General features: G+C 47.0%; 4 protein-coding genes across 9 annotated transcripts in view; 1 reads left to right on the plus strand and 3 right to left on the minus strand.

Moving 5' to 3' along the window:
• The first annotated feature begins 58,427 nt into the window (after window positions 1-58,427).
• On the plus strand, window positions 58,428-66,806 carry paqr3 (progestin and adipoQ receptor family member 3). Of its 2 annotated transcripts, none has more exons than XM_020706365.2 (7): window positions 58,428-58,629; window positions 60,663-60,875; window positions 60,961-61,123; window positions 62,634-62,831; window positions 64,866-65,063; window positions 65,139-65,229; window positions 65,894-66,806. In XM_020706365.2, the coding sequence occupies exons 2-7, from the start codon at window positions 60,691-60,693 to the stop codon at window positions 66,031-66,033; spliced, it is 975 nt and encodes a 324-aa protein (XP_020562024.1). In that variant the 5' UTR covers window positions 58,428-58,629; window positions 60,663-60,690; the 3' UTR covers window positions 66,034-66,806. The 2 variants fall into 2 exon arrangements, with proteins under 2 accessions (XP_020562024.1, XP_004072895.1); XM_004072847.4 differs by having other exon boundaries at window positions 58,431-58,629; window positions 62,634-62,789.
• A 56-nt stretch (window positions 66,807-66,862) lies between these two features.
• bmp2k (BMP2 inducible kinase) lies at window positions 66,863-89,565 on the minus strand. Of its 2 annotated transcripts, none has more exons than XM_011479770.3 (17): window positions 89,153-89,565; window positions 88,665-89,033; window positions 82,458-82,576; window positions 80,465-80,570; window positions 79,311-79,453; window positions 77,874-77,995; window positions 77,063-77,144; window positions 76,012-76,144; window positions 75,640-75,743; window positions 75,486-75,565; window positions 75,218-75,366; window positions 73,999-74,147; window positions 73,787-73,930; window positions 72,855-73,045; window positions 71,583-71,749; window positions 71,338-71,448; window positions 66,863-68,269 (listed from the first exon to the last, which is right to left on the minus strand). In XM_011479770.3, the coding sequence occupies exons 2-17, from the start codon at window positions 88,801-88,803 to the stop codon at window positions 67,080-67,082; spliced, it is 3,129 nt and encodes a 1,042-aa protein (XP_011478072.1). In that variant the 5' UTR covers window positions 88,804-89,033; window positions 89,153-89,565; the 3' UTR covers window positions 66,863-67,079. The 2 variants fall into 2 exon arrangements, with proteins under 2 accessions (XP_011478072.1, XP_011478071.1); XM_011479769.3 differs by having other exon boundaries at window positions 71,583-71,752.
• Window positions 89,566-93,969: 4,404 nt separating this feature from the next.
• LOC101160001 (putative ankyrin repeat domain-containing protein 31) lies at window positions 93,970-107,126 on the minus strand. 2 transcript variants are annotated; one of them, XM_011479771.2, is made up of 12 exons: window positions 107,039-107,126; window positions 106,076-106,318; window positions 105,833-105,994; window positions 105,626-105,765; window positions 103,511-103,658; window positions 98,567-98,673; window positions 98,335-98,431; window positions 98,163-98,259; window positions 97,230-97,701; window positions 96,911-97,048; window positions 96,706-96,820; window positions 93,970-94,749 (listed from the first exon to the last, which is right to left on the minus strand). In XM_011479771.2, exons 2-12 carry the CDS (start codon window positions 106,314-106,316, stop codon window positions 94,595-94,597), a joined length of 1,872 nt encoding a protein of 623 aa, XP_011478073.1. In that variant the 5' UTR covers window positions 106,317-106,318; window positions 107,039-107,126; the 3' UTR covers window positions 93,970-94,594. The 2 variants fall into 2 exon arrangements, with proteins under 2 accessions (XP_011478073.1, XP_023814669.1); XM_023958901.1 differs by lacking the exons at window positions 93,970-94,749; window positions 96,706-96,820 and having other exon boundaries at window positions 96,934-97,048; window positions 97,138-97,701.
• A 7,335-nt stretch (window positions 107,127-114,461) lies between these two features.
• The window catches only part of anxa3 (annexin A3), a 36,008-nt gene continuing 20,446 nt past the window's right edge, over window positions 114,462-130,023 (minus strand). For all 3 annotated transcript variants that reach the window (XM_023958902.1, XM_023958904.1, XM_023958903.1), the window contains 9 exons: window positions 118,719-118,832; window positions 118,520-118,610; window positions 118,364-118,443; window positions 118,124-118,180; window positions 117,944-118,037; window positions 117,771-117,866; window positions 117,633-117,691; window positions 115,645-115,767; window positions 114,462-114,808 (listed from right to left, as the gene is read on the minus strand). In XM_023958902.1, the coding sequence (XP_023814670.1) occupies window positions 114,749-114,808; window positions 115,645-115,767; window positions 117,633-117,691; window positions 117,771-117,866; window positions 117,944-118,037; window positions 118,124-118,180; window positions 118,364-118,443; window positions 118,520-118,610; window positions 118,719-118,832 (774 nt within the window). In that variant the 3' untranslated portion in view covers window positions 114,462-114,748. The remainder of the gene's footprint in view (window positions 114,809-115,644; window positions 115,768-117,632; window positions 117,692-117,770; window positions 117,867-117,943; window positions 118,038-118,123; window positions 118,181-118,363; window positions 118,444-118,519; window positions 118,611-118,718; window positions 118,833-130,023) is intronic.

Here is a 130,023-nt window from a genome sequence, read left to right on the forward strand (position 1 = left end):
CTTAACAGAAGTGTTAGCCCACCTAGCCAGGGTGGCTAACATGCAGAGGTCAACATTTCGGCGAAGGATTCTGTGAGGACGGTAGAATTTGATTGAGTTGGATCTGTCATGCTGAAAGTCAGTGCGGGATCCACGGTAGATGTATCACTGACAGAGTGACAGAGCTATGTCTGGATGTTCGTCAACGACGTACAAGTCCCTGTAGGTGAGAACAGATCTGGAGGAGTTCTGCAGCAAACTTATGGTTGCAGATCATGACCCGTAAAGTTCAGATGGGAGCAAACCAAGTGAGAATCCCACTAATCCCCATTACAAATGTATCCAAAAACACCAAGAAAAAAGGATAAAAGATCTTTTATTTAAGTTAAGTATGTTCCCGCTAATTATTCAAAGGAGAAGTGACATCTGTAAATGACCAACCGATCATAACAAGCAGTTTCAGGAAGTCCCTTTCATGCCACAGACAGAATTGGAGAATAAATAGTTAGATGTCCCAAACAACCACAAAGAATCAACTCATTCCACCTTAAATCCATTACAAATACTTTATCAGTTCACTCTCAAGGTCCCTTTGACTTCAGCCCTTGGGTCAAAGGGACTTTTCTCAAACCCTTTCCACGTTGGGTGTTCTCTTTGGCAGATGTTCCACTCTCCTTTCCTCCTCTCTTTGTTGGACTTTGTGTTCCTCCCTTTCTCCTCCTGCGTTCATCCTCCTCTCTCGGTGTCTGGAAGAGGTTCAGTTTGGGGGAGAGTATGTGGGGAACAGCTTGGCTCCATCACTTCTCATTGTGGGCCTGGGAGAGATGGAGCTGACAGAGTGATGCACAGAGCCTGTCCTTGCTAATGACTGCGCCATTCTCCATCATTATCACCATCATTAGGAAATTAGGGGGACAGAAGGTATTTACTGTAAACCTGCCACCTCCCAAGGAGAGATAAATAGAAACTGATAAATGTGTTCATGTGACTCTGCCTGTCTATTAACTTTTCCATTTTGCAGCTCTAACATATGCATATTCAACAATCATTAATAATCTTTTTTCTGCCAGTTTTCCAGAGAGAAACATACTCCTGGTTACCAGGTTCCCTTAGCAGGCTTGGTTCCAACAGTGAAGATGTCATTCATAATCACTTAATTTTGGGGTGAAATGACTTTCAGTCCAATCTTTTTGCATTATTTAGAGAGAAATGTTGCGCCGAGCAGTCAGGCTGCCTACAGGCTGCAGGCTAATTATCACCTTGTGAACAGCTTGGCATCATTGGAAGGCCTGATTGTTCATTGTTTGACTCTGTTACAGCTGGACAACAGCGTGTCAGGCCCTGATGTCAAGGACACGAACATGCAGCAAGAGAACAGTTTGGCCGCTCAGCGAATGTCTGCCCCACGTATGTTCTGAGCGGATTTTGCTGAGTGACGCCCACACCGAACCAAGCTGGGGGCAAGGAGGTTGCACATTGTGGCACATTGTGGCAGAAGAGAAGCTTTCACTGCGAGTTAGCTTTCGTGTGTCCAGAGTGATGTGTAAGCCTTTCACAGGGACGGTGCTGAAGTGTTCAGCTGATGTCACTTTGGTGGCTTTCACGCCGCAGGTCTCATAGTTTCTGTCTGGGTTCACGTTTAAGTGTCAGGTTCTGGTGTGAACTGAACCGGAACAGAACCACGATTCATGTACAGTAAGCAGACCATCAGTAAAGGGTTCACTAAGACAAGCTGTGATGATATGAGGCGAAAAGCTCCGACCACATAGAGGTGTTTGCTGTTTTTCTCTGAGCTGCTGCTTCATCGCTTTCTGTCTTGAGTGAGTGAACCCAAACAGACGTCCGTACAGACTAAAGCAAAGCTTATATGAATGTTACAAAATGACATATTTCTCCTTTTTTCTTATTTCTGTTTACTTTCAATAGTTGTCTTTTTTGTCATTGGTTTGACTTCCAATTTAACATGATCTCAGATTTTCTGACTGTTACTGGCTACTTCGTGTTCATCTTTAGCTCAGGTGCAATCAGCATTGAACCTACCAATAATAGACAGCACTGGACAGAGTCATTTTATGTTTTTCCATTAATTGACACTTGGTAACTTGAAAAACAAAACACATTTTTTCAAAATAAAATGAAGACTGGACTAAAAAGGAAGTCAAAGCCTCCAGAAATCTCCATATCCTCTTGGAAGGACAGACAGAGAGTTGGGGGGTGGGGTCTGGGGAGGGGATCTGGCCATACTAACTGAATTTGCTGCTCCAACCAACCAAACCTCAAAGGACAAGCAAATAATGGATGGATTTTTTAAATATGAACTGGCATTATGTTGGTCATTGGCGTTGTCAAAAGGAGTTCAGGCTGTTTCATCTTCCAGAAATGCATTTGGAAATATTCCTACAAAAATGTATTTCAATACTTCTTTAAAGTGACCAATACTGTAAATGACAAATAATGTAAAAGACTAATACTATAAACGACTAATACTATACATGGTAAATGGCGTATACTTATATAGCGCCTTTCTTCCTACAAGGACAAAGCGCTTTACAGTCACAGACCCATTCACCCAGTCACACACACATTCACACACTGGTGGTCGCTCCGCTGCCAAACACAGGCGTCCGCCTACCACCAGAGGCAAGGTGGGGTTCAGTGTCTTGCCCAAGGACACTTCGACTCATGGGCGTGCAAGGCGGGAATCGAACCTGCAACCTTACGATCATGGGACGACCGCCCTACCGCTGCACCACGGCCGCCCAATGACCAATACTATAAATAACTAATACTATAAATGACCAATACTATAAATGAATAATACTATAAATGAACAATACTGTAAATGAAAAATATTATAAATGACTAATACTATAAATGACTAATACTATAAATGACCAATAATATATATAACTAATATTATAAATGACTAATACTATAAATGAATAATACTGTAAATGAACAGGGCTGCACGGTGGCACAGTGGCACAGTGGTTAGCGCTCTTGCCTCACAGCAAGAAGGCCCCTGGTTCAAGTTCCGGCCGGTGGGACATGAAAAACAACATCAATGGGGGACCTTTGTGTGTGGAGTTTGCATGTTCTCCCCGTGTATGCGTGGGTTCTCTCCGGGATCTCTGACTTCCTCCCACTGTCCAAAAACATGCTTAGGTAATTGGCAACTCTAAATTGTCCATAGGGTGTGAGTGTGAGAGTGAATGGATGTGTGATTGTGGACATTCTACCCTGAGACAGAATGGCGACTTGTCCAGCGCATCCCCTGCCTTCGCCCACAAGTGGCCGGGATAGGCTCCAGCAGCCCCATGACCCAGAAAGGAAACAAACGGAATAAAAAATGAATGAATGAATGAAAAAAAATGAATGTAAATGACCAATACTATAAATGACCAATACTTTAAATGAACAATACTATAAATGACCAATACTATAAATGACCAATATTATAAATGACTATTACTGTAAATGAACAATACTATAAATGAACAATACTGTAAATGAACAACACTATAAAAGATTAATACCATAAATGACCAATAATGTAAATGACCAATACTATAAATGACTAATACTATAAATGACTAATACTATAAATTACCAATACCATAAATAAACAATACTGTAAATGAACAGGGCTGCACGGTGGCACAGTGGCACAGTGGTTAGCCCTCTTGCCTCACAGCAAAAAGGCCCCTGAATAATATAAATGACTAATACTGTAAATGAAAAATACTATAAATGACTAATACTGTAAATGAACAATACTATAAATTACTAATACTGTCAATGAACAATACTATAAATGACTAAAACTGTAAATGAATAATACTACAAATGAATAATACCACAAATGACCAATACTATAAATGAACAATACTATAAATGACTAATAATGTAAATTACTAATACTGTAAATGAACTATACTGTAAATGATTAATACTGTAAATGAACAGTACTATAAATGACCAACACTATAAATGAACAATAATGTAAATTACTAATACTGTAAATGAACAATACTATAAATGACCAATACTATAAATGAACTATACTGTAAATGACTAATAATGTAAATTACTAATACTGTAAATGAACTATACTGTAAATGATTAATACTGTAAATGAACAGTACTATAAATGACCAATACTATAAATGAACAATAATGTAAATTACTAATACTGTAAATGAACAATACTATAAATGACCAATACTATAAATGAACAATAATGTAAATTACTAATAATGTAAATTACTAATACTGTAAATGAACTATACTGTAAATGATTAATACTGTTAATGAACAATACTATAAATGACCAATACTATAAATGAACAATAATGAGTAATACTGTAAATGAACAACACTATAAATGACTAATACTATAAATGACCAATAATATAAATAACTAATACTATAAATGATTAATACTATAAATGACCAATAATATAAATGACCAATACTATAAATGACTAATACTATAAATGACTAATACTATAAATGACCAATACTATAAATGAACAATACTGTAAATGAACAGGGCTGCACGGTTGCACAGTGGCACAGTGGTTAGCGCTATTGCCTCACAGCAAGAAGGCCCCTGAATAATTTAAATGACTAATACTGTAAATGAAAAATACTATAAATGACTAATACTGTAAATGAACAATACTATAAATGACTAATACTGTAAATGAATAATACTACAAATGAATAATACTACAAGTGACCAATATTATAAATGAACAATACTATAAATGACCAATACTGTAAATGAATAATACTACAAATGACCAATACTATAAATGAACAATACTGTAAATGACTAATAATGTAAATTACTAATACTGTAAATGAACAATACTATAAATTACTAATACTGTAAATGACTAATACTGTAAATGAACATTACTATAAAATTACTAATACTGTCAATGAACAATACTATAAATGAATAATACTACAAATGAATAATACTACAAATGACCAATACTATAAATGAACAATACTGTAAATGACTAATAATGTAAATTACTAATACTGTAAATGAACAATACTGTAAATGACTAATACTGTAAATGAACAATACTATAAATGACCAATACTATAAATGAACAATAATGTAAATGACTAATACTATAAATGACCAATACTATAAATGAACAATAATGTAAATTACTAATACTGTAAATAAACAATACTATACATGACTAATACTGTAAATAAACAATACAATAAATGACTAGTACTGTAAATGAACAATACTATAAATGACCAATACTATAAATGAACAATAATGTAAATTACTAATAATGTAAATTACTAATACTGTAAATGAACTATACTGTAAATGATTAATACTGTTAATGAACAATACTATAAATGACCAATACTATAAATGAACAATAATGAGTAATACTGTAAATGAACAACACTATAAATGACTAATACTATAAATGACCAATAATATAAATAACTAATACTATAAATGATTAATACTATAAATGACCAATAATATAAATGACCAATACTATAAATGACTAATACTATAAATGACTAATACTATAAATGACCAATACTATAAATGAACAATACTGTAAATGAACAGGGCTGCACGGTTGCACAGTGGCACAGTGGTTAGCGCTATTGCCTCACAGCAAGAAGGCCCCTGAATAATTTAAATGACTAATACTGTAAATGAAAAATACTATAAATGACTAATACTGTAAATGAACAATACTATAAATGACTAATACTGTAAATGAATAATACTACAAATGAATAATACTACAAGTGACCAATATTATAAATGAACAATACTATAAATGACCAATACTGTAAATGAATAATACTACAAATGACCAATACTATAAATGAACAATACTGTAAATGACTAATAATGTAAATTACTAATACTGTAAATGAACAATACTATAAATTACTAATACTGTAAATGACTAATACTGTAAATGAACATTACTATAAAATTACTAATACTGTCAATGAACAATACTATAAATGAATAATACTACAAATGAATAATACTACAAATGACCAATACTATAAATGAACAATACTGTAAATGACTAATAATGTAAATTACTAATACTGTAAATGAACAATACTGTAAATGACTAATACTGTAAATGAACAATACTATAAATGACCAATACTATAAATGAACAATAATGTAAATGACTAATACTATAAATGACCAATACTATAAATGAACAATAATGTAAATTACTAATACTGTAAATAAACAATACTATACATGACTAATACTGTAAATAAACAATACAATAAATGACTAGTACTGTAAATGAACAATACTATAAATGACCAATACTATAAATGAACAATAATGTAAATGAGTAATACTGTAAATGAACAACACTATAAATGACTAATACTATAAATGACCAATGCTATAAATGAACAATACTGTAAATGAACAATATTATAAATGACTAATACTATAAATGACTAATACTATAAATGACTAATACTATAAATGACCAATAATATAAATGACCAATACTGTAAATGAACAGGGCTGCACGGTTGCACAGTGGCACAGTGGTTAGCGCTCTTGCCTCACAGCAAAAAGGCCCCTGAATAATTTAAATGACTAATACTGTAAATGAACAATACTATAAATTACTAATACTGTAAATGAACAATACTATGAATGACTAATACTGTAAATGAATAATACTACAAATGAATAATACAATAAATGACCAATACTACAAATGAACAATACTGTAAATGACTAATACTGCTAATGACTAATACTATAAATGACCAATACTGTAAATGAACAATACTATAAATTACTAATACTGTAAATGAACAATACTATAAATGACTAATACTGTAAATGAATAATACTACAAATGAATAATACAACAAATGACCAACACTATAAATGAACACTACTATAAATGACCAATACTGTAAATGAAAAATACTACAAATGACCAATACTATAAATGACTAATACTGTAAATGAATAATACTACAAATGAATAATACAATAAATGACCAATACTACAAATGAACAATACTGTAAATGACTAATACTGCTAATGACTAATACTATAAATGACCAATACTGTAAATGAACAATACTGTAAATGACTAATACTGCTAATGACTAATACTATAAATGACCAATACTGTAAATGAACAATACCTGAAATGACTAATACTATAAACGACCAATACTGTAAATGACTAATACTGTAAATGAACAATATTATAAATGACCAACACTATAAATGACCAACACTATAAATGAACAATACTATAAATGACTAATACTGTAAATGAACAATATTATAAATGACCAATACTGTATCAGCACAAGATTTTGACCTGAATTCTTCTGACCTGAAATGTTTCAAATTCATTGAATGCAAAGATTTTCTAACTAAAATAAACATTGGGTATAAAAAGTATTCAGACCTCTTAACATGTTTAACTCCTTGTATCATTGCAGCCATTTATTGTTATTTTTGAGTATACCATGATGCAGGTGAAAACTCGATTCTTACTGACTGCACCATGTCCATCAAAGGTGATAACGTACAGTACCGTCTTTTCTGGAGTGTAAGTCGCACTTCTAACACAAAAGTTCAATACTTATGAACAAATTCGCCTAGCCTGGCGTAATGCTGCGTTCACACCAAATTCATGCACCAAATTTGCATCCGCTGCCTCTTTTGACACGTGTCAAATTTAATCCTCAATGCTTGTCCAGAAATGTGTTCATATCCCTTTGCTATCTTAGATGACCCCCCCTCCCCCCGTTCCATTGACGTGTTCCCCCTATCATGACAAAGGTGGATAAAGGTGGAAAGATTTCATGCAATCCATGGACACCAGTGAAGATCACAAATCATTGAAGATTGTCTAGATGACCCAACTCCCAATGTTAAGGTGCCTAGGATAGCACAAGGGTTACACTAGATGCTCCCATTGCGTGTGGAGAAGCTACTGTCTGAAGTCTTATAGAATTGTGTAGAATAATGTAGAACCTATTTTACTGTGCTGACCTAAGTGCCAGTTGGTGACCATAGTTGGTGAACTTGGAACAGAAGTGTACAGTTGATCACAACAGAAGACAGTAGAAAACATCTCTGTCCTTCAAATGTCTCTCTGGGGCTAAACTAGTTCTAGTTCTCCTCTCCAAACTCGTTTAGACATCTCGATCTTGGTTCAGTTCAAACAGAGTTTTTTTGCAGAGTGTTGCTCCAGACGTGCTGGCTCCAGCTTCATATTCATAATTCCTTTGGCTATGCTTGCCGGGATTGGTGAGCACAGCCTTTCTGACATGTTTTAATGTTCACCGGAGAGTGGGAAGGGCCGAATAACATGCAAAGCCTCCTCTGATGATCACAAACATGTCTGAGTGGGCATCCTTTATGCAGCTGACGAAATTAGATAACACAAGTGTAATTTTGTAATGAAAAACAAAAACATGCAACAATTAGACAAGGGGCTTTAATGATGATAATTTGAGTTCTAATTCTGAACCCACTACTGACTGGCAGAGTCTATCAATTACAGCATTAAAGCAGGCCCCAGCTGCAGCCGCCACAGCAGCCGCCTCCCAAATTGTTGACTAAACTGCTGTCGTCTCTCCTCCCATCACTCGTTTCCATAATTGCTTTTTAACCGTTTCATCATAATCACACAACAGTTTCCTCTCCTGGTAGAGCAGGGATGGGATTTCTACTTCTCTCTGTGCTGCTTTGGTCGCATGTTTCTATCATGGGTCATGCTTGTCGGCACTGACTCAGGACATTTCATCCATCTGTTGATTTTCAGCATCTTAGGTGTGTCAGGGTCAGACACCAAGGCCTTCCTCTGCAGTTTTGGGTTAAACATCTAGTCCCACCCAGGCACTCAGGTGGCCTTCCCTCCTCAAACCCCCATCTTATAATAGGACAAGAATTTATTAGGATCTTATTTATAAGGGGAAATCTTAGTGCACTGGTGGTACTGAGTAATATTCAAATAAAAGTCGCCAGCAGCGTGGCCTGCTGCCGCTACCCCCCCAACTTCCTTCCAACCATCTTCACTGGCTGAGAGGTGAGCCATGTCACTGACTCTCCATCTTTGCCCCTAGTCAGATGACAAATCCTTTGAAAACCAATTTTTAAATCAAAATGGTGGCTTTTCTGTTGGTTTTAGTTAAATTCTTCACACAGCTTCAAATTTTACAAGTTGCCAAAACATGGCTGTCCTGAGACCAGCCCATCTGGAACCAACAACTGTGGTTCAAAGTCACGTCAATCCCCTTTCTTCCCCATTCTGATGCTGGTTTGACCTGCAGCAGATCATCTGGACCATGTCTGCACGCCTACATGCACTGAGATGCTGCCATGTGATTGGCTGATTAGAAATTTGTGTTAACACAAAGTTAAGTAGGTGTGCATGTGTATAGATTTTGTTGTCACACTTTTGAGATTGTAATGAGGATTTTTCGGATTGTTCTGCTCAGCACTTACATGTCAGGAATCGACTCAAACATTCTTTTAAATCTCAGTAGACACATTTAATTCTACTAAATCTGTAACCTTTTATAAAGTCTCTGAATGTTGAGGACAGGGATGATGGTCAGATCACAGCTCTGTTCTGGTTTTTGACTCTGGGAAAGCTGTTGAACAAAAAACAAGCTTTGTTTATAATGAAAGGCATTTGAAAACAGAGCATGATGGCATATAAATACATAAAACCTAAGGGGGGGGGCATGATCTCAGAAATTAATGTAACCTCAGTCCCAAAGAAACAACCGTGGATTCTTTTTATGAACATTTCCATTGTCGTCCCTTTGATGAATTGTTCTATATTTTTGATTGCAGGCTTTTGTCCATTTATTTAAGAAGCATTTATCAGCAATATAATGTCAATTTAAAGAATATATCCCCCATTTGTGCAGATGACATGTCCACATGCTTGTTAAGAATATTATAGTAGGATAATGCAATACTGAATGCAGTAATACATAATACTAATATTGCTACTAATAATTAGCAGTAGTTGAATTAGAAAAATGCCTCTGAGTATTTTATTTAACACTGTCCAATAAAAACCATTACAGTAAGGATCTCAAAAAAGTGAGAATTATCTTTTTGCCTTCATTTGCAATCTTCCCCCAATGTCCAAAAGTTTTCAGAAGAGCAGACAAAGAAAGCCGTCAGGAGGCTGGATCAGCTGGCCTGCGATATCCCGCACGAGCCAAGCTGTCTGATTGGCTGGAGGGCTGCAAGGCCATCTTGCCTCCCTGGCAGGCAAGTGGCTCAAGCAGTTTGGTTGGGGAGGCGTGTGAGTGTGTGGGGTGAGGAAGGGGGAAAGAACTTGGAAAAGCAGAGGGTGAAAGTGTGGGTGTTACTCTGTGGGGAGGGGAGGATTTCATCACTGGGAACTGTGCTGAGGCTGTTCAGGCTCTGAGAGCATGGCAGCATATGTGTGTGAGTGCAGAGGCAGTCAGCAGCTCCTAGAAAACACGGAAATGTCTGGACCGGCTCTAATTCTGCCCTGAAGAGAACAAATGTTGGAGATTTTCTCTTTATCCCTTGTGCTATCCTAGGCACTTTAACATTGGGAGTGGGGTCATCTAGACCCACTAGACAGAGCTCTGAACCTTTTTTCTTCAATGATTTGTGATCTTCACTGGTGTCCATGGATTACATGAAATCTTTCCACCTTTATCCACCTTTGTCATGGTAGGGAGAACACCTCAATGGAAGGGGGGGGTCATCTAAGACAGCACAAGGGTTAATCTTTCTACGATGGCATTTTTCAGCTAATGGCTTGTCTGAATCAAATCACAGAAAATGAATCTGAATTTCATCAGAATCTCCCTTTGTTGGGGAGCTAACCTCTAAAGAAAAAGGATAACTTGTAGCATCAGTTATCTAATCAAGTACCTTTTTTGAAAGGAAAGCAGCGGCCAAACAGACAGAGGACATGTGTCTGGGGGTCTGGATACCCTCACTTATAGTTCCAACAGGTAGCAGGGAGCATAGACTGTCAGAGTTGGGACATCGATATAACCTGAAATAGGAAAAATGCGGACAAAAACATTCCCTGTCACGGTCATTCATCCAGGAGAAGACTGAACATTCAGTTAGCAGACTAACAATATTTAATGAAGGATCAAAACACTAAACTGTCTGTTGAACAGAGAAATTCCATATTTTCCACACTATAAGTCGCTCCAGTGTGTAAGCAGACAAAAATGCTTAATAAATGAGACAAAATCCTGTACGTCTGACTTTTGGGAGAAAAGTGAGACACTTTTGAAAAGCTCTGCCAGGCCTGGCATGAAGCTGCGTTTACACCAAACACGGTTCACGCGTCAAAGTCGCATCTGTCACCTCTCTTTCTGCGTGTCAGATTAGCTGTTGGACGCTTGTCCAAAAGTGTGTTCAGAAGCTTGATGCTCCCACCGCATGTGGGCGGAGCTACGGCCAAATGTTTTTAGGCTCATGGAAGCATCGACTCAATATGTCATAAACAGTACAATGTATGGAAGAAGCAAATGATGTTTAGAGATCAGGTTTATTCCACTAAAGCATCAGTAATACATTGTGTGTGTGCATGTGTGTGCGTGGGTGTGTCTGCACCCACGCACACCCACATGTGATGTGTGCATGTGCGAGTTTGTGTGTGTATGCGTGTGCATGTGTGTGTGCGTGCGTGCATATATGCGTGTCTGCACCCGTGCACGTTTGTCCCTGTGTGATGTGTGCAAGTGTGTGTGTGTGTTGTGTATGCATGCAGGCGTGTGTGCATATGTGTTTGTCTGTGTGATGTGTATGTGTGTGTCTGCACCCCTGCACATGTGTGTCTGTGTGTCTGAGTGATATGTGCGTGTGTGTGTATGAATGCATGCGTGTGTCCATATGTGTGTGCGTGTGTGCAAATGTGTGTGTCTGCACCCGTGCATGTGTGTGCCTGTGTGATGTGTGCGAGTGTGTGCGTGTGTGTGTGTATGCATGCATGCGTGTGCACATATGTGTGTGCGTATGTGTGTGTCTGCATCCGTGCATGTGTGTGTCTGTGTGCCTGTGTGATTTGTGTGTGTGTTTGTGTGCACCCCTGCATGTGTGTGTCTGTGTGCATGTGCTATGTGTTTGTGTGTGTGTACCTGTGTGTGTGTAGTCCTACGTGTGAGGGTCCATGTCCATGCGTGGTTGTGTTTTTGTGTGTTTTTTGGACATTACATCTTCCAGCATGGACTGATGTTGCTGTGACACCCATGGCCTTCTAAAGCCCAGACACCCCCTGTGGAGACCAGAGAGACATGTCACCTTGATCAGCCCCCCCCCCGCCCCCCTCTAGGCAGACTGCATGTCCTCCCTCTTCAAAACAGATGTTACTATGGTTATGCAGCATTCAACTTCAAGCCCCTCCTACACAACCTGGTACTTCTAATGATGCAAGTGTCATGAGCAGATGTGAATAATAATAAACCTGACATTCCAGACCCCCCCCCACCACTGATGTCAGTGACCCTGATAAACCACAGACCGGGTCAGACTTAAACCCAGAACCACATCTGACAGCAAACCTGCTGAAATAAGAAGACATCAAGGAAATCTGAAGGGCCAAAAGCAGGGGCCACATTCCAGCCCAAACGTCTGATGACATTCTCGATAATGTCACGACCTTTAACCCCGTGATGAGCAAAGGGAAAATGTGTGAGGGCCGCCCCCCCCCCACCGGGAACTCTTCATCCGGTCTTTCCAAGCACAACTTCCAAGGACGCACGTGTGCCGTCTGGCGAACTGGGAGGAAGGGGAGCAGACGTGGGGGTGCAGTGATCTCCAGAGCAGCCGCTTCCTCTGGTGTGACAGGTGAGAACGTTAGAAATGCCAACCCGCTGTACTGCAGGCACAGGTGTAAAGACCATGTCCAGGAATACTCCGACCCTCTGTTCACAAGTCTCCTGACGCCGCCGCGATAACTATTGCTGCAGCAGAACAACCGGAGGACCGCGCAGGTGTCACTTCGGCTCAGATCGGTCCCTGCACGTCTGCACAGATCCTGCTGCAGCGTTTGCTGGGGTCTCTTCTGAGCACACAGCATCCTTTTCCACCTGTGATACTGAATGTTTTGGTCAGGGTAGCTATGCAGCAGCAGGAGGGGATGGATGCATGCTCACGCTCGCCTCTTTGTCCAGTTACCTGGATGTCACAGACGCTCTACATGTAGAGTCAGCTTGGAGGTATTGTACCTTTAAAATTAGTGGAAGCTCACGGACAACTCGCACAAAAAAGGGGCTGATCATCCAGACTTTTGTCATTTCTCGCTTAGACTGACAAACAGACTCTGACACGTCTCCAATTTGTCCAAAACTACAGCGAGGCTTTCAAGCAGAACCAATAGGCGAACTCCTGTCACCCCTCTGCTTTTATTGCTACACTGGCTTCCTGTTGAATTTAAAATAGATTTGAGTTTTTAGAGCCTTGCAGGGACAAAACTGCAAACTAAGTTCCCAAATCTTTAACCCCCCACAGAGTAACAAAGTCCACAGATGAGAATCTTTATGCGTTCCCAAAACTTGTTCAATAACTAGAGGAGATTTTGTGTGTGTTCCCCGTGTTGTTTGTTTTCTGGGACAGAGGCTTCAAGATGTTTTCAAATCTCTGCTGCTAATATCTTGCTGGGGGTGGCCATCTGCTTTTGCAACTCCCAGCGAAGCTGTGCCGGGATGGGCTCCTGGCCCCCGCCTTCCCTCAGCTTCTGTTGTGGGGGGGTAATGTGTGGTGGTTCTGCAGCCCAACTGGTGTCCACCAGTTTGTCCTTTACCGTCACTCACGCTTGTCCCAGTCCCGGCACAGCGAGGGCAGGAAGCCAGGTCAGGATGGAGGGGCCTTTGGGGGCTTCTTTTCAGGGAGGGAGACTTCACTGCATAGTGGGAGGATGGTTCTCCTCCTTTACTTTTTTATTCACCACACTAAGAAACATGAACTGTAGATGCAACAGGGTGGGTTCAACTGTTGTAGTTTGGCCTGGTGGCCCCCCTTCTTTGAAAATGTCCCTAAACCTGATCTCCCATTTTTGGTTCAAGGTTCTGCAAATTCTTCCTGGCTGTTGCACCGCCTAAGAGGAAGACTTGACTTCTGTAATTCTAAAATAATCTTAGGAGTTGCTCTTCTCTTGTTAGTTCAAACCCGTCGTGGGTCCCCCCAAACATGGGGGGCACAGAATCAGGACTTTCTCTCGGCCTTTGCTTCTCCAAATGAGCTGATTCTGCCACAGAGCCATTAAAGGGGTGACTGCTGCCATAGATCAGGGTAATTGTGGAGTTAGCTAGCAAATTGGAGCTAAAATAACCAGATGCAGGGGCAGATAGCCACGTCCCTCCCCAGCGCCGGTCATCCTGAGTTCAAGGGGAGTTCAAGCAGAGAGAAGACACAGTAAACCCACCGGATCGCAGCACGCAGACGTCTCCTGAAATCATCTCCACAAATATACGATTTCCGAAGGGTGTAATTGTCTTCACGCTTATGGTCACTCGGCCCTCATTTCATTTCCCATAAGTCTCTTTTTTCTTGCCCTGTTCCAAGGGTACGCTGCACCCAAGGCAGAGACAATGTTCTTTTTCTTTGGGAAGCTTTTTGAAGGTCCCCTCAATTAGGACCATAACAGGTCATGTAAACTGTGATGGGAGTCATAAAGAGCGGATTCTGGCCTTTATCAGTGGGGTGGGGTGGGGGGCAGAGGTCCGGCAGCAGGCATCAGAAGACTGCCTTTACAAGCCCCGCCTGCATGCAGTCCCTCCCTCATGCAGACCCGGTCGACGGTAAGTTAAAACCAAATCTCTTGATGGCGTCTCGCTGTCTGTTCTTGTGTTTTTGTGTCAAAGCTGAGCAGAAAAGTCTGTCAGTTCTGTGAGGGATTCCCCCCAAAAGGCTGAGTTTGGTCTGAACGTTCTTCCACCGTATGCCAGGACGTAAAGAGAGAATCCTGGAAGTCACTTTATTAAAAACATGTTTCTTTAGAAAATAAGAATTTGGTCAAGACTTTGTAATGTCAGCGTGGATTCAGTGCCAGAGGTCAAAGGTTTCCTGTAAGTTTGTAACTGCTATTTCTTCCATGCAGATCGGATTCATGCTTGTAATTAAAAACATCAACAATCTTTTTTACAGACAACAAACAGTAAGAACCCCCCCCCCCCCCATAAAGGCGTGTGAGACAGACAAGCGTGTCCGCAGAACTTACATCCTGTAGGATGTAAGCAGCATCATCATCCGAAGCTGCTGTTCTCCTTCCTTAAACATGATGTCGCCCAGCCTTGACTCAGGGATCTGAACTCCTCTGTGGGAGGGGCTTCTTTAGCCTTTGTGCTATCTTGTGGGGTCCAGATGACCCCACTCCCAATGTTAACGTGCCTTGGATAGCACAAACCATTTCCTACATCTCCTCCTGTCTGTCAACAGCAGCTCAGACTGAAGATGTAAACTCTTCTGTTGGTCAGGTGGATCCTGACTGCAGGGAAAGCTGCTCATGCGGAGCTGGTGTTCGGGTCACCACCAGCAGCCCCCCCACCACCCACTGTTCTGGCAGGGCTGCCTACTTCAACTTTCAGGACAGAGCGGGTGTGACCGTTTTTTTCGGACCCCAAAAAAAGGTTTGCTCATGCGCTACAGGCTCCTGAGGGCTGCTGGACGAAGCAGGCGGTGCTGCTCCATCTGTGCGTTCATGTGCCCCCCACGGGGCAGGGGCATCAGGGAAACCCTCTGCTGCAACCCTCCAAAGCCCAGCATGGCAGCATGGCAGTGGGTAACCTTTGTACTAGTCAGCAGTGATGTAATATGCCTTGATTTGGACAGTTTGATGTTTTTTACAGACATAAAGTTCAACAGACGCTCAGCATAGAGAGACCACAGCGTCAGGATAACCTTCAGAAAAAAAGAGTTTCCATGCCGAGAAAAACGGGAAACAATGAAAAGTTCCACTGTGTTCATCAGAAGGTTTCTTTGCCGTTTTAAAAAGTCAAATTTGCCAAAGCTTCATCTTCTTCTCTGAGATCCAGCATTAAAGCTGAAGAGAGAATAAAACAAAAGAGACATGGGGGGGGGGCTCAGAGGCAGGTGGAGAATGGATAAGGTGGAGGAGGAGCCTCTGTCGCTTTAGGCCACAACTAAAACACAATCAGCCTCCCCCCATCCCTCACCCCCCCTGCTAATTAAAGTGATCCAACATCTCACAGGCCAGTGCGCACGTGTAATGGGCTGGGGCCGAGCGCCTGCCTCGTGCACTCTCACGGCGAGGCACGGCTCTCCTCCGCCTCCACGGATCATGAAGAACCATCAAAGCGGGTTTCAGGGAGCTGTGGCCTCCACTTCTGCTCAGGAAGGATTGAAAAGCATCGTCTGCTGGTCGCCGCTCTGGTTTTTACAGGATGATCAGATCCCAGCAATCATGGTGACCAAAGCCGTGTCCGCGGGTTCATTTATTGTTGATTTTCTCACATTTTTTGATAGTAAAATCTCAAATATTAGACATAAGTTGATTCTAGTTATTCCTACTATCAGCCCAGAACAGGCTGAAGCGGTAGAAGTGGAGGCATCCATAGAAACCTCTGTAACATTAGACTGCTTCACTGCTGTGGATCAAGTGGAAATAACATCAATTATTACGTCCTCCAAATCCTCAACTTGTCTGTTAGACCCAATTCCCGTAGACTTTTTAAAGAAACTTTTCCCCTAACTAATGATCCCATATTAACAATGATAAATGCCTCTCTGGAAACGGGTTACGTGCCACAGTCTTTTAAATATGCAGTTTAAATATTAATTTTCATTGTTATGCCGACGATATGCAGTTGTATTTATCCATGAAACCTGACCAGAATGAGGATATAGAGAAACTGAATGTCTGCATCAGTGACATCAAGACCCGGATGACAATTAATTACCTCCTCTTGAACCCAGAAAAAACTGAGGTCATTATACTTGGTCCTAAAAACCTCAGAGATGCTCTGTCTGCTCAGATAGTCTCCCTGGATGGCATAAGTATAGCCCCCAATTCCACAGTTAGAAACCTTGGGGTTTTATTTGACCAGGATTTATCATTTAAGGCTCACATATCTCAGGCGTGCAGAACTGCCTTTTTTCACCTGCGGAATATTGCTAAGATCAGAAATATACTTTCTAAGAGTGATGCTGAAAAACTCATCCATGCATTTGTTACGTCGAGGCTGGATTACTGTAACTCCTTGTTAGCAGCGTGTCCTAAGAGTACCTTAAGAAGTCTCCAGCTTGTTCAGAACGCAGCAGCTAGATTGTTAGCAGGAACTAGCAGAAGAGATCACATCACTCCTGTGTTGGTTTCACTTCACTGGATCCCAGTTGATTCTAGAATCAAGTTCAAGATCCTCCTGTTAACCTATAAGGCCTTACATGGAATGGCCCCGTCCTATATTAAGGACCTCATAGTCCCTTACCATCCAATGAGAACACTTTGTTCGCAAAATGCAGGACTGCTTGTGGTTCCTAGAATTAGTAAAAGTACGGTTGGAGGTAGAGCGTTTAGCCACCAAGCCCCTGTTTTATGGAATAAACTCCCAGCTCATGGAAGAGAGGCCGACTCAGTTTCTACATTCAAAGTTAGACTGAAAACATTCCTCTTTGGACAGGATTATTGTCAGACTAGTTAGTATTCAGAGATTATTTAACTTAATGTTAATGTGTTTAAATTAAACTTAATAACTTTTTCCTTTAAAAGGCTGCTAGAAGTTGAAGCTGGGGTAACTATGGTGCACTGGGGTTCTGTCCTCTTTTCTCTTCTACTTCTACCCTTCCTCTCCTCTATTCTTGATCATTATTCATCATTTAGTTCTCCATGCCTCTGTTTGGTGCAGTGATTCATGTATTGTCCCTCTTCCCCTTTCCCCTCCTGGGGAGTGGGAGTGCTTCCAGACTCCAGTTGGTTCATCCGTGCTCCAGTTCCTGACCGTTTACCTCGTCTCTGCTCCTGCTCCTACACCTGGATGTGGTTCGTGTCTCCGGCTCGACTCGCATCTTTGACTGTCCCCCCAACTCCATCTGGATGAAGCTCGTCTGCTGGACTTTATATATGTAGTTGTAGATTTAGATAAGTTAATTCTTCTCTAAGAGTTCTGGTACACCGCCTGTCCGTCCTGGGGGAGGATCCCTCCTTCATGTGGACACCCCTGAGGTTTCTTCGTTTTTCCGTAATCCGTTTTTTTAGAAGTTTTTCCTCACAGAGAAGGGGGGTCTAAGGGCAGGGATGCCAGTTTAGTTCAATTTAGTATTTTCCTATTGAATTCTATGTATTCATGATCCTTTTGATTCTATGTTTAACTTTTTCAATTACCGATACAAAGCCCATTGAGACGACTGTTGTTGTGAATTTGGGCTACAAATAAAATTGAATTGAATTGAATTGGAGCACCTTCTGTTCTCAGTCCCACGGTTCAAACGTTGAAACCTTCTGGGTGTTTTTGAGTCTTCCCTCTCTTGGGTTTAACCCCCCTGGCTAACCGTGACATGGAGTTTACCCTCCTGCTGAAGGGCAAAGGCACCGTTCACCCGACTATTCAACTAAGAAAACGGTCACTCCAGCGTTTTGGGCCTTTCCAGGTGTGTTCTAATTCTATCATGTGACCTTTTCAGGTCAGACCGTTTGATCGCAGCTGTCGCTCCACTTTAGTGCCTCTCCAGACAAACTCAGAACGTTAGACCATGTGATGCAAGACAGAGTTCATCCTGATGAGTCCAGTCACGTTTGGAGATTCTCTGAAGGTTGCAGCTTTTAAACTTCTCAAGACAGAGCTGGCCATTTTCTGATGGAGCTAAACGGACTAAAAAGCTCAGCAGACACAAAAACATCAGTTGGTCTTCTGTGGCCTCATTTACAGTCATTGAAACAGGGTTTAAAGGTTTTCAAAGCAAGAGGAGGGACAGACCGCAGGACTGTTGACAAAAGTAAAGAAAGGTTGGAGGAGGCGTGAAAAAGGAAGAACAGATCCTGAAAGAGAGATGATTATAAAAGAACAGAAAGGCAGCCCCTCCACACAGACAATGTAAAGAAAAGCTTAAGTCCTACACAAACTAATTAAGGGAAGTAAAACACAAAGAAAACAAAAAGATTTTGACAGGAATATTTCTTAAAGAAAGACAAAGTGACAGCCAAAAATGACAGAAATACAAATATGATTACATGAAGGAGGAAATGAAAGACAAACAGACACAATGCTGGACATCTGAAAGAACGTCAGAGAGAAAACACAGACGCAGAGACGCAAATGAGGAGGGAACAGCCTGTGTTTGGCCATTTGGAAACTCGCTTTGGATCATTTTCCCTTCAACTCATTTTACACACACGCATGCACGCATGCACACGCATGCACGCACGCACACGCACGCACGCACACGCACGCACGCACACGCATGCACGCGCCTCGACATCCGCCTGCCAACATCAAAAATGAAGCGGTCAGTGGACAGCTTGGCTTGTCACAGGAAGCAGTGGGCAACTGTGCCACATGTAGCTCAGAGGACAGGCCAAGGAGGGGGGGGGGCAAAGGAAGGGGATGGGGCAGGAAGGAAGGCTTTTGAACCCCCCACAACCTGATCTCATCATGCCACATCTGCTCAGCTGAGAACCCCTGAGGCGCGGGGGCTTCACCGCTGTCATCCACGTTTGAGAAAGCTACAGGTTGTTTTGTGTGGAGCTTCTTAGATGACACACACACACGCACACACACACACACACACACACACACCTGCATTATTAACAGCCTTCTGCTCTGTGACTTTGAACGTCTTCATCGATACTTTAGAGGTTCTGCAGACAAACAGCAGCTCTTTTCAGTCCTAAACTGACTTTACTGCTTCCTATTTCAAATATGTATTTCTAGTTTACCTGACCTTTGACCTTTGACACTCTTTAATACTAAAGACTTCTTTCTTTGTAGTTTTGCTGACATGCCATCTTCGCAGCCCCCACCCCACCCCCCAGGTATGAAAAGATGAGGCAGATGCTGTGAAGGTCACAATCACTTTTAGAGAAATGTTTCAAAGTCTGCAGAGGAGTTTGCTCCGGAGGCCAGCGAGCGAGAAATGTGAGGAAACCCTCTGGAAGAAACTCAGGACAGTTTAGTCCACAAAGTCCAGCAGATCTGCAGACAGATTGGACTTCGTGAGGAAACGTGGCAGATCAGTAAATCCCCGACTATCATTAATGAAATGAAAAACTGGACCGGAGGAACAGCCTCAGTTCTGGCTGTGGATGAGCAGAACCAGAAACAGGACCAGATGTTTGTGGAAGCAGACAGCAGCTCAACACGTTAACACATCCTTCCTTCTTTTATTCAACAATAGAAGACGTCTCTTAAAAAGTCAAAGAGTTCCTGCAGAGGCAGAGAGCTGACACGTCAAAAAGGACCTCCGACCATTCCTGAGGTCAGCTGTGGTCCTCTCAGTTCTGCATCCAGGAGACAGAAGAGAGCAGCAGCTGGAGAACGAGCTGGAACATCGGACCAATCAGATGCTTCCTTTCTGACAGGACTGCTGTTGTCTTCTTTCTGTAAATAATCACAACCCGACGATGAATGTGAAATCTGCCTCCCAACGTAAACAACTAACAAACTAAACAGCTGGTTAGTCTCAGTAACCGGACCATCAGCTTCACAACGCAGCAACCTGGACCCACATGTTTGGTTGCCTCTGCCTGCAGCAGCAGTTTCAGCAGCATCATCATCAGAAGCAGCAGCAGTTTCAGCAGCAGCATTCAAAAGTCCAACATCAGCAGCAGTTTCAGCAGCATCATCATCAGAAGCAGCAGCAGTTTCAGCAGCAGCATTCAAAAGTCCAACATCAGCAGCAGTTTCAGCAGAAGCATCATCATCCGAAGCAGCAGCAGTTTCAGCAGCAGCAGTTTCAGAGGCAGGAGTTTCAGCAGCAGCATCATCATCAGAAGCAGCAGTTTCAGCAGCAGCATCATCATCAGAAGCAGCAGCAGTTTCAGCAGCAGCATTCAACAGTCCAACATCAGCAGCAGTTTCAGCAGCAGCATCATCATCAGAAGCAGCAGTTTCAGCAGCAGCATCATCATCAGAAGCAGCAGCAGTTTCAGCAGCAGCATTCAACAGTCCAACATCAGCAGCAGTTTCAGCAGCAGCATCATCATCAGAAGCAGCAGCAGTTTCAGCAGCAGCATTCAACAGTCCAACATCAGCAGCAGTTTCAGCAGAAGCATCATCATCAGAAGCATCGGTTTTAGCAGCAGTTTCAGCAGCAGCATTAGTTTCAGCAGCATCATCATCAGAAGCAGCAGTTTCAGCAGCAGCATTAGTTTCAACAGCATCATCATCAGAAGCAGCAGTTTCAGCAGCAGCATTAGTTTCAGCAGCATCATCATCAGAAGCAGCAGTTTCAGCAGCAGCATTCAACAGTCCAACATCAGCAGCAGTTTCATCAGCCGTGAAGCAGGAAGAGGGGGGGGGGGGGTCTGGAAAGGTCATCCTCAATTTCTGTCCAGAAATGATCTTTTTCTTCTTTGCAATAAACATTTATCTGATCCCTTTATTGGCTTTATTAGATCTGACAGTTTAGTTAAGCCATTTCCCGCCGCCGCCGCAGGTCATGACAGTTAACGTTGCACAAAAAGTTCCACCGCTGAGGTTTTATTCAACGAGCTGGGGGGGGGCAAGGACAGCGGGTCTAGGACTGACATTATTAGCAGCATGAAGGAAGCTGGTGGGGGGCTTTCTGCACATAAATCTCCCTTTAGCGCACGGCGGAGCAGAACCCGGACGCCGCGGCCGACTGGCTTTGTGTTTGGGGTGAACCTCTGAATGTCGGCTGCACAGCGGTTGAGGACTTTCTCTGTTCTCTCCATGCAGGAAACGGTCTCCTGCTCTGCTGCTCACCTGTCAGGTTCTCACTGGTCTGCAGATTGGTTTTTGGTTTTCACAGAGGACCGTACGCTGTGTCCTGATTGGCTGTAGACCTTTGTCAATCAGTCTGCTCCTCGCCGTGTCTCCTGTACAGAATCTGTTCAGTTTGTCAAATCTAGAGAAATCTTCCAGCATGTAGCAGATCAATGACCATCAGTGTCCAAAGCCTCAAGATCAAGTATTTGGAGTTTGATGTCACATTTTTACTGGTTGTCTTTGTGTAAAATCAGCGTACAACAATGATTTTTGTGTTTGTTTTTCTGGCTGTGTGTGGTTTGTCCAGGCTTGTTGGTCTTTTACTGGGACTATTCTCTGTTACTTGATGTGGACATGAACATTGAATGAAAATGCTTCGTGTCTCCATTTGCTGAGAAACAAAAACTGTTTGTTTGTTTGTAGATGTTGAAGCAGAAAATCAAAGCCCTAAAAGACTCCTACAGTTTTCTGACCCATGTGAGAAGCTTTGCTGCATTGTGAAGCCCGTGAAGCCCGTGAAGCCCGTGAAGCCGTGATCCACCACCTCTGCAGAATGCGGTCAAAAAAGTCACATCCAGGCAGAGCGAGCACATTCAAGCCCTCCTTTCATCATTCATTGGCAGATAATGGACCAATCAGAAGAGTCTGCGCCCCCTCCACCACAGGCGGCCTGCAGACAAAACTTTTCCTCCGTAACCCTTGTTCTATCCTAGGCACTTTAACGTTGGGAGTTGGGTCATCTAGACCCACTAGACAGTGCTCTGAACCTTTTTTCTTCAATGATTTGTGATCTTCACTGGTGTCCATGGATTACATGAAATCTTTCCACCTTTATCCACCTTTGTCATGGTAGGGAGAACACCTCAATGGAAGGGGGGGGGGGGGGGTAACATGACGAGTCACCAAACAGAAGTGAAAAACAATCCTTTCAACATGGAGCAAACCCAACAGCTGCTGCTGTAACGTCTCCATGAACAGAAGACGAAAAGGGTTTCATCATCTTCTCAATGAGTTGCAGAAACTCACTCAAGTTCAAGAAAGTCACCAACAGAGTCAAGAGTTTCCTTTCAGGCATGAATTCAAGCAAAGGTCCTGATTAGTTTTGTCTCAGCATTTCGTCTTAATCTAGCTTTGACTTTTCACCGCCTGGGAAATTCCCTCTCATTGCATTCCTGGCTGTTTTACTGCTTTGACCTTTGGTTCCAGTCCTGTCAGACGACTGTCCCTAAAGGGTCTGACTGTGCTGCAGCGGTCTGCATGCAGCATGTGGACAGGCTGCAGTGCTGGATCTCCTGGTGATGTCATGAAAGTTACCTGTTTATCAGGCAGCAAATCCTTCCCTGATAACCGCGGCTCTGCTGTCCTTCCATAATGACAGCCAATCCTGCTGCTGATGCCGGCATCAGTATGCAGCGATAATGGCGCGCCTGCAGAAGCAGTTGGGGCTGTAAACAACGTCTGTCATTCAGTTTAATGGACTTGAGGGCATTGTAAATGACTTTGTTCCACATTCGCCGTACCAAATGTGTGGTAGAAAGCGCCGGAAGATCATTTTACCTTGGAAATAGATTAAATAAACCTTTCATCTCTCTCACAGCTCCATCTTCAAGGACACCCCCACCCTTCTCCTCGCTGCCTGCGTACTGCAACTGCACAATATATCCTGTCTGTGTTTCAATCATTTGTGCTGGCAAATGACAAAAGCTCTTTGAAATGTCTTCTCGTTTGTCTGTTTGAATGTTTCTGTATTTACTCAGCTGTCACTCCGTGAATTACGGTCCATCTCTGCCACATTTCTGGCTGCCTCCAATACTTGGCTTGACTGATAAGAAGGTTACATGCAGTATTTCCAATCCTCTTCTAAATAATGACCAGCTTGTGTGTCTGTCTATTTGAGAAGGGCTTTCTTATTAGTGAGATTTATGAAGCCCCACCTCGCCGTTCTTCTGGTGGACTCCGAGTCAGCGCTGAGCAGCCCAAGGTTAATTAGGTTGATCGAGCCTTTAAATAGCACAAAGGTCCGTTTTTTTCTTCCCCCGGTTCCCTCTGTCAGATTTCAGCCGGGCTGCTCGTCAGCTGGGCCCCCGCTCAGGAGCTGTCGGCTTTCCCCGTCATTTTTTAACGTATACCACATCCTGGCTCCCGATGTGGGGCGTGCGGGCGGGTAAGTTACCGCCAAAGTGAAGTTGTCACTCAGAGACAGAGGAGGTGTGGGCCGGAGGAGCCAACGCTTTGCCTGCGCCTCGCCTCCAATCCAGACCATCTGTGGCCCCAGCTGGAGTGCCAGCGATGGTCTGGCACTTGTACCGCACCATATTTACAGATCTAAACACAAATGGCTACTGCCTGATTGTTTCACGATTCATTAGTCAGACATGCTCGGCTCTCACGCCAGCCCAGCTGTTACAGAGTAAACCTTTGTCACTTAATAGGGCTGCTTATTGCCTTCCCATCAAACGTATTGATCTGTGGCCTCCTCCGTTCAGGTGAGGCGATGGGCGCTCCGGGACGTACGGCGTGTAGGGGTCAAAAGGACGAGCGGCGGATTGATGAAAACATGACCTGAATCTGAAGACATTGACTCTTAGTAATTGATTTCCAGCAGCTTTTCCTCATCAAACGTTGATCTGAATCATAAGAATTAGAATTAGTTCTGGATTAGAAAGCTTTGAAAAAGTCCGTCTGGTTTTCAACTGGTCCTTTTATTTTAACCACAAGTCATTCACTTTTCCAACCCAGAATGTTCTGCAAAGACTTTCATTCACTCTGAAAAAAGCTGGACGTTTTCAGGGTCTGCTTTCCCCCCCAGATGAACGTTTTAGCCCCCCCAGGTCGCCCCGTGTTTCTCTGTAGCGGCTTCTGAGTCTCTACTGTCTCAGTCTGGTTCCCATTCTGCCTCATGGCTGTGCAGGAGCGTCCGCCATGAGAGCACAACGAGCCTTTCACTTTGAGACAACCCCAAAGTGTCTTCATGCTGTGTGTACATGCAAACATCAAAACTCACAAAATACAATGTTCACACGCACAACTTGACATGACAGCAGCTTAAATCTAACTAAGTCGTAACGGAGACAAATGTTTGTACAGTTCACACCAGCCGTGACGCACACACTAAAGCACATGTACGCACAGATCCACTTCAACTGCACCAGGACATGTGAGACTCCTTTCACGTGTCCAGATTTGTGCGTGGACGATGCGTTTAAATGCTGTTAGAATGCTGGGTCATCACAGCTTTCTTAGCAGCTGCTGTGAGCTTAGACTGTGAACACTATAGAAACTTGAGGTTTTTCCCACAGATATGATCATTTCCACCGTCTCATTAGTCACCTGGACAGTTGCGATCATCAAACTTCTCAGCGTGTCTGCAGCCTCCTACGCATCCGGCATGGACAGAAGCTCTCAGCCACTTTCTCCGATCACACAGCAAAGAAGTTTAACTTTGCTTTTCTCTCAGTTGAATCTACGCACAGATAAACTCACCTCTCCAGTCCTTCCAAATGTGGGAAAGGTTACCGGACTCGGTTTTACGGCTGCAGCTTTCCCATTTTCCCCCAAATCAAGACGAGCTTTAAAATTCTGTGACTGTTTTTCAAAGTTCTCTGCTGCTGCCACCGTGTTTTATTCTGGTCGTCATTCAAGAATACTTGAACTCTACCCAACAGGGCAGGACTTTTCATGAACTCAGGCTGTTCCCATCATACATGCGCACACTCCCATTCACTCTGTGCCTGACGGGAAACATTTACACAACAATGGTTCCTGTTGTTACACTGACAAAGCCAACCAGACCCAAATGAAGCAGCAGCGGGTTCCAGCCAAAGACCCCAACAGCTGGATATCACCTGAAGGGGGGGCGGTGAGCCCTGTTCCAATTTAAGATTCCTATAATCGCACAGAGACAAGTAACCGTGACAACCAGTGGACCCAAAAGAAAACCGCACAAACCCAGAAAATGCAGGAAAGAAGAGTTAGGGCAGCAGCAGCTGCACCAGCTGACGACCGCAAACCCAGAAAGAAGCGATCTCAGCCAAAGACCAGCAGCAGCTCAGCCCCCCCCCCTTTACAAACCGCACAGGTGTTCATGAGCTGCACTAGGGTGGGAGTGGCTACACCTGAGCAGCAGCCCAACCAGCTCCTCCCACCACACACTCACAGACCTTAAAAGGTGGTTTGACGGATAAACACTCCCACCTCAGCAGAGCTGCAAGCCCACCAGGGTTTGAGCTGCTAATGCTATGGCTTTAATGGTAATTGTGGCCACTGAGGATTCAAGTCTGAGGGGGTTTAATGGAGCATTAATCAACATGTACTAATTAGGTAATAACCTGTTAATTAAATCAGGTATTTAAATGGTGTGATGCTTATTCCAGCATAGAATTTACTGTAGAGTTATGGGCAGCAAAAGTCATGCTGTTCAATTAAATCCAGCTCTTATTTCCGCAGTGGGATTTCCCTCTTTGGCCCGTTGTTATCCTGCTCCATCTGACCTTTGACCCCGCCCACCTCCTCCCTCGTTTCTCCCCCCTGAGATGCGCTGAGACAAATTTACACACAAAATGCTTTAAAGCTGCAGTCCAGCAGCGCAATCGCCGCGTGTTCAGCTTGTGCAGCCCGATCAGAAATGGCAGAAAGCCCATGTCTGAGATCCAGATCAGGGAGCCCCGTTGGTCTCCAGTTCCCGCCTTAACCCCTAACGACTAAAAAACTATGTACACACTATGTAGTGCCCTAAATTTTAGAAGCAATTCAGACACCACGCTCACTACTTTTTTATTTGAAATGGCAGATATGACATCATTTATTTCACAAAGTTAAAATCTAATTGACAGAAGCGTTTTGTGACGATTATTTAGGAGTCCATAAAAACGTTGATAGTATATTAAAAAAATACATTTAAATACATTATTATGGTAAAAATTGTTTTAACGCAATGCATTGTGGTCTATGTTCCCCAAACTTCTGGGAAAATTCTAGGGCTCTGGATTGTGGAATGGTAGATTTGAACAGCACTACCGAATGGTGAACGCACAATGTAGTAAGTGGTGAAGGAATTCAGACACACACGATGTGTCTTTTCTATTCTGTGGTGCAGGGTCATCTGCTTTGTCACTTTTTTGTTTTTTTCCAGGTTTAAATTTATGATGAAATGTTTCTGCAGCGAGCCTGCTCTCCTGCATTCTGGGTCCTACCCCACTTCCTCTGTGTGCTTTTGCACAAACATGGAGGTGTGTGCAGAGAGCACTCACACATACGTCTGAGGGATTTGGAGGCATCACATACAGCTTGGGCTTTGTGCAGCTGCCGACCCTTGGAGGGGCGTGCTGGGGCCGCGGGAGCCCCAGTGCATCCATCATCACGCTGACAGGGCCGCCGTCCCCACACACTGTTCAAAGTGAGATCTTCAGTATGGCTGCTTAGCAAATAATTGATGGGGTGCTTCCTAGTTTTCAGTTGGATGGCAGACGAGCGACAAGCACTTTAATGTGTGGCGTGAATCACTCTTTCATGACCCATAAAGCCATCTGCAACAACAAAGAGCCAGCCCACCTTTTGGGCTTTTGCATTCATGCAGTTTGTGCCTGAAGACCTCAGAGTGACTCACGTTTTTCCTTTTTACATGAACGAAGACAGTTGGATGTAAAAAGGAGCCGAGTTTGAACGTAGATTTGGAGCAGAAAGTTCACAAATATAAAATGGATATGGAAAGTGGTGGTGCGTTTTCAAAAAGCTGAATTAGAAGCAGATTTTGTTCATGGCTGTAAAGAGCATCGACTGGGAGACTGACTTTAGCTGTTCCGTTAGATGAAACTTTCTTGTAACCAATATTTATTTGGAAAAATAATTCAGTGCACGTCAATGACATCCACATGAGGAGTCTCTGCATTTGAACCTTAAAATAAGACAAACATGGACCATCATACATGGACCATCATACATGGACCATCGTACATGGACCATCATACATGGAACATCAAACATGGAACATCATACATGGACCATCATACATGGACCATCATACATGGACCATCATACATGGACCCTCATACATGGACCATCGTACATGGACCATCATACATGGAACATCAAACATGGAACATCATACACGGAACATCATACATGGACCATCAAACATGGACCATCATACATGGACCATCGTACATGGACCATCAAAGATGGACCATCATACATGGACCATCGTACATGGACCATCATACATGGAACATCAAACATGGAACATCATACATGGACCATCATACATGGACCATCATACATGGACCATCATACATGGACCCTCATACATGGACCATCGTACATGGACCATCATACATGGAACATCAAACATGGAACATCATACACGGAACATCATACATGGACCATCAAACATGGACCATCATACATGGACCATCGTACATGGACCATCAAAGATGGACCATCATACATGGACCATCGTACATGGACCATCATACATGGAACATCATACATGGACCATCATACATGGACCATCATACATGGACCATCAAACATGGACCATCATACATGGACCATCATACATGGACCATCATACATGGACCATCATACATGGACCATCATACATGGACCCTCATACATGGACCATCGTACATGGACCATCATACATGGAACATCAAACATGGAACATCATACACGGAACATCATACATGGACCATCAAACATGGACCATCATACATGGACCATCGTACATGGACCATCAAAGATGGACCATCATACATGGACCATCGTACATGGACCATCATACATGGAACATCATACATGGACCATCATACATGGACCATCATACATGGACCATCAAACATGGAACATCATACATGGACCATCATACATGGACCATCATACATAGACCATCATAAATGGACCATCGTACATAGACAATCATACATGGACCATCAAACATGGACCATCAAACATGAACCATCACACATGGACCCTCATACATGGACCATCATACATGGACCATCAAACATGGACCATCATATATGGACCATCATACATGGACCATCATAAATGGACCATCGTACATGGACCCTCACATATGGACCCTCATACATGGACCATCATACATGGACCATCAAACATGGACCCTCATACATGGACCATCATACATAGACCATCATAAATGGACCATCGTACATAGACAATCATACATGGACCATCATACATGGACCATCTCACATGGACCCTCATACATGGACCATCATACATGGACCATCAAACATGGACCATCATACATGGACCATCGTACATGGACCATCATAAATGGACCATCGTACATGGACCCTCACATATGGACCCTCATACATGGACCATCATACATGGACCATCAAACATGGACCATCATAAATGGACCATCGTACATGGACAATCATACATGGACCATCAAACATGGAACATCATACATGGACCATCATACATGGACCATCATACATGGACCATCATAAATGGACCATCGTACATGGACAATCATACATGGACCATCAAACATGGACCATCATACATGGACCCTCATACATGGACAATCATACATGGACCATCAAACATGGACCATCAAACATGGACCATCATACATGGACCATCATACATGGACAATCATACATGGACCCTCACATATGGACCCTCATACATGGACCATCATACATGGACCATCAAACATGGACCCTCATACATGGACAATCATACATGGACCATCAAACATGGACCATCAAACATGGACCATCATACATGGACCATCATACATGGACCCTCATACATGGACCCTCATAGATGGACCATCAAACATGGACCATCATACATGGACCATCAAACATGGACCATCATACATGGACCATCGTACATGGACCCTCGTACATGGACCCTCGTACATGGACCATCGTACATGGATCATCGTACATGGACCATCGTACATGGACCATCGTACATGGACCATCGTACATGGACCCTCGTACATGGACCATCGTACATGGATCATCGTACATGGACCATCGTACATGGACCATCGTACATGGACCATCGTACATGGACCCTCGTACATGGACCCTCGTACATGGACCATCGTACATGGACCATCGTACATGGATCATCGTACATGGACCATCATACATGGACCATCGTACATGGACCATCGTACATGGACCCTCATACATGGACCGTCATACATGGACCATCATACATGGACCATCATATATGGACCATCATACATGGACCATCAAACATGGACCATCATACAGCAAATGCGGTCTTGGCGGGAAAAGACAGGCGTGTCCTTTCTGGGTCAGTGATGATGAAGCTCACAGTTTTCATCGTTCCCGTTGAGGGTTGCTGAAGGGACACACCCATCATGCTGTAATGGAACTTAAGGCTTTCAGCAGGTCAGAAGAAAAGTTGAAGAACAAGAAGGAAGAAGAATCTGACATCTGGATGATGGGAGGAGGGGAGAAGTGGGATGCCTGCGGCGTCTGCGAACGCCACTTCCTGTATTTGTCTGAAGGACTGCACCATTATGGCAGATGGTCTTCAGACATGGCCTCTGCTTTATTTGACCATTGGTTAACTGGGAGAAAACACTCAGCCGTCTTGGGGGCGGGGGTGGGGGTATGAATTCATGAAAATGTGTTCATAAGAAACAGTGATTGAAGCCCCCTCCTAAATCAGAGGATGAGTGGATGGCATTGGCTTGTTATGTGCCAGCACTTGCAGTAACAGATGTGGGGGCAGAGGGACAGACTGTGCACGAGTGCCTGATTGATCACAGTGAAGTGGGCGGGTGTCAAAACGTTACGCAACAAGCGTTCAGTGCAGCTCCTTCCTGTCTGTTCCAAATGGCTGCTGCTCCATTCCCTCTCACGTAGACACTTTCAGTTTTTATCTGAATAGACCCCCCCCCCCCCCATGAGAGAGGGGGGGGACACCAGCCTGACCTCCTGCTCGGATTCGAACCCTATGCTTTGAGCCGCAGACCACGTGTCCCTCTGTGAACAAGCGAGTTGGAGAAGCGTTCGGCACGGATGTACGTCAGCTCGACGTCACTGACCAACAGTTGAGCTGGTATCCAATCACACATGATCGTCTTCCAGGTGGGGGTCGTCCCAACTGACTGGTTCCTCTGCTCTATCGCTCATCCACCAATGTGCAGCTTCCCAGCTCTCTGGGAAGCTGACGGGGGTCTGGTCCTGCTGGTCAGACCCTCACCTGTCACAAGCAGACCTCTGGCTGGCAGACTCACCTGATCCTCCATAGCAGAGACAATCATGCAGTGGCTGTAAGACTGCCATCAAGTGGCGTTTCCTGATTCGTCCTAAGGTTTGCAGACAAAAAACCATGTGACTAAAAATCTCTTCAGTCATTGGTTAGGATCTACGAGGGCGGGGCAAAGCAACTGGAGGCAGAAATGATGAAAGTCCTGCGCTTTGCAGTCCTTGTGAAAATAATTCCCTGATTCAAACTTTATATGTCTCTGACTAATTCTGAACGTCTGTATCAGCGTCAGATTGAACACTTTTAACTGCTGCTTTGGTCCAGTGGAGTCAAGCTGCACGGCGGTTACTGAGGAGACGACGTCTAAGAAGGTACCCTGGTGAGTTTTTATGACGTATCGATGGTCGGAAAAACAGTGTGCGTCACGTTAAAGTTGTTTTAATGAGCCTGCATTCATCCGACCACATTCCAATGAGTTGCTGTTTCTCATCGTTGTGGTTCATGAGTTTGTTTTAAGAGATCTCTGGTAAGGGTCTACAAGGTAGCTTTTAGGATGGTGTCACAGCGGCGCGTGTTGGTTAACGCCACACAGAAAAGCATGTAAGAAGAGCAGCTGGACCCTTTTTCTTCTGATAAAAAGACAATTGTTGCTTTACTTTTGACCGCGGTTCACCGACTGGCCACGACCTGCTGCGGTGGCCATCTTGGTCCAGTTGTTCTGCTCCGAGGACGGTTTGTATTCAGACTAAGGACACTCAGAGTGAACCGAAGCCCAGTCCGATTGGAAACGAACCGAGACCACTTCCAAAGATGGATCCCAGAGTGGGTCCTGATCCCTGATCCCGGACCAGGGTCTGCTTGGGTGCATTCAGACGGAAGATTTGTTCCGGATTATGGGGGGAAACAAACTCTGGCTCACTTTAAGTGAACCAAATGTGTCCAGTCTGAATACACCATGTCTTCTAGAAAGCAGCACTGTGAGATTAACGTGTTTGAACAAAACAGAATTAAACTAAATTAGGGGGCAGCAGTCCAAGCAAAGATGCCCAGACCTCCCCCTCCCCGGCCACTTCCTGCAGCTCCTTTGGGGGGACCCCGAGGCGTTTCCAGGCCAGCCCAGAGACTTAGTCTCTCCAGCATGTCCTGGGTCTTCCCCAGGGCCTCGGTCCAGTGGGACATGCCTGGTAGGTGTGTAGGAGACCTCTCTATACAGAAACCTGTCAGAACACTATTGGTAACAGAGGAGCATAGTAGAGTTGTCTAAGATGTCCAGTAGACATCTACAATGATGTATATGTCATGGCCTGTCAGCTACTCCCTCCTCCCCCCTCCTTCCTGTGTTGGACGCGACCAGCTGGATCCACTCACCTCATCTACACCTGCCTTCATAAACTCCTCCAGGATCATCAGCCGGTGCCAGTTCGTTGTTCCTCCTATGGTGCATAGTCTGGTCAGCTCACGTTTTTGTCTCACGTCTCGTTGTCTGAAGCTCATGGTATTTCTCGCTCTGCCTCAGGACGTAAACCTTCTGGATCCTCACCTGGTCGCAGTCCTCCGACGCTGCAGTCACGCCGCATCTAGAAACCTCCAGCCAGCCGCCTCTCCTCGCCTTGGTTCAAGCTTCGCCTACGCCGTCTCATGTAACTTCCAGCCAGCCGTCTCGCCTCGTCTTGGTCCAAGCCTCACTCCCGCCGCTGTTCCCCCTCAAGGAGATTCCAGCTCAAGATTCCTCCAGCCAGCCCACGTTCTCTCTTCCTGGAAGAAAGTCCTGTCTAGTTCTGGTTCCGATTAAACCACTGAAATCTTACCGTTGTGTCAAGCCTCTTTCCGGGTTCCAGCATCTGGGTCATTTTTGAACTCACGTTCGAATCATGACAGTATATTAGTTATGTAATACACATCTTGTACCTGATGGGTGATATTTTGGTCCATTCCTCTATTCAGATCTCCTCTAGAGCTGTGATTGCTGGACTTTTAACTCCTCCCACATTCTCTAACTTGAAATGTGTTTACCAGCCACTCCTTTGTTTAATTTAATCTAGATATTGATACTTTGATGGGTGTTTTGTTGATTGGCAGGTGGGTGGGAGGAGGAAACTCTTATGCTCCAGATTTTAACAGCTGTGAGGCCTTGTGATGACCTTTGAACTCATCACCTTCCAGTCTCAGGTCAGACACTAACCCAAGGCCAAAGAGTTGTTGTTCCTCTCCTGCTGACTGTATGATTGGGACGTTAGTGCATGAATAAAGACATTCTGCCCCCCATCTTCATGTCAGCCGTCATTCTCTGCTACAGCCACACTGTTCTGCTGCTGAATGGATGCAGTCCTGCTGCACGGCAGCATCACAGGAATCCATAAAAAAGCATGAATATTTGAATGTCTCCTTTAAATATTGAAACAAGAACTTTGCTATTAGACTGAATAAATTATGTTGATAGAATTATTTTTGATTGGAAGGCTGATAGAATGACATTAATTCCTGCTGTAATGGATTCAGAGCTGTCCCTTAATACAAGAGGACTAATGTGAGGGGGGGGGGGGGGGGCATCATAGAAGCCTACAACTGTAATAGCAGAGAAATCGTTGAGATCTGACAGGATTCATTTTCTAAAATGTTCCACATCTATCTGCTCCACAGAAACTCAAAGCTCCAAGCTTGCTTCCATCCGTTAGAACGTTTGCTTCCATCCGTTAGAACGTTTGCTTTCTTCCGTTAGAACGTTTGCTTCCATCCGTTAGAACGTTTGCTTTCTTCCGTTAGAACGTTTGCTTTCATCCGTTAGAACGTTTGCTTTCTTCCGTTAGAACGTTTGCTTTCATCCGTTAGAACGTTTGCTTTCATCCGTTAGAACGTTTGCTTCCATCCGTTAGAACGTTTGCTTTCATCCGTTAGAACGTTTGCTTTCATCCGTTAGAACGTTTGCTTTCATCCGTTAGAACGTTTGCTTTCTTCCGTTAGAACGTTTGCTTTCATCCGTTAGAACGTTTGCTTCCATCCGTTAGAACGTTTGCTTCCATCCGTTAGAACGTTTGCTTTCTTCCGTTAGAACGTTTGCTTCCATCCGTTAGAACGTTTGCTTTCTTCCGTTAGAACGTTTGCTTTCATCCGTTAGAACGTTTGCTTTCTTCCGTTAGAACGTTTGCTTTCATCCGTTAGAACGTTTGCTTTCTTCCGTTAGAACGTTTGCTTCCATCCGTTAGAACGTTTGCTTTCATCCGTTAGAACGTTTGCTTTCATCCGTTAGAACGTTTGCTTTCATCCGTTAGAACGTTTGCTTTCTTCCGTTAGAACGTTTGCTTTCATCCGTTAGAACGTTTGCTTTCTTCCGTTAGAACGTTTGCTTTCATCCGTTAGAACGTTTGCTTTCTTCCGTTAGAACGTTTGCTTTCATCCGTTAGAACGTTTGCTTTCATCCGTTAGAACGTTTGCTTCCATCCGTTAGAACGTTTGCTTTCATCCGTTAGAACGTTTGCTTTCATCCGTTAGAACGTTTGCTTTCATCCGTTAGAACGTTTGCTTTCTTCCGTTAGAACGTTTGCTTTCATCCGTTAGAACGTTTGCTTCCATCCGTTAGAACGTTTGCTTCCATCCGTTAGAACGTTTGCTTCCATCCGTTAGAACGTTTGCTTCCATCCGTTAGAACGTTTGCTTTCATCCGTTAGAACGTTTGCTTTCTTCCGTTAGAACGTTTGCTTCCATCCGTTAGAACGTTTGCTTCCATCCGTTAGAACGTTTGCTTTCTTCCGTTAGAACGTTTGCTTTCTTCCGTTAGAACGTTTGCTTCCATCCGTTAGAACGTTTGCTTCCATCCGTTAGAACGTTTGCTTCCATCCGTTAGAACGTTTGCTTCCATCCGTTAGAACGTTTGCTTTCATCCGTTAGAATGTTTGCTTTCTTCCGTTAGAACGTTTGCTTCCATCCGTTAGAACGTTTGCTTCCATCCGTTAGAACGTTTGCTTTCTTCCGTTAGAACGTTTGCTTTCTTCCGTTAGAACGTTTGCTTCCATCCGTTAGAACGTTTGCTTCCATCCGTTAGAACGTTTGCTTTCATCCGTTAGAACGTTTGCTTTCATCCGTTAGAACGTTTGCTTCCATCCGTTAGAACGTTTGCTTCCATCCGTTAGAACGTTTGCTTTCATCCGTTAGAACGTTTGCTTTCATCCGTTAGAACGTTTGCTTTCATCCGTTAGAACGTTTGCTTTCATCCGTTAGAACGTTTGCTTCCATCCGTTAGAACGTTTGCTTTCATCCGTTAGAATTTGCTTCTCCGTTAGAACGTTTGCTTCCATCCGTTAGAACGTTTGCTTTCATCCGTTAGAATGTTTGCTTTCATCCGTTAGAACGTTTGCTTCCATCCGTTAGAACGTTTGCTTCCATCCGTTAGAACGTTTGCTTTCATCCGTTAGAATGTTTGCTTTCATCCGTTAGAACGTTTGCTTCCATCCGTTAGAACGTTTGCTTCCATCCGTTAGAACGTTTGCTTTCATCCGTTAGAACGTTTGCTTTCATCCGTTAGAACGTTTGCTTTCATCCGTTAGAACGTTTGCTTTCTTCCGTTAGAACGTTTGCTTTCATCCGTTAGAACGTTTGCTTTCTTCCTCTAGAACGTTTGCTTTCATCCGTTAGAACGTTTGCTTTCTTCCGTTAGAACGTTTGCTTCCATCCGTTAGAACTTTGGTTTCTTCCGTTAGAACGTTTGCTTTCATCCGTTAGAACGTTTGCTTCCATCCGTTAGAACGTTTGCTTTCATCCGTTAGAACGTTTGCTTTCATCCGTTAGAACGTTTGCTTTTCATCCGTTAGAACGTTTGCTTTCATCCGTTAGAACGTTTGCTTTCTTCCGTTAGAACGTTTGCTTTCATCCGTTAGAACGTTTGCTTTCTTCCGTTAGAACGTTTGCTTCCATCCGTTAGAACTTTGGTTTCTTCCGTTAGAACGTTTGCTTTCATCCGTTAGAACGTTTGCTTCCATCCGTTAGAACGTTTGCTTTCATCCGTTAGAACGTTTGCTTTCATCCGTTAGAACGTTTGCTTTCATCCGTTAGAACGTTTGCTTTCATCCGTTAGAACGTTTGCTTTCATCCGTTAGAACGTTTGCTTTCATCCGTTAGAACGTTTGCTTTCTTCCTCCGTTAGAACGTTTGCTTTCATCCGTTAGAACGTTTGCTTTCTTCCGTTAGAACGTTTGCTTTCTTCCGTTAGAACGTTTGCTTTCCATCCGTTAGAACGTTTGGCTTTCTTCCGTTAGAACGTTTGCTTTCATCCGTTAGAACGTTTGCTTTCCATCCGTTAGAACGTTTGCTTTCATCCGTTAGAACGTTTGCTTTCATCCGTTAGAACGTTTGCTTTCATCCGTTAGAACGTTTGCTTTCATCCGTTAGAACGTTTGCTTTCATCCGTTAGAACGTTTGCTTTCATCCGTTAGAACGTTTGCTTTCATCCGTTAGAACGTTTGCTTTCATCCGTTAGAACGTTTGCTTTCATCCGTTAGAACGTTTGCTTTCTTCCGTTAGAACGTTTGCTTTCATCCGTTAGAACGTTTGCTTTCATCCGTTAGAACGTTTGCTTCCATCCGTTAGAACGTTTGCTTTCTTCCGTTAGAACGTTTGCTTCCATCCGTTAAAACGTTTGCTTCCATCCGTTAGAACGTTTGCTTTCTTCCGTTAGAACGTTTGCTTCCATCCGTTAGAACGTTTGCTTCCATCCGTTAGAACGTTTGCTTTCTTCCGTTAGAACGTTTGCTTTCTTCCGTTAGAACGTTTGCTTCCATCCGTTAGAACGTTTGCTTCCATCCGTTAGAACGTTTGCTTCCATCCGTTAGAACGTTTGCTTCCATCCGTTAGAACGTTTGCTTTCATCCGTTAGAATGTTTGCTTTCTTCCGTTAGAACGTTTGCTTCCATCCGTTAGAACGTTTGCTTCCATCCGTTAGAACGTTTGCTTTCATCCGTTAGAACGTTTGCTTTCATCCGTTAGAACGTTTGCTTTCATCCGTTAGAACGTTTGCTTCCATCCGTTAGAACGTTTGCTTTCTTCCGTTAGAACGTTTGCTTCCATCCGTTAGAACGTTTGCTTTCATCCGTTAGAACGTTTGCTTCCATCCGTTAGAACGTTTGCTTCCATCCGTTAGAACGTTTGCTTCCATCCGTTAGAACGTTTGCTTTCATCCGTTAGAACGTTTGCTTTCATCCGTTAGAACGTTTGCTTCCATCCGTTAGAACGTTTGCTTCCATCCGTTAGAACGTTTGCTTTCTTCCGTTAGAACGTTTGCTTCCATCCGTTAGAACGTTTGCTTTCATCCGTTAGAACGTTTGCTTTCTTCCGTTAGAACGTTTGCTTCCATCCGTTAGAACGTTTGCTTTCATCCGTTAGAACGTTTGCTTCCATCCGTTAGAACGTTTGCTTTCTTCCGTTAGAACGTTTGCTTTTTTCCGTTAGAACGTTTGCTTTCATCCGTTAGAACGTTTGCTTTCTTCCGTTAGAACGTTTGCTTTCTTCCGTTAGAACGTTTGCTTTCATCCGTTAGAACGTTTGCTTTCATCCGTTAGAACGTTTGCTTTCATCCGTTAGAACGTTTGCTTTCATCCGTTAGAACGTTTGCTTTCTTCCGTTAGAACGTTTGCTTTCTTCCGTTAGAACGTTTGCTTCCATCCGTTAGAACGTTTGCTTTCATCCGTTAGAACGTTTGCTTTCATCCGTTAGAACGTTTGCTTCCATCCGTTAGAACGTTTGCTTCCATCCGTTAGAACGTTTGCTTTCATCCATTAGAACGTTTGCTTTCATCCGTTAGAACGTTTGCTTCCATCCGTTAGAACGTTTGCTTTCATCCATTAGAACGTTTGCTTTCATCCATTAGAACGTTTGCTTTCATCCGTTAGAACGTTTGCTTTCATCCGTTAGAACGTTTGCTTTCATCCGTTAGAACGTTTGCTTTCATCCGTTAGAACGTTTGCTTCCATCCGTTAGAACGTTTGCTTTCATCCGTTAGAACGTTTGCTTTCTTCCGTTAGAACGTTTGCTTTCTTCCGTTAGAACGTTTGCTTTCATCCGTTAGAACGTTTGCTTTCTTCCGTTAGAACGTTTGCTTCCATCCGTTAGAACGTTTGCTTTCATCCGTTAGAACGTTTGCTTCCATCCGTTAGAACGTTTGCTTCCGTCCGTTAGAACGTTTGCTTTCATCCGTTAGAACGTTTGCTTTCATCCGTTAGAACGTTTGCTTCCATCCGTTAGAACGTTTGCTTTCTTCCGTTAGAACGTTTGCTTTCATCCGTTAGAACGTTTGCTTTCTTCCGTTAGAACGTTTGCTTTCATCCGTTAGAACGTTTGCTTCCATCCGTTAGAACGTTTGCTTTCTTCCGTTAGAACGTTTGCTTCCATCCGTTAGAACGTTTGCTTTCATCCGTTAGAACGTTTGCTTTCTTCCGTTAGAACGTTTGCTTTCTTCCGTTAGAACGTTTGCTTCCATCCGTTAGAACGTTTGCTTTCTTCCGTTAGAACGTTTGCTTTCATCCGTTAGAACGTTTGCTTTCATCCGTTAGAACGTTTGCTTCCATCCGTTAGAACGTTTGCTTTCTTCCGTTAGAACGTTTGCTTTCATCCGTTAGAACGTTTGCTTTCATCCGTTAGAACGTTTGCTTTCATCCGTTAGAACGGTTTGCTTTCTTCCGTTAGAACGTTTGCTTTCATCCGTTAGAACGTTTGCTTTCATCCGTTAGAACGTTTGCTTTCTATCCGTTAGAACGTTTGCTTTCATCCGTTAGAACGTTTGCTTTCATCCGTTAGAACGTTTGCTTTCATCCGTTAGAACGTTTGCTTTTCATTCCGTTAGAACGTTTGCTTTCATCCGTTAGAACGTTTGCTTTCTTCCGTTAGAACGTTTGCTTTGCTTCCATCCGTTAGAACGTTTGCTTTCTTCTATCCGTTAGAACGTTTGCTTCCATCCGTTAGAACGTTTGCTTTCATCCGTTAGAACGTTTGCTTTCTTCCGTTAGAACGTTTGCTTCCATCCGTTAGAACGTTTGCTTTCTTCCGTTAGAACGTTTGCTTTCCATCCGTTAGAACGTTTGCTTCCATCCGTTAGAACGTTTGCTTTCTTTCCGTTAGAACGTTTGCTTCCATCCGTTAGAACGTTTGCTTTCATCCGTTAGAACGTTTGCTTTCTTCCGTTAGAACGTTTGCTTTCATCCGTTAGAACGTTTGCTTTCATCCGTTAGAACGTTTGCTTCCATCCGTTAGAACGTTTGCTTTCATCCGTTAGAACGTTTGCTTTCATCCGTTAGAACGTTTGCTTTCTTTGCTTTGTTTCATCCGTTAGAACGTTTGCTTTCATCCGTTAGAACGTTTGCTTTCTTCCGTTAGAACGTTTGCTTTCATCCGTTAGAACGTTTGCTTTCCATCCGTTAGAACGTTTGCTTTCATCCGTTAGAACGTTTGCTTTCATCCGTTAGAACGTTTGCTTTCATCCGTTAGAACGTTTGCTTTCATCCGTTAGAACGTTTGCTTTCATCCGTTAGAACGTTTGCTTTCATCCGTTAGAACGTTTGCTTTCTTCCGTTAGAACGTTTGCTTTCATCCGTTAGAACGTTTGCTTTCTTCCGTTAGAACGTTTGCTTTCATCCGTTAGAACGTTTGCTTTCTTCCGTTAGAACGTTTGCTTTCTTCCGTTAGAACGTTTGCTTTCATCCGTTAGAACGTTTGCTTTCTTCCGTTAGAACGTTTGCTTCCATCCGTTAGAACGTTTGCTTTCTTCCGTTAGAACGTTTGCTTCCATCCGTTAGAACGTTTGCTTCCATCCGTTAGAACGTTTGCTTTCTTCCGTTAGAACGTTTGCTTTCTTCCGTTAGAACGTTTGCTTCCATCCGTTAGAACGTTTGCTTTCATCCGTTAGAATGTTTGCTTTCATCCGTTAGAACGTTTGCTTCCATCCGTTAGAACGTTTGCTTCCATCCGTTAGAACGTTTGCTTTCATCCGTTAGAATGTTTGCTTTCATCCGTTAGAACGTTTGCTTCCATCCGTTAGAACGTTTGCTTCCATCCGTTAGAACGTTTGCTTCCATCCGTTTCTTCAGTCATTTCTCACCGGTTCCACTGACATTTACTCACCAGGCACAGAACTACAGCCGTTCTTTCCAAAAACACGTCACAGTCTTGGAGGAATGTGAAGACTCCTCTCACCTGATCTGTTCGTTTGACCTTCACCTGGACAGGTGAGCTGGTCCGTCCCGTCTGTCAGGGAGCATCAGAACACCAGAACCTTTGGGATGATGCTCCCATCACTCTGCTTGTGTGTTTCACTAACTGTACAAAAGCAACCAAGAGCCGACTGAGGCATTGGCTTTTCTGCTCGACATCTTTTCCTGATCCTGAATTACTGTGGTGTATTCATAATTGCTGTTGCTTCCTGTTTAGACTTTGGAGAAACCTGAAAGGAGTCTAGACTCACAGAAACCAGTTCCGTTTAGGATCCAGGTTTTCACGTCAGAGCAGACCATAACATTACAACATACCATAAAGCAGCATGAATGTAAAACGAGCTCATCCATTAAACTCCACCTCAGAGCTCCTTGCAGCCTTTAGGATCGTCTTACATCTGTTGAAGCCCAAGCATGAATTCTCCTTCCTCTCATCGGGGTCCCTGAACGCAGCGTGGCCTCCCCCCTGACTGATACCGGCTCATCAGAATTAATCTAGGGTGAAATTTCCTGGTCTGTGCTAAATGACTTGCAGCCTTCGGCAGAGAGGAGATATTTATTTTTCTCAGGGCTAATGACCTGTCCCCCGGCCCCACCCACTGATGGTTATTTACTAGGGCCCAGATGCTTGGGCTCAAAATGAGTGGTAATGTCAGCGGGGGCCATCCTTCATCATGCCACCCCTGATTGAATCCAAGTGATCCCATTGACATTGACTTTGAGACTTTTAAGGCCATTACCTTCCACCGCCCACGATGATCACCTCATCATCTCCTCTGAGCTGACAGCTGATTAGCAGCAAATGACTGACCAGAGACGCACCACAGTCTGGGGGGGGGCACTGAGGAGTCAGGGCTGGCCTCCTCCTCTTCTGCCCGCAGGACAGCAGTGGCCCAGTGGGCCGGTTCTGCCCGTCGACGGGGCGGCCAGCATTTCTCTGTGCTCTCTATTTCTGAACGTCAGGACAAGATCGGGGGGTGCACGGTGGCGCAGTGGTTAGCCTCACAGCAAGAAGGTCCCCGGTTCAAGTCCCGGCTGGGGGACCTGAACCAGGATGGGGGGCCTTTGCATGTTCTCCCGTGCATGCGTGGGTTTTCTCCAGCCTCCTCCCACTGTCCAAATAAATGCTTCATGGGTTCATTGGTTCCTGTAACCCTTGTTCTATGCTAGGCACTTTGACATTGGGAGGGGGGTCATCTAGACCCACTAGACAGTGCTCTGAACCTTTTTTCTTCAATGATTTGTGATCTTCACTGGTGTCCATGGATTACATGAAATCTTTCCACCTTTATCATGGTAGGAAGAACACGCCAATGGAAGGGGGGGTCATAGGATAGCACAAGGGTTAACTGCTCCATAGGTGTGAGTGTGAGTGTGCGTGTGCGGGGGTGTGTGATTGTGGCCCTGGTACAGACTGATGACCTGTCCAGGATGACCCCTGCCTTCACCCACGAGTGGGATAGGCTCCAGCAGCCTCGTGACCCTGAAAGGAACAAAACGGAAGAAGATGATGAAAGCCAAGATGGGAGGAAACAAAGCTGCATGATTCCATTTATCTGCCCCCCCCCCCAGAGTGGAACTATTGTCTGTCATTAAACTGTCCTGGGGCTGAAGGGAGCCACTGCCTTCGTCTGTTTATCGTCTCTGGTTTGGTCTGCCCCCCCCAGCCTGATGACTCTGGGTTACAGTCGCTGTGATCCATCAGGGTCACGGTTTGATGATGGGGGCTGAAGGGGTCAGGGGCCCAGGTTGGCCCGGGCTCAAACCCGCTCTCTTCCCTCTGTGGCCTCGGAGAAAGTGGGTGTACTGTGGTGGAGCGTCCCCTCTGGTGCTTCGGGTCACACCGGCGTGTCTGTCGCTTAGCTGGGCCAGCGCTCCGTCAGCCTGTCAGGATGGCAGATGACAGCAGGGGACTCCGGGGGGGCTGCCGACTCCCAGTGGAGCTCCATTTGCTGTCTTCCATGCCCCCCCCACCAGCTGTATTTCAAGCCCGTCACACTGCTGTCATGACAGAGACTCCAGCACGAGGCGAAGGCCTTTCCCAGAACCAAGGCATCCGCTGCAGTGAAAACTCAGGGAGGGGGGCAGCTCTCCAGCACAAACACACATTCATTCACGTTTCATGCTGCAGTCAGCAAACTCTGCTGCCCGTTCTGCAGATGACACGCCGGCCGCCGGACGTAACCGAGCTGTCGCCGGAGAGTTTTATGACACGCAAATATGGGAGCTGGGAGCTGCTGTGATGAATGGATGTTACCGGGCAGAAACTACAGAGGACTCTGTTAGAAACGAGCTACGCCCGTCCTGGGGGTGGCTGCTTGGGGGAGCGAGTTGGTCCTCTATGGATATGGGGCCCTGGAGGTTTGACGAGTTGGGGTCTCCTCTGAGGCAATCGGTGGCTGCCCCGGTTGGTCGGCTTCCTCTGTCCCATCGAGGCCTGACCAGAGTCCTCCCAGGGGCGGTGCTTGGGGGCGGGGGCCTGGGCTTGCTCCTGGGGGCGGTGCTTTCTTCACTCCTCTCTCCCTGTGTGGGGTGGGGGGTCTGGGGTTCGGCACTTCAGGCGATGGGGCCCCTGGGCTGGGGAGGCTAGGGGGGGGGCTGAGGAGCTTGAATTCAGCTTTAATGCAGGAAAACCAGAGAGTCCTGAAAACCTCTTTGTTGTTGCTGCACTGGTTGGCATGTTCTGATTGTGGGAAACACTCACAGGAAGAAGACAGACAGAAACGCCTGGAAGGTGTCATCATGCTGATCACTGAGGTGGGGGCTACCTTTGCTGCTCCTGTGGGACTGGGACGGCGCTCCACCTTCACGTCTGCGTTTTCTGAACAGGAGCAGCTTTACCTGAATTGAGGAAATGAACGGCTGAACGGGGGGGGGGGGGGGTCTTTTTGGACGGGTGTCCTGATGCAGCATCAGACGTCCGGATGTGGGTTAAACATGGGAAGCAGAGTTTCTGTGCAGCAGAATGAAAGCGTGGAAAAGCCCTGAAGCTGATTCTGAGGTTTGCTGCAGGCGATCATGACGGCGTCAGACACAGGATGGATGAGGGCGTGAAAGACGCCGCAAAAACACGGGGGTGGGGGGACCACAGTCGTCGGACCTCCACTAAAACACTTCACTGAGGGTGGGGTGACTGGCCCATCACTGTGGCGGTCTACCTGGCCCCCCCACCGTGATGAGCGCTGCATGCATTATGTCCAGACTGACATGTCTAGAGGCCTGCAGATGAATCCCCCCAGACTCTCCCTCACCCCCCCTGCACCGGGGGCCAGCTCATTTACATAAACTGATCATCCTTGATAAAAATTTCCATTAGACAAAGGTGAGCTGGATCAATTTCCGGCTGCCAGGATGAATCGGAGCTTTTCCTGCGACAGGGTCGTTACAGCGGCCACATTTCAGGAATAATGTGCTGAAAAGTCAGCCGGCAGCGCCGCTCCCCGCTTTCCAATTACCTTTAAGAAAAGCTTATTCTGTGGACAATAAAGCACATTACTGCACAATATGATACAGTCCATAAAGATCAGCGTGTTTGATGAGAGGTTAGCGAAAGCTCAGCATATTTCGTGGGGGTGTCACAACCCCCTGGTTATCGCTGACACCTCGCTGTGCTCGCCATGCAAATGTCCTATTACGCTCAGTCCAAACACATTAACAGGCGTGTTCAGAAATAGACTGTTTTCCCGCTTTTTTCTGTCCTTACAGTGAAGGCGGGGGGAACAGAGGATGGGGGGGGGGGGCTGGAAAAGGGAAACTGCTGATTGACAGAACAGTGAGGTGATGCCAGCGGTCCAGGGCAGCGAGAGAACGGAGAAAGTCATTAGTCTGCTTTCACCCCGATTCACTGCTCTGCCTCTGACCTTGAGATGCCCCCCTCCACACACACCCCCCCAACACCACCACCACCACCTCTGTCTGTGAGTGAAGCCCTCAGCAGAGATCTGGTGTGCTTGACCCCACAGGATGAACACAAACGCTGCTTCCAGGGTTTCCACACAAACCTTCCCAACAGTTTGACTCCAAATGAATGAAAACCCTTTTTCCTGTTACAATATTTACCTGTTCGACGGAAAAACAACCTCACCTGTTACCCTGGAGAACAACCTCACCTGTTCACCAGGGGGGTTTTCCAGGAAGCATGTTTAAACTAGCCTGACTTTAACCCTGAACTCTGGCTGAAATCCTCCTGAACTTGTTTACTCTGGGTATGTCGGTTCCAAAAGACCGGATATGAGTTAACGTAATTACGCTCCACTTGGTAACCCTGGGTTAATGCACGTACACAGCAGGTACATAAAGACATTCTCAATGGATCGCTGATTTAAGGGGCCACCATGGAAACGCGTGGTGAAAAAAAAGAGAGAGCGCTATACTTCAGTGAGACGGAGTCTGAGATTTTAATGACAGCGTATGAAGATTAGACGTCCATCAAAAAAGTAACACGGCTGCATCATCAGCAAAAGAAAGAGTTTCTGCTTGTAGTAGAAGAACAGACAAAGTAAACATACAAGTTTCTGATCTTATTTCCATTTTCATGTGACGCATTTATATATAACTTATCCAATTTTGCCAATTTAAATGAATTACTTCTATTGGTAACAAGTAAATGGTGAATACTTATATAGTGCTTTTCTTCCTACAAGGACAAAGTGCTTTACAGTCACGGACCCATTCACCCAGTCACTCACACAATGGTGGCGGCTCCACTGCCAAACACAGGCGCCTGCCTACCACCAGAAGCAAGGTGGGGTTCAGTGTCTTGCCCAAGGACACTTTGACTCGTGGGCGTGCAAGGCGGGAATCGAACCTCCAATATTACAATCATGGGTCGACCGCCCTACCACTGCACCACGGCCGCCCCAGTAATTGAGTTAAAGTAATTGAGTTAAATTTATTCAAACTAATTTCTTATGTTTATAAAACTCAAGAATTGTTAATACAACTCAAATTTACATATTTATTTAATTAAATGTCATATTACTCCAATTCAAGTACGGTAATCGTTTTTCCATCGTAATGAATTATAATTTTTGAACTTTCATATGTCTAAGTTTGAGCCGGCAGATCCTCATTTTTATAACAATAAAAAGAACAAAACAGCATGTACTTAGTGCGTTCATTTAGGAATTTTCCAAAATTGTCAATATGGTACTTGACCGTAGGGGTGCTATATAAACTCATCATCCTCTTCCTCCCTCTCACTCATGGTGCAGAGACTTGAGCAAAGTAGGACAAAACAACTAGACAAAACACAGTAAAACAGCTAAACAACTAAACACATTTGGTCAAAAAGCCACACTTAAACCCAAATCCGTCCAGACAGGCAAAGGGAATGGTATCCCACAATCCCTTGCGGTGCCGATCTAACAGCAGCACCAAAGTCACACCTACTTAATTGAATTAATTTGAATGAAAGTAAAATAACTGTCTGAAAACTACGTGTTATTTTTAAGCTGACTGAATAAAAAATTAAATTTATCTTAACTGAAGCAAATAATTAAGTTAGATCAAAGTATAAAGTTTATCTTTCCAACATCCATATGTGGTCTTATCACCCTCTCACGGTGGAAAAAGTATTATCTGAGCTTCTTCATCCACTAAATCATCTTCAAATGGACACGCCATGCTGCTTCACCTCTCTGAAAACAAACTAACCTTCAACTAAACCTGCTCCAGACCAGGTTATGTTCAGAGCATGAGTTGCTATGGCAACTTGACATACCCTGAAACATACCTCTGTTTTTGGAACCGAAAACTGAGCTTGTCAACTTCCTTAGCCTCAAACTTACCGTGGGAGCTAGCATAACCTGCTTTCTGGAATACCCCCCTGAAGAACAACCTCACCTGTTCACCTGAAGAACAACCTCACGTGTTCACCTGAAAAACAACCTCACCTGTTCACCTCTTGATGAGCGTCAAACGCCACAGTAAAAGCTGAGCTTGTCTGCTCAGCAGCTTCAAGACAGCACTTTACCTCAGTCTGCAGAAAAGACAACACAGTTAAAAAAGCAGCTTTTGACTCTGAACAGGGAGACAAAGAAGTATTTGAACCCCAAGGGAATTTTCCAAGTCCGTTCACTCATGGAGGGGTCCCACATTTTCATCTTAGCTACATCTCCACTGTGAGAGACATCATTAAAAAATAATCTGGGACCTGATAATCTTGGGTTGAGGTCTGGAGACTGGCTAGGCCCCTCTAGAACCTGGATCTGCTTCCCCTCTTTGGCTCTCCTGCTGTGTGCTTCGGGTCATGATCCTGTTGGAAGACCCAACCACAACCATTCTTCAATGGTCTAACTGAGGGAAGGGTCCCCAAAATCTCCCAATCCACGCCCAGGTCATCCTCTCCTTAATACAGTGCAGCCGTCCTGTCCCAAAACACCCCCATAGCATGATGCTACCACCTCCATGCTTCACAGAAGGGATGGGGTTCTTGAAATGGTACTCGTCATTCTTCTCCCTCCAAACACAGCGACTGAAATTCGGACCAAAAGGTTCTATTTTGGTCTCATCTGACCTCATGACTTTCTCCCATGATCCTCTGGATCGTCCAAATGGTCTTTTGCAAACCTTGGACGGGCCTGGACATGTGCTGGTCTTACAGAAAAAGTGGTGACATGTTTACGCCAGATAAGACCCTCTTATCGTGTTGTTTTGAATTATTGCTGAAGGGTTATGGTGGGATGTGGAGATTTTAGTGTGGGAGGTGTTTGTGTGTGTGTAAGAGAGAGAGAGAGAGAGAGAGATATTTGACTTTCATTCAGTCACTTTCAGTAACTTTTACTGACCCAACCCAATGAAACTTGGGGTTTTGGTCTTTTTTTTGTGACATTTTTCTCTTGATGGAGGACATATTTGTAATCCAGTAGAGAAACAGGCTGTAAAAACTAACCTTTATTTTTAAAAGATAATAATTTAAAAGTAGAATAACAAGAACAATACATTTAAAAATCGATCATAATAACTATTACAATTAAAACAAAAAATGTTAAAACTGTTCAGAATGTTTAATTTACATAAATCTAATTTGTTTTGTTTTAAAAAAAAAAGACATTGCTGATGGACCTTTATTTTGAAAAGGCACGCTGCTCCAATCCGTCTGTCAATCTCACGCTCCGGTCTTCCCTCACTCGTGAACAAGATCCCAAGATATTAAAACTCCTCCACCTGGGGTGGGGGGTTTAGCCTGCGATGCACCTTTTGGGGGGGGGGGCTACTTGGCAGTGGTCCCCCTCCATGGTTGCCGTATGGAATGGGCCCCCCCTCTCTCGGTTTTATTTGCACCTTAGACATGTAGGGCCCTTGGTAGGGGGGGTGCTTGGACATCACTGCCAGCAAGCAGCAGATGTCCTCCTAGCACCCTACCCGCCAATTTTAACTGCACTTTAGACATTTAGGGCCCCTTGGTGGGGAGGGTGATGGGACATCACTGAGTATTCAGGAGATGTCCCCTCAGTTCCCCCCTCACCCCTACATTCCAAGATAAACACACACACATGCACACACACACCCTCACAAACACACACACTAATTTTGCAAGGAAGGTGGGACCTTGGACCATCTGTCCCCTACCCCATCCCTGGTAGGGGGTACGGGGCCCTTGGCAACGGCAGCCGTCTCCACCGGGTGCCGGTTTCCTGGGCCTGGCGGTGCTCTCTCCGAGCAGGGAGAGGGATCCCTGAACCTTTTTTGGCAAGGTCACAAGCCGGGGATCGCATTACACCTGAGCCGGGGGTGTCTGTGTCCCTGTGGGGTGGGTTCTGGTCCTTGCCCCCGTGTGCTGGGTCTCGCCAAATTTCCAACAGTCGCCGAGCCTGGTCGGGCCACGTTTACAACAACCCTCGTGGGCCCCCTTCTCCCTGGGGTGCCCCCCTCCTGGGCTGGGCCGCTGGCCCCTGTCTTGCTCCTTTCTGGACCAACCGTGGGCCTGGTGGGTGGCTGCCTGGAGCACGGAGCGGGTCTCCCTTGGGGGGTCCAGGCTCGTACCGAGCGGGGGGATGCCCAGAACTCCTGGGTGGTGACAAGGTGCTCGTCTGGGGCTGTTCTCCTGGTTGGGCTGGGGCGGCACTCTCTTTCCCCCTATGCCTCCCTGCTCTCTGGCTCTGGGGGCCTCGCGGCGGTCCCGCTGGCCCTGGCCTGGGTGGCGGATGCGATCGACCGGGGGGGCGGTTGTTCTCTACCTGCTGCCAGTGGCGTTCGGGGCTTCTGGCTGCCGCGGCTGCTGCGGCGGGGGTCTTGGTGTGGGGGTGGCTGGTCACTCTCCCCCCTTCTTTTCACAGTCCATCATCCATTTTAGGAGAACATGAACACTCACCTGAGCACAGGTGTTAACTCACCTTTGCACTAATAGTTTGCGTGATTGAACGAAATATTTCACACTAGTTGGCTTGAAGGCATAAGTATGCGTGTGTGAACACTATCAACACTATCTCTATTGCATACATGTTGATTTGTGGACATTTTTGCAGCTAACAGGTGTGTTTATAATATTTGAGTGTGTGTGTGGACAGGCCCAGCTCCTTTGAGATCTGTATTACATCTGTACCTTACCGTAATGATAAACATCCAGCAGCTTGTTGCTCCGAGCCGCTTCATGGTTTTACCCCCCCCCCCCTCCTCCTATGATCACCCTCCTATCCCCCTCTCTCTAACATCCCTCTCTCTTCTCCCCTCCTTTTTCTTTTCCGTTTGGTCCAACACAAAGATTTTTTTAAATGATTGAAATGAATAAAGTTTGGCCTCAATTACAAAAGGGGTTTATTCAGACGTACCTCTGGTTTGTCAGAAGATTAACCTCTGTTGTTAAAGTAAAATATGTCCAACACAAGAGGCCTTCATTTCTCATCTGTCTGCGCAGCTGTTGGACAGGACAAATAAAAAATAAATAAATAAATAAACTCCTCCACCTGGGGCAGGGACATTCCACCCACCGAGAGATTGCAAACTACCTCTCTCCGGTCGAGAACCATGGCCTCAGATTTAGCAGTGCTGACCCTCATCCCAGCTGCTTCACACTCTGCCGCAATCCGCCCCAATGCACGCTGGAGGTCCCGGCCCGATGAAGCCAACAGGACAACATCGTCTGCAAAGAGCAGAGAGGAAATCCTGTGGCCCCCAAACCAGACCCCCTCCAGGCCCTGGCTGCGCCTAGAAATTCTGTCCATAAAAACTATGAACAGAACCGGTGATAAAGGGCAGCCCTGCCAGAGTCCAAAATGGACCAGGAACAGGTCTGACTTACTAACGGCGAACCAAACTCCTACTCCGGTCATACAGAAATCAGACAGCCCTCAGTAAGGCTCCCCAGACCCCATACTCCCAGAGCACCCTCCACAGGATACCATGGGGGATGTGGTCGAACGCCTTCTCCAAATCCACAAAACCCATATGGACTGGATGAGCGAACTCCCACAATCCCTTCAGCACCCTAAAAAGGGTAGAGAGCTGGTTCACTGTTCCATGGCCAGGACGGAAAACGCACTGTTGTTCCTGAATCTGAGGTTCGACTATCGAACGAATGCTCCTCTCCAGTACCCTGGCATAGACTTTCCCAGGGAGGCTAAGGAGTGTAATTCCCCTGTAGTTGAAACACACCCTCTGGTCCCCCTTCTTAAAGAGGGGAATTACCACCCCTGTCTGCCAGTCCAGTGTTACAGTTACCGACTGCCACGCGATTCTGCTGAGACGTGTCAGCCAAGACGCTTCCACAGCATCCAAAGACTTTAGGTACTCAGGGAGGACTTCATCCACTCCCAGAGCCTTGCCACTGAGGAGCTCATTGACTACCTCAGTGACTTCAGCTTGGGTAATAGACAGCCTCACTCCAAAATCCTCATTCTCTGCTCCTTCGAAAGAAGGCGTGTCAGTGGGATTGAGGAGATCCTCGAAGTATTCCTTCCACCGCCCGACAATGTCCCCAGTCGAAGTCAACAGCTCCCCACCTGAAAACGGTCCCTGTAGAGAACTGCGTTCCCCTCCTGAGGTGCCAGATGGTTTGCCAGTATTTCTTTGAGGCCAACCGATAGTCCTTCTCCATGGCCTCACCGAACTCCTCCCAGGACCGAGTTTTTGCCTCTGCAACAGTCTGGGCCGCAGCTCACTTATACTGCCAATACCATTAGCTGCCTCTGGAGTCCCACAAGCCAGCCAGGCCTGGTAGGACTCTTTCTTCAGCTTGACGGCATCCCTTACTTCCGGTGTCCACCACCGGGTTCGGGGGTTACCGCCGAAGCTCCGAGCAGCAGCAGAGACAATGGAAGTGGAAACCATGGTCCACTCTGACTCAATGTCCCCAACCTTCCTCGGTACCTGTTGAAGTTCTCCCGCATGTGAGAGTTAAAGACCCGGCCTCCTTCCCCACCTTCCACCTTCGGCTCTGTGTCTAAGACACAAGGCCAAAGGTCGCCTGAAACAACTACAAAGTCGATCATTGACATCCTGCCTAGGGTGTCCTGATGCCAGGTGTATTGATGGAAACCCTTGTGCTCGAACATGGTGTTCTTTATGGAAAAACTATGACGAGCACAGAAGTCCAATAACAAAACACCACTCGGGTTCAGATCAGGGGGGTATTCCGACCAATCACGCCCCTCCAGGTGGGAGGGGCATTGAAGTCCCCAAGAGGAAAATGGAGTCTGCCATTGGGGCACTGTCTAGTACCCCTTCAAGAGACACCAAGAAGGTCGGGTACTCCAAACTGCTGTTCGGCCCGTAAGCCGAAACCCCAATTAGAGACCTGTCCTCCACCCGGAGGTGGAGGGACATGACCCTCTCGTCCACCGGGGTGAACTCCAACACTTGGCGGCTGAGCTGGGGGCTCACGAGTAAGCCCACACCAGCCTGCTGCCTCTCACCTTGAGCAACTCCAGAGTGGTAGAGAGTCCAACCCCTCTCTACCGACTGAGTTTCAGAGCCCAGGCCGGTATCTCTCAACCTCTCGCACTAGCTCAGGCTCCTTCCCTCCCAGAGAGATGACGTTCCATGTCCCAAAAGCCAAGTTCCGTGACCGGGGTTTGGGCGGCCGAAGCCCCCGCCCTCGACTGCCACCCAGACCACATTGCACCGGTCCCTTTTGAGGTCTCCTAAGGGTGGTGGGCCCATTGGAGGAAGAGCCCCAGTCACCAGGCGCTCGCCTGTGAGCCCCAACCCCAGGCCTGGCTCCAGAGTGGGGCCCCGGTGACGCCAATACGGGCGATGTTATCAGGTCCTTGTTCTTTACTTTCATCAGACGGTTCTGAATTGCTCTTTGTCTGGCTGGTCACCCAGGACCTGTATGCCATGGGAGACCCTACCAGGGGCTTAAGCCCCAGACAGCTTAGCTCCTGGGATCACTCGAGCCCTCAAACTCCCCTAACACGTTAAGGTGGCGGTTCACAGGGCAGTAGTTCAAGTTATTAAAGTGATAAACTGGCCAATAAGATGCCTCAATAAAGGTAGGCGGTCTCACATCGAATGTTCAAAGCGTTTGATTGACAGATTCTCCTGAGCCGCCTTTCATTGGAAGGGGTGTGGCCTTCCAACATGCTCACTCCTGATTGGACAGAGCGGTTTCCATAGAAATGAAGATGGACCAATCACTACTTATTGAGGAAATCTGACTCCGGAATGGCGACAAACATCAGAGAAAAATGGCGATTGAATTGACTTCATTTAGTTGGAACCAGAAGGATGACATCACAATCGCTCTGTCCAGTTCTGCTATACAGACTATGGTTCAGCCTGGACAAAACGCCCCCTGCTGGACATTTCCCTAATAACCAAATTGCTAGGAACAACAACTGGACGAACCATTCTGACCTGTCAAAGCCTGAAGAGAAGAAAGACATTTGTGATTGACAGGCGGGTTTATTTAGGATTATTGCTGAATCGTTTTGAGTGGGTCCTTCATTGTGTTTCACTTTATTCTATATGTGGTACCACTGAATTGTTTGTTAGGAAACAATGATCTAGAATAGTTTTAAGGTAAAAAAAAAAACTAACCAAAGCGGTTACTGGTCCAGATTCGGCTGTAGCCGTGCTTGGAGGTGGTACATATGTACATAAAATTCAGCCTAAACTGCATTTCTGAGTATTTTCTGGTTGGAAGCCCAGCAGGTTTTTGTCTGAGATCTTTCCTTCTCATTCTTACAACGTTCCCGGTGAGGACATTTCTTTATCGTTCTTGTGGCGTTCAGGATCACATTTAGAGGAGCTGACTCACGCCGGTGACCGGCCTCTGTTGTTCTCCTCTGCTGTGCGACACCAGAACCGTTCTGCAGCGACTGCTCCTCTGCTGCACGCCGACCACCTTCATTTCTGGAGCCCCTCCTCCACCATCCATGGAAAATGCTGCACACATGTTCACACAATAAATAACACCATCACACAACAGGAAAAGGACAACAACTACTAAACAAAAGAAATCTGCCTTTTTACCCCCTCCCACACCAAAAAAAGCCCCAGAATGCATCATGCTGATGGGATTGGGCAGCATCGCTTTAAGCGGGGCAAATGACGATGAGCGGAATGCCTCCATGTCCAGCTTTGTGAGGAACCTTTACTCAGGGTCTTCCTCTGGTTTCATGCAGGTTCAAATAACAGATCAGCGCTGTCTGCTGGGGGGGGGGCATCCTTCCTGTCATCTATTTTTCACCACGTTTTAATCCGTCCTCTATTTCCTTCATTCCAGCGGTTCCTATATCCTTCGTGACCCCAGCCGGCCTGTTTGGTAATACAGGCCTGAGCGGCCTCCCGTCTCCACACATAGCAGGTACAACAGCACCCCCCACAGCCTCGGGACGGGGAGGCGCCGTGTCCACTCACGGCTCCCCCATGGGTGGCTCTGCAGTCCTTTGTTGGAGCCTGCAGTGAAGAAGGAGCATGCAGCTGCTGTTCACACATTCATCCTGACACGGGGGGGGGGGCACATGTACCTGCAGGATTCACCACACAGAATTAGGTGACACCACTCAGGACATGTAGACATGTCTGAACTCACAGTGGAAAGAAAACAGCGTTAATCTTTTTTCTCCTCAGATCTCTGAAAAATCTCCTCTGCACAAAAACCCACACATCCAATGTCATCAGATTTGTAATTTGCATTAAAGACGGAGCGATACAGATGGGATTAGTGCTGATAAATGAGAAAGAGCCTCAACAGTGTTCTCCCCACAGGCGCAGAGTGACCCCTGGAGGACGCAGGCGGAACTGCAGCTCCTTTGTTTTACAGGAACTGATTTTCACACAGAACTTCCTTCACTTCAACTTCTGTTGACTGAAAAAGACCTTTTGTCTGCATAAATAAAGGTAAATAACAATATTAATACATTCCTATCAATTATGAGAGGAGCCCAGAGAAGGACTGGCCATCTGTCCAGGGTGGACCCCGCCTTCGCCCAGCAGCAGCTGGGATAGGCTCCAGCAACTTTGTGACCCTGAAAGGGATTCAGCAGGTTGGATGGATAGCTGGATGAATGGAAGGATTATAAGAGGATTCCTACTAAAACAACAGCAAAAAAACAAAAGGAATGAAAGTAATGACAAAGTCTTTAGAGATCACAATTCAGGTGAATTTTCATAAGCAGCGTTTGTTTGGCATCAAATCCTGCTAGAGTGCCAAACATCCTCCGATGGTCAGAAAGGAAAAGCATCAGATTCCCAGTGAGTCCTGCGGCGGACAGGTCGCCTTCAGGCAGAAACCTGGAAAACGTTCCGTCTTTTTCAGCCTTTTGGACGAGTTCCTAATCTGATGGCTGCTTGTAACAATCATGAAAAACCTTTTCAGGTCCAGAAAATACACAATTACATGTTTTTAGAGCTAAATCTTCTTTGGAAAATTCAGGAAAACTAATCTGAGTTTTGCAGCAAGAGGATAAGTGACGGCGCATATGTGGGCTCATCCATGAAAAAAAGAGCTTACTGCTTCATGTTTCTGAACGCACGGCAGAAAAAGAGCCTGGTCTTTGTGCTGCTGAGCTCAAACAGTTGGCCTGAGTGGTGACGCTGAGCTTATTGTTTCTGATCCATTAAGGATTAAGCATAAGTTTTGTGGAACTGCAGAAGGACAGTTGCTGCTTCATTAATCTGATTCCCAGCAGCAGCGGCTCCTGAAACATCAGCATGTTCTCTTAATCCCTCGTGTTGTAAAAGAGAAATTGTTTTTGCTTTTCTTTGGAATCCAGCAGGAATTAGGAGTCAGGGAAGCAGATGGATCTTCTAAGACCCAAAAAAGTACAAGGCAGATTATGATTAATGCTTTTCAATATTGTTATGCTGATGAAACTTTTGACAATCAAGCCACAACAGCAGATGAACAGATAGAGTCACAGCAGAGCTGCTGCTCCGCCTGGACCTTTCAGGACCGTCCTGCTGAGAGAGTGCTAACGCTACACCCCTGTGCCGCCCGGGGGGGGGGGGGGGGTCGCTTTTCTAACCCGCTGCATCCCTGTCGGGGTCACAGGGTCACTGGAGCCTGTCCCGCCTACTGTCAGGCGAAGGCGGGGTTCCCCCTGGGCGGGTCGTCAGGCCGTCCCACACAATCCCACGGTGACAACCTGCAGCGTGTCTTTGGACTGCAGGAGGCAGCCGGAGTGAAAACACACGTGCACGGGGAGAACGTGCACACTCCACACAGAAAAGTCCCAGTCGGGATTCGAACCATGGCCTTTCAGTGAAAGGCCAGAGTGGTGAGCACTGCACCACTGTTCCTAGAATTCATGCCTTCTTGGATAGCAATATACATATTTTTAATTTTTTCAATTCATCTGGACCACCAGTTGTTGCAGAGGTGGAGCGGTCGTCCTCTGATCCAAAGATCAGGCTTGGTTCCCGCCCTGTGTGAGAATGTGTGTGTGTGTGTGTGAGAGAGGGTGTGTGTGTGTGTGAGAGGGTGTGTGTGTGTGTGTGTGAGAGAGGGTGTGTGTGTGTGTGAGAGAGAGGGTGTGTGTGTGTGTGAGAGGGTGTGTGTGTGTTTGTGTGTGTGTGAATAGCTGAATGGAAGTCTGGTAAAAAAGCATTAAATTAGTTTTTATCATGAATAAAACTTTAGAAATCTTCCATCAAACTTAGATTATTTGTTGTTACAAAATTTCTTTTAGGTTTTTTTTTTCTCTGAGAGGCAAATAAAATCCAAATGTTCCAAAAATCTGAGTTTTTTTTCTCTTTGTGATTTGCATGAACCCCAAAAAGACACTCTTGTTCCCTCATCCGTGTTTCAAACATCGTCTCTCCTTCTATGGAGTCACGTTTGTGCCATTATTCCAAGAACGACTCTCACGGTTTTCAGCGTCAGACTTAAAAACTTTGTCTTCTCAAAGTCTTCTTTTGCACTTGAAACGTAAAAATCAGTCCTGCTCCTCCAGGAGATTCCTGCTGGTTTTTGGACACATTTCTGTCTTCATGCTCATTGTCACGAATGTAAAAACCTTCAGGATTATTCAGACTTCTGACGCCTCGGAGGATTTCAGGCTGAGATCTGAAAATGCACAAACCAACACAATCCACACCTTCAGGAAACTTTGTCATTTATAGCTCATTTTACAGCAGTCTGAGATCCTGCAGGTGCTCAGAAAAGAGTTCAGTGAGGTGAAAGTCGTCTTCATTGGGTTTGAATCCCAACTTTACACACATAATTGAAGTGCAAAGGCTTGTTCTAGTGTCTCTTTAAAGTCATCTTCAGACTAACATGGAGTCAGTGAAGTGAACTGCGGACCTCAGTGATGCTCGTCTGGATGTTCTGGTTCTGGCCGTGCTGCTGCGTTGTGGACTAACTGGAGACGGTTCAGTGACACCAAAGTACAGAGAACTACGATCATTTATGCCAGAGGGAATCGTGGCCTCCAGCCCTACTTTACATCATCAACGCACTCTAAACGTTCTTTGAGCCCCTTTCACCCAAACTGAGGGGCGGATCTATCTGCAGATGATCTGCGTAACAATGAAAAGACGTCCTGTTGAGCAACAACAGCAGCAGGACCCAGGATAGACCCCTGGGGAGCCCCACGGGACAGAGGGGCCACCGATGAGCAGGCCTCACCAATCCTGACAGAAAAACCTGTCCCTGTCAAACGGGACTTCAACCAGTCAAATGTGATGTTCTGGTCGAGACAGGAGAACCGTGTGGTCCAGAACCAGCTGCCTGAACGGACACAACGGCGTCACTGTGGACCTACAGCGGGGCGGAGCCTGATGCTGGAGCAGGATCCGCGGTTCTGAAGTCTTTCTAAATGTGGGTGGAGTCAGATGTGTGACGTCTGGTGTTTGTGCAGCAGAGGAAAGATGAAACTTTCTGTTTCTGTCTGATCGGCTCTCCTGGAGGTTTTCCAAAAGGGTTTGAGTTCAAAATGGCTTTTCAGAGGGTTTCCTTCCTCTGTGCCTGCAGGAGGAGCAAAGAGCGCCGTCGGCTTCATGCATGGAGGCCTGCAGAGAGTCCTCCCAGAAAACAGAGGGGAAGGGGGGGTGGGATCGACCGTGTGAGGAGCTGAGGCCGCCTCAGACCACTGTCAGCATCCCGCCAGAGTGGCGAGCGACAAGCAGACAGCAAACAAACACGGCTCTGAGCTGGAGTGAACGTCGGCTCACGCCGCAGACGTGACACGTGAAGCCCCCCCCTCTGCCCGGGGCGGGGACACCCGTCCTTCCTCTGATGGCGGTCCTCACAAACTGTGGCGCAGACGCAGAGGACACGCTCGTCTCCAGCAGACGTCTCGTGGCGGCCGCTATAAATAAAGCCGATGAGAGCAGCCGGCCACCGACAAGCACACGCCGCCGCGAGGCCGCGTGAGCGTCGCAGAGGCCCCGTCGTCTCCTGGCAAAGCAGGAAGCATGTGAGCTTTAGACGGACAGCGAAGCTTTTATTCAGGCCGAGCCCAGCAACAGGTCAAAGGTGAAGGACGGGTGGAAGGCTGTTGCATCAGGGTGACCTCCATGACCTCCAGTCCATTTAACATTAGTGATGTAAGCAACATGTGAGGTTAGTGTGGGGGGGTCATTGGTCCCAGCTGGGCCCAATAAAACCTGAGAAAGCTGCTCTATGTTTCATACTTCTGTACAGGAAGAGCTTCACATGACAAGCTGATGTCATGAAGAAACCCCCCCATCCAGAACCCCCCCCTCAGATCCAGACATTCGTCAGCGCCGAGTCAGAGCGGAGACGGGCGCCGCTGGAGCGGAGGAGATTTTGTCTAAAGGGGACCGTGAGCGAAGGAGCTCTGATCTCCAGCATGTTTCTTCTCAGCAGACACCCCTGCTCTGATGTTGCTGCACCACTAATGTTTGGTTGGGGGGTGAGGGGCTGTAAGCTAGTGGGAGGAACTGTAACCAAAGGGATGATGGGAAATGAGTACCATGTTGCTACAGTCCCGCCCACAACTCAGAGATGAACTCCTGCTGCTCTGCAGAAACTACGTCCTAGAAAACCACCCAGGTTTTTGGAAATGGCTGAAAATGACATCATCATCATTAAAAGACGACTGGGAACGGTTTGGAAACAGATCAGAAGATGATCGAAACAAGACTTTAAGGAGCAATTTTAGTCAAAGGTAAAAGTCAAAAGTTTGGGTATAAATAAAACTTTAACACAAATAAAAAAGTCCAAAAGCCTTTTTTCAAACTGCAGATTAAGACAAAAACATCCAGTCGGCATACATGGAAGCTCTAGTTGAAGCATTCATCACACGATGGAGATCCTCGTTCCGCTCTGGTCTTCTCTTTCCGTGAAGAAAAGAGGCTGAAAGTGACCCGTTTTTCTTTGCAGCTGGATTTAAATCCTCTTTTGATGGTTTGTAGATTTACCAAAAATGACTCAGCAATCCCAAAAGGGAATAAAGTGGGTTTGGAAGATGGGGAGTAAAACGCCTTATTTTGATCTAAATGTTGTTTTTTGTCATTTTAACCATTTAAACCAAAAGGCATTAACGTTGTGCTTCTTTATCAGTGAAGGCTCCTGATGAACTAAAACTGTTATTTCTGAAATGTCATTTTTGTCTTCATCTACATATATGTTGTTAAAGTTTTAAACCTGCTCTGAAAATGAGCTAAAAATCTATATTTTAAATATCTCATTGATTTCATCTAAAAGACCAGCCAAAGGAAACGTTCTGTTCTTTTTATTCAGGCAGTGTTTGGGGACCTTCCGGGGTCCTCCAGAGGTGATGACGCTTTTTCTGAGACAAAGACGCGAACCCAAAACTTTTTGAACAGATGAATAGATGATCCTTTTTTATGTTTTTTTTTAACTTGTTGAAAACAATGTAAACCTCCGAATAGACGACGGAAGCCGAGCAGGTGATTCCTGAGAGCAGAAACTATTAACAGGTGAGATTTTCCGACATTCGCCTGATCGGCAGAGATTCCAAAACGCTTTTTTGTGCCTAAAATATCCTTTCCGGTAAAGTTCTGCGCGCTGAACGGCGGCTAGATCCTTCGGTGGGTTGGTCACGTGGTGCCCTGCTTTTAATCGGCTCCTAGATGATCACGTCGCTGGGGAAGAAGCCGTCCTGACCGTTTCTGCGATCCACGTCTTTCATTGGCTGATCTACTTCCGGTATCTAGAGACAGAGGAGAGCCGCGCGCCTGTGTTCAAAACCTGAAGTCCGAGAACGGGGTTCCGGTTTCCCAGTGATTGAAGCGTTGCTGAAACCGGGACACGTTGGTCTTCAGCATCAGTGATGATGAGGGTCTGCTTCTTCTTCTTCGCTGAGGAGGAAGCAGACCCAGAATTGACCCGGGGTCAGTGGCGGTTCTACACTAATTTACTCCCTGGGCGAGTAACCCCACCAGCGCCCCCCCCCCCCCCCCCCCCCCCCCGCGCACACATACAACATCCTGTTGTGTTCCCTATCTTCTATTTAGCCATTTTACTCAAAAAATGCATGAATTTTCTAGACTCGTATTACAGGGGGGTCAAACTCAGTCACACAGGGGCCTAAGTTAAAAACACGCTTAAGGTTTTGAGCCGAAGAAGATAAAGATTTACTGAACTACACACTAAAGCTAAACTTTTAAACCTTTTACACTGAACTTTTTGAACATAAATATGAATAAAAACAGGAACATTAATCCAGAATAACTCAAGTTAAACCTTAAATAACTTGTAATATTTTGTTCTCCATTTAAATATATTCTGTCAACATTATACAAATATGAACATGCTGCAGGACAAAAAACAAAGAAAGCCTGGAAATATTAATAAGAAATTACATATCAAATAATTCCATTTTTTTGCTCTTTCATCATTTTTTAGAGCATTTTTTTTTAGAGCTGGACTCCTGCTTCATTTTTAGCAATAATTTCTTAATGTGTGACGTCCTGTGTGTGTCTTTGTGAAACATAACAGAGGGATTAGATCTAAAAAATAAAACTTATTGTGATTAATATGTTTAGGTCTTATAAAACATTAAAGACTAAATCATAGAACTGATCAGTGGGATTACTCCAAAAATATTTGGCAGTTCCCTAAATTTGTGCAACACCAACAGTAGAAATCCTCCAAAAAACTTCAATCCATATAAAATGGTCTGCGCTCATCCCCCCCCCCCCTTCCCCTTCCCTCTCACACACGCGGCTCCGTCTCCATGACGACAGGCGCAGCTGCGGCCCAGAGTTGATTGTCAGATAGAAAAAGACTCCCATCACACCAGTTAGTGTGATTCAGCCAGCCACCGGCGAGTTGCGCTCCCCTCTCGAGTTTTTTTTACTTATGTTCCAAAGACTACCGCAAAGAGGTGTGGCCGCAAGCGTCTTGCAGCAGAGGGCGGTGGTCACGTGCGCATCGGGTCTGCTGTGTCGGAGCAAAGAATTGTGGGAAATAATCCCCATTGCCTGCTTTTGTCGAAATTGGGTTGAGCACGGATGTTTGTTCTGCCTAAATCCTTTTCATGTGCCTGTTTTACGTTGTTTCACTCTAAATTGTTCTTTTTTTTTTTTTTTTTTTTTTTTGCACCATAAGTGTGAAGAGGAAACAGGAGGAAGACATTATTAAGAGTCTGATGTGTCAAAACAAAAGTATTAAGTGTCGGCTGCTGAAGTAATTTCAAATTAAAACTTCAAGCTATCTCTTTGAATTTTGTATGTAGCACATTACTCATCGGACACGGCCAATGCCGCCCCCTATGAAGTGCCGCCCTGGGCGACCGCCCACATCGCCCATATCAAAAACCGGCACTGCCCGGGGTCATTTCTGGGTCTGCTTCCTCCTTGGTGATGAAGGTCTGCTTCCCCGTCATCACTGACAGATCTCATCGTCGCTCTTCTCAGTCAGATTTCTGGATGGTTTTCTTGAACCTTTCCTGAGCAGAAGTGTCATTTCTTGGGCGTGTTGTGGTTTTTGACCCGCCTCCTCGCCGCAGCGTCCGGGAGGCCTCTGCTGCCGCCGCCATGCCTCAGAAGAGCCCCCAGACGGCCCACTACATCGAGCTGGGAGGTTACCAGTACTGGCCGGTTCTGGTGCCCAGAGGCATCCGGCTGTACACGTACGAGCAGATCCCGGCGTTCCTGCGGGAGAACCCCTACATCACAGACGGGTACCGAGCCTACCTGCCCTCCAGGCTGTGTGTGAAAAGGTGAGGTTTAGGAGGGCGCCGCGGCGGTCCCATAGGCTCAGGCGTGTTTCCGTTGGACCACGAAGACCCTGATCTGTCTGTGCAGCATCTTCATCCTGTCCAACGAGACGGGGAACATCTGGAGCCACCTGCTGGGCTTCCTGCTCTTCTTCTGTCTGGGCGTGTACAACATGGCGTCGGTGCTGCCGGCGGTCGGCGCCTCCAGGGAGGACTACGTCATCTACGGCATCGGACTCTTCTGCTTCCAGGTGTCCACATCCTTTGACTGACAGTTGAAGCTCCTTTTGCCTTCAAAACACAAACAAGCATCAGGCTGAGGATCCACAGACTCGCAGAGAGAAAAGTCTTCAGTCAGATGAGAGGCTGTCATAAACCTCAACTATGACAGACTAAGTTCAGAAAAATCACAATATCTGATTTTCAAGAATTTCTTTGTAAATTATGGTGAAAATAAGTATTTGGTCACCGACAAACAAGCAGATTTCTGTCTGTCCCAGACCTGTAACTTCTCCTGTAGAGGATCCTCTGTCCTCCACTGGTTACCTGTAGTAATGACACCTGTTTGAACTGGTGATAGTGACACTATGGTCCAGGTGGATCCTCCATTCTGATTGGCTGCTGGGTGTGCATTATAGAGTGATCACATATCTTAAATGTTCTGTATCACCGTGCTGGCTTCCTTCAAACGAACTTTATCTTCATCATCTGGACAAAAAGTAGCAGTTAGAGGAGAACTATGGAGGGGGGGGTAACGGCCTTGGAAGTGTCTGTTAGCAGCATTAACGCACTTCAGCGAAGCAACCGTCCTCCCCTTAACGTCAGATGGTTCAGCCTTCCACGGCGTCCGTTCATTTCTGATAATGGACACCTCGTCAGCCATTAACCCTCACAGGAGACACCTGTCCACACCTGAAACAGTCAGAAGACACCTATCCACACCTGAAACAGTCAGAAGACACCTGTCCACACCTGAAACAGTCAGAAGACACCTGTCCACACCTGAAACAGTCAGAAGACACCTGTCCACACCTGAAACAGTCAGATGACACCTGTCCACACCTGAAACAGTCAGAAGACACCTGTCCACACCTGAAACAGTCAGAAGACACCTGTCCACACCTGAAACAGTCAGAAGACACCTGTCCACACCTGAAACAGTCAGAAGACACCTGTCCACACCTGAAACAGTCAGATGACACCTGTCCACACCTGAAACAGTCAGAAGACACCTGTCCACACCTGAAACAGTCAGAAGACACCTGTCCACATCTGAAACAGTCAGATGACACCTGTCCACATCTGAAACAGTCAGAAGACACCTGTCCACACCTGAAACAGTCAGATGACACCTGTCCACACCTGAAACAGTCAGAAGACACCTATCCACACCTGAAACAGTCAGAAGACACCTATCCACACCTGAAACAGTCAGAAGACACCTGTCCACACCTGAAACAGTCAGAAGACACCTGTCCACACCTGAAACAGTCAGAAGACACCTGTCCACATCTGAAACAGTCAGATGACACCTGTCCACATCTGAAACAGTCAGAAGACACCTGTCCACACCTGAAATAGTCAGAAGACACCTGTGTCTCCTGACTGAAACAGTCAGGAGACACGGTGTAGTCGGCGGAGGCCCTCTGGCTGTATGGGAGCGAGTCCGTTCCCCTGCACCTGAGAGGTCTGCTGCAGGGTTTCCATGGTGACGCCTGAACCCGTCTCACCTCAGCTTCCTGGTGTTGCGTGTCTCCTCAGGTGTGCATGCTGTGCTCTGTTGGGTACCACATGTTCTGCTGCCATCGCTCGGAGAAGACCAGCCGCCGCTGGATGGCGCTGGATTACGCTGGCGTCTCCATCGGCGTCCTGGGCTGCTACGTCCCCGGAGTCTTCTACACCTTCTACTGCAACGACGTGAGTCCCCCCGCCCCCCTCTGTGGTTGGACTTCCCACCAGGTGAAGTAAAGGCAGGTCACAAAACCCCGCCCCCTTCAGTGTAGAGCAATGGAACATTTAGGTTTGTCTTTCTCTTTCATGGCTGCATCTCAGCTGTTTCTCTCCCTTCTACCTGCGAGTCGCCGTCATTGATGGCGTTCAGTAAAAGGTTGACGTTCGTCCTGATGGGCGGAGACTCTTTCTGCCTCCCAGGCTGAACGCCAGCGTTTCCTCCACCTGAAGAGACCCGGAAAGGAACTGTGTGGTGCATGATGGGAGTTTCCCCTGTGGATCTCCCTGCGTGGCTCCGACCCCCCCGTGGACGTTTGTGGACCGATATGATCAGATCTTAGTTCTACGTGGGGGGGTGTAATTGAATTCAGAGTCTGTTCCTGATCAACAAGCTGCACGACACCTCTGCCGCTCTCGCCGCTTGGAAAGCATGACGGCCGGCGTCTCCTCAGCGTCCAGCCGCCCACCACCATGTTGTTGTTTTTTGGTCCTCCTGAAGTGCCTGGCGTGGCGCCGGCCTCCCCCACGCCTTGGAAGCGCCGCGTTATTTTGCCCCCAGAAAGAATCTGAAATCTGCTGAGGCCCAAACCAGATGGCTGCTTTCACAGAGCGCCCGCCTCCCCTGTTCCCGCCATATGACGCTCACAAGTCCAGGAGCCGTCTCGGCGGCGGAGACCCCCCCCATCGTCCGTGCCAGGACCAGGACTCTGCTTCAGGGTGGCTCCGCTCCAGAGGCCAGCCCAGTCCCCCAAGAACAGCGCAGCTTAAATTTAGCCGGAGGAGGGAGAGGACGCAGCCTGAGAGGAGGACAGCTCTGAAAAATTTGGCTGGAACCAAGCGGGGCCCGGTTCTGAGTGCAAATTTATTCACTGTGAAACTCAGCAGAACACGTCACAGCAGAACGTGTGACTGGACCGAGGCCTGCATCCTCAGCGGACAGAAGGCGGAGAGAGGAGCCGCTTCAGACTTTCCACAGATACTTCTACAAGTTTAAATATCAGTGCAGAGCGGCGGCGGCGCCGGCCCACGGAACGGGGGAGGTGTCCAACCAGAGCGCGGCCAGACCACGCTGGGAGGCGTTTCTACCGTTTGTCACCACATGAGCCCGGACCGTCAAGAACTTCCTGTCTGAATCCAACCTCCCCGACGTGACGCTTGGCTCCACCTGCATACCCTCTTTTCGCTCCGCCTGCGTCTGCACGCCTTCTTTGGCTCCGCCTGCATCTGCACGCCCTCTTTGGGTCCGCCCGTGTCTGCGCGCCCTCGTTTTGCTCCGCCCGCTTCTGCACGCCCTCTTAGGCCCCGCCTGCGTCTGCACGCCCTCTTTGGCTCCGCCCGCATCTGCACGCCCTCTTTGGCTCCGCCCGCATCTGCACGGCCTCTTAGGCCCCGCCTGCGTCTGCACGCCCTCTTTGGCTCCGCCTGCATCTGCACGCCCTCTTTGGGTCCGCCCGTGTCTGCGCGCCCTCTTTTTGCTCCGCCTGCGTCTGCACGCCCCCTTAGGCTCCGCCTGCATCTGCGCGCCCTCTTAGGCCCCGCCTGCGTCTGCACGCCCTCTTTGGCTCCGCCCGCATCTGCACGCCCTCTTTGGCTCCGCCCGCATCTGCACGCCCTCTTAGGCTCCGCCTGCATCTGCACGCCCCCTTAGGCTCCGCCTTCATCTGCACGCCCTCTTTGGGTCCGCCCGCGTCTGCGCCCTCATGGTCAGGGCCCCACAGCAGTCCAGAACAGAAAGGGCATCACTGTGTGAGTCGGGGGGGGTCAGAATCCAGGCTTCCAGGGTCGGTGTCCATCCTGTCATCGAAGCTCCTTATTGGCTGAACACACCTGATCCAGGTGATCAGCAGCAGGTGAGTCAAGGATTCTGTAGAACCAGCAGGAGGCCGGCCCTCCAGACCTGGAGTCTGACCCCCCAGCTGTTGCCAGGATGGCTCTTTCTACCGCATGCAGCCTATCTGGGGGGGGTTCTTTTACTGAAACAGATTTTAGGGCAGGGGGAGTAGCGCACCTTGACCTCGGCCCCTCTCCCCTCCCTCTTTGCAGTACTGGCGGCAGGTCTACCTGGTGACGGTTCTGGCGATGATCCTGGCCGTGTTCTTCGCCCAAATCCACCCTCAGTACCTGAGCACGGCGTGGAAGCGGCTGCGCTCGCTCACCTTCGGCCTGGTGGCCGGGTACGGCCTGGTCCCCACCGTCCACTGGATCTGCATCACGGGGGGGTTCTCCTCGGAGCTGGTCCAGGTCAGCGGCTCTGCTTTGGTTCGGGTCGTGGGCTGCAGCTTTGATCCGCTTCAAATGAATGTCTGCTCCTTTCAGGCCTTCGTCCCACGGGTCCTGGGGATGTACTTGATTGCAGCTCTAGCTTTAGTTTTCTACGTCTCCAAGGTTCCTGAGCGCTACTTTCCAGGTGAGTCTGTTCCTCTGCAGAACCTCCTGACGGCTCCTGCAGCTCTGCAGGAAATCCTGTTCAGAATCTGGAAACGACAGATTTAATCGTTTTGGCTAAAGATGGCGTCATCATAATGAGAAAAGCGGCGGAGACGCTTCAGAAACCGATCCAAAGATGATCGGAGCGGAACCTCAAAGCCCGGAACCACAGGGAGCCGCTCCACACCTTCTTAACGTTGGCTTCCAGGTTTTTTCTCTGCTTTGGTTTAATAACTGAGAGCTTCACTAGAGAATAATCCTCTTTTGATCTTTACCATTTGAGTTTTTACTTCAATAAGGGTGTGGTCAATTTTGATTGACAGGGTTCTGCATGCTCTGACAGCTGACTACTCAGTTGGCCGTTGGCTAACATCCAACCGCCACTGCACAGCTGGGGTCACATGACCACATGCTCTGTCCAGTTCGTGTCCTCAGGTGACCCCCAAAGGTGGAGATATAACAGGATGTAGTCTTTGCATCGTTCAGTCACAAATCCACGCCGTCTTCTCCTTTTTCACCACTAGATGTCACTCAAACCAGTCTGCAGGTGTTTCTGCACATCCCTGCAGAGTCAGCACGCCGCGGTTCTAAATGCAGACGGGCCACATGTGACTGTGACTAAACTCACCTGTTTCCTGCTGCAGGTCAGCTCAACTACCTGGGCTCCAGTCACCAGGTGTGGCACCTGCTGCTGGTCCTCCTGTTTTACTGGTGGCACCAGTCGTCCAGCTTCCTCATGGCGTACAGACACAGCCAGCCGTGCCCCGCCCCCCAGCACACCTAGACACCTGCAAACGACCGCTGGCCGGTTCTGCCGTTTCCCTGAGCGGACCGCAGCAGCTGCAGCCTCTGCAGGCAGCACAGCCGCTTCCCCCCTGTGGCTCCTGCAGCTTCTTGGAAACGGGACCGGTCCTTCCTGTCCCACCGCGACACGCCGAGGACGGGCCTGCAGGCCTCCCCGTCCTCTCTGCTGGGACCCACGGAACACGGAGTAGAACCCGCCACCCGGAGCCTCCAAGCTACCATTCCACACGGCCACCAGCTGAAGAGGCAGCGGTTAGTTTCAGCTCGAAGCAAAACCGATGACGAACGTGTAAAAGTCAGACCCCGCCCCCTCTGCAAACACGCCACCAAAGGAACGTTCTTCCTTTTCAGGAAACATTTGTTCCAAATGCAGTGGAACGTAGTTTACTGCACTGACGCAGAAGCTGAGCCGTGCTTTCAGCTCTGCAGCGTCTGCAGCGTCTGCAGGAGTGTCTGCAGCGTCTGCAGCTGTGACTAGTTGATTTAGACTAATGGGATGTTTAAAGCTCAGGTTTGTCGTAGTATTTTCCTACTTCCCTCCAGCAGAGGCAGACGTTCCATCCGGACCAGAGAGCTGCTGCAGACTGAAGGAAAATAACTGACCCCCTGCAGAAAGAGACGGCAGCTGTGGTTTCCATGGAAACAGCTTCTTGAATGACCTGTTGGTGAGGAGCTGCTGTCCATCATCTGTGTTCAGATGAATCTACACTCCTGTCACGTTAAATCTCTAAATAAAGCTCAGAAAAACCCAAACGAGTTTCCCATAGTTTGGGTCCAAAGCGTCCCGTCTGTGAAAAAGGACGACCAGATTACATTTATTTTTATTCATTTTTTCTGAAAGTCGACATAAAACATGTTAGAGGCTACAAGAACCCGAACAAGCGTCCGGAGGAGGCGGGATTAAGGCGGCGCCGTGACGCGTTTGGCTGCCGAGGTACCGTGCAGCAAGGCATCGCCAGCTGAGGTAAGGCTTCGTGGTGCTTCAACTTAAGGCAGCAGAATGCCCAGGCTGCATCAAGGGGGGGGTCAGTGTTTGGAAGGGAAGGGAGCGGCTCCAAAGGGGTCCAGGTCCTGGGGGGGGCCCTGCTGGGGTCCCCCGATAACCATGTCTGTGAAGGGCACCGCCCCGAAGTCGTCCATGCTTCGGCCGCCGTCCCAGGCCTTCCCGTTGGCTCCGCCCACGTCGCTCTGACCCTCACTGAGGCACGGGTACTGGCCATGGCGCCCCCCGTCCTGAGGGTGGAAGGGCCGGGCCCCGAACGGGTCCAGAGGCATGTCGTCCCTGTCCCTCCCGTCGGGCATGGGGACGTCCACGCTGATGTTCTCCTTGGAGTCGGAGGCGCTCAGGAACTCGTTGCTGCTCTGAGAGTCCCTGCGGCCCCCCTTCTTGTGTCTGCGGACTTTCTCGGGGGTGCGGTAGAGGGGCTTGCTGTTCTTGCGGCCCCCGGTCGGGGTGCCGTGGTGACGCTTGCCGCCCCCCCCGGCCGCCTCCTGCTTGGTCTTCCTGTGGCGGGAGGACAGCTTCTGCAGGCCGTGCGGCTTCAGCCGCTGCTGGGGGGGGCAGACGTTCTCTGCGCTCCTGGAGGTGCTTGGAGGGGGTCCTGCAGGGCCCGGCTGGAAGGGCGACAATCCAAAGACGTCAAAGGAATCGGGGGACAGGGGGGGCGTTTGGCCCTCATTGCTGCTCCTTCCTGTTTTGGAGGGGTTCCTGCTGAAAGGAGCTTTGATGAAGACGTCCAGCTCCTCTGCAGCCGGCTCCTCCTCCTCCTCCTCCTGCCTAAAAGGGGCTGAGGCAAAAACACCAGGACTCTGTGAGGCCCCCACAAAGGGCACGGCCCCAAACACGTCTACAGCCTCTGGTGGGTGGGAGGTGCTGGGAGCAGAGGCTCCTCCTTCGCTGCCTGCAGGCTTCTTGGATTGGCTCTTAGGCCTGGGGGGCTCAGACTCTGAATCAGAGCTGCGTTTGTCCTCCTCCTCAGAGTCCATCAGCAAAGGTCTCTGTCCCAGGTTCTCTGGCTCGGTGTCTTCGCTCTGCTCGCTGTTTAGGACCTCTTCCTCCTGCTCCTCATCCTCACTGCTCTTTGGAGAAGGAGGGTCTGACTCAAAGTCGCTGTCGGACTCGTCTCCGGGTCTGCAGCAGCTCCTTTTACCCGCTTTGGGCCCCTTGGCTCCGGCGGGGGGGAAGGCCTCCTCCCCCCTTCTGGTGGCAGCTCCACCTGCAGGAGGAAGACACAAGAGAAGCTGAAGCTGCAGACATGGAGACCCAGTGGGAGGGGCTTTAACATTCAGGTGATCACGAGGAACCGATCCTGACGCTCAGCTGGCGTGAGACGCTCTACAAAAGATCCCAGTCTACTGCAGAATGATTAGGCCCCGCCCCCAGGGTTAACCCACCCAAGCACTAGAGGAACATCTGGACGCTCGAGCTGCAGCGCTGCAAAGAAATAGGCTGAGGTCAAAGGTCACGCCCCAGCTCCCGCTGTCCGGACGGACGCCCGTCACTACAGTTAATGACACGTCTGCGTGGTCGCGTGCTGAGAAGACGGCAGGCCCGCCCCCGTTCCCCTTCGTTTCCCGCTCACCCAGCAGACGTGACTGAAGCTCTAGCGGTCACGCCTCTTAAGCGCCAAACTGGGGTCTGTAGGTCTAAAAGAAACTTTAGAGGAAAACCTGTAAACGGAATCAGTCCCTAAAGAAACGATCCGCCTGCGCTGCAGGAAGCAGCAACTCTGACCGCTGCTGTGTGCGTCTGTTCAGCTCATCTCCATCTCCAATGCAGACACCTCCATCAGCCCCCGCCGCCTTTCCTGATGGTCACATGACCAATCATCCTAAACCCCCCCCCCAACCACGGAGTCACGTGATCTGCTGTGACTGCGTTACACCTCAGAGCTTTTCTGAGGGATGTGCTTCTGCTGACGGAACAGAAAGAGGAAACCCCCAAACAGGAAGCAGGAGCGCTGAAGACGACCTTAAGGGCTGTAGGAACGCTTCGACCCACAGAACCACTGTCTGCCCGCCCACTCCTACATAAACGCACGCGGTAGGAGGCGGAGCTCTGGCGGGAGCTGAGCGCGCTGAGACAGCCATGTTTGCGTCAGGAACATCTTGCTCGCCTTTAAAGAAGGAACCAAAGTGCGCGTTGGTATTTGATGAGTTTTATTTGTCAGCAACATCCTGTAAAGAGGAACATTCACAGCATGATACAGAGGTACAGAACAGTTCTGCCTCAGGACAGGAACAAAAACTACATCCGACTGCCGCTTCAGACGCTTCCGCAAAGATAAAAAACGTTTGACAAAAAGAAAAGCACAGATGTTCAGACTGTAAACATGTCAAGACAAACTGAGTCTCTGAACACCAAAACACATGAACAAGATGTTTCTGAGCATGGCTGTCTCACTCCATGAGGAACCACACAGGCGGGGCCACAACCTACCTTCAGCTGCTCCCCCAGGGGCAGAGGGAGGAGCAGCAGGGGGAGGAGGAGAACGAGCAGGAGGACGGGGAGCAGCAGGGGGAGGAGCTCAGGTGAACATGCAGCCCCCCAGGATGAATGCTTTACATGTCATTATGATGAAGGTCAACACCTCCTCCTCATCACCACACAGTAGGTTCTTCACCACATCAAGTGTCATTTAAGTTTCTAGCCAACACTTTAGTGCTTTAAGCCCCTCCCCCCCAAAGGTGGAGCCTGGCTCCTGTCCCTGCTCTACAGCAGGTGACGCTCCTCCTGCCAACAGCACAGCAGAGGCTGCAACAGACGTCTGCTAGAAGCAGCGTTCACGTCTGATGGATGGAGGTGTTGACCCGGTGGGGGGCGCATGCACGCTAAAGCAAGCAGGTGAGCTGACGGACTGATGGCACAGGTGCTGCGCAGGCTGTTCATGGCAGGACGTTTCTACGTTTGGTTTTTCTCTGATCCAAAAGTAACAAAAACATTCAAGTGCTGGCAGGTTCTATTGCATCGTTTTCCTGCTGGTCCGAGCCGTGAGCTGCTGGAAAAGCAGCCTAAGAGTTTAGGACGCGTCACTCCACACAGCGCAGTCCCGGACCGGGGCCCCAGACCGGGACCGGAGCCCCGGACCCGGACCGGAGCCCCGGACCGGGACCGGAGCCCCGGACCGGGACCGGACTCTGCAGCACGGCGAGTGCTGAGGCACAGAAACTTATTGCTGCCGTTGAACAGGAAGAATGACGTCTCAGGTTCACTTTGACTTTCAAGGCTTTGTCTTTGGAGACAAACGGCGAGGAGGGGGCTGCCAAGGAGACCCAGCAGGGCAAAAACTGTTCCTGTCGGCATCTTCCCGGTGTCTGAACTGAATCCTGAGGGTCCCACAGATGAAGACCCTAACCCTCTGAGGAGGAAGGAGCAGACAGAGGCGGACGGCGCCGTCTGCCCTGAAAGCTTGAGCTACAACTCATCAAGACGCGTGTGACGCCGCCAAAACTCTGAACTGAACTGAGAAGAAGCGACTCATCAGGAACCACAACGACTGTTTGGAGAAAACAGAACTGAAGGTTGCAAATTGGCCACAGGAAAGATTTTCTCCAAACCGTCAGTGTTTCCGAGGTCAAAGGCTTCAAAGAGGACTAGTTGTCCCGGTACGCTTGTAGCCGACAATCTGTTGTGGGACCGTTTAGAGGCTTCTGTCAGCAGCTGATGGCGTTTTAGTGACGCTCCAGCCCCGCCCACATGTCCCGCTCTCTCCACGAGCCGCCGCTGCACCAGCGGGTCACTTTGCAGCCCCTCCTCGCCGTCTCGGATCTTTCTGACCAAATCTGAAAAGCAAACATCTGAGCTGCTCCCGGTGTGACCTTTGACCCCGAGCGGAGCGGCGGTAAAGACCTGAACATGAAGCAGGTCAGCGCCTCCTGACAGAGAAACGAGACTGTTCAGGACGGAGAGCTGCAGGGACGAGGAAACATGGTGTAGCCCTTTAATTGATCTACGCTTCTCCACGAACTGACGGCGCTGCAGCCGAGGCTGCTGGGAGATTCAGCTCTTATTGGTTCTGGGGGGGGGGGGGGTTCTGGCTGAGGACATTCCTCCTTTGCTCACCCAATGTCTGTAACGGCAAAAGAGAGGCAGAAAGACGGCGCTCGTCCCTCCTGAAGCAGCTCCGTCTGCTTCCTGAAACAGGAGGAGCCTAAACTCCACGCCGTTTCACTTATCTGACATGTGACACCAGGAAACGTCTGGCTAGACAAGGTCCGCTGTAGGCCTGAGGGTCAGCCGCTCCACAGTGTCGAGTCCTCATGGCAGACATCCTCTAAGACTTGCCTGCGTTGGCCACAAATGGGCTGGAACCAAACAGGTCCTCTGATGGGAGGGGCTTGGCGGACGGCGGCGGCCGGTCGGCCTCGGCGCTGGCCGTCCTCTCCGCTGGCTTTTCTGTGCAGGTCACAAACACAAAGATGAGCACATCTCCAGAATCTCCCGCTGAAAGCGCCTCAGTGAAGCCCTGAGAGCGTTTCCCCCCAAACCGCCGGCGTGCTTCAGCAGAGCCAGAATCAAAGGTCACCTGCCTGCTCTGAGCAGGTCAAACTCCCGGTCGATCAGCTCCTCCTCCGTCAGCTTGGAGAAGTTATCCTCCCCAAAAGGGTTCCAGCTCGACATGTCGGGGGGGTGGCTGATGGTGCCGCCGCTCTGAGAGGGAGGGGCCATTCCATCGGAGACCAGCAGGGGGGTTCTACTGCTGTGGGAAGACAACAAGACCTGACAATGGTGGCGACAGACACACAGAGATGCAGCTCTCTCTCTGGGCGCTCTAGGTGCCGCCATCAAAGGACGTATGTCACCATGGCAACCGTTCAAAGCTGTGGAGGAGCTGCAGCTTTTATACTTTTCTCCGTGGAACACGATGGTCCAAACATCTGAGAAAGACTTGTCAGAATAAATGACTTACATGACTTCTGTTTTATTTATTTCAGAGTCTAAAAGATGTTTTATTTTTAAAAATGTTCCATGCGTCTCTGTCACTCTTGACGCAGGCCAAGGCGCTCTTCTGGGTCACGTGACCGGTTACCGCAAAAATAAAACCCAGCAGCTAGAAAATGGGTAAAAAACAAACGTCTGGAAAGTTTCTTTGCCAAAGTGGAAAAGATCCAGGAGACAAAGACCCAAAAAAAGAAAGCTACATTTAACAGACAGTGCATCTTTGTAGCACCATGAGTGTGTGTGGGGGGGTGACACCTGTGCCATGTACAATGTCATCATGTCAAAATAAAAGCTCAGGACACGTCTTGTCACGACTCTGTTCCTCCTTCATCGTAGCGTTGCTACCTGTTCAAGAGCGGCCCTGATAACATTGAGAGTGACGCCATACCGGTCCGTGGCGCTTAACAGGTTGGGGACCACCGCTCTGAGGGTCTTAACCGGCAGAGAAACGCCGGTTAAGACCCTCAGCAAGGCGTGTTATGAAATAAAAAAGCATTTGAAAAAGTGAAAGCAAATGGCAGACATCATTTACTGAGCATCAACCGACATTCTATCCCATTTTCCCCGGTGTCCAAACCCTCCTCCTGTTTAGACCTCTGGGGCCACCATACCCTGATCAGTGGTCAGCTCCACACCACACGGTGTGGCCACAATCCACCTGGAGTTTTTAGACGGAGTGAAACGCCTCAGCAAAGCGTCACATGGGAGCAGCAAAGGGAAATGGTCAGCTCTGAGTCCATTGACTTTTAGTGTTGCCATAGTAACACAGTTCCTCAAGAGATGTTTAATCTTCTCAATATGAGCTGAAGCTGCAGCAGTGACTCTGCCCCTCCCACCCACAGGCGAATCCGGTATGTTACCTGGGGGTGGCGTATGAAGGATCCAGAGCCGACGGTCCTCCCATCTGAGCGGCCCCAGCAGTGGGAGTGGAGGCATTAAAGGGTCCCAGGAACTCCAAAGGGGAAGATGTGTAGGGAAGAGGCTGCTGCTGCTGCTGCTGCTGCTGCTGCTGCTGCTGCTGCTGCACAAACGACTGTTGGTACTGGTGCAGCTGTTGGGGAAGGAGGAGGAGGGAGGGAATGAGGGGCGGACCACTGAGTTCATGGAGATGCAATGAAAGAAAACATTTCAAAACAGTTCAAGTCCTCAAACACACAGCAGCAAATGGTTATTGAGCGTTAACATCTGTTAGAGAAGAAACACGATACATGAAAACATGCATTCATGGCCGTTTCATTACAGCTCTAGCAGATTTCTGGGTCAGGGCCCGATCAGGACTGTTGTGCTCCTGATGAGGCCAGAGCCAAAGGCCACAGTGGACCAGTGAGGAAGCGCCGGGGCAGGCGGCGTCTTGAGAACCGGAGGTGTCAGTGGAAGCTCCTCCCTTTGGTGCTAGACTGAAGCCTTCCAGAGTCCTGGTGGCTTTGCTGGAACCAGATTGCCTCTGAAGTGGAGCAGATGGTGTGCAGTTGGTGGAGAGCGGGCTAAAAATGGAGCCACCCTTCCTGCATGTTTGGAGGACCTGTGTTTGTGTTTGACTCCGTCGCTGCGTAAATACGGATTTTCAGCAGGAAGTTTGAGCGTCTGCTTGTGATGCTGCTTGGCAAGTGGCTGGTGAAGAGTGAAGACGGCCTGCTGCCAGGTTTGAACAAAACGGATCCGTTCTGACATGGAATGGATCATGGACCTCACGCTGCGCCTCAATGTGTTTGGATGAAGTCTGCAGTTTTTCACTGAGTACACTGCGTCCTGGCAGCCATTGGGTCAAATCCAGACTCTTTCCAGAACTCACCATAGCCGCATACTGGGCCTGAGCGACCTGCTGCTGGTACATGGGATGCATCATCATCATCTGCTGCTGCTGCTGGAGCAAGACCTGCTGCTGCTGTTGCTGCTGCTGCTGCAGCTGGAGGGACTGCTGCACTGCCTGTTGGTACTGAGCAAAGTCATGTCCGTCAGAGCTCAGTGTGAAAACCCAAAACCTTGAGCTGTGCGTGTCCGTACCTGCAGGTACTGGAGTTGCTGCACATTTGCAGGCTGCTGCTGCAGCTGCTGCAGACGCAGATCACCTGGCTGCAGCTGCTGCAGGATTCGGTTCTGCAGACAGCTCGGCTGGGCCTGCATGGAAGGCTGTCCAGAGCTGGTAGTGGGGGCTGAGGGGTCCAAATGAAGAGTGTGGTGAAAACGAGCAGAAAGGCTTTTCCTGGGAAAAAGCTGGTGTGATTGTTGACAGAAAAGGAAGCTGAAATACTTCATCAAGTCAAAGAAATAAGAAATGCCATAAGTGACACCTATTGTAACCAAACGGTACAACAATAAGGATATTGTTAGGAATAATTAGAAACAGAAAAGTTAGAAACTCCCCTTTACCTTTTATTACACTAACTTTTACTTTTTATTACACTGATGGTTTAAACTTGATTCACTATGTATTATCACCTCAAAATTATATTACATTTGCACAACCAAGACTGTTGTCTGGTGACATTCCTTCAGTCTCCTCCCCTTCATCTTTGTGTGTGCTGGTGTCCTGGCAGATGTCTGTGACCTCAGAGAGATCTGACACTTTAAGCTCTCTGACCTTCGAGCACCTAGCCTGCAACAGTCTGTGGCTGTGATTTTCACATCGTTGTGCGTTGGAAGACCTTCTGAATATGCAAATGCAGGGCTCACATACCAAGCCCATTTCCCTGTTTTCTTTGTTCAGACTTTGAGCTCCGTTGTTTGGACTTTGATGCAGCAACCCTGTTCATCTGTCTGTAACCCTTCGTACAAATTTGTGCGGAGTAAATCTTCACTGAAGCTAAGTTTAGTCTCTGAGTCATTATTCATTCATTTCTGTGTGCAGGAAACTGAAAGGAACGAACCAGCCTAATTTACCTATTTTACAGTCCTGTTTAGAATCTCCAGTTTCCTCACAGATATTAATAAAAAAAGAGTCTGAATGCATGGATCAAAACAGATAATGTGGATGAAAACTTCAGTTCTAGTGAATAGAAATACTGCCATGACTGCTTCCAAACAGCTTCCTCCCTTTATTGGTACAGAATGAACAAGGAGGAGGTGCTTTGGTCTGTGCACGTCGTCTTTGCTTTGGCTCTGCAGCCTTGCTTTCATGCCAACCTTTAAAGCTTTTTTTAAAAAGCTGCAGTTCAAATCCAAGCTGGTTAGCATGAAACAGGCTAAACCATGGCTGTGCCGTCACACTGGACCCATCCGTTACCTTTCTGGCCGTTGCTGACGGCTGTGGAAGGCACGGTCATCTTGGCCGGGGTGACGGTGTTGGCGAGGGGGAGAACGTTGGAGTTTGCAGCCTTTGGTCTCTGTCTAGGAGCTATGGAGGTCTCAGTTGGAACCACTGAGTCGGTTATCCTGGACAGAAGAATTTGACCTTTAACCCAACAACCAACAAACCTCCAAACCGTCTGTGATGTTGTAACCAGCGTGGCGGTGTGCGTGGAAGTGTTAGCCTGCAGGAACAGCCACACCACCTGGCTTTTGTCAGATTCTTTTTGGCAGCAACCTCGCTGGCTGTGAGCGGCTCCGGGAGCGATGTGGGGATGGCTGAGCTCTGCAGAACACACACAGAACCGTCAACACCTGCACAGGTGCAAAAGTGCCAGTGGGGCGAGTGCAGACACTCACACACAGGTTTGGTACCGGATTCTCTCTTCCCGCTAACTTAAAGGCAAAGTGGGACACTTGGTAAATGTCTGGTCTCTTCTCCAGGTCCGGCTCCAGCATGTATCCTGAAGCAGACACAAAAGTGCATCTTTAACTTTGGCCACTTGGTGGTGCTGCTGATCCAACATTGAACAGGGGTGGACATCCTGCTGGGGGGCGTCAATCAAAGCAAAGTCAACCGGTTCAAACAGGCTGTTAGCGCGGCGGAACAAAGACCACAGTCCACTGTTCCACACGATCACCCGCTGCAGGCGGCATGTTGGGTCACCCGCCTCACGCCAGGTTGAACCGGCAGCCTTTGGAAGGGGACATGAACCAACATCAGCCACTCACTGATCAAGCAGTGCAGCCTGCAGGAGAACTTGGAGTTATCCGGAACGATGAAGCTCCCGTCACAAATGGCAACTTGGCTCTCCCCAAAAGGAAGAGTGAAGAAACACAGCTTGTACAGCAAGCATCCCAGGGCCTGAGGAGAAGAGCAGGAAGCCTTCAGGAGGACATGCATGTGTGGGCCCACACCACCATCACACCGTCTTTCAGGTGCTGGGGGGGGGGGGGGGGGGGGTCACAGGCTCTGGACTTTGCAGCATGAATGCAGAACAGAAAAAGCAGAAGACCAGGATTTTGACAGACGACTCAAATGACTGCAGCGTCTCCACAACAGGAGAATCAAACCTCTGGGACACGTTTGTCGAGCACATGAGAACCAGAGGAGCCGGCTCTGTGAGCCACGCCTGCACCTGAAGGACCGCCCCTCACCTGTTCCAGCCTGTTAGACAGGCCATGAAGGCCTTTATCAGAGTCAGAAACAACAGCTCTTCTGAAGAAGCATTGGAGCTGAGCTCAAGAAACCGAAGCTTTTCTAAAAATGACCTGTTCTGGTCCTCGTCCTCATGCAGACCTGCTCTCAGCTTGGCTCTGGTGGACGTCACCTTTCTAGGAGAATACGGTGTGTCTGTAACCAGCCAGAGTAAAGAAGATCTCTCTTCTTCATCTGCTACGATTGGAACAAACTCTTCACACAGCTGATCCAGTAGATCAGACAGGATCCACACCACAGAAACCTGATTCTGTTCCTTAGCTCAACATATAGAGTCACTTCCTGGAAAGAACAGGAAGTGTCACTGCAGGGGGAAGTTGCCAAACAGTACAGCTGATGTGATTCATGTGCAGTTGATGAGTCAGCGACAGCCACATTCCTGCAGCGACACTAAAACATCTGATTCCAGCTCTGACCACGGTGCCCAGAAAACAGCTAAAGCCCACTCTGAGCATTACCGAGGACACCAGCGTCTGATGACAAACACAGGAGGCTTGAATGGGACTGCAGAGTCCTGCTTGTGGTGTGGAGGACGCTGCACACCCAACCATATTTGGGTCTTACCCAAATATCAGCCTTGGTGGTGATGCCGGTTCCTGCATACAGGTTAATCATCTCTGGAGCCCGATAGGACAATGTGGTGTACCTGCAGGAGGAACACGAGGCGTGTCAGCGACGGGTCAAAGGTCTCCGGAGGTCATAACAACACTTCACCGAGCGGAGAACGAAAACATACCAGGACTTAGAAAGGCAGTTCATCATGGATCAGTGGAAAGATTTCAGGCAGAATGAATGATGAGACAAGAAGGGTTTGTTACAGAATATAAAGGAGTCCATCAGGATCTCTGGCTCACACGCTCTGATGAACCTCATACAAACTCTGACCTCTGACCCCACACAGGAGGGTCTCTAACCTTTCTGTCACTCATCTGCCTTGAACGTGGAGTCACATATTTATTCTCTCTTCCACTGATCCGTCTTGAAAGGTTGCTGCCATTATTGAAAACCAACTAGCAGCAAACATGGATGGTCTTGTGGGTCCACATGACCCGCACTGATGAAGACCAAATCAGACGTTTAGCCCGATTTACAAATCCTCCTTTTCCTTTAGTGAGTGAAGCATCCAGCAGAATTCCTGCTGATTAAAGCTGTGAGATTGAAGGGATCAAAGGTCGATTTCTGCCCATCAGAGATCCAAATCCATGGTGGAAATGAAGCTTTTATTGTAATGTTATGACGGAGTGCTGCTCCGAGCAGAACAAAGACGGACAGGAATGAAGCAGATTACCACCTGACACTGACACTGCATGGTTTGAGTCATGCAGAGAACCGCCATCCTCCTTTGTAGTCAGAGGTGTAGCCGAACAATACTCACTTTTTGATTTCATCCTCCACAGCTGTCACTCCATCCTTGTGAGGCAGTAAGACTTTGTGAGTGGCGCTGCCAAAGTCACACAGCACATAGTTCCCCTGGTCGTTCAGCAGAATGTTCTCCACCTGTGCAGGCGTTTAGAGGACAAACACAGGAAACGTCATTGACAGGAAGTGACGAGCATGTTCACAGACGTGTTGGTGACTGAACGTCAGAGTCCCATGTCTTTGCATGTGTCACACTCCAATCTTTACAACATAGAAGCTCAGAACATCAGCATTGATCCATGTCACCGTTTTCTTATTTTGGAGCACCACCACCAGACAAAACACGAGCCGTGTGACGAGGAACCTAGAAGAAACGCACGGCCAAGAATCAGAGCAAAAAGAACGCAAAGAAAAGAAAGCAGAGGAGGGGAGAGGAACCTAAATGACGCTACGCTGAGGATCTCTGATGATCAGAGGACCGAACCTCTGACAGAAAGCCGTTCATGCTCTGAGCGTCAGGGGACTTTTCTGCACTCTCACTTCCCCTGGCAGAGCGGGGCCGGGCCCCCGCGCTCCTTTGTGTCCCTGCGGCGTTACGCAAGCTGAGCCGACAGACAACAGAGGGCTGAAGGGACCGTTCCCACTGACGGGGCGCTGGGGGGGGGGGTACAGCCACAGCAGGAAATCATCATCAGTTGCTGAGCATCAGTAAATGCAGACTCAATATAAAAAGAACCACATGAACGGACGGTTGGACAGGGATTTCCCAAAGTCTGGCAGATCCACCCTGTTTTTGGTGAAACAAGGTTGGTAGTGAGAAATCCTGGGACCATAGTTCCTGATCACGCGTGACGCTTCAAGCTTGGCAGTGTCATCAAAACGCAGCCCTCTTCTGGCAGGAATGTGTGAAAGACGATGCAGCTTCTGCATGAGGCTCAGAATGTCCATCTTCCTCAGAAACGTCCTGGCAGCTCTTTGCTCAGTGGAAACATTTATTACGAACTTTGACCTTTGGAAATCAGAGACTAAAACACATCGATGCACTGCAGGGGCTGCTGTCGTCTGCAGCGCTGTCACGCTAAAGTCTGACAGGCGTCAGAATCGCAGGCCGAGTCACGCGCTGAAGCACGCCAACAAGAAGCAGAGCAGCAACTCTGGAGACAGACGCCGACTTCTCTAAACTCCCCCACTTCACCAGGTCTGTATTATATCCAAAGTCACAGATTGATCTAAGAGCCTGGATGTAACACTGAACCTGAGCGTTCACTTCCGAATATCAACGAAAACATGAAGTGTCCTTTCTGTGGAGACTCTCTGACCACAGTTGGCATGGTTCTCAGTGAAGGTGAAAAACCCTTGTAACCTTACAGCAAAACCATCCAAAGCTCAAGTTAGCTGCACACAGGTGAGTTCAGAGCCCCAAAGGGTGAGGAGAGGGGAAACGGCGTCTCACCTTCAGGTCTCTGTGGATAATGGGCGTCTTGCATTGGTGCAGGCGAGCCACGGCCTCGCAGGTGTCACAGAAGATGTGGAGGACCTCAGCTTCACTGAAGCCCACGTTTAACCTCTGGTTCATCTGCTTCACCACCTGACCCGCTGCAGGAGCACCAACAGAAACGTCAAGACCAAGGCTGGAGAACGGGTTCAACAAGGGACAGAAAAAAGCTGCAAGAGTCACCGAACAAGCCAGATAGAATATAGATCCAGGACTCTACGATTTCAATCGGTTCCCGCTCATAAAAAGTGTTTGAGCAAATCTCTGACCAAAAAGAGTCGTCTGCATTGATGCCCAAGTCTGAAGCCCACTTCTTTGTTGGCAATGGAACTTATGTTACACAGAAAGTATACGTTTTTAAACAGTTTCACCAACAAACTGTCTGCAAGCTTCACCGTGTCTCATTGAATTGTCTCATTTTGGTGGAACACACAGAAGACTTCAGACATTATCAGAAGACCATCGCTGACCCCTCCAGAGTCTGGAAGACCACTAAAGTTCTAGGGAGGCTGGTTGTTCACAGACGCCGTGTCCCAGCAGAAAAACTGAAAGTCTGAAGGAAGGAGAAGAGTTTTGCAGAAGTTCTTCCTCTGCTTAATCTCTTTCTACTTTCGTTTCATACTATCTGAGGTCATGTGAGAAAAGCAGAATCTCTCTGTTGTGTCTGAATTCCTGCGCTGTATGGCGCGTTCGCCGTTTTCTAGTGCTGTCCGAACCTACAATTCCAAAATCCAGAGCCCTAGAAACAACCCAGAAGTCTCTGCAACAAGCCAGTGTGCATCGATGCTCACTAGACTGGCATACATAGACCACAATGCAATGTGTCTGAACAATTTCTGCAGAAAAACTATTTTAATGTATTTTTTAATAAATCATCAATGTTTTAATCATCAGGACAGTTCATAAAGAGTCATAAAACACTAAAACACAATTTTACTTTGTGAAATGGGTGACGTCATAATCGCAGTTTAAAGACCAAAGCAGTGAGCGTGTGGTCGGTGCGTATTGCTTTTAAAATCCTGGGCACTACACCGCCCCGCGTGTTATAGTTTCATGGTAGTTGGAGAGACACAGACACAGTTAGAAGCTCTGTGCACAAACACAGGCCGTACCTTTGCAGAACTCCATGAGGATCAGGACCTCCCAAACGTTGTCTGAAAAAGAACTGATGGTGGAGTCCAGGTAGGTGACGATGTTCTTGTGGCCTGACAGCTCCTTCTACACACAAGACAGAGAGTTCAGGGCAAAACACTGAGGAGCACAAATGAGCAATACTGACCGGGGGGGGTTTAGACAGATTAACCCTTTCAACAGCAGAGAATCAGCTCCAGTGTTGACATTCTATCCACCATCGTACTGCTTTATTGCACTGAAGGTAGTTCCAGAGGATTCTGGAGCGGGAAAAGCAGCCTAGTGCTGATAACCAACACCGCATGGCAGTGAAGTGATTCTGCTGCAGAGAAAAGCAGCTAGACAACACCTTATGTTAGTAATGTGCCACTATGACATCACGTCGCATCAGAACCAGCGGATTCATGGCGATTCCGTGAACGGTCAAAGATTTACATCAAAGAGCGTGTTGTTCAGGTGTTGCCAGCGGCATCTTGGGTGAAAAAGGGTTAAACCCTGTAAAAGATGAAATAGTGAGATGTGTTGCCATTTGTTATCCTCCTTCCTGCCTCCTACTTTTGTAGGTTAATTCCATCCCCAGTTCCCGGCATGTTTGAGAGCTGTGAACACGGACACACCTGAGGCAAGTGCAGGGGTGGAAGTCCGTGTTCCAGGTGACGAGGCCGTGCAGACAGAAGCAGACGGAGCTGCAGGCGGATGCTCCTCTGCAGTCTGCAGCACTTTACTACAGCTCTCACACATACCAGAGGCCAACGTTGGCTACTGCTGTGCTCCTTCAGCCTCGCTGGGAAGCAGAGGCCTGTCAGAGCTGCTCAACTGGAAATACTGGAGTCTAAAGAGGAAGCCATCGATCACATGACCTCACGGGAACTTCTGCCACACACATCGCTTTGGAAGTTTTGTCTTCTTTTAATGATTTTTAGTGTTCATTTCAACATTAATGTTACTGTAAAGTGCACATTAGAGACCTAAAAGGGCAAGTTTATGGTCTGGATGAAAGTTGTATAGAAACAAGCTTGTTACTCCAGCATGTTTGTGACTTCTGTTAAACATAGAGGTACCTTATTCAATGTATAGGCATTCTTAGTTTACACAAAATGGAAATTCAAAATTCAAATATGAACACGTCTGTTCTGAAATCCCACCAGCATCGATAGTTTTAAAGCTGTCCCTGATTTGACTGTTGCTAAGCAACGTGTGCTTAACAAGGGATGACAGGAGGTTTTCAGGAAGTTATGGTTGGATTTTGTCTCCATCTAAATGTAAAACTGTTTCTGTGAGCAGCTTGTGTCGACTTATCACCCGTCTGTCCCAGCCCCGCTGAGCGGATCCAGAACATACACAGGTTTAAATTTGTTTATTGACTTCTGGTTTCTCAGCTCTCCTTTCTGGCAGCGGCCTTCACTTCCTGTTTGGGGGTTGGGCATAAGAAAGTGGGGGGGGGCAGGGGTTGGATTTGTTTGATTACCATTGTGGTTTGTAATGATTTGAGTTGTTTATTATTTTATGTCTGTTTGTTTACAGCAGTTTAATGTACAGTTTCCATGAAAATGTGCATTTCTGTTTCTTCTTGTGTGGCTAAAATGACTTTCTTCCTGGGCGGGGCCCACCAATTACCTGGAGCCCATCAAGGGAGAGGACCTGAGCGTGGGGGAGAAGAGGGACAGGCGAGTGTGAGCAGCCAACAGGAGTTTCTGCCTCCTCCCTAAACCAGGACCTCTGGTCACTCTACATTATGACTGGCTGCTCAAAGGAAACATGAAGTCCATTCATATCAGTGCTTGCTTGAACAGTGAAGTCCTGCTGGGTCACTTTCTACTGGAGATCTGCAGGTTACATATGTATTTAGAGAGATGCCTTTCACTACAAAGAACGTCTCTATGAAGGAAAGCACCGGAATGCAGCTCAAAAGGCTTCAGCTGAGAAGAAGATAACTGTTGCAGCTGAAGCGCTGGCTCGTGACCAAAGCCGTACCATGATAGTGATCTCTCTCTTGCAGACGTTCAGGTCCTGCACGTTGTTCACATACATCCTTTTGAGAGCGCAGCGGACGCCGCTGTGCGTTCGGGCCATGAACACCACAGAAAATCCTCCTGCAGGAAAAACATCGTAAAGTTTAGGCACACCACTCTTTGTGGATGAAGTGAGACATTTTCTCAGCATCATGCCTGTACAGCACGGCGTCCCGCAGCATTGCTGTGCCTGCGGTCGGTAATCGTAGCCCCATAGACTCCACACCGCCTGCTCCTGGACCAGGGCAGATCAAGCCGTCGCAGCAGGAAGTACAACAATATCTACCATTGCATCACTTTCTCCAGTCATTTCTACAGGAAACACAAAAGATTCCTTCCCCCATCACCAATTCCAACTCAGACAGGGTTACAGGGGGGCTGCAGGGAAGTCAGGTCCACCACAGGAACACAGTCTCTCTTTGGTTTCAGAGAAAACCCACACATGCAAACACAGAACATGCAAACACTGGACAGAAAGGACCCGGTGAGGAATCAATCTAAAGGTGGGCTGATCACAGAGGTGCAGAAGGCCATGTATGAAAAGAAAAGAGATAACAGCACAGTGCAATCATTTAAACTTCCAAAGTTTACCTTTCCCATCATCCATCTGTTTACATGCTCTCCCACTAGCTTACAGCCCCTTCCAACCCCAAGCCAACATTAGCAGTGTAACAAAAATGACCAGCAATAGCTGATCTATCATCAGTCCAGTTCTGATCCAGATTCCAGCTCAGACCGGGAAAACAAAGACGTTCATGGATCTGTTGGTCTGCAGGTGGATGATCAGAAAGGGGCGGAGCATGGATAAGCTGGCCCCGCCCATCACAGTTACTACACCACCACTCCGATCACACTGCAGACAAAGAGGTGTACTAACGTCTTTATGTTTGCTTTGACAATAGATCAAAAGATGATGGCGTGGGACTTTAAGGTTCGTTTGTGCGCACTTACAACAGCGAGTGTAACTTCAGCAAACATTATCAGATTAAACAGAGGGGTTAGAGCTGCAGCAGCGCTAAGTTAGATGAACTAAAACATGTTTCCTAGGGGCAAAAGTGGAGTTACACAATAGCTGCATGTGCAGATGAGCCACAAATTTAACAAAGATAAAAAAGCTGGAGTTGCGAGAGCTAAAAAATCTCCACTGCTCAGAGTTTGTCTGCTCCTTGAAACAAAAGACAAAATGCAGTAAAACAGCAGATACAGACACAAACAGGGCCAGACATGGACCATCAGTGTCTGGACGACTGATTTAATATGGCAGAATCGGTTTAATCAAATGAAAGCCAACAGAGCAACAGGAACAGGCAGTTAAGCAGGTGTAACAAAGCACAGGAGAACAAGTCTTCCAAAAAACCAACAGCTTCCTGGAACCACATCTGAACCCATTTGTTTTGCAAACTACAAGATGTTTTTCCAATTGTGTGTAGCCACGAGGGCCCAAGCCAGGGTTTCACTGTGCCGTCCCGAGCCCGGATAAATACAGAGGGTCGTGTCAGGAACAGCATCCGACATGAAATCTTTGACAAACCAAATACAGTAAAGCCTTGTTTTTCGCGGGGGTTACGTTGCAAAAAGAACCCGTGATAGGCAAAATCCGTGAAGTAGAAACATCTATTTTTTTAAACTATTATTATACAATTAAAAACTCTATTATACATTGAACAGACAGAATAAACCATTTTACAGGCTCAAGCATTTGTTTCACAGATCAAAGTACTTTAGAGAAGTTTTTTCAACAAGTAACTTCTGTACTGTCAAATAATAATTTTAATCATCAATGTGAACACACGGCTTCAAATTGCGGAGATTAGCCCCGCCCATTAGCCCCGCCCCCCGAGTAATTGGATTAACCGGGAGAAAATTTAAAATGATTATGACTAAAAGACACAGTACAGTGGGACAAATAGTGACTCAGGTGTGTTTCACAGCTCTTCAGACTGAGCCGCTGCATCCTGACTCCCCTCTGCAGTGTTTTCTTCTTCTGAAGCCCGCGGTGCAGCTGTGTTTGTTCAGGAGAAGAACGCAGTGATTGACAGTTGTTGTCGCTCTTTTTTCTCTGGGTTTTAGAGAAACTCCAAATTGCAAGATTATTTGCACATACGATGTAAATTTGGCAAGCTGTTTTACGTATGTGTACATATTAAACTACAGCGTTATTGACGCACAGGCAGAGAAGAAGCGGAGTGACTTTTTAGCCAATCAGAATGCAGAACACAATGCAAATCCATGAAAAGTAAACCGTGTTATAGCGAGGGATCACTGTAAACAAATCAGACCTATGACTTCCACACTGGAACGGTCAAGGCCCTGGTTAGCAAAGACCGCCATCTGTGCCGTCCACCCACGGCGTGCCCGTGGAAATTGGACCATGAACTATGGAGTATTGGTTAATTGAAAATTAAACAATATAGACTATGAATCGTTTCAGCCACAAACGATATGAATCAAATTGTTGTTGAAATTAATCATTACACCCCTGGTTTGCACAGCATATCTACCTGTAATCAATTCATAGAAGCAGAACACAGTTAGCATCTAGCAACAGTAACAGCAATGCAAAAACAGAACAATCTAGATTGGCTAGTTACTGAAAACTAATGCCGTTATTCTAAACAGGGTCAATACGATGACCGACTCAGATGCAATACAGATCTACTGTGATCATAAAAAAACAAGCCAGAGCCAACCCCCATAGTTATAATCCCAGATATGCAACACCTCGTGCCACATGTCCATCACTCAAAAAGGTTCAGAGTAAAACCACACCGTATATCAAATCGCAAAGAAAACACCGTTCTCTGAAAGTCGGACCATGGTGGAAAAAATACAAATATGACCAAATGTGTAACAATTGTCTTTATGTCCTTACAGACCCTTCTTTAATTCACTGGTGAGTGAATGTAGGTAAATGGTCATAATCATGCACAGCATGAACACCAAAACATGCGCACTGGCCAGCAGGAGAACAACAATGCTTTAGTGCAGGTAGTACAGTCTGCCAGACGAGTCCATTAGTGGCTGCATCAGCAGCTGGAAAAGGGGTCATTGGAAAAAGCCCCACCTCGTTCATAAGACCGTCTGTGGACGCAGACAAAGAGTTTTTTTTAACCAAGTCAAATTAGATCTACTGGATTGAACAGACAGAAAGTCTTGATGAGAATAAAACATAAAGAGGTAACAATGCCATCCATCTATTTTCTTAACGGGCTGTATCCCTTTCAAGGTCCTGGGGTTGCTGGAGCCTGTCCCAACTCCTATTGGGCAAAGTGGGGTACACCTTTGACGGGTCCCCAGTTTGTCCCAGGGCCCCCGCATTCACACACACCTACATAAACAGAATTTGTTGACAAATGGTTTCACCCATCACCATGAGTGGTAAAATTGCTTTTGTTATTTATGTTCTCTGAACACTGACCAAGAACTCCTCATTTCTTCAAGGGTCTGTAGACGAACCAGCACAACGTTTTCAGGACGTTGCACTCCTGAGGCATTGCCAGATTGCCGAAATTCAGGGATCGATGTGCACCTTAGATGGTAAAACAAGTTTTCTCCCAGGATGAGGAGGGGTGGTGTTACAGGAGCTGCAGTGAGCAAGCACAAAGGCCGCAAAGCCCACAACAGAACAGAGCACTGAAACGCACCACCATTCTCACAGGCTGCTACAGCACTACAACAAAGACACACATTGTGCCGGCTCATCACCAGTACTGTATACCAGTCGTTCAGACGGTGAGTTTCTCAGCCTCTTTAAAAGATTTTCAATGATGCAAACCATTACAAAAGCTGGAACACGTTTATTTTACATAAAAACTGATCGCTTTATTCTATCAATATTGCATTTCCTAGGTAAAAACTTTTCTCTTCCACATAGAGATATATGTAGGAGGTTTTTGAAGGGAAAGCTCAACTTTAATGTAGGAACCAGATTCAAAGGACCCCAACGCTAAATAGAAATATTCCAACTGAGTTCCAGTGTAAACATTTGAAAAATGTTGTGCTGCTGGAATTCGGTTTCGCGCCACATGTCAATGGCTCATAAAATGTGTACACTGAACATGAGTTACATGGCAAACTCTGAATGTGGAGAGTCTGACCTTGTGTTGATTGTCACGTTTCTTTCCAGGAAAGTGTTCAGTGTTCCTGATGTCCTGCAGACACTGAATGAGGAGCTTTTTGTCTCACTGTGCTGCAGAGAATTTCCCTGTAGCATAAAAATGCCAAAGTAGTTTTTGTTTGAGGAAGACAGCCGGTCATTTTAAAACACCCGTGTTTCCCCTTTATCTGTACTTGTCTAGGGCTTCTGATGTATATTAGCTTTTTAACCTACAATCTTAGTGCCAAACTACACCCAGTTCAAATCTTTCACCGCCGCAACAGAAGCATCCCAGCGAGTGATCAAGTCACAGCAACAATCCTGCAATGTAGACAAACCGACGTTGCTTTTCTAGTCAATAGTTTCACTGTTTTATACGTTATTGTTGAACCTACTACACAGAAGTGTTAAAAATAAAGAAGGTTAATAAAAGAACTTGGGTCAGTGTATAACTGTTTTTAATGTTTTACAAAAGTATCAGATCAGGCCTCGATATCTGTATCAAATGACTCGGAACCAAACGGGGGATTCGGATCAGCACGTCTCTGGTTTGAATGTCCAGGTTGACACGTTGGTTCTGATTCTCTCTAGTTAAACCAAAACAGAATCAAAGACTGAAAACAGTCAAATCTCAGGTGAGGTAAGGTTCAACTGCTTTCTAAAAGCTTTAAAAGGACAAAGAGCAGACTGAATGACGTGTGTGTGGTCAGGTTGTTTTTGATGACCTCTGACAGATCCTCAGGTTTTCCATGCAGACTGTCAGACGTGCATTACTCACCATGCATGAGGTGTTCATGTTCTCATGCTGCCTCAGCACAGAAGGGTATTTATTAACCGTTCAATTATCTTATCACCAAGTACAGTCTAATATAATATGAGTGAATGGAGTTGATCAATACTCATCAACATGCTTGGATGATCCTTCAAAATAAAACTCAGCTTGCCTTTCAACATCTTTAACAGATGGTGGGGGTCAGGATTACTGTGAATCTATGATGTTAAGACATATTGGCGCATTTCAAAACGATTACAAAGTAAATCCCAATGAATTCTCTCACAAAACAGAGAAAAGTTCAACCAAACTGTTGGTATGATGAGGAATAAATCACCCGTCTACCTTCCATTTGGTATTAAGCAGAGATTGATGTTCCACAGCTGTACACGCCACTGCTTTTGTTACACGTTCACAACTTAGGCGTGATGATGTGCTTCTCAGGTCTGACTGGAGCGTGTGCTCATCCTAGACGTGCACTGGAATGAAACGACCTCGGGACACTGACGCGTGCGTGGTGATCAGCTTTCTACCCTCAGACACATTGATGAGCAAAGGTCATCAGGCAATCTTGGGCTGTTTGGTAGCAAAACCACCGACGGCTAATGCACGTGATTATGTGATGACACAAACACATGACTACTAGTGAGGGCAGCTTTTCTCTTTATAATTTTGCTGAGTGTGTTCAGGCTTCCAGCCTGACATTAGAAAGCTTTACGGTGGAAACAGTCACTTTACGAGTCAACTTAACGATGGGTTAAAACCAGTCTCACAGGTGAACTGTAACCGACATTCACTAGCAAGCGCTAAAAACGATGTTTAACTAGACTTGAACTCATCTCGACTGTTCACAGCCAGGGAAGACTTTCAGAAAAACCTGTCTGTGTCCAAACTTCCTCGTTGTTTGTGTGAAAAAGTGAGGGACAGCGGGTCCGACATGTCCAAGGATGAGGATTACTGCACCCAAGAGCAACAACCGGATGGGCACAAACACCACGCCCACCGGAAATCAAGATTTAACAAAGCTCATTGGTCACATGATGACACTACCTGGCATGACATGTGTCTCCCTGGGGGGCCAAACCCTCACAGGGACAGCTGAAGGAGGATGTTGACAACAGCTGCATGGGGCTATGTGCTATGTGGGCGGGGGGCTTCGTTTCGGTCTATGGGGGCTGGTCCCGGTGAGCCTGAACTCATTACCTGGATTTATCTGGAACAGAACTTCCCTGATGCCCGTACCGAGAACAGCTGCTGTGACCCAGAAAACGTGGCGCACGGCGGGGGGAGAAGGTACCTACCCTCCGCGACCAGCTCCTCCACGGTGACCTGATACCGGCCCACCGCGAACACCTTCCCGAAGAAGCTGCTCGCCCCGGAGCCGGACACCCCACCGAGCCCGCCGCTCTCGGACTTTGGCATCCTGGAAAACTTCTTCATGATCCTGTCCGTCCACCAGCGGAACCTGGTCTCGGAGGCAGACGGAGCACCCCGTTCCCGGTAGTCTGCTGCGTCCCTATCTGGTTATCCGGGCTCTGCTCCTCGACTCCTGCATGCTCCGGTTCTCCTTCAGAGGCCGCGTTGTGTCGGGTACCACCGCATTACAGTGCAGATGTGTTGCGGTGACGTGCGGGGATGAAACTTGGTCCCAGACTTCTGAGTAGCATCCCCTTTCGAGAGAAAAAACACATCTTTAGCTTGCGTGACACACAGCTAGCTCGTAGCTGTCCACCAAACACGCTGCTCCCGTGAACTGCACGGACCCCCCCGCCAACAAAGAGGAAAGTACCTGAGCGCCAAACACCTCCCCGAGGGCGGAATGGCACCCTCTCCGGATTTTATTCGATCCAGCAGGCCTGGATGTCCCAGAAGGGTCGCTGACTCTCCCCGCCCCGAACCTCGCGCCGCGGCTACTTAGCTAGTTAGCTCGTTAGCAGAAACGGCTGCCAGCCGCGCGAACAGCTTTTGGCGGTTCCCCGGAAAACAGTTGCGTTGAAGTCGGCCCGCAAACCAAAGACGAACCCCGAGAAGCGGCCGTTCATCAGAGCCGCTCCAGCCGAACCCGTTTCTGGGAGCGTCTCGGCACCGTTCCTCCCCGGGCGCTCTCTGCCTTCACCTCCAGGAAACTTGTGGAGACTCCCCCCATGGCAGGCTTCAGAGCGGGAGGGGTGGGTTCCTCCTTCACCCAATGAGAGCCACAACCAAACGTGACGTGTCCCCGCCCCTCCCATTGTTCTGATTGGTGTAGAGCTAGTTTTTTTGTTTTTTTTTTTTTTTTTTTATTGAACAATTGCAACATACAAAACAAGAAAATACAACAATTATGCACATATAATGTACAATAGAATTCTGAATACAGAACAAACGTGTTGCATTCATTAAAAAATACTAATTATTAATAACAAACACAAAAGGGAATAAGAAATAAAAAGAAACAAAAAAATAAAGAGAAAAGAGAAAATGCGAGAGTAAATCTATGTCAGCACTCCAAAAGAATTACAGATGCTAAATGTTTTTTGAGCTTTTGTATTTTTTGAAGCAGAAATTAAGTTTAAATAACGCTGCAGTTCCAGTTTGAACACAAAGAAATCAGGTTTTTTATTGGAAAATTTTCTTTTGTGTATATGAAATTTAGCCATAAATAATACCATGTAGTGTAGAGCTAGTTAAAGAGCGCGAGGTTCACCATCCAACAGGGCTGTCACGTCCAATGAGTTATATCACTAGAGGAGACATCACGTGGTTCCTCATGGGAGGAGAGCACCGCCATCTTGGTAAGGTCAAGTTACTGCTGCAGTGAATGCATTTGAACACATTTTTTGCATAATACCAGTTCATTGTTTGTGTTTCAACTGCCAAAATCAGAGAACTGAGTCCATGAAGGAGGAAGTATATCATTTCACAGATAAGTATTATAATTTTTTTCTTTTAATGCTGCAGGGGCTTCATTAATAGAACACATGTTGACAGGCATGATGCTGCAGGGCTGTTATCAACATGCTGCATGATGTACGGAGAATTTGCTGTCAACATAAATGTACATTTTATTTTGCTAAACCTGTATACAGCATACTAGGCTATTATAGTAATATAGATTTAAAAATTTCTGACTCAGTGACTGAACTGTTCACTATTCAGACTTAGGGAAAAAGTGGATCTTAGCAATAAAAAGAGCTAACCCAGATGGATCACTGTGGTACCAACCAGTAATACAGTCTGACTTTTCAAAACATTTTGTGGAAACACATTTTGATGAGAGGCCAGACTGTTTGCTTGAAACCCGACACCATAACATCTGTGTTACACAAATTGATCACTCACATGAATCAGTATAAATCTATTGTTTTTATTTGTTGTTGTTATTTTAGGGTAAATCTATTGTTCACTTTTGGACTTCTTTTGAATATTTATTTTATTATTATTATTATTATTACTATTATTATTATTATTATTATTATTATTATTATTATTATTATTATTATTATTATTATTATTATTAATAATAATAATATTAACAGACTTATATTTTATTATTTATTGACTTATTATGTATGTATTGCTATTATTTATTGTTTGTATTGACTTACTATTGATTTATTATTATTATTATTATTATTATTATTGACTTATTGTTGGGTTTTTCTAAATCATTTAAATTACGTGTCAAAGAGGTCTAAAACTCCTAAATGTTTACAAATAATTTTTTTAAAATTCTTTGTAATAATTTTTTTATTTGTAATAAGTCCTGCAACAATGCCTTTTCATTAAAGTTTGAGCTTTTAAGGATGACTGTTTCTCTTCTTTAACAACAACAAATTATGTATCTATATATATATTATATATATACATGTAATATATCTACATATATGTATAAATATATATAAATTGTAAAAACATATATAGTATATAAAAGCTACTTAGACACCACTAAAAGCAATAGAAATCATTGTCATGTGGGCGTCGTCGACCTCACCAAGATGGCGTCGCGCTCCGCCACCGTCGGCCAGGCTTCTAAAGCGGGCGTGTCTCCTCCAGTGATATAACTCATTGGTCACGTCTTAATAACAATTCATTCTCAGCCGATTTTAGCTCATTTTGAATAGGAGTGTAGGGAAATATCGCGATACTTTATTGGTGATACTTGTATCGATTTTAAATGTTGCCAAGATTATATTTAATTAATATTTTATCAGCAAAAAAGTAGTTCAACGTCTTACTTTTGTTTAGTAGAAAGCATAAGTAAGAGACGAAAGTATTGAAAACATTTTTGATTTACCAAAAGAAAGCACCATGAATTTATTTATAGGTAAAATGAACTTATATCAGATACAGTTGCAGTGCTTAGTGTTCTGATCATAAAATACAATGTATTTTACACGTTCATTCATATGAAAGGAGTTTTGATACCATCAAAAACTTTTTTGTAAATTATGATTTTTTTAAAACAGTGAAATATTGTCTCTGGGACTGTCTTTGGATATATTGCCATATAGGTCTTATGACAAATGTATAGTGATCTGTATTGTATCGCCAAGACTCTTGCCCTAATTATTATTATTGTTGTTATTACTATTATTAATTATGAAGATCCGATTGGATCTGGTTCTCTGCCCTAAAGTGGATCCAGATCATCTTCATCCAGACAGAAATTCCTGCTACTGAACAGTTTTCCAGATTCTTGGATTTCTTCCAGATCATCAAGTTAAATGAAATCTGTGTCCAAACCAACAAGTAAACTAGAATGAATGTCAAATCCATTCACATGTTAGTTTCCTAAAGTTCACCACTGTTGTTTTTCTACATCCAAAGAATCCAAAGGGAACATTCTTAGAACATTCTAGACACTGGATGGTCACATGACTTTATTCAAAGTCTGTCCACACATTGGACTGGAATGATGGACTGATCCGTGTTCATGACATCACACGTGTGTGTTGTCCGCTGTGATTGGTCGGCTTTATCTTACAGTCAGATAAACATACTGTATCTCAATCCAGATGGTATTTTCCAAAATTGATATCAATTTAGATCATTTCCAAGCGGTTGTATGGTGGAATAAGTCAATTCGATTAACAACCTTCCTCAGACAGATCAATCTGTTTGGATCATGAGAATATAAATCGATTTATTAATTAGATCGTTTATTACACCTCTACCATTCAATATGTCCAAAGAACCACAGATGAAAAGTCACGAGACAAATGTATGTGCTTACATTTTTATTCAAGTAACCTTCTGAAGAAAATATTCCCTACAACCATAAAACATTTCACTTTGGTCTGAAATATAACAACCAGTCTCTTACTCAGCTATGCTGGGCTTTTAGTTTTTATTTATTTTTATATTTATAATCTCTGAAGGCTTCAAAACAGCCAAAAGGACTGTAAACAGTGCACTCATTTCTATCTGAAATAAACTTTATGAATCAACAAAAATTGAAATAATTATCTGCTCGTTTGTGAACGGATCATGGAAACTCCAGACCTTAACTCAGATGTTCCAACTGTTACTGGCCTGGCTTTTCTTTTCCATGTAACTCTTCATCCATGTGGATGATGACCTGATCAATAGTATTTGGATGAGAGGCTTTATTCAGTCCAGCGTCTGGTCTTTCTACGGCTCTCTGGAAACTGAAGTGTTTGTCGTGTTGCTCTGGAATAAGTTCCTCTAGTATCCAAAGCGGCGGGTTTGGACTGCAGACAGTTTTATTTTTCAGGACATAATGTCTGTTTCTTCTTCTTCCTCTTTGCTGTCCTGTCACCCTCTCTGGATTTCACGTCACCTATGCAGCTGATTATTCTGATTGTGTCCAACAATGTCTTCAGTTACGTGTCCTCCTAACCACTAGGAGCACGATGGAGCAGAGATATGCCGTTCTGGTCAGAGTAGAGAGGGGGGACAGATTTAATGAGACCAGAACATGGATCTGCTTTACTCCCCAGGCGGGTGTGAAGGTCGTGACGGAAACCTTTGAGTTTAGCTGAACAGTGGTTCACATGTTTGGAGCAATGAGGTCATGTTGGACAGATCTCTGAACGGTTCTTCAGCTGCAGAAGAGTTTGCAGGTTAGTTAATATCCATTTCTATGTAGTTATGATCCATCGCATTTTTAAAAAGAACCACTTCTGTATTAAGCCGGTTATTAGGATTCTACTTCTCCACTTGAACACAACTAAATGCACAGTTTTAAAGAAGGCATCTGTCAATCACTACAGATTAAGTGTCACGGAGCATTTCAGCAAAAACAAAGTGAGTATAAGTACTGTATTGGCATCTCCAACCGGTTTCTTGTCTTGCTTGTAATTACATTCAAGTTAATCACACTGTCACACACATTTGTTCTCCACATTTGACCCATCCCCTGGGGGAGCAGTGAGCTGCAGACACAGCCGCGCTCAGGAACCATTTTGGTGGATTTAACATGTAAAACGCATGTTTGATATGTTTCATTCAGACGTGGGGTAAACATCCAGCAGCTGCAGGCTTTTAACCTGAAAGGATGTGAGGAGATTGACAAACGTCCAGCCCTTAAAACGTAAAGATCTTTTGAGAAACAAAACTTTCAGGCCAAACTCTCATCCTGGCAAACACGCGTACACACAGCGATCATGTTCTCGTGTTTATTAGCATTTTATTCTGAAAGCTACAGAACGGTGACACAAGAAAAGGTCTGAAGACGGATTGAGGAGACCTGCACGTGTCTGAACACCAGGAGCGCAGAGATATGGTCTACAGTCGGAGCTTTCTTAACTTGGACATGAGGTGACACCTTTCCAGGATAAGCAGACGTTCATCCAAAGGAGACAAAGAGCAGCAAACTCAGAAAAACTGGTAGAATGATTCCGTATACATGCCCATCAGTAAATTCTAATCCTCCTCTCCCTTTGGGAAATCCTCATCAATACCTGAACAGGAAACCTTCATGTGAGATCGATTCCAACCAGAGAAACATCTGAGAAAATCTCACAATGAGCCGATTGTCCTTCTGAAGAACCCGAAACACCAACAGACTTTACTGTCAAGAAGTACATTTCAAACAGGAGCAAAACGCCTGAATACAATGGCTGCCACATTCACAGAAACGGGTCGGGTTTGATTCTGCTGTTCCAAGACCAGGTCTGCTGTCTCAGGACGGATGGGGTCCTGGCGCTGCAGATGACCACGTTAGAGCCACCAAGAAGACGCGGCGAGAACAGCAGCGACTGTAAAACTGAAGACTGTCTGAAGGCAGTTATGTGTGGTCATTCCAGTCGTCAGACTCTGGAAAGTCTTTCTGGAGGAGCTGGTCCCAGTAGCGGTCCGCTATGGCACTTGGCATAAATTCCTCATCACCCACCAAACGAATGGTCCTGATGTTCAGTAGGAAACTCAGACTTCCTGCAGCATCTGCAGAAGAACAAGTATGATCACATGTCCGCTCATTTTCACAACCCCTTGGGGTTGCTGGAGCCTATCCAGGGTTACCCTGGATGGTGTGGTGTGTGTAAGTGTGTGTGAGTATGTGTGTGTGACTGTGTGTGTAAATGTATGTGTGACTGTGTGTGTAAATATGTGTGTAAATGTATGTGTGAATGTGTGTGTAAATGTGTGTAAATCTATGTGAATGTGTGTGTAAATGTGTGTAAATGTGTGTGACTGTGTGTGTGACTGTGTGTGTGAATGTGTGTGAATGTGTGTGAATGTGTGTGAATGTGTGTGAATGTGTGTGTAAATGTATGTGTGACTGTGTGTGTAAATATGTGTGTAAATCTATGTGAATGTGTGTGTAAATGTGTGTGAATGTGTGTGAATGTGTGTGAATGTGTGTGAATGTGTGTAAATGTGTGTAAATGTGTGTAAATGTGTGTGTAAATGTGTGTGTAAATGTGTGTGTAAATGTGTGTTTAAATGTGTGACTGTGTGTGACTGTGTGTAAATGTGTGCCACTGTGTGTGTGAATGTGTGTAAATGTGTGTGTGACTGTGTGTGTGTGTGACTGTGTGTGTGACTGTGTGTGTGACTGTGTGTAAATGTGTGTGTAAATGTGTGTTTAAATGTGTGACTGTGTGTGACTGTGTGTAAATGTGTGTGACTGTGTGTACATTTTTGTGACTGTGTGTGTGTGACTGTGTGTAAATGTGTGTGTGACTGTGTGTGTGTGTGACTGTGTGTGTGACTGTGTGTGTGTGTGACTGTGTGTAAATGTGTGTGTGACTGTGTGTGTGACTGCGTGTGTGACTGTGTGTGTCCAAAGAAGGTAGAAAGTGTTATATAACCTCGTCTGGCTCTAACATGGCGACGTCTGTTTGGCGGTTAAGTGGCGACTTAAGGCGTTTTCTATGGATGACGTCTCTCAGTTCTCTTTATACAGTCAATGCCTATAAGGTCAAATGAGAATCTACAAACCTAAACAGCTCCTGTAGTTTTATCAAAGCAATAAAACACAGTTCCATCTTTTGACCACCAAGACAAAATCCCCAAAACGTTTTCTCTGCTGCTTATTGCCTTTGGGGAGTTTCAGCATACAGACGATATTCTGGATGATGAGGTGGGTCATGTGACCAAAACCCTGGTCGGGACAGCGGTCATCCTCTGGGGGGGCATGCTGGAGAAAACAAAAGTGGAGATAACAGCATGTATGCGTGTATGTGCACGTGTGTGTGAGAGGCCCGTGTGCACCACCATCAGTGACGGACAAACTGCAGAAACTTTGCTGAAGACGCGTCACTAGGGCCTGATGAGGACGGCGCACAAAGAAACCGTCCTGCCTGTTAGCGTTTAATCGGCGTTCATGTTGGCGCTGGGCAGAGGAGGGAGGGGCCACAGTTCTATCCCCTCACAGAGGCGCTTTTCTTCTCAGTATGGGAGGACAATCATCTTTAAAGCGCGGTTAACGGCCTTAAAAGACATTTTCTATTGACGCGGTCAAAGCGACAGCGCTTGTGTGGTCGGCAGGACGATTCACGTGGCGCCGGACAATGTTTGGGACAGAGCGGCGCGGCTGCACCTGAGCCAAAATAACAAGTTCAGCATCTGCTGATCCCGATGGACGTCAAAAGAAATACCGGCTCAATGATCAGCTGACCTCTACATCCGACTCCACATGTGCTGGGTTTCTGTGGACTTTATTTTGTAGATGATATCATTTAGACTTTCAAACTAAAAGCTTTACCAGGTGGAAGTCCGGGCAGCAGGAAGCCACAGTCTGACCAAACGCCGTCTTTCTCTACACTTCACAGCTGACTCTACACACACGCAGCCTGGAAGCATCCTAACACGACTGCTGGGGTCTGACTGAGACCCACGCAGTCCCAGTCATGACAGAGACGGACATCTGCTCAGCAAATACCAAGAGGCACCGACCGTGGGGGGGTGGAGCAGGAGCATCCATGCGGTCTTCCAGGCGCGAGTGTGGCGTGTTTTCCTCAACCTCCATGTTCAACAGAAGCTGTGACAACGGCACGTCTCTGAAGGTCACCTGGAGGGTAAAGGGGCGGAGAACGGAGGCTGTCAATCAGTCCAGCATCCGTGGCTCTAGAACCAGAAAGCAGCGGCTCTGGTGACTCGCCCTGTCCAGAGCGTACGCTGAGCCCACGGGAATGTTCTTCCCGATGATCCACTCCATCCAGCGTTCCGGAGCCGGGAAAACCTTCCCTTTGCTCATCATTGAACCGTCCGCCAATAGACGTGCAAGGTGATGTTTACCCTGCAAGAGGGCAGACAAGAGGGCAGTCATGTCCCTGTCCTACCCTCCACGAAGCCTCTGCAGGTACGTCCGTCTGTTTGCATTGATACCTTCATGAAGGAACATTATCTGAGAGTGGAAGCAAAAGAAAACAATGCCAGGACTGTGGCTTCCTGTCATCAGAGTGAGTTGGAGGTCTGACCTTCCACAGCAGCTGCAGAGCACTTCCAGGCGCCAGCGCCCCCCCCTGTATGAGCAGACCGAGAGGCCTGCTGCTGACTTTGGTCCTGCTCTGCCCTTTCACTTTGACCTGCTGCAGGAACGTTTTCCGACAGAAGCCAGTTGTGTTGCTCTGCAGGCCACGATGGGGAGGGGGCTTCCCTCCCCGGGTTATCGGACAGCCCAAAGGTCCACTCCTGTCATCCTCTTCTCCACTTGGACAGGAAGTGCCCGTTTCCTCGCCAAGTTCTCCGGGGGTCTGCTCCATCCTCTCTCCGGTGACAGACTTGTACTGAACTGCTGGAGGCGGAGCTTGGAGCTCAGTTCTTGCAGCAGCAAAAGTCTCTTCCAGATGCAACTGCTTCTGCAGAACCTCCAGCAAAGTCCTCTGACAGGACGCCAAGGAGAGGAGATGGGTCCTCAGCACACGGCGCCGAAAAGAGCCGGACACCTTCCTGCACAGACCAGAGGCTGGTTATGTTAGAGGAGACTGCAAAGCAGAAGCTTTCTTCAGAGTTTTAGTCAAGTCAACATGGCGTGTTGCTCGGGTCACTAAGCTCAGTGTGAATGCACCCCCCCATTCTGCACACGCAGTGAAGGCAAACATGCTAAAATCATGGCTTCTATTGCTTTGCTGGTAAACAGATGCAACCAGGACAGTAACATGTGTCACAGGCGTTCCAAGAAACAGGCCAAACCAAAGTAGAGTCAATATCAGCAGGGGCGGGTTAAAGCAGACCATGGGGGGGGGGGGGGGAGGGGGGCATTTATTAAGTGGTTACTGTGTCTAGCAAAAGAAAACAGGAAAAAATTATCTACAGTTAGAGTTTGGCTGAAAAGACTTTTGACCTGAAATGATTTGGAAAATCAAAGCAGGAGTCATCCTGCTTTCCTAGTCTCCTGGTTTGTGACTCACTGAAATCTCCTGCAGAGGGCGTCTTTCTCCAGACGCTGCTTGGAGAGGACGTCCCTCAGCACAGACTGAATCTGGACACAAGCTGCCTGGAATCTGTCTGCAAACAACAACAGGATTGAACAAAGCAAGGCAGCGTCACAAACACGCCTGCAGATCTTCTCATTACGCTCACCAGCACTGCGGCCCCCCGTCAGACGCCAGGCCCTCATTTCTCTCTGCTTCCCCTTCAGCTTTTCCAAAGTTGCTCTTCTGGCCAATGAATTACGCAACTATCAGAAATAATAGAGTTCAAATGAATAAAGGAAGTCAGAAACACACCTTCCAATGAAACATCTATGTACGCTGAATGCTGGTTCTTGCATCGAGTTTAGCAACAGGAAGTGTGAATGTAGGAAGTAACTCACATCAGCAGCGCTGACCTTCATCAGCTGAAGGTTGCCTGGGCCTTCACCTGCTTCTCTGACCTGCAGGTGAGCTGGGCGGGTGCAGCGAGGGGCGGAGGATGCAGCACCTGAAACAAAACTCCTTCAGTTTACCGACAAAGGAAAGCGGTGAAAATAAAACGGAAGAATGTGAATCTCAACTCATTTTAAAGCATGTAGATCCTGACAGGTTTGTCCAGGTAGAAACGGTTCTAAAACGGGCCAGAGCTGAAGAGCAGGTCAGACTTCATATCTGCCTGCACCTTAAAGCTTTCTACAACCATCTGAAGATCCCAGAGCGTCCACCCTAACAGGAACAGGAGGATCCTTTTATTCCTACAACCCGCAACAGCCTGACCTCAGGGCTCCAGACTGCAACCATTTGGACTGAATTTTACATCCAGTCGCACATGTGCTACCAGTAAATTTGCCTCCCCCATCCTCTGTATTTTTTATACATTAAACGTGGAAGGGGCACGTCAATGATCTATGAAATGAGCAATGAAATCGTCAATGAGACGCGAGCGCACACTCACGCAGACAGACACACACACTCGCGTGAATACTCCTGAGACTGGAGCACACGCGAGCGCACACTCGCGTGTCATTGAGTGATGCCTGAGGCGGCCAATGCGTGTGAAAAGAATAGGGAAAGTCACTGCAAGTGGCTAAATGCGTGGAGGGGGCGGGGCCTATCGAGTGCGCGTAAACATCTGTGGGAAGGAAACGGAGACAAATATCCTCACAACCTCATATGTGCGTCTGAGCTATGAGTAAGCAAACTATTGATTCGTTCTTCCGACCTGCGGCTGGTGTACCAGGGCCAGAGTGTACAGCAGGGGTCTCAAACTCGCCAAGCAAACCACGGTTCTCATCATGCACGGCTGTTACGGCATGACACCGCTCCCGCGGGAGATGGTCAGCTGAGGAAAATAAATGTGAATAAATATGATCTGTGATATTACATCTTTTATAATTGTTTTAATGTTTTGTGATGGATGTAGCCTTTTTTTAATCAGTTGGTATTTTAAATTATTTTAATTGATCAGTGAACTACAAAAAAACCATCAGGAAGCATGTCCCATAATGCATTGTTTGGTAGTCTGTAGGGCAGCTTTCAGTCAGTTCAGTACTAAATTTCCAGCTGTGTTTGGTCAGGGTGGGGTCTTGCCCCTTTCTGGTGATATTTTTGTTTTGATTGACAGGTGATGTTAGAGCAAAAATATGTCTCACACCAGGTGATCTGTGCAGCGTTGCGTCCATCTGGGTGATCTTAAATTATCGTGCATCTTGGCTGCACCTATTTGGTGTCACCAACATGAATTTCCATCCCCTAATATTTACATACATTTAAGTGTTGTTTGAAACAGCATATTGTAATTTCTGCATCTATTATTAAAGTATTTATTCGTAATACAGTGGAAATTAGTAGATTTGGTTAGAATGTTGATTTACGGTATGCGCCCCTAAATTTTCTAGTTGTGCCCCTAAAATTTTCAGTTAGGGGCCACTGTGCTCCTAGTGAAAAAAGTTAGTCTGGAGCCCTGCGAGGCCTTAAAAACTGCAGTCATTAAACCTCTCCTGAAGAAAAGCGGTCTTGATCCCACTGTACTGAATAATTACAGACCTATCTCTAATCTGCCATTTTTAGGAAAAGTCCTTGAAAAAGTTGTCTACCAACAGCTCACTGACTTTCTCTTATTAAACAATTCGTTTGATGTTTTCCAGTCAGGTTTTAGACCCCATCATAGCACAGAAACTGCTCTTATCAAGGTAACCAACGACATCCGCCTGAACACTGATGATGGCAAAGTCTCTGTCTTAATCCTGCTAGACCTGAGCGCTGCCTTTGATACTGTTGATCATGGGATCCTTTTGCACAGACTCCAAGACTGGGTTGGCATCTCTGGATCTGCCCTAAGTTGGATCAAGTCTTATCTGGAAGACAGGAAATATTTTGTTGAAATTGGGAGTTGTGTCTCAGACTACATGGCCTTGACTTGTGGTGTGCCCCAGGGATCGATCCTGGGACCCCTTCTGTTCAACCTCTACATGCTGCCACTAGGGCAGTTAATACGCAGTAATAACATATCTTATCACAACTATGCAGATGATACTCAGATCTATGTGTCACTGACAACAGGTGAATATGGGCCGGTGGATTCACTCAGCCACTGCCTCCAACAGATCAGTGTGTGGATGCAGAACAACTTTCTCCAGCTAAACTCAAACAAGACCCAAGTTATTATTTTTGGCCCACAGAAACAAAGAGAAAGTGTCAGCAGCTACCTTCATTCTCGGTCTCTCAAACCCTCAAATCAAGTCAGAAATCTAGGCGTAATCATGGACTCTGACCTAAACTTTAACAGCCATATCAAGTCAGTAACATCAGCGGCATTTTACCATCTGAAAAACATTGCCAAAATCAAAAACATAGTGTCAAAGCCAGACCTGGAGATACTTATCCATGCATTTGTCTCCAGTAGGTTAGACTACTGTAACGGCCTGCTCACCGGCCTCTCCAAACGAGCTGTAAAACAGCTTCAGTACATCCAGAATGCTGCTGCTCGAGTCCTGACCAGAACCAGGAAGTATGATCACATTAGTCCTGTGCTCAGGTCTCTGCACTGGCTCCCTGTACCTCAAAGAATAGACTTCAAAGCAGCTCTGCTTGTGTACAAGTCTCTCCATGGCCGAGCACCAAAGTACATCTCTGACATGTTAGTGCCATATGAACCATCTCGTACTCTGAGGACCTCAGGGGCCGGCCTCCTGTTGATTCCCAGAGTCAGAACTAAACAAGGGGAATCAGCGTTTCAATATTCTGCAGCTAAAATCTGGAACAGCCTCCCTGAAGTCGTAAGACAGGCCTCTTCTGTGTTCATGTTCAAATCTAGACTTAAAACATTTCTGTTTAGCCGTGTATATGACTGAAAGGTCCTATCTGCACTTTTCTTTCCTTCCTTTATTTTTAAATACATTTTCAAATTTTTTCTTTTCTTTTAAAGTAAATTTTACGTTGATTATTTCTATGATGAATTGTGATTTTAATGCATTTTTCTGTTTTGTGAAGCACCTTGAATTACTTTGTGTACGAATTGTGCTACACAAATAAACTTGCCTTGCCTTGAGCCAGAAACGCTGCCTTCCTGTCTGCTACCAAAGTTGCACCAAGAGCGGCGAGAAGAGAGCTGAACGCCGGAGTGAAGAGGGCCGCGGCTGCAAACGCCCAGAGGATTCAGGGACACCAATGATCCCAGGAGGACGTGGAGAGGCAATAAGTGTGTCACAGACACCGTCAGAGATACACAACGCCCCAGGGACCCCTCTCTCCCCGACACACCACACCCACTCCCAGGACTCCAACACCCCCCCCCAGCACCAAGACCCTCAACGTGACACCCGCAAAAGTGACCACATGACGGCAGACGCCGCACTGCCTGTCGATCTGACGCTCCGATGGTCCGTCCCTCAGACCCTCAAATCCTTCCTTAAACCATCATTAAAACATCAACTAACTTCTTGGTTTGTCCACTTTTTGACCTCGCCCTCTTTTCACAGCCCCTCGGACCACCGCGCTGCATATGACCACCAAAAAAAATTGCTTTGAGTCATCATTTCATTTCTGCCAGTGTTGCCAGGTACAGTCATGGTTTTCCAGCCTAAAAGTCACCTAAAAACCACCAGACCCAACATATTAATCAGGGATTAATTGGCCATAATGAGCAATAATTAATCATCCATTATTTATTTCTTCTTGATTTGATTGAATGTCTAACTTTGATGCATTTTTCTATTCAATTCCATCCACCATTCCTACAGTCAGACTCCTATTGAACTTCATAAACATGCCTTATTTTAATATCATAAACAGCACAGCTGTTTTCATGCCTAATTCTGTATTTTCAGTGCAGCTTGGCCTCAGATCTGAGCATTAAATAAATGACAGACTAATGTCAAATACGTAAACTATTAAACGGGAAGTGCAAACAGGAATGTTAAAAAAAGTATTAAAGCATCCGATTGTTAGCATACGCTGAGAAAACTAGCAGTGAGTTACAGATCAGGCAGTGATGGAGACAACCGACTCACTTCCTCAGGCAGACTTTGCAGCCTTGAAATGAAACAGGAAATGCGAAAATATTGTGATTTTGAGGGTTAAAGTGATTAGAATCAAAGGTATAGCATGCATTTATAGGTTAGTGGACACACATTTACTTTAATAGTAGCTCTACATGTCCTGACAGCAGATGAAGATGATGGCAGGTGAGGCCCTGCTTCACCTGCCATCTGCCTCCCCCCACCGCTCGTCCCTGGTTCAAACGTATTTCAATGACCCAAAAACCACTGAACCGATCCCAGACGCGCCCAAAGACGTCCACCCACCCAGAGCCATTTTCACCCGCAAAGTCAGAATCAAAGCCAAATCGCCCAATCTGGCATCACCGACTGATGGCTAACTTGCTGTTGACTGGAATATTCCACAGAACCCTTTCACATGATCAGTCTCATTTCAGTGATGTGGGGTGTTTTCGTTCTCACAGAGGTAAATTATAAAGGGCATAAAATGTATGAAGTGTTCAGCTGGGGGCCCTCAGAGTGGTGGGGCCCAAGGTACTCGCCAACCTAATGGTGAGTCCGCCCCTGAATGTTGTGAAAGCAAAACCAGTATCTGTGGAGTTTCTTTGGAAAGAAAGGCCAGACAGATGTGCATGGACCTTCACAGCTGCATGTGAACACATGAGAAATGGATTTCAGATCTGGAGACGGACCCCGACAGAACATGGACTGCTCCTCAGCTCTGCCTCACACTGATCTGAGAGGCACAGCAGGCGGTTGCAGGCTGCAGCTGGGTTGTTCATGAATATCCATAAAGATTCAGCCAAGCCTTGGCTTCCATCACCTGTAAGGGAGCTTGAGGCTCACCTGTCTGCCGCTCCCCTTTTGCAGGAGCAGCTGTGAAGGTGAGCAGCAGCTCTTTCATCTCCTCATCGTCTGCCATCTCTAAAGCACTGACGCCGCCGCCGTTCCTGTCCCTGGGGTTTGAGCCGCCCTCCAGGAGCAGCTTCACCACCTGCAGGCACAGCATCCGTCCCATGAGGAGGGGAGGAGCCTCTTGGACCGCTCCTCACGGACGCGCTCAGCCGGTTTCTGACACTCAACGCCGCCATGGAAACATCAACCTGATGGTCTTAAAACTCTGAGACCTTCTTGGTTGTTGGTCTGTTGCCGTCAGCCCGGCTCTGCTTGAAGGTCAGTGGATCCAAACCTTTTGTCTCCAATTTATCAGACTTGTGCTGTAGATTCTTTAAAAAGGGTCAAGCAAATAACAGACGGAAAAGCTGGTCAACAGATCCATTCCATGTGACGGTTAACGTTTGATTTTTAGGCGGCAACGGTCTTGAAGGAAGACCTTAAAAAAAAGAAAACATGTTTATCTGCATTATTTATTTACTTTCTTACTGATATTTTTGAGAATTTAATTTTAAGAATTGTTTGAACTCTGGATGTCCCGACGAGGTTTTTTGGGCCCTGACCTGACTGACAGTCACTTGACCGATACCGAGTCCTGATCCGATACTTTCACACATTGAGAAAAATGAACACAATGATCCAGGTTCTTCACCCCATTTGCACCTTTACCTCCTAAACAGAGCACTTCCGTTTTATTTATCCAGCCCAATTTCACAACAGGCTTCACACCGGTAATTGTACCAAAACATAAATTGAACCATGAAATAATTTCTACTTCTTTGACATTGAACCCAAAGCTTTTGTGCGCCTCGCGCTCAAACTGCTGCTGCATTCGGCTGCGCTTTAACGCAGTCAAATGTCCTGATCCGTTCATGACATGCAGACGTCTACTAGGGCATTTATTTCAAATAGTAAGCTGGAAATATACAGCGCTGACTAAAATACTAATACAATTACGATCGGGAGACAACATCCAAACCAACCAAGTCTGAGACGACCCGATCGGACCCGAGTTCCCGTCAGGTGGCGGGATGGGGTCACCCCTAGCTTGAACGTAAGCTTTCATTCTGTCAAAATGCAGCAAAAGCTTCTCAGGAAAAGGCAGAAACTGAAAGAAATGCTCATCAAAATGTGATCCAACAAAATCCACTGAAAAAAACACAAAGAGACGCTTTTTTTCTACGGAGTAAATAAAATCGGTTTAAGATAAATGGTGATTTAACCAAACCTGACATTTGTTTTGGTTTCCCAATTAATCTTTTTTTAAATGACTATTTTTCAAGTCTACATTGCTTTGAACTAATGTTGCCCATTTAGATTGGAGTGAAACTCCCCTTCCGTGATGATGTAAAGCCCCCAGAGGCGTCAGAATCCGGGCCTGGAGGGCCGGTGGACAATGTTTTCCAACCAACCTGCCATTGAAGCTCCTTATTGGCTAAACACACCTGAACGATGCGACAGACGGACGCATCTGTTTGTCACCGTCACAGAGGCCCTCTGGCCCTTGAGGCCTGGAGTTGGACCCTGGGCCAACACTGCATCCAGTCGGGTCTGGTGCAGTCACCGGAGCGGCGGCAGAGAACGGACGGCTGCCGTCCTGCTGTAGCAAAGTCCTCTTGGTCGTTGTCCTTATAAAAAGGATGGGGCGGTTCTGGACCTGTGTGATCAGCCTCTGGTCCCCCAGGTGTTAAATGACCAATAAGACGCTCTACCACACACTTTGTGACCCGTGTCAGTGGAAATGACGTCATGTTTACACCACGGTTTAATCTTGAAAAATGTACCGGATGCCCTTTACATCCGCTCGCATGATTTCCTGTTTAGGTTGTTTCCTTTGCCCCACCTTCACGAAAACTGAAAAAAATTTGAAGCCAATGAAACGGATTCGGAGCGCCGGAGAGGCTGGACCGGACTGGAGCAGCGGGACTGCCTCTGGCACGTTTGAAGTCACATAAAGACTCCGGTGGCTGCACCGCAGCTGGACCGGATGCAGCGTAAGCCCACGGTGAAACCCCCTAACCCCTTCCAGTCACTGTGGAAAAAAGTCTGAAACGTGCGAGTAAAAACCTGACGGTGTCCAGCACAGACGGCATCGTGCAGCGGCGTCACGCCCCTACACCTGGCGTTGGTGGTAGCTCCCGCCTTCAGGAGCTCCTCCACCACAGTCACATGGCCCATGGCAGCAGCTTCGTGCAGCGCTGTCCAGCCTGACAAACACATGGCATCAGTATGAACTCCAAACACCTCCAGGATCAGCACGCGCTGCAGAGGGACCTGCATAGTCCTCCATGTTGACACTGATCCCCGCCTGGAGGAGCATCCTGACTTCAGCCGGGTTGTTCTTCCTGCACGCTTTGTGAAGGAGCGTCTCCCCTTTGCTGTCTCTCTTGTGGAGCTGACGCTGGTTTAAGGTTTTCAAATCTTTACAGACTTTTTCTTAGAAGAGGAGATAGAAAAAAACAGGACAAATTACATTGAATCTTTCACGGCATGGTCTTCACTTTCTAAATATCTCACCGACTTCTGCTGGTTCTCCCAAGCCGGCCTCACACTGCCTTCTCCCAAAAGACTCATCTTCCTCGCCGCTTTGGGCCTGTTTAGGGCTCGTCTCCATGTTTGGTGTGATGGGACAGCGGGACCCTGAGGGCGCCGTCATGTCCACAGTGGCGTCCGTGACCTGGCTGCATGCCAGGTCACGCAGCAAACTCACAGAGTCGTCATCTGAGCAAGACGACTGTCCGTCATCCGTCTGCAGCATGACTACAGCCCAACCCAAGCAGAGGTCACATGATGGTCACATGATGGTCACATGACGCAAATCCCATCCTCAGATTCATTCTTAAACCGAGAACAGTTTTGATTCACTTTTATTAAAGGAGTGTCCATCAAATGATGTCTATCATTAAATGATGACCATGTAAACTACAAAAGACAACTTCACAGGTTTCATCATGAAAACATTTATACGTCTGATAAATGAGTAAATATTAGTCTGACAGTAAAGTGCTCTGAGTTAACAACTAAAATCTATTTTCTGTTTGTGTCTCATTGCAAGAATCTGCTGAAACTTAAAACAATTTCTTTGACTTTAACTAAACAATGTTTTTTAGATTTGAAACTGCTGATGTGTTTTTAAAATGGGACAGACCAAATGAATTCTAGGGGTAACTCTGTAAAAACAGGAATGGTTACCAAAGGAAACTGCTGCTGTTTTGGCCACAACTTTGTCAGCGTTCAAAAAGAAAAAAAGTTCAGTTCGGAATCTAAAAAATTACTTAGTAAAAATTAAATAAATAAAAGCGCTTCGCCGTCAGCTTTGTTGGTTCAGCCTAAAAAAAGCGCCAACCGTGTTAACGTTAAGCTAGCCCTAAATCTTACCGTAAGACACACTTTAACGTTTCTGTAAGACTTTCAGTGACGGCACCAAATACTAGTATGGACTCAAAACCAGCGCTGAGGGGTTTTTGGGGACATAATTACCTGAAAAAGGAAAAATTCACTTCGCCTTTGCTCCGCGCTCTGTGCTAGCCTCCGGGACACTTTTACGCATGCGTAGCTCAGGCATCTATTCACGCCGCGTTCACGTGCAGTGGGATATTTATCTATTGTTCTTCTTTGATGCGTTTGATTACTTCAAATGTTCGAACAGGCTTTTAAAGTTAATATTGGCGCGTTTATCCAATCCTTGGGGCAATCTGTGCGATTTCGCGTTTGTCTCTATATGTGGAAATGAATGCCCAGATTTAATGTTTAGCGTCTTACTCCAGCATTTGCTACCTTTCCTTCTCGCCTTCTTTATTTCCCGCCTCAACAGTTTGCTCCTTGTTTTTTCCACCTGAAAACCAGCAAAAGACAGGTTCCCCATAGAGACACCCTTCACAGGCCATCAAATAAAACACAGCTAGAAATTCCTATGTCCACGAAATGCAGCATCGAAAGCACAAACCATTGATGGTAGCTTTTTATTAAATAAAAGGATCAAGTCTACCCTAATTTATGCGCAAATACATAAACAAATACTTAGATTCAGTCTTACAGTGGGCCCTGAGTCTATATTCCACGGAAGTAATTTTTTTTGAACGGAGTCATGAAAATGGAAACACTTTCCCGTAATATATAGCTCACATCCACATCATGTTTATGATTACACGCATACAAACCCATGAGGACACACACTCCCATGTGCAAACACACTGACATACAAATACACACACAAAGTCTACACAATGGGCCATGCACATTAACAAACATGAACTGTAAGACACACAAAAGGTTTCCCCATTAGGCTCCAGCATAAGATCAAAGTTGTGTTAAAGCAAAAGAAAAATTAAGTTCAATTCAAGCACTGTTAGTTATTGATTATTTTCACTTTTATTATTTTTGATACTGAACCCCACATTGTTCCTGGTTGTTGTAGGTTGGTGCTAGTGTCAGTGTGATTCTTCGCGCCACAATGTCAAACACAAACATGTCTGCACACGGGTCAGGCAGCAGAACGGGAACTTGAGGATGTTCTCCGTTTGATGGTACCATTGATGTCAGGATGAAGGTTCTTCTGCAGAGCTTCATGATGAAGTAAAAAAGCCCACTGAAGTAACTTCTTCTTTCTCTTTGGGCTTTTCCCATCAGGAGTCGCCACAGCGAATGATCATTTTCCACCTCACTCTATCATGAACATCTTCTACCCTAACATTAGCCAACTTCATGTCCTCTGTTAAGACATCCATGTATCTCCTCTTTGGCCGTCCTCTTGCCCTCCTGCCAGGCAGCTCCATCTCCAGCATCCTTCTACCAATATATCCACTATCCCTCCTCTGAACATGTCCAAACCATCAGGCAACATGAGCCGTCCCTCTGATGTACTCGTTCCTTATCCTGTCTAACCTGGTCACTCCTAAGGAGAACCTCAACATCTTCATCTCCGCTACCTCCATCTCAGCCTCTTGTCTCTGTCTCACTGCTACCGTCTCTAACCCATAGAGCAGAGCTGGTCTCACCACTGTCTTGTACACCTTTCCTTTGAGTCTTGCTGGCACTCTTCTGTCACACAACACTCCTGACACTTTCCTCCAACCGCTCCAACCTGCCTGCACTCGCCTCTTCACCTCTTTTCCACACTCCCCATCACACTGAACTGTTGACCCCAAGTACTTAAACTCCTGCACCTTCTTCACCTCAGTCCCCTGTAACCTAACGCTTCTACCTTGATCCCTCTCGTTCAGATCAATCAATTATTGAAAATGGTTAAATTGATTGACTTTTAATGATACTAATTCACTTGCACCAAAAATTTACAAGTTTTTTTATGATTTTTCCGAATGTAACATAATTTTGCACATATTTTTAACTTTTGATACTTGATCAAATTTTGCTATGAAAATTCCTGAAAAAGGGTTTTGTCTATTTTACTGATAATATTATTTTTAATCATATCAATGACTTTTATCAATAACATAATCTTTTATATATTTTGGATACTTCATTGCCATGTTGATTTCTAAATTTTTTTTTTTTAATAATTTAAGTAATTTTCTTTGTCATGTGCTTTATTGATACTTCTAGAATCTTAATTCTGTCTGATAAAAGCTAGGAACCGGATATTGATAAATCATTTAATAAAATGGTTATAGAATAACGGGGTGGGATTATATAAATTCGTTTCCTTCCACTCCCTCTCAAGCAATATTTATTAATATGTCTAATTATCCTAAATTTGATTAGTTATTGTATGAATGTATAACTGATGATTGTATTGTTTTTGTGTATTATTTCTATTTGATTGCTTGAAATAAACCATTTCAAATCAAATCAATTGAAGAAGTAAGGTTCAGCGCACTGTCTAGTGGGGTCCAGATGACCCCAGTCCCAACGTTAACGTGCCTTGGATAGCACAAGGGATAAATCTGAGATGGTCGGATTATTGCTAGGGGGGTTGGATTATAATTGAGAGGGACGCGTTAAACCTGAAGCTGCGTTCACGCTGGCCTAGGCAAGTGGAAGTCAAGAGGCCACCTCTAAGTCTATGTCAACACCGTGAACCTGAGTTTCAGGCTTTCACATTCACAACACTTGCATTCACACGTCAATACACGCATTAAGTCAGTTTATAGGCTATATGTGCAACTGCGCGTTCAATGAACGCCTGTTGAAAGTTTCGACTGATTGATCCTCAAACAGTTGAACTTTGACCGATTAACCATTGTGTTATCCTAGGCACTTTAACATTGGGAGTTGGGTCATCTAGACCAGTGTTTTTCAACCAGTGTGCCGCGGCACACTAGTGTGCCGTGGGAGATGGTCAAGTGTGCCGTGGAGAAATTGCCCTCATTAATCATTCACTGATCTAAAAACATTTCCCATCTCCAGGATATCAGCTCTTTGTTCATCCAAACAGGCCCTGATAAAACACTGAGTAGTTAGGAATATGAAAGATCTTAAAATTACTTTTTCTTTGTGTTTATTTAATTCTATTAAAGACATTTTGATAAGGATTACGTTACCGCGATTTACCTGCAGCTATGACAGTTTGCGGAAAAGTTCCGTCCCTTTAACTGTCTCCACCAATCATTCTTGAAGGCTTAGTCACATGTCATCAGTCTGACCAATCAGAAGTGCTTAAAGTCTTCACTTCCTTGTTCTTAATTCTGCTGATAAAGTCGCTCAGTTTTAACAAAAATACCGGCTAAAGCTCTTCCTTAGCGGTGTAGCTTTCCACAGAGTCCGGTGTCAGACCGTGAAACAAGTGGACAATACAATAAATCTCAGAGACGCCAGTCTTTCTGCAAGTTTTCGGCACTTTTCACACTACATCTCCCATGATGCATTGGCTTAAAGAGCCAGTGTCCCAGCGCACAATGAGTTGTCCTTGCGAAACGCCTTGAAACCCCAACAAACAAACAGTTTCTAAATTTTTCTAATTTAACTTTCATTTCATCTCTTAGAAAAAACAGCCGCAACTTCCTGCTTTTCCGGCCACAATTATCACAAAAATACACGTGAGATTGCGGGCGGGGGGGGGGGGGGGGGGGGGGGGGGGGCTGTCGATCAATACAGACCATGAATTTCTGTTTTTTTTTTTCTTTTTGGATGCTGGTGTGCCGCGGGATTTTTGTCAAGGTTAAAGTGTGCCGTGGCTCAAAAAAGGTTGAAAAACACTGATCTAGACCCACTAGACAGAGCTCTGAACCTTTTTCTTCAATGATTCGTGATCTTCACTGGTCTCCATGGATTCCATGAAATCTTTCCATCTTTATCCACCTTTGTCATGGTAGGGAGAACACCTCAATGGAAGGGGGGGGGTCATCTAAGATAGCACAAGGGTTAAGGGGTAGAATTTCGTAGTGACATATGAGTGGCGTCCTTTCCAAAACACAGAGGTGCCAACCATTTGAAAGTGATCGTGGAGGAGAAACTAATTGTGGTTTTGATGCCCGGCCGGAATTCTATGACACCAAGTCTTTCATCTATCGCAGGGGTCGGGAACCTTTTTTGCCGAGAGAGCCATAAACGCCACATATTTTTAAATGTAATTTCGAAAGAGCCATACAATAATGTAGTGTCTCTTTCCCACACTGAGACTTAACCTCTTTTAAAGTTCTTTATTCTGGTTACTGCAGACCACAACAAACGCCGTACAATTAATTCAGCAACTCCTGAATCTCTCCCGCCGAGACGAGAGCGATTCTCCAGACTTTATATTCCCCTGCTCCCCTCTCCAGCCCTCCCATTTCCCTTATTTGGCCCATAGCTGAACTCCATTGGTCCAAATTACCTAACAACAGGCTGAGCGACAGAACTGAGAGCCAATCAGATCTCTGCTTGACGCGTTCAATGAACTCCAGAACTTTTAATGCGGCCCAACAGCCAAGTTAAACTCAGTCCGCGACAATGTTTAAAACTAAATATACAAGTGAATGTGTGCATTTGATGTAATTTCAACATTTTTAAAGTACAATAAGTCTGTGGATTCTTTTCAATAACATTGTTATGCTGTTGCTAATAAATGGTGAGTATTTCTCATGGTAGTTTTGCTGATTGTCTAGTCTGGTTGATACGTGGTGTGTTTCTGCTTCACGCAGGCGTTGAGACTTTAAACGTGATCGTAGGTCTGAATGTTCTTTAGATGTGACAAAGACTGCTCACATGCAGACGGGGAGCCAGACACACACTCACACGCCACAGTGAGTGACAGGCAGCGGGTTTTACGTTTTTACAATCCCTGCGCGATTCACCTGCTGCCGGTCCCCACAACCCCTCACCCCCACCCTCTGCTTTCTTCCTCACACATCCCGTCTCCGCAACTGCGCGCTCTTTCTCAGAGACGGGAGCGCGCAGTTTTAGCCACGGCAATTCACAGGTTTTCAGCTTGTACAAACTCTGTGAAATAATAGATAATAGTAAACTGAAAGTGCTGGCGCAGATTTCTCTCTCTAAGCACCGCTACTATTGCGCGCCTCTGGCATCGCATCGCGCCGAGGACTGGTCTAATGAAAAAAAAAAAAGTATAATTAAAGATTTGTCTGCGAGCCACATGTGACCATCAAAAGAGCCATATATGGCTCGCGAGCCATAGGTTCCCGACCCCTGATCTATCGGAATAGAGATGTGAAAGAAAAAGTCTGGAGCCAGATCCACCAGATTTGCATCACTTCAACAATTCACACCAAGACTCTTCCAACTCTGTGTAAATGCTCAAGAATCGGGTAGCAGCCATTGACTGTATAAAAGAACGTGAGTGTGAGGTCACCCGTAGAAAATGTCTTACCTCTGGTTCCTACCAAATGAAGTCAATCCAGTCGCCATTTTTCTATGACACGGACACCACCATGTTGGAGCCAGACAACGTAGGTAAACAGTGATTGGTCCAAGTTGCTCCAAGTTTCAAAAGCAACTACTGTGGTCAATCAGGAGTGAGCTTGTTGGAAACCAAACCCCTTCCAGTGAAAGCGGGCTAAGGACAATCTGTCAATTAAACATTTTAAATGTTCAAGGTAGGAGCCAGCAGACTCCACCTACTTTTACTGAGGCATCTTGGTGAGTTTATGACTTGAATAAGTTGGGATAAAGAAAAAATGTGAAAAAAATGAGTATTTTCAAGAAGATGTTAAAAAAGGTATCAGATCCAGAACGGTTCTTCTGACCAATAGAAGGACTGAGTAACAGCTGTTCATTTCTCTACAGACGTCTACGGGATTTTGGCTTCCTGGATCCAGCGGGTACTTCCTGTTTGGACCGCCAGGGAGGAGGGGCCACTCAGTCCAGTTCTCCTATACACTCTAGGATTAAAACTGAGACTAAAAAAGAAAGAGTTGGATGCAAAATAGGAGGATTAGACTAAAGATGAGAGGGTGAGTGTTTTAGCACCAATGCTACTGTATGGGTCACGGTTAGGGTTAGTCAGGGACCATGGTCTAACTTTAAAAGTCCATCTTTATTTAAAGCACACATAGATAGATTGATAGATCCATAGATCAATCAATCTACAGGGTTATTGTCACTAGTACAATGAAACGCATTCATGCAACACGCCTAAATTACAACAGCTCGTCCCGAATAAAATATTAAATAATACTTTTGTACAGCCCCCTTGCACTAAAAAAAGGAAGTTTAAAACACTGGAGTCCATTTTCAAATGTAAGCACATTTATTGTTTTAAACAATGCTTGATTCAAAAAGTAAAAGTAGCAGAAAAGTACATGTCTTAAAGGAAAAATGTTGTTGTTCTTGTAATTGGATCCAAAATCGGGTCAAATATCACTGCAGCAAGCCTGTTCTTTATGGGAGCTAAAGTTATACTGACAACATAGAAGCAGATTCATCCTGTCCACGCACAACAACAGCATTCAGCTGGATCTGTGACAGGCAGATGCATCTTCATCAAAAACCTTCATCTTCCTTGTTTGCATCCACAGAAATTCTGTAAGCTTTTCTTTAAACTCCACTCTTAAAACTCTTCAACTTTTTTTTCCCAGCAAACTGGTTTCTTCTTAGTGCTTCTCTTTTTCTTTTTTTGTATTTTTTTTTGGCTTTTTATTCATTCTTACAGTTTTTCTCAGTCGCTTTAGTACAATTCTCAGATCAGAATTGAAGTTTTCAAATACGTGTGTGCATTTCTCAAAACAATTTGTACAAACAGCAAAACACTATGGATTTCTTGCAAAAGCCTGTAACTTGCTCAAAATCTTTAGTTCATCTCTGAAAACTAAGTCTTTATGTCATTGAACATGTCAGTGCCATCAGAATGTCAAGTCCTTGTGTCATTGTCTACGAACAAGACGGTCAAATGACTTAGTCATGTTGTCAATATAACTGTGTACTTTAGAGGGAGGTTCTGATGGAAACTATGGCTAAAGTTTGGATGACAATTATTGTAAAATGGAAGTTACAGCTTTTTTGTTTGATTGCCAGAGACTGGACAAGATTCACATTTACACTTTTACTGTTCATATTGTAATTTGTTGACAGACCATGTCATACCAACATAGAAAAAACCCACTGCAAACAGTAACACAAAGAGAGATGGGACAATATTCTGTCCAACAGTCCAGGCAGTGCAGTAGGAACTGGAGTGGTCTTCCTACACCTCTTGTCGTTCCTGTATGTTAGGCCACAAATTCTCATCCACATCACAGCGAATATCCTCTCTTGCAATGCAGCGAAATATGTCTGTCAAATTATGACAACTTGGTCAACCATTTTGCAGTTAATGACTTATTCGATGAACTAATGACTAGGTGTTTTGAGGAGTAATACTATTGCACAGTGAACTATATGATACATTTTGATCAACATGACATAAACAATTGATAATGTAGCAAAGAGCAGAGAATTGTACATAATCATTTGCATGGATGTACCAAAGCAATTGCAACTTGTTCAAAGAAGTGAGAAACTGCTGATATGATGTGCACAAGTGACATCATGATGTGAAGATTGAACAAATAGTTTTGGGAATTTCATTCTGATCTGAGAATTGTACTAAAGCGACTGAGAAAAACTGTAAGTCCACAACACTCAAATAAAACTGAGGTCTCGTGATTTTTTTCCTTCTTAAGTGACTTTGGTTTGTTTTGGGATCTCATGAATCATAGTTTGAAGATGAAAAACACGACAAAGGCATCACTTCCGTGAAGCAAAGGGAAACAGGAAAAGCTGGTTTCTTCATCGTCTGAGGAAGGGATGGCATTTGTCCTAGTCATCTCCTCCACAGATCGCCTTCAGACAGTCACCGTAGTCGCCAGAAACCTCTGACTGAAAGGTAAAGAGACATCACAGAATAAACAATTGGGACACAACAGAACCGAGCTGAAGCGTTGGTGTCCATCGACCACTGGAGCTTCTGCCCAACAACTGGTTTCTGTTTAACCAACATGTGTCACTGCAAGAAATCTAAATACTAGCTAACCCAAAAAAATACAACAGGACAATGTTATGTTGTCTCTTATTTCAGAAGGACTTTGTCCTCAATAAGGTGCTTTACACCTCAATAGAATGAAAATAAAACTTTAGTTTTAAAATGCTCATTTCTAAAATACACCCCACTGTAAAGCTCGGTGGTGGTAGCATCATATTACTGGATATCTTCACTGGTGCAGGAGCAGAAAAATAACTCATCTGTAGAAAGTCCTGAAGATCCTGCAAGGTTTCTCTGGAACAGACTGACATGAACTTCAAACTGTTGTTACTACATTCGGTCTCCCTTAGAGTCATTTTAGTTTAAGAAAATGGGTTTCATCAATTCTGATCAATTTTCACTTTTTATGGTAGTCTTGTATTTCTTCAGGAGTAACTGTTTTACATCTGTTTTATTGCAAACCCAAACATTTATGAAGATCAGCTGTCGTTCAGTTCATATCACGGATTATCTGAAAACTTTGACTTAATCAAAGCAGGTTTTCATTAAGAACATTTGAAAAAGACGACACTAATGTGGTGTTGAAGCTCAGCTCTAGAGCAGCGGTCCCTAAACTGCGGCCAGTGGGACGTGGTTTTAGGGACCACTGCTGTAGAGCTGGTTCACAGCTGATTCTTTCCTCAGTGCAAGAGTGTCTGCAGCTTTTAGGGAAAACCATGGCAGCAAAAGTCACCTGGAGTGCAGAGTGCAGAGAGTAGTTGTAGAGTTTCTTGAATTCTGTTTTGATATCAAGCAAATCAATCTCCGACCGGCTAACCATAATGCGGGTCAAAGTGGACTCATCGGTTCCACCGCCCTGCAGAAGAGCACAAGACAAAAGTCTATCAAGAACAATCCAAAGCTATGTTGTCTAGCAAACCTTCCCCTGAAAAAAACTCCACTGATGAGGGTTTCAGCCTATGATAGCTAAGCTGCGTGGCTAAAGGAAGGCGTCGAGCTTTTTAAAAACAACCAGCTTCCAAATTCACCCAACAAAACAAGTCAAGTGCAAAATGCAGCTGATGGATGCAGCTAATGGATGCAGCGGATGGATGTGACTGAGGGATGCAGGGGATGGATGTGACTGAGGGATGCAGCGGATGGATGCCACTGATGGATGCCACTGATGGATGCAGCGGATGGATGTGACTGATGGATGCAGCGGATGGATGTGACTGAGGGATGCAGGGGATGGATGTGACTGAGGGATGCAGGGGATGAATGTCACTGAGGGATGCAGCGGATGGATGCAGCGGATGGATGCGACTGAGGGATGCAGCGGATGAATGTCACTGAGGGATGCAGCGGATGGATGTGACTGAGGGATGCAGCGGATGGATGTGACTGAGGGATGCAGCGGATGGATGTGACTGAGGGATGCAGCGGATGGATGTGACTGAGGGATGCAGCGGATGGATGTGACTGAGGGATGCAGCGGATGGATGTGACTGAGGGATGCAGCGGATGGATGTGACTGAGGGATGCAGCGGATGGATGTGACTGAGGGATGCAGCGGATGGATGTGACTGAGGGATGCAGCGGATGGATGTGACTGAGGGATGCAGCTGATGGATGCAGCGGATGGATGTGACTGAGGGATGCCACTGATGGATGCAGCGGATGGATGCCACTGAGGGATGCAGCGGATGGATGTGACTGAGGGATGCAGCTGATGGATGCAGCTGATGGATGCAGCGAATGGATGTGACTGAGGGATGCAGGGGATGGATGTCACTGAGGGATGCAGCGAATGGATGTGACTGAGGGATGCAGGGGATGGATGTGACTGATGGATGCAGCAGATGGATGCAGCGAATGGATGTGACTGATGGATGCAGCTGATGAATGCAGCAGATGGATGCAGCGAATGGATGTGACTGAGGGATGCAGGGGATGGATGTGACTGATGGATGCAGCAGATGGATGCAGCGAATGGATGTGACTGAGGGATGCAGCGGATGGATGTGACTGAGGGATGCAGCGGATGGATGTGACTGAGGGATGCAGTGGATGGATGTGACTGAGGGATGCAGCGGATGGATGTGACTGAGGGATGCAGCGGATGGATGTGACTGAGGGATGCAGCGGATGGATGTGACTGAGGGATGCAGCGGATGGATGTGACTGAGGGATGCAGCGGATGGATGTGACTGAGGGATGCAGCAGATGGATGCAGCGAATGGATGTGACTGAGGGATGCAGCGGATGGATGTGACTGAGGGATGCAGCGGATGGATGTGACTGAGGGATGCAGCGGATGGATGCGACTGAGGGATGCAGCGGATGGATGTGACTGAGGGATGCAGCTGATGGATGTGACTGATGGATGCAGCGGATGGATGTGACTGAGGGATGCAGCTGATGGATGTGACTGAGGGATGCAGCGGATGGATGCAGCGGATGGATGTGACTGAGGGATGCAGCGGATGGATGTGACTGATGGATGCAGCGGATGGATGTGACTGATGGATGCAGCGGATGGATGTCATTGAGGGATGCAGCGGATGGATGTGACTGAGGGATGCAGCGGATGGATGTGACTGAGGGATGCAGCGGATGGATGCAGCGGATGGATGTGACTGAGGGATGCAGCGGATGGATGTGACTGAGGGATGCAGCGGATGGATGCCACTGATGGATGCAGCGGATGGATGCTACTGATGGATGCAGCCACACACTCACCTTCATGCTGTCGTGCAAACATTCAGCCAAATAAGCTGGCAGGTTCTCCGCACACTTCACTGTTGACAGAAGAGCAGCATGTTTCAGTCAGACGGTGACTAAATCTGCATCTGCGGCTCAGTGACCTCATCAACTCACCAACGGCCACCAGCAGCTTCTCCAGACTCCCCGACATCTCTGCCTCGATGCTTTGCTGCAGCGTTTTCCCGCTGATGTTTTTGTATTCAACGAGGACTGTTGACGATTGAAGAGCTTACAAGAGTCAGAGTCTTCTTAGATTTGTAAAAGTCGACAATGAACTCTGTACGTACTCTGTCTGATATGGGGGATGCTTTTTCGGCAAAGGATGTCGATGAACTTGGCCTCATCTGTGCCCAATTTCTTCTCCCCTGCACTGTAAAGAGTCTTGGAGGACAAAAACAGCACGTTCAGCAGCAGCTCCTTAAGAACTGAGACGCATTCTGGATCTTAGGTCTTGCGTAACTCCCCACCTTGGCATCTTCCCTGGCCTTCTCCACATCTGCTTTGGTGCCCGGTTCCCGGTTGCCCTGGAAACCAAGCATGAAAGGAGTCATTTTCCAGCTTTTCTTTACGACAAGACATCATGCAAACTCCACACAGTTCCTCCGAATAAATATTTTTGTGTCGTCAGTTGTGAGCAGTGTGCATCTCTGGGATCTTTTGAGTCACACCCTTACACAAATACACACATTTCTGCTGCCCGAACAAACCTGAGCCAGGAGGAGAAGAGCCTTGGAGAAGTCCCCAGAAAGCTCCTTTTCCAGCTTACTAATCAACTGCTTCTGAGTTTCTGTGGAGAAAAACGTGACATTTGATATGACTTTCCTTTAAGAACACACACAACAGTCCATTCTGCCTTGTTTGACCTTTGAAGAAGGCCTCACTGAGAGCCTTGATTTCCTGGTTAGTCCGGGAGGAAAAGATTTCCACCAAGGTGTTTCTTTCTGTTCCAACTCCCTGCAAACACAGCATGACTTTCTTTCTACTGAAACGTCAAACAAACACGTGGTATAATGCATTTCTCTCTAGAGGGTGGCTGCTTTGGAAAAGAAACAAAACCCAGACTTTGATGGCTCTCATCACTTCATGGCAGTCGTACTCTGCAGGGGGGGTCACCAGAGCCACCAGCAGGTTTCTGAAGTCTCCACTTGTCTCGTCTTTCAGGTCCTTTAGTAACGTCTGAGATACAAAAGTTCAGAAAAGGCAGAAAAATGATCACCTGCCTTCAGATTTTCTGTCTTTCACATCACTGGCACATCAAATCAATGATCAATTTGATGTTTTCCTCCTCATCTTTAACAACGTTCTTTTGTGTTGTAATAAAGTTTTCTTTGTGTGTTTTCTTCCCATTTGCTAAGAATGTGTAGGAGTTGTATATGAGTCAGTGTGTGTGTTGCTGTAACTGCTGATGCCCGTTTTCTCACTGCTCGTGTTGGTTTTTGTCATGGTGCATGTCTGTGCTGCTGCCCACTGTGACCACAGGGACGTGGTTTGTCGTGTCGTACGGTTTGTCGTGTCGTGCGGTTTGTCATGTCGTGCGGTTTGACGTGCGGTTTGTCGTGTTGTGCGGTTTGACGTGTGGTTTGACGTGTCGTATGGTTTGTCGTGTCGTGCGGTTTGTCGTGTCGTGCGGTTTGACGTGCGGTTTGACGTGCGGTTTGACGTGCGGTTTGTCGTGTCGTGCGGTTTGACGTGTGGTTTGACGTGTCGTATGGTTTGTCGTGTCTTGTGGTTTGTCGTGTCTTGTGGTTTGTCGTGTGGTTTGACGTGTCGTGCGGTTTGACGTGTCGTGCGGTTTGTCGTGTGGTTTGACGTGTCGTGCGGTTTGACGTGTCGTGTGGTTTGACGTGTCGTGCGGTTTGACGTGTCGTGCGGTTTGACGTGTCGTGTGGTTTGTCGTGTCGTGCGGTTTGTCGTGCGGTTTGACGTGTCGTGCGGTTTGACGTGTCGTATGGTTTGTCGTGTCTTGTGGTTTGTCGTGTCGTGTGGTTTGACGTGTCGTGCGGTTTGACGTGTCGTGTGGTTTGTCGTGTCGTGCGGTTTGTCGTGTGGTTTGACGTGTCGTGCGGTTTGACATGTCGTGTCGTTTGTCGTGTCGTGCGGTTTGTCGTGTGGTTTGACGTGTCGTGCGGTTTGACGTGTCGTGTGGTTTGTCGTGTCGTGCGGTTTGACGTGTGGTTTGACGTGTCGTGCGGTTTGTCGTGTCTTGTGGTTTGTCGTGTCGTGCGGTTTGTCGTGTGGTTTGACGTGTCGTGCGGTTTGATATGTCGTATGATTTGTCGTGTCTTGTCGTTTGTCGTGTCGTGCGGTTTGACGTGTCGTGCGGTTTGACGTGTCGTATGGTTTGTCGTGTCGTGTGGTTTGTCGTGTGGTGCGGTTTGTCGTGTGGTTTGACGTGTCGTGCGGTTTGACGTGTCGTGTGGTTTGTCTTGTCGTGCAGTTTGTCGTGTCGTGCGGTTTGACATGTCGTGCGGTTTGACGTGTCCTGAGGTTCGACGTGTCGTGCGGTTTGACGTGTCCTGCGGTTTGACGTGTCAATCGGTTTGACGTGTCCTGCGGTTTGACGTGTCGTGCGGTTTGTCGTGTCGTGCGGTTTGTCGTGTCATTCGGTTTGACGTGTCGTGCGGTTTGTCGTGTCGTGCGGTTTGTCGTGTCGTTTGACATGTCGTGCGGTTTGTCGTGTCCTGCGGTTTGACGTGTCATTCGGTTTGACGTGTCCTGCGGTTTGACGTGTCCTGCGGTTTGACGTGTCATTCGGTTTGACGTGTCGTGCGGTTTGTCGTGTCGTGCGGTTTGTCGTGTCGTTTGAAATGTCGTGCGGTTTGACGTGTCCTGCGGTTTGACGTGTCATTCGGTTTGACGTGTCCTGCGGTTTGACGTGTCGTGGGGTTTGTTGTACGGTTTGACGTGTCGTGCGGTTTGTCGTGTCTTGTGGTTTGTCGTGTCGTAGGGTTTGACGTGTCGTACGGTTTGTCGTGTCGTACGGTTTGACGTGTCAATCGGTTTGACGTGTCCTGCGGTTTGACGTGTCGTGCGGTTTGTCGTGTCGTGCGGTTTGTCGTGTCATTCGGTTTGACGTGTCGTGCGGTTTGTCGTGTCGTGCAGTTTGTCGTGTCGTTTGACATGTCGTGCGGTTTGTCGTGTCCTGCGGTTTGACGTGTCATTCGGTTTGACATGTCCTGCGGTTTGACGTGTCCTGCGGTTTGACGTGTCATTCGGTTTGACGTGTCGTGCGGTTTGTCGTGTCGTGCGGTTTGTCGTGTCGTTTGAAATGTCGTGCGGTTTGACGTGTCCTGCGGTTTGACGTGTCATTCGGTTTGACGTGTCCTGCGGTTTGACGTGTCGTGGGGTTTGTTGTACGGTTTGACGTGTCGTGCGGTTTGTCGTGTCTTGTGGTTTGTCGTGTCGTAGGGTTTGACGTGTCGTACGGTTTGTCGTGTCGTACGGTTTGTCGTGTCGTGCGGTTTGTCGTGTTGTGCGGTTTGACGTGTCGTGCGGTTTGTCGTGTGGTTTGTCGTGTTGTTTGACGTGTCGTGCGGTTTGACGTGTCGTGCGGTTTGACGTGTCGTGCGGTTTGACGTGTCGTACGGTTTGTCGTGTCGTGCGGCTTAACGTGTCATTCGGTTTGACGTGTCGTGCGGTTTGACGAGTCGTGCGGTCTGACGTGTCGTGCGGTTTGTCGTGTCGTGTGGTTTGACGTGTCATTCGGTTTGACGTGCAGTTTGTCGTGTGGTTTGTTGTGCGGTTTGTCGTGTCGTGCGGTTTGACGTGTGGTTTGACGTGTCGTATGGTTTTTCGTGTCTTGTGGTTTGTCGTGTCGTGCGGTTTGTCGTGTGGTTTGACGTGTCGTGCGGTTTGACGTGCCGTATGGTTTGTTGTGTCTTGTGGTTTGTCGTGCGGTTTGTCGTGTGGTTTGGCGTGTCGTGCGGTTTGACATGTCGTATGGTTTGTCGTGTCTTGTCGTTTGTCGTGTCGTGCGGTTTGACGTGTGGTTTGACGTGTCGTGCGGTTTGTTGTGTCTTGTCGTTTGTCGAGTCGTGCGGTTTGTCGTGTGGTTTGACGTGTCGTGCGGTTTGACGTGTCGTATGGTTTGACGTGTCGTGTGGTTTGTCGTATCGTGCGGTTTGTCGTGTGGTTTGACGTGTCGTGCGGTTTGACGTGTCGTGTGGTTTGACGTGTCGTGCGGTTTGTCATGTCGTGCGGTTTGACGTGCGGTTTGTCGTGTTGTGCGGTTTGACGTGTGGTTTGACGTGTCGTATGGTTTGTCGTGTCGTGCGGTTTGTCGTGTCGTGCGGTTTGACGTGCGGTTTGACGTGCGGTTTGTCGTGTCGTGCGGTTTGACGTGTGGTTTGACGTGTCGTATGGTTTGTCGTGTCTTGTGGTTTGTCGTGTCTTGTGGTTTGTCGTGTGGTTTGACGTGTCGTGCGGTTTGACGTGTCGTGCGGTTTGTCGTGTGGTTTGACGTGTCGTGCGGTTTGACGTGTCGTGTGGTTTGACATGTCGTGTGGTTTGACGTGTCGTGCGGTTTGACGTGTCGTGTGGTTTGTCGTGTCGTGCGGTTTGTCGTGCGGTTTGACGTGTCGTGCGGTTTGACGTGTCGTATGGTTTGTCGTGTCTTGTGGTTTGTCGTGTCTTGTGGTTTGACGTGTCGTGCGGTTTGACGTGTCGTGTGGTTTGTCGTGTCGTGCGGTTTGTCGTGTGGTTTGACGTGTCGTGCGGTTTGACATGTCGTATGGTTTGTCGTGTCTTGTCGTTTGTCGTGTCGAGCGGTTTGTCGTGTGGTTTGACGTGTCGTGCGGTTTGACGTGTCGTGTGGTTTGTCGTGTCGTGCGGTTTGACGTGTGGTTTGACGTGTCGTGCGGTTTGTCGTGTCTTGTGGTTTGTCGTGTCGTGCGGTTTGTCGTGTGGTTTGACGTGTCGTGGGGATGGACATGTCGTATGGTTTGTCGTGTCTTGTCGTTTGTCGTGTCGTGCGGTTTGTCGTGTGGTTTGACGTGTCGTGCGGTTTGACGTGTCGTATGGTTTGTCGTGTCGTGTGGTTTGTCGTGTCGTGCAGTTTGTCGTGTGGTTTGACGTGTCGTGCGGTTTGACGTGTCGTGTGGTTTGTCGTGTCGTGCAGTCTGTCGTGTCGTGCGGTTTGACATGTCGTGCGGTTTGACGTGTCCTGCGGTTCGACGTGTCGTGCGGTTTGACGTGTCCTGCGGTTTGACGTGTCAATCGGTTTGACGTGTCCTGCGGTTTGACGTGTCGTGCGGTTTGTCGTGTCGTGCGGTTTGTCGTGTCGTTTGAAATGTCGTGCGGTTTGACGTGTCCTGCGGTTTGACGTGTCATTCGGTTTGACGTGTCCTGCGGTTTGACGTGTCGTGGGGTTTGTTGTACGGTTTGACGTGTCGTGCGGTTTGTCGTGTCTTGTGGTTTGTCGTGTCGTAGGGTTTGACGTGTCGTACGGTTTGTCGTGTAGTACGGTTTGACGTGTCAATCGGTTTGACGTGTCCTGCGGTTTGACGTGTCGTGCGGTTTGTCGTGTCGTGCGGTTTGTCGTGTCATTCGGTTTGACGTGTCGTGCGGTTTGTCGTGTCGTGCGGTTTGTCGTGTCGTTTGACATGTCGTGCGGTTTGTCGTGTCCTGCGGTTTGACGTGTCATTCGGTTTGACATGTCCTGCGGTTTGACGTGTCCTGCGGTTTGACGTGTCATTCGGTTTGACGTGTCGTGCGGTTTGTCGTGTCGTGCGGTTTGTCGTGTCGTTTGAAATGTCGTGCGGTTTGACGTGTCCTGCGGTTTGACGTGTCATTCGGTTTGACGTGTCCTGCGGTTTGACGTGTCGTGGGGTTTGTTGTACGGTTTGACGTGTCGTGCGGTTTGTCGTGTCTTGTGGTTTGTCGTGTCGTAGGGTTTGACGTGTCGTACGGTTTGTCGTGTCGTACGGTTTGTCGTGTCGTGCGGTTTGTCATGTTGTGCGGTTTGACGTGTCGTGCGGTTTGTCGTGTGGTTTGTCGTGTTGTTTGACGTGTCGTGCGGTTTGACGTGTCGTGCGGTTTGACGTGTCGTGCGGTTTGACGTGTCGTACGGTTTGTCGTGTCGTGCGGCTTAACGTGTCATTCGGTTTGACGTGTCGTGCGGTTTGACGAGTCGTGCGGTCTGACGTGTCGTGCGGTTTGTCGTGTCGTGTGGTTTGACGTGTCATTCGGTTTGACGTGCAGTTTGTCGTGTGGTTTGTTGTGCGGTTTGTCGTGTCGTGCGGTTTGACGTGTGGTTTGACGTGTCGTATGGTTTTTCGTGTCTTGTGGTTTGTCATGTCGTGCGGTTTGTCGTGTGGTTTGACGTGTCGTGCGGTTTGACGTGCCGTATGGTTTGTTGTGTCTTGTGGTTTGTCGTGCGGTTTGTCGTGTGGTTTGGCGTGTCGTGCGGTTTGACATGTCGTATGGTTTGTCGTGTCTTGTCGTTTGTCGTGTCGTGCGGTTTGACGTGTGGTTTGACGTGTCGTGCGGTTTGTTGTGTCTTGTCGTTTGTCGAGTCGTGCGGTTTGTCGTGTGGTTTGACGTGTCGTGCGGTTTGACGTGTCGTATGGTTTGACGTGTCGTGTGGTTTGTCGTATCGTGCGGTTTGTCGTGTGGTTTGACGTGTCGTGCGGTTTGACGTGTCGTGTGGTTTGACGTGTCGTGCGGTTTGTCATGTCGTGCGGTTTGACGTGCGGTTTGTCGTGTTGTGCGGTTTGACGTGTGGTTTGACGTGTCGTATGGTTTGTCGTGTCGTGCGGTTTGTCGTGTCGTGCGGTTTGACGTGCGGTTTGACGTGCGGTTTGTCGTGTCGTGCGGTTTGACGTGTGGTTTGACGTGTCGTATGGTTTGTCGTGTCTTGTGGTTTGTCGTGTCTTGTGGTTTGTCGTGTGGTTTGACGTGTCGTGCGGTTTGACGTGTCGTGCGGTTTGTCGTGTGGTTTGACGTGTCGTGCGGTTTGACGTGTCGTGTGGTTTGACATGTCGTGTGGTTTGACGTGTCGTGCGGTTTGACGTGTCGTGTGGTTTGTCGTGTCGTGCGGTTTGTCGTGCGGTTTGACGTGTCGTGCGGTTTGACGTGTCGTATGGTTTGTCGTGTCTTGTGGTTTGTCGTGTCTTGTGGTTTGACGTGTCGTGCGGTTTGACGTGTCGTGTGGTTTGTCGTGTCGTGCGGTTTGTCGTGTGGTTTGACGTGTCGTGCGGTTTGACATGTCGTATGGTTTGTCGTGTCTTGTCGTTTGTCGTGTCGAGCGGTTTGTCGTGTGGTTTGACGTGTCGTGCGGTTTGACGTGTCGTGTGGTTTGTCGTGTCGTGCGGTTTGACGTGTGGTTTGACGTGTCGTGCGGTTTGTCGTGTCTTGTGGTTTGTCGTGTCGTGCGGTTTGTCGTGTGGTTTGACGTGTCGTGGGGATGGACATGTCGTATGGTTTGTCGTGTCTTGTCGTTTGTCGTGTCGTGCGGTTTGTCGTGTGGTTTGACGTGTCGTGCGGTTTGACGTGTCGTATGGTTTGTCGTGTCGTGTGGTTTGTCGTGTCGTGCGGTTTGTCGTGTGGTTTGACGTGTCGTGCGGTTTGACGTGTCGTGTGGTTTGTCGTGTCGTGCAGTTTGTCGTGTCGTGCGGTTTGTCGTGTGGTTTGACGTGTCGTGCGGTTTGACGTGTCGTATGGTTTGTCGTGTCGTGTGGTTTGTCGTGTCGTGCGGTTTGTCGTGTGGTTTGACGTGTCGTGCGGTTTGACATGTCGTGCGGTTTGACGTGTCCTGCGGTTCGACGTGTCGTGCGGTTTGACGTGTCCTGCGGTTTGACGTGTCAATCGGTTTGACGTGTCCTGCGGTTTGACGTGTCGTGCGGTTTGTCGTGTCGTGCGGTTTGTCGTGTCATTCGGTTTGACGTGTCGTGCGGTTTGTCGTGTCGTGCGGTTTGTCGTGTCGTGCGGTTTGTCGTGTCCTGCGGTTTGACGCTTCATTCGGTTTGACGTGTCCTGCGGTTTGACGTGTCCTGCGGTTTGACGTGTCATTCGGTTTGACGTGTCGTGCGGTTTGTCGTGTCGTGCGGTTTGTCGTGTCGTTTGAAATGTCGTGCGGTTTGACGTGTCCTGCTGTTTGACGTGTCATTCGGTTTGTCGTGTCTTGTGGTTTGTCGTGTCGTAGGGTTTGACGTGTCGTACGGTTTGTCGTGTCGTACGGTTTGTCGTGTCGTGCGGTTTGTCGTGTTGTGCGGTTTGACGTGTCGTGCGGTTTGTCATGTGGTTTGTCGTGTTGTTTGACGTGTCGTGCGGTTTGACGTGTCGTGCGGTTTGTCGTGTCGTACGGTTTGACATGTCGTGCGGTTTGACGTGTCCTGCGGTTCGACGTGTCGTGCGGTTTGACATGTCGTGCGGTTTGACGTGTCGTACGGTTTGTCGTGTCGTGCGGCTTAACGTGTCATTCGGTTTGACGTGTCGTGCGGTTTGACGTGTCGTGTGGTTTGTCGTGTCGTGCGGTTTGACATGTCGTGCGGTTTGTCGTGTCGTGCGGTCTGACGTGTCGTGCGGTTTGATGTGTCCTGCAGTTCGACGTGTCGTGCGGTTTGACGTGTCGTGTGGTTTGACGTGCGGTTTGACGTGTCGTGCGGTTTGACAGTCGTGGGGTTTGTTGTACGGTTTGACGTGTCGTGCGGTTTGTCGTGTCTTGTGGTTTGTCGTGTCGTAGGGTTTGACGTGTCGTACGGTTTGTCGTGTCGTACGGTTTGTCGTGTCGTGCGGTTTGTCGTGTTGTGCGGTTTGACGTGTCGTGCGGTTTGTCATGTGGTTTGTCGTGTCCTGCGGTTTGACGCTTCATTCGGTTTGACGTGTCCTGCGGTTTGACGTGTCCTGCGGTTTGACGTGTCATTCGGTTTGACGTGTCGTGCGGTTTGTCGTGTCGTGCGGTTTGTCGTGTCGTTTGAAATGTCGTGCGGTTTGACGTGTCCTGCGGTTTGACGTGTCATTCGGTTTGACGTGTCCTGCGGTTTGACAGTCGTGGGGTTTGTTGTACGGTTTGACGTGTCGTGCGGTTTGTCGTGTCTTGTGGTTTGTCGTGTCGTAGGGTTTGACGTGTCGTACGGTTTGTCGTGTCGTACGGTTTGTCGTGTCGTGCGGTTTGTCGTGTTGTGCGGTTTGACGTGTCGTGCGGTTTGTCATGTGGTTTGTCGTGTTGTTTGACGTGTCGTGCGGTTTGACGTGTCGTGCGGTTTGACGTGTCGTGCGGTTTGACGTGTCGTGCGGTTTGACGTGTCGTACGGTTTGTCGTGTCGTGCGGCTTAACGTGTCATTCGGTTTGACGTGTCGTGCGGTTTGACGAGTCGTGCGGTCTGACGTGTCGTGCGGTTTGTCGTGTCGTGCGGTTTGACGTGTCGTGTGGTTTGACGTGTCATTCGGTTTGACGTGTCGTGCGGTTTGTCGTGTCGTGCGGTTTGTCGTGTCGTTTGAAATGTCGTGCGGTTTGACGTGTCCTGCGGTTTGACGTGTCATTCGGTTTGACGTGTCCTGCGGTTTGACAGTCGTGGGGTTTGTTGTACGGTTTGACGTGTCGTGCGGTTTGTCGTGTCTTGTGGTTTGTCGTGTCGTAGGGTTTGACGTGTCGTACGGTTTGTCGTGTCGTACGGTTTGTCGTGTCGTGCGGTTTGTCGTGTTGTGCGGTTTGACGTGTCGTGCGGTTTGTCATGTGGTTTGTCGTGTTGTTTGACGTGTCGTGCGGTTTGACGTGTCGTGCGGTTTGACGTGTCGTGCGGTTTGACGTGTCGTGCGGTTTGACGTGTCGTACGGTTTGTCGTGTCGTGCGGCTTAACGTGTCATTCGGTTTGACGTGTCGTGCGGTTTGACGAGTCGTGCGGTCTGACGTGTCGTGCGGTTTGTCGTGTCGTGCGGTTTGACGTGTCGTGTGGTTTGACGTGTCATTCGGTTTGACGTGCAGTTTGTCGTGTGGTTTGTTGTGCGGTTTGTCGTGTCGTGCGGTTTGACGTGTGGTTTGACGTGTCGTATGGTTTGTCGTGTCTTGTGGTTTGTCGTGTCGTGCGGTTTGTCGTGTGGTTTGACGTGTCGTGCGGTTTGACGTGCCGTATGGTTTGTTGTGTCTTGTGGTTTGTCGTGCGGTTTGTCGTGTGGTTTGACGTGTCGTGCGGTTTGACATGTCGTATGGTTTGTCGTGTCTTGTCGTTTGTCGTGTCGTGCGGTTTGACGTGTGGTTTGACGTGTCGTGCGGTTTGTTGTGTCTTGTCGTTTGTCGTGTCGTGCGGTTTGTCGTGTGGTTTGACGTGTCGTGCGGTTTGACGTGTCGTATGGTTTGACGTGTCGTGTGGTTTGTCGTATCGTGCGGTTTGTCGTGTGGTTTGACGTGTCGTGCGGTTTGACGTGTCGTGTGGTTTGTCGTGTCGTGCGGTTTGACGTGTCGTGCGGTTTGTCGTGTCGTACGGTTTGACATGTCGTGCGGTTTGACGTGTCCTGCGGTTCGACGTGTCGTGCGGTTTGACGTGTCGTGCGGTTTGACGTGTCGTGCGGCTTGACGTGTCATTCGGTTTGACGTGTCGTGCGGTTTGACGAGTCGTGCGGTCTGACGTGTCGTGCGGTTTGTCGTGTCGTGCGGTTTGACGTGTCGTGTGGTTTGACGTGTCATTCGGTTTGACGTGCAGTTTGTCGTGTGGTTTGTTGTGCGGTTTGTCGTGTCGTGCGGTTTGACGTGTGGTTTGACGTGTCGTATGGTTTGTCGTGTCTTGTGGTTTGTCGTGTCGTGCGGTTTGTCGTGTGGTTTGACGTGTCGTGCGGTTTGACGTGCCGTATGGTTTGTTGTGTCTTGTGGTTTGTCGTGCGGTTTGTCGTGTGGTTTGACGTGTCGTGCGGTTTGACATGTCGTATGGTTTGTCGTGTATTGTCGTTTGTCGTGTCGTGCGGTTTGACGTGTGGTTTGACGTGTCGTGCGGTTTGTTGTGTCTTGTGGTTTGTCGTGTCGTGCGGTTTGTGGTGTGGTTTGACGTGTCGTGCGGTTTGACGTGTCGTATGGTTTGTCGTATCTTGTGGTTTGTCGTGTCGTGCGGTTTGTCGTGTGGTTTGACGTGTCGTGCGGTTTGACGTGTCGTGTGGTTTGTCGTGTCGTGCGGTTTGTCGTGTCATATGGTTTGTCGTGTCTTGTGGTTTGTCGTGTCGTGCGGTTTGTCGTGTGGTTTGACGTGTCGTGCGGTTTGACGTGTCGTATGGTTTGACGTGTCGTGCGGTTTGACGTGTCTTGTGGTTTGTCGTGTCGTGCGGTATGTCGTGTCGTGTGGCTTGACGTGTCGTGCGGTTTGACGTGTCGTGCGGTTTGACTTGTCGTGCGGTTTGTCATGTCGTGCGGTTTGACATGTCGTACGGTTTGTCGTGTCCTGCGGTTTGACATGTCGTGCGGTTTGACGTGTCGTGCGGTTTGATGTGTCGTGCGGTTTGACGTGTCGTGCGGGTTGTCGTGTCGTATGGTTTGTCGTGTCTTGTGGTTTGTTGTGTGGTTTGACGTGTCGTGCGGTTTGTCGTGTCGTGCGGTTTGTCGTGTCGTGCGGTTTGACATGTCGTGCGGTTTGTCGTGTCGTGCGGTTTGACATGTCGTGCGGTTTGACGTGTCGTGCGGTTTGACGTGTCGTGCGGTTTGACGTGTCTTGCGGGTTGTCGTGTCGTATGGTTTGTCGTGTTTTGTGGTTTGTCGTGTGGTTTGACGTGTGGTTTGACGTGTCGTGCGGTTTGTCGTGTGGTTTGACGTGTCGTGCGGTTTGACATGTCATTCGGTTTGACGTGTCCTGCGGTTTGACGTGTCATTCGGTTTGACGTGTCGTGCGGTCTGACGTGTCGTGCGGTTTGACGTGTCGTGCGGTCTGACGTGTCGTGCGGTTTGTCGTGTCGTGCGGTTTGACGTGTCGTGCGGTGTGACGTGTCGTGCGATTTGACGTGTCGTGTGGTTTGTCTTGTCGTGCGGTTTGACGTGTCGTGCGGTTTGTCGTGTCGTGCGGTTTGACGTGTCGTGCGGTTTTTCGTGTCCTGCGGTTCGACGTGTCGTGCGGGTTGTCATGTCGTATGGTTTGTCGTGTCTTGTGGTTTGTCGTGTGGTTTGACGTGTCGTGCGGTCTGACGTGTCGTGCGGTGTGTCGTGCGGTCTGACGTGTCATTCGGTTTGACGTGTCGTGCGGTGTGACGTGTCGTGCGATTTGACGTGTCGTGTGGTTTGTCATGTCGTGCGGTTTGACGTGTCGTGCGGTTTGTCGTGTCGTGCGGTTTGACGTGTCGTGCGGTTTGTCGTGTCGTACGGTTTGACATGTCGTGCGGTTTGACGTGTCCTGCGGTTCGACATGTCGTGCGGTTTGACGTGTCGTGTGGTTTGACGTGCGGTTTGACGTGTCGT

The sequence above is a fragment of the Oryzias latipes genome, chromosome 9 (assembly GCF_002234675.1).
Source record: "Oryzias latipes chromosome 9, ASM223467v1".
Classification (NCBI taxonomy): Eukaryota; Metazoa; Chordata; class Actinopteri; order Beloniformes; family Adrianichthyidae; genus Oryzias; species Oryzias latipes.

Excerpts from the sequence above, each read along its gene's own strand:
- paqr3 (XM_020706365.2), top strand. The coding sequence starts at position 60,691 with ATGCCTCAGAAGAGCCCCCAGACGGCCCACTACATCGAGCTGGGAGGT. Across the intron at positions 60,876-60,960 it reads TCCAGGCTGTGTGTGAAAAG|CATCTTCATCCTGTCCAACG; the intron begins GTGAGGTTTAGG and ends CTGTCTGTGCAG. Across the intron at positions 62,832-64,865 it reads GTGGTTGGACTTCCCACCAG|TACTGGCGGCAGGTCTACCT; the intron begins GTGAAGTAAAGG and ends CCCTCTTTGCAG.
- LOC101160001 (XM_011479771.2), bottom strand. The coding sequence starts at position 106,316 with ATGCTGCAGACGGATGACGGACAGTCGTCTTGCTCAGATGACGACTCT. Across the intron at positions 105,995-106,075 it reads GGGAGAACCAGCAGAAGTCG|AAAAAGTCTGTAAAGATTTG; the intron begins GTGAGATATTTA and ends TCCTCTTCTAAG. Across the intron at positions 94,750-96,705 it reads TCCTGCTCCACCCCCCCACG|ATGCTGCAGGAAGTCTGAGT; the intron begins GTCGGTGCCTCT and ends GTTCTTCTGCAG.
- bmp2k (XM_011479769.3), bottom strand. The coding sequence starts at position 88,803 with ATGAAGAAGTTTTCCAGGATGCCAAAGTCCGAGAGCGGCGGGCTCGGT. Across the intron at positions 71,449-71,582 it reads GTTTGACCTGCTCAGAGCAG|AAAAGCCAGCGGAGAGGACG; the intron begins GCAGGTGACCTT and ends TGACCTGCACAG. Across the intron at positions 68,270-71,337 it reads CCCATTTGTGGCCAACGCAG|GTGGAGCTGCCACCAGAAGG; the intron begins GCAAGTCTTAGA and ends TTCCTCCTGCAG.